The sequence below is a fragment of the Crotalus tigris genome, unplaced genomic scaffold, assembly GCF_016545835.1.
Source record: "Crotalus tigris isolate CLP2741 ecotype Arizona unplaced genomic scaffold, ASM1654583v1 scf7180000017683.1919423, whole genome shotgun sequence".
Lineage (NCBI taxonomy): Eukaryota > Metazoa > Chordata > Lepidosauria > Squamata > Viperidae > Crotalus > Crotalus tigris.
In genome coordinates, this window is record NW_024096563.1 from 375,276 (window position 1) to 497,171 (window position 121,896).

General features: G+C 45.4%; 4 protein-coding genes across 9 annotated transcripts; 1 reads left to right on the forward strand and 3 right to left on the reverse strand.

The window, feature by feature from the left end:
* Window positions 1-10,054: 10,054 nt before the first annotated feature.
* On the reverse strand, window positions 10,055-24,401 carry CPLX3 (complexin 3). Its single transcript, XM_039337529.1, has 3 exons — window positions 23,302-24,401; window positions 16,167-16,254; window positions 10,055-11,363 (listed from the first exon to the last, which is right to left on the reverse strand). The coding sequence occupies exons 1-3, from the start codon at window positions 23,460-23,462 to the stop codon at window positions 11,139-11,141; spliced, it is 474 nt and encodes a 157-aa protein (XP_039193463.1). The 5' UTR covers window positions 23,463-24,401; the 3' UTR covers window positions 10,055-11,138.
* A 16,254-nt stretch (window positions 24,402-40,655) lies between these two features.
* Window positions 40,656-76,334, reverse strand: CSK (C-terminal Src kinase). 2 transcript variants are annotated; one of them, XM_039337531.1, is made up of 13 exons: window positions 76,206-76,334; window positions 57,261-57,335; window positions 54,554-54,667; window positions 52,201-52,313; window positions 51,306-51,525; window positions 48,115-48,208; window positions 47,112-47,177; window positions 46,698-46,797; window positions 45,931-46,021; window positions 43,839-43,912; window positions 43,441-43,636; window positions 42,256-42,342; window positions 40,656-42,041 (listed from the first exon to the last, which is right to left on the reverse strand). In XM_039337531.1, exons 2-13 carry the CDS (start codon window positions 57,273-57,275, stop codon window positions 41,859-41,861), a joined length of 1,353 nt encoding a protein of 450 aa, XP_039193465.1. In that variant the 5' UTR covers window positions 57,276-57,335; window positions 76,206-76,334; the 3' UTR covers window positions 40,656-41,858. The 2 variants fall into 2 exon arrangements, with proteins under 2 accessions (XP_039193465.1, XP_039193464.1); XM_039337530.1 differs by lacking the exon at window positions 76,206-76,334 and adding an exon at window positions 67,897-68,287.
* A 9,652-nt stretch (window positions 76,335-85,986) lies between these two features.
* Window positions 85,987-104,681, reverse strand: LOC120305539 (cytochrome P450 1A5-like). Of its 5 annotated transcripts, none has more exons than XM_039337532.1 (7): window positions 104,513-104,681; window positions 92,198-93,058; window positions 91,517-91,643; window positions 89,846-89,935; window positions 88,583-88,706; window positions 87,329-87,415; window positions 85,987-86,875 (listed from the first exon to the last, which is right to left on the reverse strand). In XM_039337532.1, the coding sequence occupies exons 1-7, from the start codon at window positions 104,552-104,554 to the stop codon at window positions 86,572-86,574; spliced, it is 1,635 nt and encodes a 544-aa protein (XP_039193466.1). In that variant the 5' UTR covers window positions 104,555-104,681; the 3' UTR covers window positions 85,987-86,571. The 5 variants fall into 5 exon arrangements, with proteins under 5 accessions (XP_039193466.1, XP_039193469.1, XP_039193468.1 ...); XM_039337535.1 differs by having other exon boundaries at window positions 92,198-93,061; window positions 104,513-104,650; XM_039337534.1 differs by lacking the exon at window positions 104,513-104,681 and adding an exon at window positions 93,622-93,993.
* A 7,766-nt stretch (window positions 104,682-112,447) lies between these two features.
* Window positions 112,448-121,218, forward strand: LOC120305541 (cytochrome P450 1A5-like). The gene is made up of 7 exons (XM_039337541.1): window positions 112,448-112,624; window positions 114,546-115,392; window positions 116,649-116,775; window positions 118,014-118,103; window positions 118,499-118,622; window positions 119,284-119,370; window positions 120,477-121,218. Exons 2-7 carry the CDS (start codon window positions 114,559-114,561, stop codon window positions 120,763-120,765), a joined length of 1,551 nt encoding a protein of 516 aa, XP_039193475.1. The 5' UTR covers window positions 112,448-112,624; window positions 114,546-114,558; the 3' UTR covers window positions 120,766-121,218.
* Window positions 121,219-121,896: the final 678 nt, after the last annotated feature.

Below are 121,896 nucleotides of genomic sequence, written 5' to 3' on the forward strand. Positions count from 1 at the left end.
CTCTTGCATGAAAACGCAGGCTGTGACAGGGAGGCGCGCGCTTCCTTTGCAACTGGCCCCATCTGATCATGCCACCCGGCTGGCGAGAGAGCCTCCATGGGGCAGATTATCTTTCCAGATCAAAGAACATGTGCAGCCTTCCTTTTCTTACAACCTGAGGTCATGTTGGCTCCTAAAATAAACCAGGGGAACATCACATGTTCTCCGCAGCAATGTTGTCAAAAGGGAGAGAGCGAACAGAAACGGGGAAAAAAAGAGATGCTCGGGAAGACAAGAGCCTCAATAACTAAAAAAAGACAACACAGGAGTTGCAAACCATTAGGGGGAGAAAGCGGGAGGAGGAATTAGAAACCCACCAAATTAGGAGCATCACAGACGAGGAAGGCCAAACAATCGGCGTGTTCAAAGCGAGGACTTGAGTCCTTTCACAGTTGGATTCCCAAGTCCATTTTTGGCACCCGCGAGGCTGCCATACCCAGCCACCCTCCTCGTCCCCCGTGCCAAACAGCTGGTTCACCAACTTCTCAAGAATGGCCACTAATGAATGGGATCGGCTTTGTCCAAGTTATTAGGAATCCTGTTTTGTGAAGGAAGCATCTGGACTTTAAATGAGTGTTTGGATGCCAAATAAAGGAAATGAAGAAGGGGTGGGGAAGTTAAAAAAAACCCAAAAGACCGTTTTTAAAACTTTATTAGGGCTCATTAAAATGCTTTCCTGTCCTTCCGGTTTTTATGTAGATTTTGTTATTAACGGATTTGTGTTTGCTATTCTTTCGAACAATAGAGGCTTTTGGCAGAATGGTTTGACAAGTTCACAATTTGTTGATTGCCCAGTTAAATATCCCAATCATTTAAGGGTGAGAAGTTGGCCATTCTCAGACTGTGCTGGAAACATTTTCATTATTTGTTTGGTTTCAACTTATATGGCTGCCTCACATGCCCAATCCATCATGATTCCTGGTGGCTATCCGTTCAAAACACTATAAAATCTATAGCACTAAAACCAACATGGTTGTTTAAGTAATGACTTCGTACATAAGTCTGGGCAGATTCTGGCCGGGTGTAGAAAAATATATAATGTATATCATATATAATACAAGTACTCCTCAACGTATTCAGCAGTTCGTTTAATGACCATTCAAAGTTACGACATCGCTGAAAAAAGTGACTTATCATTTTTCACCCTTATGACTGTTGCAGTGTCCCCCTGCTTACATGATCAAAATTCAGCCACTTGGCAACTGATAACAACAACAACAACAATAATAAAGTTGGAAGGTACCTTGGAGGTCATCTAGTCCAACCCCCTGCTCAGGCAGGAAACCCTATATCATTTCAGACAAATGGCTGTCCAGTCTCTTCTTAAAAACTTCCAGCGTTGGAGCATTCACCGCTTCTGGAGGCAGGTTGTTCCACTGGTTAATTGTTCTCATTGTCAGGAAATTTCTCCTTAGTTCCAGGTTGCTTCTCTCCTTGATTAGTTTCCATCCTTTGCTTCTTGCCCTGCCTTCGGGTGCTTTGGAGAATAGCTTGGCTCCCTCTTCTTTGGGGCAACCCCTGAGATACTGGAACACTCATATCATGTCCCCCCCCCCTCGTCCTTCTCTTCGTTAAACTAGACATCCCCAATTCCAGCAACCTTAACCCTGGGTTAGTCTAGGATGGCAAAAAATAAAAATAAAAACCAGGCATTTGGGACGCCTTTTTCACTAAGTTTATTAAAATCTCACTTAAGGATTCACTTAATTTCTTCTTTACATCTAGCTAAGGCTGAGTCTTGCCTCTTTATTTCTTCATTGTTTAGTTCTACAAACTTGCGGCTTTTCTATGAAGCTTTGTTAGGTTTTCTATGAAGGTTTGTCCTCACTTGTTAGGAAGTTTCTCCTTAGTTCCAGGTTGCTTCTCTCCTTGGTTAGTTTCCATCCATTCTTTCTTGTCCTGCCTTCTGGTGCTTTGGAGAATAAGTTGACCCCCTCTTCTTTATGGTACAGGTAATCCTCAAGTTACAACTATCTATTCATATTTATAACCGTTGCAGTGTCCCGGGGAGGTTCACCTGACCCCCTTTTGTGTCCTTCTGACGAGCAAAGTCAGCAGGCAAGCCAGGTTCACTTAACAATCGTGTTTACTAACTTAAAACCTGCAGTGATTCACTTACCAACTGTGACAAGAAAGGTCGTACAATGGGGCAAAACTCATTCAACAAATGTCTTGCTTAGCAACGGAAATTGTGGGCTCAATTGTGGTCGTAAGCTGAGGACCACCTGTATAATATGTAACTGCCTAACTTTTCAGCAAGGGATGCAAAGTGAGAAGTTCGTAAAACTTCTCCGTAAAAATTTATTCCATAAAAATATCTCGCTATGAGGTGTGTTTTCTATGCGTTTGGCCTGATCTGGCGTATAAAGCCGGGTAAAAGGTTTGTACAAGATGCCTTTAGCTTAGCAGGGATGCACAATGCATAAGAAAGCACTTGAGAGGGCCAACGATAGGATGGCTGTATCATGCAACCTTCCTAACTCTGTTAATTTAATGGCAACAGTTAACTCGGAGGAAGTTCTCTTCAGCCTTTTCCTGTTCGCCAAGTTGTGTGAACTCCTTACTAGAACTTAATAAGCTCTTCGTGCTTCTGAGATAGAGACAAAAGATAGAATGGGCTTCAAAGACAGGATGGTATGATTAAGTAGCATATAGCAGTATTCCAGTATTTGAGGGGCTGCCAAAAAGAGGAGGGGGTCAATTTATTTACCAAAGCGCCTGAAGGCAGGACAAGAAGCAACGGATGGAAACTAATCAAGGAGAGAAACAACCTGGAACTAAGGAGAAACTTCCTGACAGTTACAACAATTAACCAGTGGAACAACCTGCCTCCAGAAGTGTGAATGCTCCAACAATGGAAGTTTTTAAGAAGAGATTGGATAACCATTTGCCTGAAATGGTGTAGGGTCTCCTGCCTGAGCAGGGGGTTGGACTAGATGACCTCCAAGGTCCTTTCCAACTTTATTATTATTATTATTATTATTATTATTATTATTATTATTATTATGGATCATCGCACAGTCACATTATTATTATTATTATTATTATTGATCATTGCACAGTCACATTATTATTATTATCGATCATCGCACAGTCAGCCAGATGTTCAGACTGGATTTGGCATTTTGTCTACCTATCGAGTCCTTACCCAGGACCTGGGATAGGCAGATGTGGATGTTTGATGGTATTACAGATATCGTCGCAGGATGGAAGCAGTTCCTAGTAAGGCCGCCTTTTGCAATTGACTAATAGCGAATGTGTCAATGCCAATGGTGTTCAAGTGGTGCTCCAGTTGTTTTGGGATTGCACCCAAGGAGCCTATTACTATTGGTACTACCCTTGCTTGCTTTTGCCACAATCTTTCTATTTCTATTTGTAGGTCTTTGTATTTTGTTATCTTCTCCAGTTCTTTCTCTTCTATTCTGCTGTCTCCAGGCACTGCCACGTCCACTATCCAGACTTTTTTGTCTTTCTTATCGACACTTGTTAAGTCTGGGGTGTTATGTTGCAGGTGCTTGTCTGTTTGAATTCTGAAGTCCCAGAGCAGTTTAATTTTATCATTTTCTATGACTTTCTCTATTTTATGATCCCACCAGTTTTTGCTTACAGGCAAATGATATTTTTTGCAGATCTTCCAATGCACCATTGTTGTACTTTGTCATGCCGCTGCTTGTAATCAGTTTGTGCAATCTTCTTGCAACAGCTTACCAAGTGGTCCACTGTTTCTTCAGCTTCTTTGCATAGGCGGCACTTACTGTCTGTTGCTGTCTTCTCAATTTTGACTTTGTATGCATTTGTCCTTAAGGCTTGGTCTTGTGCAGCCAGAATTAGTCCCTCGGTCTCTTTCTTCAATTTTCCTGCTCTTAGCCATTGCCAGGTTTTATTGTTATCTGCTTTCCCTGCTATTTTTTTCATGTATTGGCCATGTAGTGCTTTGTCTTCCCATGCCTCTATTCTGTTCTTCATTTGGTCTTTCTTGTAGGCCAGTTTGGTCTCTCCAGTAGTTAGTAAGCCTTCCTGATATACTAATTTCAGTGCATCTTCATCATTGTTCTTCAGATATTCTTCCAAAGCCATTTTTTCTTCTTCAACCATCTGATGTACTTGTAGCATTCCACGCCCACCTATTTGCCTTGGTAGATAAAGTCTATCAATGTCACTGCGTGGATGAAGGGCATGATTCATTGTCATTATTTTTCTGGTCTGCCTATCCATTGCTTTTAGTTCTGCTTGAGTCCAGTCCACTATTCCAGCTGTGTACCTAATGACTGTGATTGCCCAGGTGTTGATTGCCTTTATGGTATTTCCTCCATTGAGTTTGGATTTTAAGATCTTCTTCACTCTCTTGATGTATTCACCTCTAATCTTTTTCTTGACTTCAGTGTGCTTGATGTTGTCAGCTTGAAGGATACCCAAGTATTTGTAGTACTCTTCCTCATCCAGACTCTTAATGTTATTTTCGTGGGGCATCTTGATTCCTTCAGTTTTCACTATTTTTCCTTGTTTGATAGTAAGTGTGGCACATTTGTCCAAGCCAAACTCCATTACAATATCTTGGCTATATATACGGACAGTGTTGAGCAGCGATTCTATTTCAGATGATGTTTTTCCATACAGCTTCAGATCATCCATATAAAGGAGGTGGGATAGTCTGGCAGATGTTTTTGATGTTTGATAGCCATGTCCTGAGTTATTCAGTATTGTTGACAGAGGAAACAGTGCAATAACAAATAGTAATGGTGATAATGAATCTCCTTGAAATATTCCTCTCTTGATATTAACCTCTCCCAGCCTCTCACCATTGACCATTGATCTGCAACTGTGTCTTCCATTGTGCCATCGATCTTTGCACAAATTTTCTGATGTTTCTACTGACTCCTGTTATTTCTAGGCACTTGATTATCCAATCATGTGGCAGAGAGTCAAATGCCTTTTTGTAGTCAATCCATGCCACATTCAGGTTGGTCTTCCTTCTCTTGCAGTTTTCCAAGATCATTTTGTCTATTAGGAGTTGATCTTTTGTTCCTCTGCTATTGGGGCGGTTTCCTTTCTGCTCAGGTGGAAAGAGATTGTTTTCAACTAGATGCTGTTGCACTGCATCAGCTACTACACCAGTTAGTAATTTGAAAGTTGTTGGTAAGCAGGTAATTGGCCTGTAGTTACCTGGTGTTGCCCCTTTTGCTGGATTTTTCATTATTAGGTAGGTTTTCCCAGTTGTTAGCCACTTTTCAATTTCTCCTCCTTGTAGTATATTGTTGAACTGCTTGGCAATGAGTGGGTGTATAACAGTTAGATGTTTCAACCAAAACCCATGCAGTTCATCTTCACCTGGTGCTGACCAATTTTTGATTTTCTTTGCTCTTTTTTCTACCATTTTTGTTGTTATTACTAGTTCTTTCATTTCAACTTCTGTTTTATTTGCATCCACCTCTTTTAACCAAGCCGCATCCTTGTTGTATTTCTTTGGGTTATCCCATATCTGCTTCCAGAACTGCACTGTTTCTTCCTTGTCAGGTACTGACTGATTCCTTGCAGTTTCTCCATTGATGGATTGGTAGAAACGTTTCTGATTGGATTGAAATTGGAGGTTCTGCCTATAGTTTGCAATTCGAGCTTCATATCTACTGATTTTCCTGGCTATAGCTGTTATTTGTTGCTTTATTATTTCCAGTGCTTCCTTGATCTTCCTTGTTTCTAAGTGGTATTTCTTGATTAGGTATTCTTTGGTCTTCTTGTTCTTCAGCTTCTTTTCTTTCATCTGTTCTAGCTTGCTTGCATGTGATCTTAACTTGCTGATCTTATTTTCTAGTCTAACCTTCCATTTTTCTGGTGCACTGTTTGTTTGTTTTTCTTCTTTGTTGATTTTGCATCCCAGGTATTCTGTTATAACTGCAGCTGTGCTGTACATTAGTTGGTTTGTTTCTTGCAATGAATTGGTGCTTATACTTGATATTGCAGTATTTGCATCTTTTAATGCTTGTGCTAGCTGTTTCTTTGGAACAAGCTTCAATGCAGGTAGCCTTATTCTGTTGTTTTTGTGCTGTTCTAGATGCTCAGTTATTCTTTGTTTCAATTCTTTTATTTCTTTAGTTAGAGGGTTTTGTTCTTCCTGAGGTAGAGGTGCCTGGTTTCCAAATGAGAACAGTTGTATATCTCTGCTAGATTCCTTCACTGCCAACTCCCCCTGGTTTGCCTCTACATTCTGAATTACTTCTGGTAAGGCTTTGATTTCTTTGCCCTGGGTAAACCTTTGCAGTTCGTCCAATTCTGTTTCTGTGAATATTTTATTTCGTGTTATAAATCGGCGTTGATCTGCTAGTCTCTGTTCTGTTATTTCTGATTCTGGATGTTGTTCTTTCCAGAACTGGTGCATTCGTTTTAGATATCCTCTTCTTGTTGGACTTGATCTGTAGTAACAGATCATTATTTCTTTGTTTTCCATCACTGTGTATCTGCGACGGGTAAACACCTTTTCTTCCAGTAGTTCTGCAGCTGCTGGCCCTGGTTGCTCAGCCAACAGTCCTGAGTCCTGTAACCCATTTTTCACCAGATATCCAGGAACTCCAATATCTAGCGCGGACCTTGTTAACCCGGGCGACGTCCGAGCCGGTATGGCATTCTGAAATTTACGTCTCACCATATTTTTTATGGGAGAGACACTCTTTGTCTGACTCCTCTGATGAGACCTGTCCAGTATGGTTGAACCTCTGGCATAGCTCTCATCTTCCTCAGAGTACACAAGCCCCACAACCACGTCAAGGTAGTGCCTCACTGGGGGATTATTATTATTATTATTATTATTATTTATTATTATTATTATTACTATGGATCATCGCACAGTCAGCCAGATGTTCAGACTGGATTTGGCATTTTGTCTACCTATCGAGTCCTTACCCAGGACCTGGGATAGGCAGATGTGGATGTTTGATGGTATTACAGATATCGTCACAGGATGGAAGCAGTTCCTAGTAAGGCCGCCTTTTGCAATTGACTAATAGCGAATTTGTCAATGCCAATGTTGTTCAAGTGGTGCTCCAGTTATTTTGGGATATTATTATTATTATTATTATTACCTCCAAGTTCCCCTCCATCTCTATTCTGACTGATTAAAAAAAATGGGGCTTTAGATCAGTGGTGGCGAACCTATGGCACGCATGCCAGAGGCAGCACTCAGAGCCTTCTCTATGGGCACGCACGTCATCGCCCCAACAGAGTTCACCAGAGTAGCAAGCACATGGCATTTGGAAGTGACAGGGCAGGAAGTGAGCAAGCAAGCAGCATTGGCCCCCCGGAGATGCCCCAGAGATGGCAAGGGACTGGCCCCCACTGCCCTGGCCCCGGCCATGCTCACCCAGTCTGCCATGACCACTGCAGCTACGCTCACCCAGTAGGCCACGTCCCACGTCCCGCCCCCCCCCCGAGGGCACCACAATCCTGATGCAGCTCTGGCACTTTGCGATAAATAAGTGGGTTTTGGGTTGCAGTTTGGGCACTTGGTCTCTAAAAGGTTCACCATCACTGCCGTAGATGATTTGGGTTGTTTGTGTCACCCAAACCTAGCCACCAGCTATCAAACCAGATCATTTTTTTTTTCTGGATATGGCTTTGGAAAAATCTGTTGCTTCTTTCCATTCCTTCCAATTCGCCATTCTAAACTTTCCCCTTGAAAGCTTCCTTCTCACCCATCAAACCTTCTTGCCATGAGATGCTTTACCCTGCAGACCCCATTTGAGAATGATCTTAAAAACAGACCGATCGAAAATATATGTCAGCATATAGAAGAGTACTTTCAGCTACCTTTTTTTTTTTTTAAATTTTCCCTCGGTTGAAAAAACAGAAAAAAAAACCCCAATTAATTTAAAAACTCCGCCAGATTGTTTTGCTAGCACTGACAAGCAGAGTTCCTGGGCGGCCTTCTGCAAAAGTAATATGTCAAATTAATATTTCAAAGGAGGCGAATATCACTTTCTTCCCCCCCCAAAAATAATCATAATGAATTGTCCCTTTAGTATTATCATGCAGCTAGTTCTCAGTCCTGGATCGTTTGCTTTAGATTTGCACTTGCACCGGAATTGTTTTCATGAGGTTGATGTATAAAAGCAATTCCGTGGGAGGAAATAACGGTGTTAAAAGAGGCTCGGAGTTCGTTATCTGGCCCGGTGGTGGGGAAAAAAAAAAAAAAAAAGATCAAGGAAAAACAGATCAAGTTTGTTCCGTCGCTTGCTCTGGGAGTGATTCATATCAGGAAGTGGTAGCACTTTTATTTTTAGAGCAGACAATTTGCAGCAGCCCTCAGGTCCCTTGCTTGTATGAAATGCAGAGCCAAGGCAGCTGCCTTGATCATGACAAAGACACAAAAAATAAAAAATAAAAAAAATCCCAGATCTGTCTCAAGGTACTACTTTTATTAGGTCAAATCCAGGCTTACAGAATCTCTGCAATCTTGGGAGTTTCCAAAAATATTTCATCGAGCAAGATAGTTGTAAATCCAGGAACAGGATTGGGGGGGGAAGCATAAGATTGGGGTTTTTAAAATTAAAAAACACCAACAACCCTATTGGGGCCAGATTCATCTTAAATAATGCATTACAAGATTTAACGTCCTTGCAAACGGGAGTGTCCAGGGTGTGCTGGCTTGGGTCAAGGATTTTTCCAGTCCTTGCTAGGAAAAGTAGAAAAAAAAAACAGATTCCCCCCAATTATTGGGACTATCAAAGACAGCTGCTAATGTTTAGATTATTTTCATCCTTTGCAAAACACCGAGGAATCTGCTAACTTTGAGATGCATCTAAGACAGGGGTAGGCAACCTTGGCTCGTTTATGACTCGTGGACTTCAACTCCCAGAATTCCTGAGCCAGCATGGCTCAGCTTGAAAACCTCTCCCTTTCCCTCAACATGGCTGGCTCAGGAATTCTGGGAGTTGAACTCCACGAGTCATAAAAGAGCCAAGGTTGCCTACCCCTGATCTAAGATTATAAGCTGTTTTTTTTTCCCTTTGTGTTTGATTCTGTGGATTTTTTTTTTTTTTAGGTTTGGCCTTGCCTCCTTTTTAGGGCTGAGAAAGAGTGACTGGCCCAAGGTCATCCAGATGACCTAGTGCCTAAAGCAGGACTAGAACTCACGGTCTCCCAGTTTCTAGCCTGGTGCCTTCACCATTACCCAAAGCTGGCTCTCTATAATAAGCTAATATAGGCCTAATTTCACACATCCCCCCTTTTTTTCCCCCCACTCAACTTTCATCTTTTCCCCTTTCTGTTGTTCATCATCTTGCTTGGGAAGGCTTGCAGCTGTTTTATAAACCTCCCGTCAACTTAATCGTTGCTTTCGGGACATCATCTGGATTTGATTTCTATGTTTAGTGTGCTAAGCAAGAAAGGCATTCTCAGAGGACAGTGAAATGAGCGTCTGTTGGCAACCAACTCATTAGCACGGAGGAAGAGCGAGAAGCCAAGTTTTTGGACTCTGCGTAGCTTGAGAAGGTTCAAGAAGCTGACAATGTGGAGTCAAAGTCTAGATATTGAAACTTTCCACAATATCTCCCATTACGCCCTGCTAGGATCTTCAGGGGCCAGTCAGTATTCTTTACTACAGTATATAATCAATAACTTGATGTTGGAGAGCAACCATGCCAGTTGGGAGAAGGGGTCAAGTCTGGACTCTTTCCATAAACACAAGAGGGAAGGTCTGACTCAACCTTGAATGTCTTGGAGCCTTAGTTGATCTTTCCAAGGTGAAAGCTGCCAGTCTGTGGAGATTCCTGTATTATAGGCAGAAAACAATAAAGTAGGTAGTTTGAACTCTAGGCCTATGGTCTGGTTGTGCCTGCCTGACACTGAATGACATGGAGACAGATGGAAGATTTTCTGCCTACGGGATTCCACCGTAATTTCATCCGTCAATCGTGAGGAATAAAGTGTATTGCCCTGCCCTTAAGAGAGGAAACCGCCTGCGTTTAGACTCCAGATACGCAACGCGGTTGATCTTTTTTGGGAAGAGAATAACAAGACAAAGGAATGCATAGAAGCTTGGTCTTTATTCCACCAAATTGAACAGTACATGGGGAAAAAAAAGAAAGGAATTATCGAAGGTCGAGGGTGAAAGAATACTGCATAGTCACGTTACAACATAAAGATTGCCACGTTTGTTACATAGGTAATTATACCCTTCCCGCTACTTGTTCAAAACATGACAGTGAGAGGTCCCAGGATGTATTGTTAGACATTGAAACAGAGCACAAAACGCCTACGGGATTATGGTTGATTAAGCACCAACCAGAGAGACTTCCATCCCTGTATGGCTTCAGGGGTAGAAGGAGGGGCCAAGCTGTGCTTTCTCCACCTGTAACATGGGGACGATGCATTTGGGCTTTCTGAGGTTCCGGAAGTTCTGTTTAATAGTCGGGAACTATGGCAGCGGTGGGAGGGGAAATCTCCTCTTGCCCCCAAGCCTTGAACTGGAAGACGTACGAGTGGCCAAGCCACCTAATTTGACAAGGCTCGGAACTTCTCTTGGCAACGATACTCTTCGCTTCTTCGGCATTTTTCTACAAGAAGTCCCCTCTTCAAAGTGTGTTTCTGTAAAGAGGGTTGTGTGTAGGTTTGTACGTGTGTTTCTGTGTGTGTGTGTGCATGTATGTGTGGTGCACATTCATTTCACTACACAGCCAGGACGACTCCCGGGATAGTAAATGGCTCTTATCCTTCACCACCAAGTGGTAGATGGAAGATAGTTTGACTAGATATATAAGGAAAGGGAGAAGGTTGAAGAGAGGTAGAACTTCAAGGTGGATCATGGTGAGGGAAGGGGGTGTGTGTCCAACAATTGATGGTTCTAACCTGAGACAGGTACGCACACCTCATGTCCACTGAAGAGGGATAGAAAAAGGAAGATACCTTACAAGGGAGGGGACTTGGGCTGCAAAGAAAATACTCAGCTCACGCACGCACAAACAAGGAAGATAAACTCATTGGGCATCTGTTGGGTCCTTCTCATCAACTAGGGTCAGGCTTTCACTCTCACGGACACCCCACCCCACCCCACTCACAAGGGTCCCAAGTTGACCACTGGGATCTGGTGCCGGTCAAGAGGCAGCATGGAGTCACATGATGGTGCATTTCTCAGCAGACTGCTTCAGATCATCTATGGTGGCTTGGGCTTTGTCCTTCAAGGAATCTAGGTCTATGTTCTGGATGTTGGTCAGCTGTCCGATTACAGAGTCCTTTTCCTCTTCCTCCTCGTTGTCTTGCTCTATCATCTTGGCCAGCTCCTTAGGCAGCTCCACGTCACCCCCGGCTAGTTGGATTTGGCTGTCATCAGTTTCGTTCTAAAGAGAAGAAGGTTAACCGATTGGTCTGACTTAAGAGAAGCAAACCCCTTTGACTATGGAGGTTCTCCATCATCCAGTTCCTGGTTGTCTCAAGAGTGCTTTTCCAGGAGGCAACTGGACTGTCTTGTTTTTCTTTGAAGACGTTTCGCTTCTTCTCCAAGAAGCTCTCCACCATCCAGTCAGAGTTGAAGAAGCTTCTTGGAGGAGAAGCAAAACATCTCCAAAGAAAAACAAAGGAAGTCCAGTTACCTCCTGAAAAAGAACCTTTGGGACAAATCCCATGGATTTCAGTGGCGGCAAGTCTCAGAGGCAATACCGGTAGGTCTTCACATAGGACCATAACCGAGACTAAAAACGTCTGTCACTAAGCAACATAGTCACTGTGTGAGTCACACCTGATGACCTTCTCTGCCAGGGTCATTAAGCAGATCATTCTGCCCCTGAAGTGCACTCAGCTTCCCTCGTCGACTTTGCTTGTCAGCAGCTGGCTGGGAACGTTGCAAGTGGCAATCAGGTGATCCCGGGATGCTGCAATCATCATAAATACCTGCCACCCTAATTCTGATCACGTGACCACAGAGATGTTGCAATGGTCATAAGGGTGAGGGTTAGTTTTAAGTCACTCATCATAACTTTGAATGGTCACTAACCTAATGGTTAGGGTTAGGGTTTACCTGAGGTCTACCTGTAATTTTCTGAGTAGGTTTGGATTCAAAAGCTAAGGGGGAGGGCTGGTCTTAGTTGTACCACCAGGGAATTCTTGGACAATAGCTTAGATAAGGAAATCCCCCCCCCCTGCCCAAAACCTCAATAATGACAAGAACGACTTCTCTAAGATTGCCAAGAAAAATACATGTATGTCCATGAATTCCCAAGGATCAACTTTACCTCTGCTTACAAATAAGTGGGAATTTGAAAGCGAAGGAGGAACATGAGATTCAGGATGAGATTTAGAACACAGTACATCAAATATCAGAATTGGAAGGGCCCTTGGAGGTCTTCTAGTCCAGGGCTCCCCAATCCCCAGGCTGTGGACCAGTACCCGGGCCGCGGCATGCCAGCAACTGGGCCGCACAAACATGCAAAGCCCCATCCACAGGATGCAGGCAGCACACAAAACCACGCATTCTCCAGTCCGTGGAAAAACCTGTCTCCACGGAACCGGTCCCTGGCGCCCAAAAGGTTGGAGATCTCTGTTCTAGTCCAGCTCCCTGCTTCAGCAGAAGATCCTATCTACCATTTCAGACAGGTGGCTGTCCAGTCTCTTCTTATACAGATTATTCAGATTTTGGGATCTGGATGGTCTATTGATAATCATATTAGCTACATTCACGCGGCTGTGCTGACCAAATGGGCTACGGTTTTAACGACAGCATTCATAGCACCAGCCAAGTTGGTTAGGCTTAATCTTCTCTGTGGCTTAGTGCCCTGGTCAAATTCGGATGTGGGACAGTTTTCCACGATCCGACTAAGCCTGCTACCATCCTAGAAAATGATGTAAGAGATGCTTGCAAATGTCAGATGTAGGGTTGCAGATGAATGACTAAATGCCAGGTATAAAAATAGGCCATTTTGTCAGATTTCGGCCTTGGGGCAAAAACCCAATAAATACTATTAGCCACTTCCCAGTGAAACAAGTTGAGTGAAACCAAACTGCATTCACCATAAGCTTCATTGATTTGAAGAAGACCAGTTAGGAAGAGAATTCTGAACATAATTGGTTTGTCCTAATTATGCCTGGCCTTAAAAGGTCTGCAAACGGGCAGCATATTGGGTTTTGGATTCAACTAGAAAGGATTCCAGCAGAGACAACTGAATACGTCGTAGCTCACGGCTAATCTCTGGATGGCCCAACTATGCTCAACTTCAGTTTCTCACTCATTGGGCAGCTTCAGAAATGTAACTGGTTTTCAGCTGGAAGAAATCACCAGATCAATTCAGCCAGAAGGATTCCCTGGGACACGTTTCACTTCTTATCCAAGAAGCTGCATCACTTGGGACTGGATGGTGGAGAGATAGAAGGATAGGTTCAGAACCCATCCTTCCATCTCCCCAACATCCAGTCCCAACTGCTGAAGCTTCTTGGATAAGATGTGAAACAACTTCTTCTTCTTCTTCTTCTTCTTCTTCTTCTTCTTCTTCTTCTTCTTCTTCTTCTTCTTCTTCTTCTTCTTCTTCTTCTTCTTCTTCTTCTTCTTCTTCTTCTTCTTCTTCTTCTTCTTCTGCTTCTTCTTCTTCTTCTTCTTCTTCTTCCTCCTCCTCCTCCTCCTCCTCCTCCTGAAAAAAATAGTCCACTTGCCTTCTATTTTAAATTTTTAAAAAAGCACTTTTGAGACAACTATGTCCTGGATGACTGAGCATCTCCATAGATGTTCTCAAGACTGTGTTTCTCAAACTTGGTAACTCTATGACCTTAAATGACTGGGGACTTCTGGGAGTTGAAGTCCACTGGTCTTCAAATGACCAAGTTTGAGAAACATTTCCCTAGTGTCTTCTACATTGTTTTCCCAGAATTCCCAAGCAGTACCCAACCTATCGAAAAGGTACTATTGGTTCAGGGTCATTTAGCTATCTCTACACAATAAAACTCTACCTCTTTGGAGGCTTCGGACCATGTCCAAGACCTACATTTTTCAAAGGGACAGAGTGTTGATGGGTGTTGGTGTACCCACCCTCTTGAGATTAGCTGTCCCCTTGCAGAGACTTGTGCTGCTGTCTTTGTAAAAAAAAAAAAAGGTAATTCCTCTTGCAAGTGGCTGGCTGGTTGACGTCTTCGTAAGGCGTAGGGATTCATAAAGATCTTGTCCTCTTTCTGTCTTCAACTGACAGTAGAGGACGCCCACTTCAACTTGCTTTGGGGAACTGGGAAGTTGTGTTTATTTCTGTTTACTTATTTCCAATATTTGCAGAGTACTTAAGAAAGACGTTTTTGGTGCTCTGTAGGACAAATTAAAACCATGTAATATGACTTTCCTCTGGGGTTCGGCAGCGTAAATTAAAATCATCTAGTATCCAAATCAAAGTCAAGCAGCAAAAATGCCACTGAAGGGTCCCAGCAGAATTAAATCAAAAGAAACTAGAGAGGGAACTGAAATGGTGGGAAACTTCTAAACAGGAGACCCACGAATGCACCAGGTTGATGATTCGATTCAATAGCAGTTGGGTTGAATTAGTCCTTCAGTTCAAATCATTGAATAGAATCAAGTGCCTTTGACTCAATCCCAATACTTGACTTAAAGCCATTCGTTTAGGGCAGGGGTAGGCAACCTTGGCTCTTTTGTGACTCGTGGACTTCAACTCCCAGAATTCCTGAGCCAGCGTAGCTCAGGTTTAGGGTGACCAGCTGACTGGAAAATTCTAGGAGTTGAAGTCCACACATCTTAAAATTGCCAAGGTTGAAAAACTGGTCTAAACTTTAAATAAAAAAGATGGGGCTGGCATTAATTGGAAGTTTCTGCAGAGTCTAGTCTGGAGTCAGGGTTCTCCATAACCAATTTTGGGCATTATTATTATTATTATGGATCATCGCAGAGTCAGCCAGATGTTCAGACTGGATTTGGCATTTTGTCTACCTATTGAGTCCTTACCCAGGACCTGGGATAGGCAGATGTGGATGTTTGATGGTATTACAGATATCGTCGCAGGATGGAAGCAGTTCCTAGTAAGGCCGCCTTTTGCAATTGACTAATAGAGAATTTGTCAATGCCAATGGTGTTCAAGTGGTGCTCCAGTTGTTTTGGGATTGCACCCAAGGCACCTATTACTATTGGTGCTACCCTTGCCTGCATTTGCCACAGTCTTTCTATTTCTATTTGTAGGTCTTTGTATTTTGTTACCTTCTCAGTTCTTTCTCGTCTATTCTGCTATCTCCAGGCACTGCCACGTCCACTATCCAGACTTTTTTGTCTTTCTTATCGACAATTGTTAAGTCCGGGGTGTTATGTTGCAGGTGCTTGTCTCTTTGAATTCTGAAGTCCCAGAGCAGTTTAATTTTATCATTTTCTATGACTTTCTCTATTTCATGATCCCACCAGTTCTTGCTTACAGGCAAATGATATTTCTTGCAGATTTTCCAATGCACCATTGTTGTTACTTTGTCATGCCGCTGCTTGTAGTTAGTCTGTGCGACCTTCTTGCAGCAGCAATTGTTGTTGTTATTAATAATAATAATAATAATAATAATAACAACAACAACTGCTTCCATCCTGCAACAATATCTGTAATACCATCAAACATCCTCATCTGCCTATCCCAGATCCATGGAAAGGACTCGATAGGTAGACAAAATGCCAAATCCAGTCTGAACATCTGGCTGATTGTGCAATGATTAATAATAATAATAATAATAATAATAATAATAATAGGCTACCCATCTTACCATGCGGTAATTCTGGGTGGCTTACAATATTAAAAAGATAAAACTATACCAAATCTACAGACAATATAAATGCTATAGAAATCCCAAATATTCAACCCTAACTAAAAGATGGGGAGGGAGGGAGCAGGGTGAGTAGCGGGGAGAGAATTATCAACTCTGTTTACCTGCTGGGAATCTATTCTCCTGTAGCATAAAGAAGCTTTCTTCACTTTGATTGCGAAGCTTCACTATAATAAAGTTGTGTGGAGCAGGGATCTCCAACCTTGGGAACTTTAAGACTTGTGGACTTCAGTTTCTAGAATTCCTCCCAATTCTGGGAGTTGAAGGCAACAAGTCTTAACGTTCCCAAGGTTGGAGACCCCCGAGGTAGAGAAATTCCCTAAACAAACCAGACTGAGCTCTATGAAGGCCCCACTCCATACCTTGGGCAGTTTGTATTTGTCTCGGAAGTGAGTCCGCAGTGTAGCACGTTCAGCCTTCTTCTGGGCAAACAGGGCATCACGCTCCATCCTGCCAAAGTCATAAGGAGAAAGAAATTGATTTCAACCATGAACAGGTCTGCTCATCTGTCCAAACTCAGTCTAGGCAGCCTACAAGGGTCAGCACCACAAGACAAGCTTCATAGAACCCAATCGCCAAGGCCATCAACAGGATTCAACTGAAGAATAACCTCAACTGGCATATTAACCTCACCTAAACACATGGCCTCAAAGCTGGGAGGAACTGTCAGGTCTGAACAGTAAGACCACACTTGGAATATTGCATCAAATTTTGGCCACCAGAGATTAAAAAAAATATAGAGATTCTAGAAAGAGTGCAGAGAAGAGCAACAAAGATGATTAGGAGACTGGAGGCGAAAATATATGAAGGACGGTTGCAGGAATTGGCTATATCTAGTTTAATCCAAAGAAAGACTGGGGATGACAAGATAGCAGTCTTCCAATATCTAAGGGGCTGCCACAAAGAAGAGGGGGGTCAACCTATTCTCCAAAGCATCTGTAGGCCAGACAAGAACTAATGGATGGAAACTGATCAAGGAGAGATTCAGCCTAGAAATAAGAAGAAATTAGAACAATTGAGACAGTCAAAACAATTAATCAACTTGCCTTCAGATGTTGTGGGTGCCCCATCACTAGAGGCTTTGAAGAAGAGACTAGACAGCCATTTGTCTGAAATGGTAGAAGTTTTCCTGCCTGAGCAGGGGGTTGGACTAGAAGACCTATAAGGTCCCTTCCAGCTCTGTTTTTCTGCTCTGTTCTATGGTCTCTAAAGCCTTATGGAAGACTAGTAGGGTTAGAGCAGTGGTTCTCCACCTGTGGGTTGGGACCCCATTTGGGGTCGAACGACCATTTCACGGGGGTTGCCAAACAACGCAGTCTGCCATTTTTCCCCCCCTTTTCCTTAGCTGTGCTCCTCCCTTTTATTCTATTGGCTTTCGAAAGCCAATAGAATAGACTCTCTTGAATAGAGTCTAATTCTATTGGCTTTCCAAAGCCAATAGGGATTGTCCAGGCTGTCTCTGCCCTGCTGAGCCCACCAAAAGTCCCATTCTGCAAACGGTGCTGCACCAGTTGAGTAGTCCTTGACTTACGACCGGTTGGGGGTCACAGCATTAAAAAGGTTGAGAACCACTGGGTTAGAGCCATCTTGCTCCCTGGAGAGCTGGTACAGAGGAGGCAGGATATTGGGTTCCAATGTGATGGCATTGTTTGATGGAAGAGACCTGGAGACCTTGCTTGATCCGGAGGGGCAAGCCAAAACAATGGGGAGACAGGCAGTCCCACAAATAGCTTGGCCCTATTATTAGTAAATGTGCTCCAGTTGGCAAGCTAAGCCGAAATTGCCGGAGGATGACAACATGGGAACAGAAAGACAGAAGATTTCCCAAAGGAGACAGGTATCCAGGCCAGTGTGAAGTTAATCAAAAGATACAGACCAAGCCACATTAATTAAGCAACAAAAACCTGGCTCGGTTACTGTGAAATAATTGCCTCTGCTCTTTCTCTGCCTATATCCAATATTTGTTGAAGCAAAACTGGTGTATTGCACATTGCATACACATATAAAAATGTGTGACCCAACCTTGCTTGTAAAAGAGCGTATTGCTATCGTTTTACATAATCTCCTCTCGACTGATATTGTAAGGATCACGTCTCATTATCAATGCACAGGACGCAATCCCAGTTTGTGCATTATGTAATCCAGAAAGTCTAACCTCACGTGAGGTTCATTCCTCACCCCGGGCTTTTACATGGTACAATGATCGCATCCCTAACAAACCTTCATAGAAAAGCCGCAAGTTTGTAGAACTAAACAATGAAGAAATAAAGAAGCAAGACTCAGCCTTAGCTAGATGTAAAGAAGAAATTAAGTGAATCCTTAAGTGAGATTTTAATAAACCTAGTGAAAAAGGCGTCCCAAATTCCTGGTTTTTATTTTTATTTTTTGCCATCCTAGACTAAACCAGGGTTAAGATTGCTGGAATTGGGGATGTCTAGTTTAATGAAGAGAAGTACGAGGGGGGACATGATAGCAGTGTTCCAATATCTCAGGGACTGCCCCAAAGAAGAGGGAGTCAAGCTATTCTCCAGAGCGCCTGAAGGCAGGACAAGAAGCAACGGATGGAAACTCATCAAGGAGAGAAGCAACCTAGAACTAAGGAGAAACTTCCTGACAGTTAGAACAATTAACCAGTGGAACAACCTGCCTCCAGAAGTGGTGAATGCTCCAACACTGGAAGTTTTTAAGAAGAGACTGGACAGCCATTTGTCTGAAATGGTATAGGGTTTCCTGCCTGAGCAGGGGGTTGGATCAGATGACCTCCAAGGTCCCTTCCAACTTTTTATTATTATTATTATGGATCATCGCACAGTCAGCCAGATGTTCAGACTGGATTTGGCATTTTGTCTACCTATCGAGTCCTTACCCAGGACCTGGGATAGGCAGATGTGGATGTTTGATGGTATTACAGATATCGTCGCAGGATGGAAGCAGTTCCTAGTAAGGCCGCCTTTTGCAATTGACTAATAGCGAATTTGTCAATGCCAATGGTGTTCAAGTGGTGCTCCAGTTGTTTTGGGATTGCACCCAAGGAGCCTATTACTATTGGTACTACCCTTGCTTGCTTTTGCCACAGTCTTTCTATTTCTATTTGTAGGTCTTTGTATTTTGTTATCTTCTCCAGTTCTTTCTCATCTATTCTGCTATCTCCAGGCACTTCCACGTCCACTGTCCAGACTTCTTCTTCTTCTTCTTCTTCTTCTTCTTCTTATTATTATTATTATTATTATTATTATTATTATTATTATTATTATTATTATATCCTATAATATCCAAATGAATCCTTTAACTTCCTTTAATCTGCTTGGACTAAGATGGCTTTGTTCCAAGGGTTAGGTAAAAACAAAGGCTGGGTTCACACAACTTTCTCAATCTAGTTAGGCTAAAAATCTAATCGTTGCAGTTGTACTGTACAACTTCATGATCTTGATTAACTGAGAAGGTGTCTGCTTTTACCCACACAGTTGAGGTGATGAATTTGCTAGGCAAATATTATCCTGAAAATGGCTTCACTTAGTACGCAAAATTATCCTGTTAGATGAACACAGCTATCCAGGATCTGGAGTTAGGATACTACTCTCGTTCTTCAGTGGTGTATACGGCAGAAAAAAACCCTTTAATTTCTTATATTCTCTCCTTGCCCCAATATCAAAGTCATCTTAATTGGTCCCATTATATCTCCTTTCAGTGGTACAACTAAGTAACTCTCATTCCAAGTCCTATGGCTCAATTAATTCTCCGTCCTGGAAACATTTAAACAAAAGGCCACACTTGGAATAGAGCATCCAGTTTTGGGCACCACGATGTAAAAAAAATGTTGAGACTCTAGAAAGAGGGCAAAGAAGAGCAACAAAGATGATTAAGGGACTGGAGGCTAAAGCATATAAGGAACGGTGGCTTGAATTGGGTATGTCTAGTTTAATGAAGAGAAGGACGAGGGGGGACATGATAGCAAGTCTTTCAGTATCTCAGAGGCTGCCCCAAAGAAGAGGGGGTCAAGCTATTCTCCAAATCACCTGAAGGCAGGACAAGAAGCAACGGATGGAAACTAATCAAGGAGAGAAGCAACCTAGAACTAAGAAAAAACTTCCTGACAGTGAGAACAATTAACCAGTGGAACAACCTGCCTCCAGAAGCGGTGAATGCTACAACACTGGAAGTTTTTAAGAAGACGCTGGACAGCCATTTGCCCGAAATGGTATAGGATATCCTGCCTGAGCAGGGGGTTGGACTAGATGACCTCCAAGGTCGCTTCCAACTTTATCATTATTATTATAAATGCTGCTGGCAACACAAGCTGTTAGACAGCAGGACTGACTAAAGAAATACTTGAGTCCTTAAATGCTGGGTATTAAGCAGAGGCTGGATAGCCATCTGTCAGGCTTCCTCCAGCCAGGGCTAAAACTAAATGCATCACAGGTGGTGTATCAAGGGCACCACCCTCTGATAAGTACAGGTAGTCCTGGACTTCATTTAGTGACCGTTCAAAGTTACAACATCACCAAAAATAGTGACTTATGACTGTTTTTCCCAATTACGACAGTTGCACCATCCGCATGGTCATGTGATCGCAATTCGGACACTTGGCAACTGACTCATATTTATGACAGCGGCAGCCTGCCGGGGTCATGTAACTCTCCTTCTGTGAACCGTCTGACAAGCAAAATCAACCATGTGACCCTCTTAACAGCTGCAGTGATTCATTTAGCAAACCATGACAAGAAAGGACGTAAAAATGTGGCAAAATTCACGTAGCAAATGTCTCGCTTAGAAACAGAAAGTTGGGCTCATTTGAGGACACTCAGTATGCGTTTTGCAAAAAAACGAGAAACCTATTAAGAAAAGAAAAAAATCCAGCCCCTGCTATGTTGCAAAACCCAAACTCTACTTATCATGTAATAGAAACCAGGCTTAATTCTCGTGCTTCTTTTTTTCCTGTTCATGTAGGTCTACGAAACAGTTCTCGTTGCACGGAACCATTGCTACATGGATCTCGTGACTGTAATGGATTAGTTTAGTCCAAGCTGATGGTTCCTAATCTTGTTGGATCTAGCTCTCCCACTGTCTTTCAAAGTTAAGGCAATTTTGTAGTTTCTGCATCGGGCACCAGCAAGATGAATTTACCTTTCAGTGGTGTAATTCTACAAATCTGTGATGGAGTTTAAATGAGCATGAGGGTTAGGACAGCCTTGACAGATTTCATGGAGAGGAAAATTAAGTACCATCAAGCAAACCAGGAACTGGTCTATTAAATTAAACTCTTTTTATAGGTCAAAGATAAGAAATAGGATTTGGGGCTGTCTTAGTTCTTTAGCTAAAAAGCTAAGATTAAGGGCCATTTCTTAGCAGTTCCATCATTTTATGTTTCTGAGCTTATTCCCTATGCCACTGATGTTCTTACATTTGTCTGAAAAAGTTGCTGTCAAAATTATTTCTGTGCAAAACTCTTCAGGAACCAGTGCTCCTCTCTGCAACACAGTTTCATAATAAAAAAAAATCAGGTGGAAATCTATCCCAAATCCTTAATCTACCTTTAAGCTTAAGTGACTATCTTTTTGATTCAGACTGTAGCTCCTCCGGGCTCCCTGCAAAGATAATAGAAGGCAGGCAGAGGTGCTTACTCACAATAAACCTTGGGAGGGATGGGATGTGAGAATGGTTAAGGTATTATAAAACTCTGAGCGCTGAGTGCAGAAAGTGAGTAATTCCAAAGAAGAACAATGTATTATGTACTAAAGCAGCTTTAAATTATGTGTCTATTCCTTCTTCCCCTCCCTTCCCCAAATTAGAAATAATTCAGAATATAAATAAATCTGTAGTGAGACATAGTGGGGTTTTTTTTTTTCTCTTCCTGGGAAAACAATCCCATCTCTTGAAAGCAAAAGAGGATTAAAAGATTAGGGGTTCATGAAAATACATTGCTGACATTCCCTGCTCTCTGTAACTAATGGAATATCCTGAGTTTCTGTGCATGTGAGGAGCAGCTGAAACAGGTGCAAAGTCCCGTTAATTCAGCCACCATTTAAATGAAAGATCAGCTTCTACAATCTGCGTTCCGCAGCCCTGAATTCCTACATTTGCATTTAGAGAGCGAAGGGTTTGAGGTCAAACTTTGCATAAAAACTGCTTAGAGCAAAGGATTTATTTCTGCGCAGATATTCCTGAGGGCTATTTTTAATTTAGCTCACAAATTTGCTCTATTTTTATGGTGTAAGCTCAGCCCCTTCCGATGTTTTGCTAGAATCCATCTAAAAACATCCTGATTTGAAGCTTTCAAATAGCTTCTTTTTTTTCAGAATTCCTACTTATTTTATTTAGCTTTGAAGGTATGGATCTCAGAATCTATTTCTGATTGGATGAACGAGTTCAAGATTTTATTCAGCCTAGCCTAGAACATCACAGGGGAGAAATCTTCACTCTCTGCACATGTACTCATCTTCCCATTGATTCAGTCACTCTAAACTAATAAGTCATGTTAGACTTGAGCCAACAGTCCTATCCATGTTCAGATTGAGTATTTCCTTTAGACGATAAATGTCATGTACCTCAACCACCTGATGGAGGGCTGAATGATCGGAGCTGTTATACAATGAACTATCTTCATATTAAGTAAAGTGAAATCATCACATTTTATTTGATTATTTTGATTTAAAAGGAGTGAAGTGTTTTGGTCTCCTGCTCCTTCCTATTAATCTTCCAGAGAGGCACTCAAGCATAGGCCTGTGAAGGAGGCATTCAGAAGACTAACAGTAACAAGACATGTCTAGTTCAATTAATGAAGTGCACTCTTATCTAATAATGCTTAGGCTACCATGTACTTGTCAACCAACTGCTAAACTTTTCTAGACTGTTCCTCATGAGATGTATTGGAATCTAGTTTTATCCTCCATCATCAGCAAAGTACAATTTTGAGCAGTTGATATTTTGCGATGCTATTATTGTTCGTCAACATGCAAGATACATTTGTGAGCAATTGATGTTTATGACATTACTATTGTTAATACAGACTATACTCCTAGTTGCAAAAATGAAAATCTGTTATCAGATTATTTTTGGAATTTCAAGAAGATGAATTGAACTTAAAGAAGACTACACAGCAAGTGAGTATCTGGCGGTATCGGCAGTGAGGGCAAAAAATAATGGACTCAAGTCATCAAGGTTTCTTTCAAGCAGGCCCCCATTTCTGTCTCAGATATATAACATGGTAACATTCCTCCAGAGAGTCTCCTGATGACCTGGATTGCTAAACTACATCGGGATGGCCAGTCAGGTGTTCTGAGCTATGATGTCATCATTCTCAGCCAGCCTATGACGCCATTGTAAGTCAGCACACCTGAAGAGCAGCAAGCTGGGGAAGTCTAGCCTGATGACACACCACAAGGACTGTATTTATCATAAGATATGTTGAAAAGCAAAGATGAAGGTAGGGAAGAGGTCCCCCTTCCAGTATTTATTTATTAAATTTATACACCATCTCATGCAATATCAGACACTTACTTTTCTTCCACCAGCTGCTTCTGATACTCTTCATATTCTTCCCTGGTCATTCCTTGGGCTTCTGCTGGGGATTTGTCCCCTTCTCCTTTGTCTTCTCCTCCCAACCCGCCGGTGAGATTCTTCAGTTGGCCACCGACCACAGACTTCACCATGAAAGCCATGGTTAGGCAGAACGAAGAGCAGCGGCAGTAGATACGGGAGCGGAGTTAGCAGAGTTAGCAGTCCCTGGAGATGGCCAGAAGAAGCTCAACTGGGTCGTGGAGTAGGCTGGCTTCTTCAAGCTCAGCTGCCGACTCCGATTTAGATCAGCATCTTGTCTTTCGTGGAGGAAGCGTTCCCTCGTTGTTTCCCATTGAGGCTCAACGGGGCTCCGGAGGGGAAGAATAGACCCGAGTCCGAGCGAAAGTTCAGCACCTGATGTCCGCGGACAGCTCCGAAGCAGCGCGCCCCGGCCCGACTCTCACAGAATTGCGGACTGGCGCGCTCGTTTCAGCACCACGGCGCTCGGACAGCGACTGCCGTCGATGGGCGTTTGCGGAGCCGATGTGCCGACGGGGCTGATCCGGGAGAAAGACTCCCCTCCCGCCGCGGAGGGCCGTCCTTCGGAGCCCCAATCCTCTTTAAGTTGGTCTAACCTCGACTCTCCACGCGTGACAAGTTTACTCCGCCCCCTGAGCCCTCCCTTCTGGCTTCCCAGCCCCACCTTCCTCTTTACTTTTATTATTTTTTTTAAAAAAAGGGAAAGAAAATGGACGTGCAGAAGAGACAAGTCTGTCGCTCAAACAGCTATTCTGGATGGCAGCGTCTGAATCCACCTGATGGGAGGAGAGTTGGGAGTAAGGACCCCGGTACGTTCACCAGCTTTGCTCAGCCTGGCGCCGGATGGGCCGGATGGCAAATCCTATCATTCACTTGGCTCAGAGTAAGAGGAATTGTGTCCAACACATCCGGAGGACCTCCAAGCGAAGAAGACTGTTGTCTGCACGCAAATACAGATGTGATGGACAGTAAAGTGGGAAGACTCTTCTGGAAAGCTAGGTCAAAAAGATGGATTTTAACCTCTTTGGACTGGCATGCTTTTCCTTTCTTTTGTGCTTTGCCTATTAAAAAACCTTTATATTTATCTTCTAGAGTTACTAAATTTCTACACTCCCCCCCCCCCATAAAGAGTTTTCTAGCTTCTTAAAGACTGGTTTAATGAGGTATAAGCATCCATTTTATAGCTGTCTTTGAACTGCACGTTTACTCAATCCAAATTTCTGAATCTGCCTGAGCACTAGCCTATAAACTCATCTCACAGTTGCGTTCACACAACTTGGTGAGGCAAAGTCTAGTGGATCGTTTTGAGATTCGCAGCCGATGCAAACACACCCACCCATCAAAACCGAGTCTCACTGGATCTAGTTCTTTATTTACCCTCCCGCTTTTCACTCCCAAAAGTGACTTGTAGAGCAATTAAAATCAAACACCATAGCATTAGCAAGTTTGTGATTGCAAGGCTATTTTAGACCTTGGTAATAATGGCTGGAACATTAGAGTTTTTAAGTTCTGGCATAAGGGAAGGGAGGGAGGGAGGAATAGAGGGAGGGAGGGAAGGAGGAAGGAATAGAGGGAGGGAAGAAAGGAATAGAGGGAGGGAGAGAGGGAAGGATGGGAAGGAGGGAAGGAAGGAAGGAATAGAGGGAGGGAGGAAGGGAAGAAAGGAAGAAAGGAATAGAGGGAGGGAGGAAAGCACGCAGGAAGGCAGGCAGGCAGGAAAGAAGGAAGGGAAAAGAAGAGAAACAACAAGGAGGAGAGAGGAGAAAGGAAGAAGAAAGGGGAAAGAAATTGCAATGGGGGGAATGGGAAAATTTAAAAGAGAATGAAACAGCATAGGAAGAGCTCAGCTGCAAAGCTTCTGGTTTGAATGGATAATGCCCATTAGGAGCAGCTAATCTCCTAAAGTAAGAATATAATATACTATAATAGATATTGCTAGTACAAATGAACAAATGGATTTAAAAAAACATCCTCCTATTTTTGCGTATAAATAATCCGAGTGCTGCTTTTTTTGTACAGAAGTTAATGGAAACTGCTAGCCACCTAAAGTGCTTTAAACTCTAGTGGGACTCGTTGGTTATGTTCACACAATACATTAGGTTCAGTTGAAACGAAGTTGAGTAATTTGTGGTGGAGCCCGTTGGGGGAATCTAGCCATCATTTTGGCATAGCTTGCCAACTGGAGCACATTTACTAAAAATGGGGCCAAGCTATTTGTGGGACTGCCTGTCTCCCCATCATTTTGGCTTGCCCCTCCAGATCAAGCTCCAGGTCTCTTCCATCAAACAATGCCATCTCGTTGGAACCCGATATCCTGCCTCCTTTGTACAAATGGCTGTCCAGTCTCTTCTTGAAAACCTCGAGTGATGGAGCACCCACAACTTCTGGAGGCAAGTGGTTCCACTGTCAGGAAATTTCTCCTTATTTCTAGCTCGGTTCTCTCCTTGATTATTTTCCATCCATTGCTTCTTGTCCTGGCTTCAGGTGCTTTGGTGCCTGGTGGACATTGTCTTTCCTACCTTTCGTCCTTCTAGCTTCCTTCCAGCCAATATTTTTTGATAACAGCGATGGGGAGGAATCCGTTTCTACCTGTTTTGTTTTTTTTCCAAGACCATAAAACCCCAAAGAGATCAAAATCTATAGAACCGAAGCACAACCTAGCACACCAAACAATTGTGGTTTTGCACCTGTAACAACAGGAAACTGCTTCTCGGATCAACAGGACGAATCTGTGTGCTTCAGAAATGGGGATCCCTTTCAAACAGGATGTCTTTTTGCTGAATCGGCCTGATTTTCCTCCAGATAAAGACTTCTCATGAATTTTAGCACTATTCAGCACTACTATATCTTCACTTTTCTCACACTCCATCATGTACCCTCCAGGTCCTCAAATTTAGTGTGCTTCAGAAGGCCAGAACCGAAGACTTTATTTCGCCAGAGGGGTCTGTAGAGATGAATTTTAAAAAAAAAAATTCAAGGTGGAGGTTCCAATTGTTCGATTGCAACACATATATATAGTAAACAAAGATGGGGCTTTGCATACACAAGTTGTGGCTAGCAACTGGCTTTGTTGTCTCCTCTAAGGACATCCCTGGCCCTTGGTAACATACCCCACAATCATTGTTTACCGTTTGTCATCTTATTACAATTTTGCTTCCTTCTCCAAAATAGGAAGATAGGCTTCATGCTTGCACTAAGCCAGAAATTATCCCAGTTTGGCTGCTGGACTGAACCAAACCTGGTTTAATCCAATATCTGAATGTCTCCAGTCTGTGTGCTTTTGCCATGATTGGATTCAGTTTGGTTTAGTTTATTATTTTTGAGGGATAGGTTTGATTGATTAAGGGATAATAAGCACTCCCTTTTAGCTTGGTCTTCATGAAATCCCTGCTTTGACTTACACAAAACTAGTTAGGATTCCAGAACTAAATCCCTGGATTGATGTATCTCATCCTGTTTCCCTGGTGTGGCATCCTTTTCTATATGTTTGTGGAGTTTCTCAATCATCCAGGTTATGGCTGTCCCAAAGGTGCTTTTTGGAAAAAAAAACAACTGGACGGGGTTTTTTTCTTTGAAATCTTTTTGCTTGGGTGAAGAAACTTCTTGAATGAGAAGCGTTTTCAGAGAAAAGAACCAAGAAAGTCCAGTTGCCTTTTGGAACAAAGCCCCTTTAGGACATCCTCTTCTACCTACAGGGTTGGAAGGGACCTTGGAGGTCTTCTAGTCCAGCCCCCTGCTCAGGCAGGAAGCCCTATATACCAGTGGTTCTCAACCTTTTTAATGCCGCGACCCCCAACCAGTTGTAAGTTGAGGACTAAACTGGTCATAAGTCGAGGACTAAACCGGTCATACGTCGAGGACTACCCAACCAGTCATAAGTCGAGGACTTTCCCTGCCCGGGAGCGCAGCACATGCGTGGTGCTGCCCCCTGCGCCGGCCGAGGCGTAGCTGGCAAGCGGCAGAGACGGAGCAGCCGACCACCGGCTGGGCCACCAGCTGGCCCAGCCCAAGGGAGGTAAGGCACCCGCCGGAAAAGGGGGAAAAAATGGCGGACAGCCTTGGCGACCCCCGTGAAATGGTCGATCGACCCCAAATGGGGTCATGACCCATAGGTTGAGAACCGCTGCTATATACCATTCAAGACCTCCAGTGTTGGAGCATCCACAACTTCCAGAGGCAAGTCTTCCCACTGATTAACTTATTTCAATCCACGAATTGAAAATCCATTGATTTTTCTAATCACCTAATTAATTAACCGGATTCACCTTTTGACACCCCTCCCCCATTTCCGCTTAGAGAAGGTTCCTTCTCAATCAGCTGCCCTGATCCCTGGCTGATCCCATACAGGGGGCCTTTTAGCCCTTCCTGGAGAAGGAATCTGTTAATCGAAGCGGCTAATTATGCTGCTCTTCTGCTCTCTCAGTGGCTACTTGCCATGCGCCTGGCTTGCCTTTCTGTGAACACTCAGCCCTAGGGGATCTTTCCGAGCGCACTGGACAAGCTGTCATGGGGTTGAATCAGCAGCGGAGAGAGTCAAACATAAATCCCTCTAAGCAGGCATGGATGAAATCCCAAGCTTAGGAATGTGCACGCTTCATCCCCCAACACATGGAGCAGGGAGGAGAAATGCAGGTCCCTTCCGTGACACAAACACGCATGGACAGGCCCACAGCGCTGCCGAACGAGACTTGGTAATCAGCACATGGACGAGACACGTGCTTTCCGTTGCCCCTGGCCGGGAAGAACTCAGGCACAGGCCTCTGTGTGTAAACGAACTCACCAAGGCTTCTGTGTACGTTTCCTCCTCCCCCTTCAGAGGGTTGTTTGGGACTTACGTTCCTAGAAATTTAGGAAAAGCAGGTGAAAAAAGGAGGATGACAGCTTTGTCCATCGCTGGGTCACCAAAAAGCGGCAGAAGGACGTAGCCTTAGAGCCACGCAGCCCAAATCTGGACAGATTGCACCCAATTGAGTAAAAGAGGTCTACTTGACTAGGATGGCATCCAAGGGGGCACTTGAGATGGGCGTGAGTGGCAGCTTTCAGAAGAAAACTTTCCATTGCTCCCGCCCGCTGTTCACCTCCAGTTGTCAAGCCGAGGAGGTATCTGTGCCAATAAAGGAGAATATTTGTAGCTCAGGGTTGAAATGAGGGATCCCTGGTACTCTCTGAGCTTGGCTGTTTTCTTGCTGATATTTCATTATCCTAACTAGCTAACCTCATCAGTGCTAGAAGGGGGTGGTGTTTGTGGAAAGGAGGAGGAGGAGGAGGAGGGGGGGGGGAGGAGGAGGAGGAGGGGGAGGAGGAGGGGGAGGAGGAGGAGGAAGACGACTGTGGTGTCCTTGGTACTCTCTGAGCTTGGTGGGGTTTTTTGCAGATGTTTCATGACCAAATTAGGTAACATCATCCGTGCAAGAAGAAGTGTGAATGAAAGCAAACTCCACTCCCTTCTAGCACTGATGATGTTACCTAGTTAGGTAATGAAACATCTGCAAGAAAACCACCAAGCTCAGAGAGCAACAAGGACCACACAGTCCTCTTCCTCTTCCTTTCCACAAACCCCTCTCACTTCTAGCACTGATGATCTTACCTAGTTGGGTAATGAAACATCTGCAAGAAAACCAGCAAGCTCAGAGGACATTAAGGACACCACAATTCTCCTCCTCCTCCTCCTCCTCCTCCTCCTCCTCCTCCTCCTCCTCCTCCTCCTCCTCCTCCTCCTCCTCCCTTTTCCTTCACTCCACAAACCCCCCCTCCATTCTAGCACTGATGATGTTACCTAGTTGGGTAATGAAACATCTGCAAGAAAACCACCAAGCTCAGAGAGAAACAATGACCGCACAGTCCTCCTCCTAAGCAGGCAGCCCCATCACTACACAAACAGTGATGCAGCAGACCAATCAGGCTGTGCAACAGGGGTTGATTTCCCAGCAGAGGTCAATGTCCTGGCTCAGCTAAATCTGTTCCGGGACCTCAATTTCCCCTCCCCCTTCACTGAGGATTAAATTCCCATTTCCTCTTTGACACACAATCCTCCTGACTTTGTCAGTCCCGGGAGAATTAATATAGCTTTTGCCACCCAGCAGGTACCAAGAACGCAGCGCTGGTTATTTTTATAGAGTTTTTGTTATCTCAGCCCAAGGCTTGGGCTCAACTTGCCTGTGTCTTATTTTAGATCATCCCCACTGACAAAGGTGTTTCCTGTTTGCATTTAAATCCTTACCTTCCACCAAAGATCTTAAAACCAAGTTGTTGTTTTCCCCTCCACTGTCCTGTCCCTTGCCCTGAAGCTTTTCTTGTTAAAGCGTCATACCTATTTGAGCCTCTTTTTCATTCTGGAATGAAAAAGTTCGTTGTAATGGTGAAAGTGCCGGACAAGAGACTGGGAGACAGTGAGTTCTAGTTCCAGCTTAGGTATGAAAGCTGGCTGGGTGACTTTGGGCTAATCACCAGGAAACGGTGAATTCTAGTCCCTCTTTATGCATGGATACCAGTTAGGTGACTTTGGGCCAATCACCAGGAGACAGGGAATTCTAGTTCCACCTTAGGTATGAAAGCTGGCTAGGAGACTTTGGGCCAATCACCAGGAGACAGGGAATTCTAGTTCCACCTTAGGTATGAAAGCTGGCTAGGAGACTTTGGGCCAATCACCAGGAGACAGGGAATTGTAGTCCCTCCTTACGCATGGATACCAGCTAGGTGACTTTGGGCCAATCACCAGGAGACAGGGAATTCTAGTCCCTCCTTACCCATGGATACCAGCTAGGTGACTTTGGGCCAATCACCAGGAGATAGGGAATTCTAGTCCCTCCTTACGCATGGATACCAGCTAGGTGACTTTGGGCCAATCACCAGGAGACGGCGAGTTCTAGTTCCACCGTAGGTATGAAAGCCGCCTTGGTGATTTTAAGCCACTCTCTCTCTCTCTCTCTCTCTCTCTCTCTCTCTCTCTCTCTCTCTCTCTCTCTCTCTCAGCCCAACCCACCTGACAGGAGTGTGGTAGTGGTGGGGAGAAGAGTTGTACAAATCAAGGGGATTTATTTTATTTTGCTTTGCTTTCCTGCAACCTGGGCACATTTGATATATTCATTGGTTAATTCCCCCCCCCCTGTGTCTGCTGTGACATCATTGCTTCCTCTCTCTGAGGTCATAAACCGAGACAGGGATGACACACGCAGCCCAAGGGCAGGCGAAAGAGAAAGGAGAAAAGAGAAAGATTTAAAAGGAAAGAAAAAATAGGAGGGAGCTTTGTGTAAAGGGAACGGATGTTGGGGAAGACGTGGATCTGATTGCTCTAAATACAGCCTTGCATTTTGGCTGAAGAGGCATCCAGGATTTTGAAGGAGGCTGCGAAGGGAGGGGGAACCAGCCCACCCCCAGCTTCGTTTTTCTACACTTCTGCCAGACAAACGATGCATTTACAAACTGGAGAAAGAGGAAAGCCTGCTGTTGTGGCAGCTGTGTTCAGTCAGGATTACAGGAGTTTATTTATAAAATATCCAGGTGGAGCAGGTGTGATGGGGGCGCAGCAGCAAATGCATGGAGAGGCAATGCTCGTTCCTAAGAAATGTCACCGCTGTCCTTCAGAAACCGTTTTTATGGGAGGATCTGCAAAACGGGCTCTTGACTACATGTCTAGCTTGTGTTCCTCAAGGCCAGCGTTCCAAACGTGGCAACTTTAAAGACCTGTGGACTTCAACTCCCAGAATTCTAGGAGTTGAAGTCCACAAGTCCTAAAGTCCATAACTTGTGGACTTCAACTCCCAGAACTCCTCAGCCAGCTGTGCGCCCTAAAGGAACCAGACTGAGATCCAAGGAAGAACCTCTACTACTCTATACCTTGGGAAATTGTATTTGTCTCGGAATTCTGGGAGTTGAAGTCCATAGGTTGTGGACTTTAAGACATATGGACTTCACTTATAGAAAAGTTGTGGCGTTTAAGACTTGTGGGCTTCACTTGTGGACAAGTGACTGATTTTAAGACTTGTGGACTTCAACTTCTAGAACTCCTCAGCCAGAATTCTGGGAGTTGAAGTCCCCAAATCTTAAAGTTGCCAAGTTTGGAGACCCCTGCTCAAGACCCTTCTACAATATGCCTCAACTGTCTTGCTCCATTAACCATCTAGACCAGTGGTTCTCAACCTTTTTAATGCCGCGACCCCAACCAGTCGTAAGTCGAGGACTACTCAACTGGTGCAGCACCGTTTGCAGAATGGGACTTTTGGCAGGCTCAGCAGGGCAGAGACAGCCTGGACAATTCCTATTGGCTTTTGAAAGCCAATAGAATTAGACTCTATTCAAGAGAGTCTCTTCTATTGGCTTTCAAAAGCCAATAGGATAAAAGGGAGGAGCACAGCCAAGGAAAAGGGGGGAAAAAATGGCGGACTGCGTTGTTTGGCGACCCCCGTGAAATGGTCGCTCGACCCCAAATGGGGTCCTGACCCACAGGTTGAGAACCACTGATCTAGACCTTTTTCATTCATCATCTATCCATCTTTGGAACAACAACTTCCAAAATGTCTTCAAGGGTAGCCCCAGACAGGACACAGGTACCTGGTCTGGATATATGCAAGTTTCTTGGTTGTCTTGAGTGAATGTTTGGCACATTGAGTAGGTGTTGATCTATGCCTTGATCTGCTTCCACCCTCCCCTCCCTTCCAAGAAACCATAAAAGAGCAAAGGTTGACCTTCAGCAGAAAAGTCAGGCTGGTTTGTTTTTAATGCATTTGTCTCACAGCTGCTTTTTCTTTCTTTTCTGCTGTTCCTGAAGCTGAAGGTCACTTGAACATTCAGGGTATCACATGCTTATGAATCCATGAAACAATTTTAGCAGCCCTTGAATTGTTGGCTCCAGCAGCTTGAGAGAGGAAAGAAGGAGAGATGCCTACCCTACACCAGGTTGCAGTGCTACTATTGATTTTGTGTGGTCCTTGCTCTCTGAGTTTGGTTGTTTTCTTGCAGGTGTTTCATTATCCAACTAGGTAACATCATCAGCATTTAATCACCATCACTATCAGAGCACCATTGACACCATCAGGACACTGATGATGTTACCTAGTTGGGTCAGGAAATATCTGCAAGAAAGCAACCAAAATCAGAGAGCACCAAGGACCCCCATAGTCCTCCTCCTCCTTCTCTCTGCACAACCCACTCCCTTCTAGCCCTGATAATGTTACCTAGTTCGGTCATGAAACGTCTGCAAGAAAACAACCAAGCTCAGAGGGCACCAAGGTCCCCACAATCCTCCTCCTCCTCTTCTCCTTCTCTTCCTCTTCCTCCTCCTCCTCCTCTCCACTTCCTTCTAGCCCTGATGATGTTACCTAGTTGGGTCATGAAACCTCTGCAAGAAAACAACCAAGCTCAGAGGGCATCAAAGACCCCTCAATCCTCTTCTCTTCCTCTTCCTCCTCCTCCTTCTCAAATCCCACTTCTTTCTTGCACTGATGATGTTACCTAGTTGGGTCATGAAACGTCTGCAAGAAAACAACCAAGCTCAGAGAGCACCAAGGTCCCCAGTCCTCCTCCTCCTCTTCCTCCTCTTTGTAAACAACAACCTAACCAAGGAACCATCAAGATCACTCCCACCCATACTGAAAGGGCAAGCCACTGAATATAAACAGAGAGCGAGCCCCACTCCCTTCTATTACTGATGATGTTACTTAGCTGGGTCATGAAATGTCTGCAAGCAAACAACCAAGCTCAGAGTGCACTAAGGACCCCAGGATTCAACCCCTGAGTTACAAATACTCTCTTCTTTTGATATTATTAATTTCGTTATATCTCGAAGCCCAAAGAGTTGAAGTTTCCAGAAATTCTAATGGTGGCTGGGGGCATGTTTGGTGTTGGAGAACCCACTGAGGAGCTGCAGAATGGTGTGGCTTAACCACTGACCAAGGACCGAAAAATAATAAGGAACCACCAGGATGGTAGTTCCAACTTCTCAACCTCTAGCAATGTGTGGACTTCCCAGAATTTCCCGTTCTTCAGCTCTCTTCCATTGTCCAACAGGTCCAACTGTCTTGAGGTCTTGATAGATTCCCAATATGGAAGAGGTAGCCAGGAAAGGTATCAAGAGGTGACCTGTTTTAATCCTTGAGCATAGATAAGGATGTTCCCCAGGTTTTGAAAGACGTTCCAATTTTTTACTTCCGTAAAGGAGGTAATTAGCACAAATAAAACAGATGCAAAAGGCACTGAAGGTACGTCAGGAAAATAAATTAAGACAGCAGTGGAGAAGCCCGGGGGTGGGGTGGGGGGTGGGGAGGAAGCCAAGAAAGCTGCTTGTCTTTTTTTTTTTTTAAATCCTCCCCCTCCTACGCAAAGTGCCAGTCAGATATTTTGCATCTTAAACATTTAAATCTTCGCTTGTGTGCCATTGACTGCAATTTTGAAAAATCTTCCTAAGCCGCTAAAGGGAGGCAGCTAATCCTTTTCTGAGCAAAAAAAAAAAATTACAGGGGAAGTGTTTAAATGGGATTCCTGAAGGCCCTAGACACAATCACTAGGAGTTGGTGAATTCTAGTCCTGCATTATGCATACAAGCTGTCCTGGTGTCAGAATAGAGCTGGAAGGGGCCTTGGAGGTCTTCTAGACCAGTGGTTCTCAACCTTTTTAATGCCGCGACCCCCAACCGGTCGTAAGTCGAGGACTACTCAACCGGTCGTAAGTCGAGGACTACTCAACTGGTGCAGCACCGGTTGCAGAATGGGACTTTTGGCGGACTCAGCAGGGCAGAGACAGCCTGGACAATTCCTATTGGCTTTTGAAAGCCAATGGAATTAGACTCTATTCAAGAGAGTCTATTCCATTGGCTTTCAAAAGCCAAGAGAATAAAAGGGAGTAGCACAGCTAAGGAAAAGGGGGGGGGGAATGGTGGACTGCATTGTTTGGTGACCCCCGTGAAATGGTCGTTCGATCCCAAATGGGGCCCCGACCCACAGGTTGAGAACCACTGTTCTAGTCCAACCCCCTGCTCAGCCAGGAGACCCTATAAATTTCAGACAAGTGACTGTCCAGTCTCTTCTTAAAAACCTCCAGTGATGGAGCATCCACAACTTCTGTTCCACTGATTAATTGTCCTCACTGTTAGGAAGTTTCTCCTTAGTTCTAGGTTTCTCTCCTTGATTAGTTTCCATCCATTATTTCTTGTTTTACTTTCTGGTGCTTTGGAAAATAAGTTGACCCCTCCTCTTCTTGGGGGCAGCCCCTCAAATACTGGAACATCACTATCATGTCCGCCCCCCCTCCAGTGCTTCTTTTCACCAGACTAGCCAAATCTAAATCCTGCAACTGTTCTCCATATATATAACCGTTCTTCAATCTTCCAGTATTGGAAGATTACGATCCTATCTGCAGGATGCTTTCAAAACATCCAGTACAAACCTGAGACATTGCTGTTAGGAATACTTGAAAAAAATGTAAGTAAAGATGACACATATTTATTCATTCACGTGGTTACAGCGGCAAGGATATTATTTGCTCAAAAATGGAAAGCTACGGATGTACCGAGTGGGGAAACATTAATTCAGAAAATTATGTATTGCGCAGAATTAGACAGGATATCTAAAAGATTAAAAAATCAGGATGAATCAGACTTTTATCAAATATGGAATAAATTTTATAGATGGTGGGGAAAAAATGGAGGTCATTGTAATGAGAAAAGTCAGGATTGAGATTAGAATGAAGTTACTGTAAAGAGATTTATTTGTAATTAATGTAAATATGGACTGAAATGTCTGTCAAATGTTGATTTACCATATTCAATGTTTTTAACTCCTTTTTTTCTAATTCAATAAAATTTATTTTAAAAAAAACACTTTTCCTTTGCTGAACAGAAATGGTCCAGGGCATCCATGCCTTAGCTACTACTCCAAACAGCATATCTATCCCACAATATAGGTGGTCCTTTATCTTATGCTAAGTGAGAAATCCGTTAAGGGAGTCTTACCCCATTTTATGACTTTACTTGCCATAGTTGTTTAAGCGAATCACTGCCAGGGCTAAGTTAGTCACCTGGCTGTTAAGTGAATCTGGATTCCCCCCCCCCCATTGACTCGGCTTGCCAGATGGGCACAAAATGGGATCTCGTGACCCTGGGAGATGCCGCGACCGTCGTAAGTATGAACCAGTTGCCAAGCACCCCAAATGTAAATCGCGTGACCCTGGGGATGGTGCAACGGTCGTAAGTATGAAAAAAAGCAGTCATTTCTTTCAGTGCCCTTGTAACTCCAAATGGTCACTAAATGAGCCGTTGTATGCCGAGAACTAGCTGTATATTTCTTTGGATTTAAGTGGACTTATTTTCAGTGACGGAAGCTTTCAGAGGAAGAATGCACCCCTTCTCTGGCCTGTGTTCACATGACTGCTTGCTTGCCTGCCGTTAAGGGACCGACAGTCCGTTCAATTATCCCTGGTTTGTGGGATCAGCCCGCACACGCCGAGACAGAAACCCATTCAAGAGACGGGAATCGCAGAGATTTATGAACAGGCTTCCTTCCCAAGAAGCTGTAGCCCTTCGGCTTCGTGATCTGACTCTAGTCCTCTGGCTCTCCTCGAAGCTAAGCACAGGCCGGTTGACATTTTGCCTCTCCAAAATGTGCGGATGGCATGTGACAACTCTCCACAACCAACTGGCTGTGGGACAACTTGTTGGAGGACAATTCAACCATTCCATTTCATCATTTAAAATCATTAAAACACTATTTTAATTTTTGTCCTTCCCGTTTCATTTTGTTCCTCCTTTGGCATCCTTTCTTTAATGACCATTTCTTTGATATTAGTGTAACGCTTGTCCCGTGGCGTCTTGTCTCTGCAGTGAGTTGGCCATGGAGAGTTGTCATAAACTCGTGTGTGGAGGCTCCACAATTCTCACTATGCCTTCAGGCCTCCCACACACCCTTCTGTAAGGTCTCCAGGTTCCTGCTGTCTGCCCACTCAGGACCTTGAATTGGTGGGGAAGGAGGCACCGGAGGGAGGGAGGGAGGGAGAGAGAGAAAAAGAGAGAGAGAGAGAGAGAGAGAGAGAGAGAGAGAGAGAGAGAGAGGGAGGGAGGGAGAGAGAGAAGAGTTTTAGGTCACTGACTATTTGATTCGCGCTGAATAATTCTCTCCAGTGGAAAAGGAGCTATTTTCATCTGCTCCAGCGGCTTGCGAGAGACGTTCTTCAGCAGAGGCAAATTGAGGTACATCTTGAGAAAAAAGGCAGCCAATGCTGGCTGACATTCAGACTCTCAGTTCTGCCCTTCTCTTACTGTCAGCCCAACCAGCTGCTTGACTCTGGAGTCCCAAAATTGCTTGCCCTAGTCCAGGGCTTTTCAACCAGTGGTACGGGTACCACCTGTGGTACATTGGCACCTGGCAGGTGGTACACGACCATCCTAGAAAAAGGGTAGCAGGGGAGGGGAATGAGCAGCACCGCACAAGCCTGAGCGAGAGACGGCTGCAGCTGCAGGGCTGTCAGGCCTCAGCGGAAGTGCCAGGATCCATCTGGAGGATACCCAGTACACCTCCTATCCCAGGTATTTGCTGCGCAGTCAGATTTTTTCCTCTTTCCCATTGCTGTGCAAAATTGCAAGGAGCAAAGATTTCACCCAGAGCCCTTTTCCAATTCCCCGAGGAAGTTTTCAGTTTGTGGGAGCTGTTAATTTGTGGCAAAAAGTTGATTTAGTTCTGTGGCTTTGCCCGATTATGATCTACCTCAGCCGTTGGGGACAAACAGTGGTAAAGTATGCGCTAGCTAATGACAGTGCATAAAATATTAGTACTAATAAATAAATAAGGGCAGCTCCCTCATGCTGAGCTCAGCTCCTGGGGAGTTAATAAAAACGTCCATATTGCAGACTATTAATTTTATTTTTTTTTCCTGAGGGGCAGGAGATGGGAAGCTGATTTGTGATCTGTTTTGATAAGCAAAGCTCCTGGCAGGAGATTTGTCTCGTAAAATGATACTTGAGATCCTTTAAAAGGAGCTGTTTTGAGATGGAAGAAAGAGCTCAACCCCCTCCCCCCAGGATGACCATCACAATTGTTTGATCAAAGCCCTTTGTAATATGTGCAAAACTTCCATGCTGGTATAAAATAATTAAGAATAGAATAGAATAGAATAGAATAGAATAGAATAGAATAGAATAGAAAATATGGAGTGGAGTGGGATACGATAGGATAGGATAGAATAGAAAATACAGAATGGAATGGAATGGAATGGAATAGAATAGAATAGAATAGAATAGAATAGAATAGAAAATATGGAGTGGAGTGGAGTGGAGTGGGATATAATAGGATAGGATAGGATAGGATAGAAAAGAAAAGAAAATGTGGAGTGGAGTGGAATGGAATGGAATAGAATAGAATAGAATCTGGAAGGGACCTTGGAGGTCTTCTAATCCAGCCCTCCACTCAAGCAGGAGAACCTATACCATTTCAGACAAGTGACTGTCTAGGGCAGTGTTTCTCAACCTTGACAATTTTAAGGCATGTGGACTTCAACTCCCAGAATTGCTGGCTGTGGAATTCTGGGAGTTGAAGTCCACATGCCTTAAAATTGTCAAGGTTGAGAAACACTGGTCTAGGGCCTAGTCTCTCCTTAAAAATCTCCAGTGATGGAACGCCCATGATTTCTGAAGACACGATGTGTCGTAGGCTAATCGGATAACCCTAAAGAACAGGAGGAAGAGACAGAACTGGGATAAGTTAGATCAGTAGTTCTCAACCTGTGGGTCGGGACCCCATTTGGGGTCGAACGACCATTTCACGGGGGTCGCCAAACAACGCTGTCCGCCATTTTTCCCCTTTTTTCTTAGCTGTGCTACTCCCTTTTATTCTATTGGCTTTTGAAAGCCAATAGAATAGACTCTCTTGAATAGAGTCTAATTCTATTGGCTTTCAAAAGCCAATAGGAATTGTCCAGGCTGTCTCTGCCCTGCTGAGCCCGCCAAAAGTCCCATTCTGCAAATGGTGCTGCACCAGTTGAGTAGTCCTCGACTTACGACCGGTTGAGTAGTCCTCGACTTACGACTGGTTGGGGGGTCGCGGCATTAAAAAGGTTGAGAACCACTGAGTTAGATAAAAGAAATTTGAATCTGGTTCCAGAAATGGAATTTTGAGAAATCCCTCAAGAAACCCTCCCTATCCTTGAAGATAAAAGGGGAGGGGGCAAGTATATTCAGTCTTGCAATTTGTTGTTACTGACATGCGAGAATAAAAATAGTAATAGCTTTATAACTTTAGTTTCCTAGTTTGGTCTATGTTGAAATGTTGACAAGATTGGATCTCCAATGCAACCGTCGTCTTGATTTATTTATTTTTTTACCCTCCTCACCGAGACCCTTAGCTATTCCATGCAAGTATTTCTGAAGACCCTGAAGGTCCTCCTAAATTTTCCTTCCACATTTATCCTTGGGAAAAGTGGAGCTTTGGTGCTCTGCTGAACCGAGCTAAATAATATTAAGGATGACCATTCAATCAAGTCAAAAGCCTTTTTTGAACCCATGGCATTCCAAATGCTGATGCGTAGGCTGGCCAATGCAAATTAATACACCCCATTTATACCCCAGGTATCTAAAGTGCTTAGGAAATGTGTACTCTTTACTTTACTTTTGTTACAAGTTTTTTGAAAAGTTTAAATGTCGATCTTATCTACTTGAAGGGCAAAACCTCTGTAGGGCTTCAGACAGAAATATTAACCTTTCCCCCCCCCCCCCCAATATCTGAGGCTCGACCCTTTGTATCTGGAGATGGCTGGACGTGGGTTTGCAGTCTTTTGCAAGACATAGATGTGTTTACTTTTATAAAATCTTTCCCAAATTCTTATACCAAATCTAACAAAGAGCCGAGGTGGCGCAGCAGTTAGAGTGCAGTACTGCAGGCCACTTTAGCTGACTGTGTTCAGCAGGTCAGCGGTTCAAATCTCACCGGCTCAAGGTTGACTCAGCCTTCCATCCTTCCGGGGTAGGTAAAATGAGGACCCAGATTGTTGGGGGCAATGTAAATATATATATATACATTGCTTACTGGTGTACACCGCTTAGAGAGTGCTTGCACTTAAAGCGGTATATAAGTCTCATAAATAAATAAATAAACAAACAACTGGTCTGTCTAATCCAGCACTCAACCTTTGCAGCTGGGCGGCCCAGCTGGGGAGAGCGGAACTGGGCCCCATAAGTGGCAGGCCAGCGAATGTGCATGTGCAGCTCCTCACACAACAGAGAAGCTTTGAGGCACCATTCAACACAAGTGGGGACGCATGTGCACCAGCCTGCCACTCACGGGTCCCGATTGCAAATAGGCCACAGCCCGATAGGGAGCCACAGTCCACAGGTTGGGGACTCCTGGTTTAACCATATCTCAAGCCTTTCCTTACTAGCCGCTCTCTGGATGCGTTGGGCATAGAACCACGAATCATTCCCAGCAGATTGGTTGGGATTGATGGGAACTGTAGTCCCGTCAGACCCAATTAATACAATATTTGTTAAAAAAAAAAACAAGGATCCAGAAAAAACCAGCGGGTCTAGTAGCAATCTGGGGGCAGAGAGCCATCTAGTGGCGCTAAGATGAATTATACGCAGCGAACTTGGTCCAGTTAATAAGATGGCTTGCCCCCAGTTTTCCCCCCCAAGTAGATTTTTATTAAAAAGCTTTGTTGCGTCACAAGGATCTTTTCGTTTTATTCCAGATTGCCAAACTTTATGGGAGCTCCTGTTCTAACTGCCAAGACTTTGCTGAAACGGGATGAAGAGGAAGGTCGAGACGTTTTGATGAACAGAAAACAATCCCATGGGAAGATGGCCCGCGGAAATACACAACAGCCTTCCTTAGGACTGTATTTCCTCCCTCCCATTTCCACACATACCTAAGCTGTGGCTCAAATAAAATCAAAACAATAGGTGGTCCTCAACCTACAATAATTGAGTGCAAATTTTCTGCCGCTAAGCGAGGCAGTTTTGAGTTTTACCCCATTCTATGATCTTTCTCGTTAAGTGAATTGCTGCAGTTGTTATGTAACACGGTTGTTAAGTGAATCTGGCTTCCCCCATTGACTTTACTTGTCAGGTCGTCGCAAAAGCGGATCATGTGACCCCGGGACACAGCGACTGTCATGAGTCAGTTGCCAAGCAGCTGAAATTTCAATCACGTGACCCCGGGGAAGGCTACGACGATTGTTAAGTGTGAAAAGCGCTTGTAAGTCACTTTTATAGTGTCGTTGTAACTTCGGTCACTAAATGAACTCTTAAGTCGAGGACTTCTTGTAAAAAAAAGCCCCCGTACTTTTCACAAACCCAACCCAAATACAAATAAATAAAACTGAGAGCCGAGACAACAAAGTTACATCTTCATTATGGAGTGTTGAGTGGTTTGTTTGGTTTTTTTTCCTTTTCTTTTAATGCAGCTTAATCTCACAGTTGGCAGCATAATATGAGCATAAAGACATGACTGGGAAAGGATTCTGGAGGCAGCATGCAATCACGGTTTGAAGCAAGAACTAAACAAAACCCATCCAATCCCCCTTGCTGGGGTAGCTCTGCTTTTCCGGAGAACAAAACTCCGCCTCGGTTTGGTCAGGACCCGATTCAGATAAGGCAGAGTTCCCCGTGCACGCAGATGTTTCTTCTTCTTCTTCTTCTTTTTTAAAAAAACCCCATTTTATTCATTACATGAAAAAATAAGACTCGTAACTTGAGTTTAAAACCCAGCCCAACAGCGGGTTTCCGGTGCAGTTTGAAATTGTTAATAGTTTTTTCTTTAAAAAAAAAAAGAAAAACCCTGAAAATTAAAAAAAAAAAAAAAAAGGAACGAAAACCAATTATCTTTTGGGGGGAAGGTGTCTTCGGAAGGAAGAAGACACCGGATTGTGAATTCCAGCACTCGGGGGTCTTTTTGAGAAAGTTAAGAAAGTCACTCTCTTTCCCCAAGAAAATTTGCGCCTTTAATAGCTGTCCTGCCACTGTTTGTTTTTCTGTTTGTTTGTGTTTTTTTGGCATGGTCCGCCCTTCTTAGGTTTCCCTACGAAACGAGAACATGTACGTGTTTGGTTCCAGAGGGAGGCTGAAAAAGGTGTATGGGGGGGGGAAGGAGGGAGGTGGGCATGAATTAAAGGAAAAGGGAGGGGGGGAATCCACGAGAAGAAAGAAGGACTCAAAGACGTTGAAGAATGTGCAACTAAAATATGGTATGATTGACCCTTTGCAGTGAAACGGATTTTTTTAAAGGACAGGAAGGGGAAGTGAGCATCTCCATGTTCGTTCCCACATGGGCATCTTCGGGTGATTCAGCTGAGAAAGAGACTTGGGAGAAGGGAACCATGCTCCCCACCTACCCATCGGGCCTCTGGGGAGAGGTCCAACGTCCGTACGTTTCTCTAAGTACAGTGGAGAAATTTGGATTCCTGGAAAAAACAAACAACCTGCTTCGCTCGGGTGTGTGTGGGGGGGGGGAGGTTTCTTCACCCAGCCTCACCCCTGAGGTCTGTGCCCCGGGGAGAAGGCAGGGAGGGTGTGTCCAAAGAGAAGCCCCGCCCTCCAGTCGGCTTCACAGGTAGAGCTCGTTGGCTTTGATATGCTCTAGCTGTTCCCGTAATTGGTGGAAGGACGGCCGGTGGACGGGATCCAAAGTCCAGCATTTTTTCATCACCTCGTAGACAATCTGGGGGCAGCCATCTGGAGAGTCCATCTTGTACCCCTTTTCCACACGAGGGACCACGTCCTTCAGAGGCTGCAGGGGAGGGGGAGGGAAAGGGGGGGAAAGCAATGCTTTTAAGGACAGCGTCGACCCACACATGCAAGGTTCAAGCTGACTACTTCATTGTTTTCTGCCTATAATGCAGGAATCTCCCGAGACTGGCGGCTTTTGCACGGGACCGACCAGATAAGCTCGTGGTCAGGAGCAAAAAAAAAAAACCTGTAGGACCCTCCAGCCTTTCACTTACAATTCTCGGATAAGGCACTCGCCCAAAGGAATAGATTTCCCAGAGAAGAATTCCAAAACTCCATACGTCTGATTTGGTTGAAAATTTCTGCCAAGGTTAGAAGAAGACACACACAAATAGACATTGTCAAAAGACCTGGATCAACCTGGTCAGATGTTCCACCACCAAAGTAAGAGGCACTGTTCAGCTTTTAGCCTCCTATGTAGAGAACCGATGATCAAATCATAGAATCCTAGGGCTGGGTGGGGTCTTGGGGTCTTCTAGTTCAGCTCCCTGCCTAAGGCAGAAGTTCTTATACCACCCTGGACAAATGGTCAGCCAATCTCTTCTTGAAAACCTTCAGTGATGGGAGGAAGGCTGTTCCATTGGTTAATTTTATTTATTTATTTATTTATTTATTTATTTATGAGACTTATATACCGCTTTAAGTGCAAGCATTCTCTAAGCGGTGTACACCCAGTAAGCAATGTATATATATATTTACATTGCCCCCAACAATCTGGGTCCTCATTTTACCTACCCCGGAAGGATGGAAGGCTGAGTCAACCTTGAGCCGGTGAGATTTGAACCACTGACCTGCTGAACACAGTCAGCTAAAGTGGCCTGCAGTACTGCACCCTAACTGCTGCGCCACCTCGGCTCATACATAATCATTCTCACTGCCAGAAAATTCTTCCTTAGTTCCAGACTGGATCTCCTTCGGAGGCGCTTCCACCCATCGCTTCTTTGTCCTACCCTCAAATGCTTTGGAGAATAAGCCCACCCACCTTCCCTGTGACAGCCCCTCAAGTATTGGAAGGCAGCTATCATGTCTCCCCTAATCCTAGTTCCCTTAGCAGTACATCATACGATTTGGACCCCAGATCCCTGATCATCTGTGCTTGGGCTTAAAGCTTGGGCTTAAAGCCACCAAACTCACTAGCACTTGGGCATCCAGCCCCATTACTTGTCCTATGGGAAAGGACTCTACCTTTGCTACAGGGTGGCCTATATTGGGCTATATGAGATGGATACATCCAACCTGGGACTCTACAGCCTGAAGACACTGAACCTGACCAAGGCTGCAGGAGGAAAAGGACTTCAACTTTACAGGAAGAACCAAACACGGTGTCCTCGTGGACCTTATCAAGTCCCACCTGGCTCAGCCATGGGTTAGTCATCACCCGTTCCCAGGTCCCCACTCACCTTTTCTCTAAGTGCTTCTGGTGCTGTCCATTTCACCGGGAGTTTGCCGGTGTCCTGGGTGGAGGAAGCTTCCTTTGTCAGTCCAAAGTCACTGACTTTGGCAATGTTGTCCTCCGAGACCAACACGTTCCTCGCTGCCAAGTCCCGGTGAACGAAATTGTTGGCTTCCAAGTACGCCATGGCTTCGCAGACATCTCTAGGGGCAAAGAGCAAGCGAGGAGTTAGGTTCAAGACAAGGGGGGGGGGGCACGCCGCCACCACCACGCCACAAGGCCCTTAAGAAACCGCCCCCTTTCAATCACGAGCTTCAACGATCCTTTTTTTCTAGAAACAGCCCCCCCCCCCCAGACACAGGCAAGCATTTTCTTCATGACAAGGCAACGGAAGGACATACTTACAAGGAAAATTTCAGCAAGCATTCGCCTCCCAGCACAGACCTTCCTCGAGAGCGAAGATAATCGACTAGACTTCCCTGCGGGAAGATTTGAGAGAAAGTTGTCAATGCTGCTAACCCCGGATGTTCTTGTTTTGACAACGTATGGAGATGCAGCCATTTTCCTTTACTTTGTTTTACTCTTAGAGTTAGAAATAGATGATACTGGGGGGGGGAGGAGGAATGTGCATGGGAGTTTAGTTAGACATAACAATATAGTAAACTAGCATGGGAACCAAGGTTTTTTGAAATAAGAGATGATAAGAAATGGCGGGTTGAAGAACTGGAGGGAAAGCCTGCATTTCAAACTAATTGGAGAATGTGCTTTATGACTGTGAATTCGAGGGGGGAATTGTGCTTTGACACTATGTGCTCAGGGGAGGGAAATTCAGATTTTGGCTTTGGCTATGTATGTGCCGATGCTATACTTCTCGAATAAAGATTCTTTAAGGTAAACAATGCCTCGAAGTTCTTTGAAGAGTTTCATCTGTCGGAATCATGACATAAGGATTAAAATTGCCAGAAGTGACAAGACAGCCCATCTGAAACCCAAAGGAATTAATCTTCTAGAATCTAGAAAGTGATATGGAAAAGTGTTTTTTTTTCTCTATTTTTAATAATATTGGAAGCAATGTGTTAGCTTTTTTGGTCTTCTGAATTTTTTTAACTTTGACTTTCCTTTTGAACCTGTAAATGTTAACCATCTTCTTAATTCTGTTTTAAACTCTGCTTTTAGTCATGTGTGCAGAGTGTTTTATTATGTTTTTGTAAACTGCCCAGTTAGGTGGGATGGGCGGTGTAGAAATTAAATACATGAGAGAGAGAGAGAGAGAGAGAGAGAGAGAGAGAGAGAGAGAGAGAGAGAGAGGGGGAGAGAGAGAGGGAGATACATATGCATGCATAACCTGAAGATTTCCTCCAAAATTTTCTAAGGAAGTCCAAGAAAACCATCTGATTTCAAATCCCATCATATTTGGAATTAAACTCATCCCGACTACTGTATAACACTAAAAGGGCAAAATTGGTAAAAAGGAGTGGTTGAACAGGCGTACAGTTAGTGGCACTCCCCAGTAGATGGCACTCTCCTCTTGGTATAAGAAGCAAGAACACACATGCACATAGATTGCACACCCATCCAGGGAAGCAAAGAAAAAACAAATAGGTTTTCAAAACTGGAGCTTATTCCAGCAGTAAATAGCATTTAACTGTGGACATTAACAGATGGGCCAGTTCAAAATAAATGGGGAAGGGAGGGAGGGAGGGACATAGGAAAGGAAGAATGAAGGAGATAATGGAAGGAAGGGAGAAAGAAAGGGAGCGAAGAAAAGAAGATGGAGCAAGAGAAGGAAGGAAGGAGAAAGGCAAAGGAAAGGAAGAAGAAAGGAGACAATGGAAGGGAGAAAGCAGGAGAAGAAAGGAAGATGGAGCAAGAGAAGGGAGGGAGGGAGGGAGGGAGGAAGGAAGGAAAGATGAAGAGAAGGAACATTGTTAATCCTAAGGATTGCTTGGAAGTGTTACAAAAAATAAAAGAATTCTAATGAAATAATGCTGGTTGCAACACTGTATGTGGAAAGGGAAGCAGAAATAACTCCAACTTCTGCTCCAATGCTGGGAAACCGACAAGAGTAGAAGAAGAAGAAGAAGATGCTGATCAATCTTTTCTTCTCCAAAGGATTTGGTTCCAAAGACCTTAAAGGCTGAAGATGAATCAACATAAAGACCCAGCTCCTTTGAAAAGGAATGATGCTGGAAAAGATGGAGGGAAAGGAAAGAAGAGGATGACCAGCAGCAAGATGAACGGTGAGGAGAGCACCATTAGAAGACCTGAAGGACCAGATTAAGTCAAAATGTCCTGGAGAAAAAAAAAACTTTCTATGAGGCGACTAAGACTCAACAGATGCCCCGTAATCAATGAACCAGCAAAAGATCATCAGAAAGTAGAAGCCAAGTTTAAGGAGTCTTCCTCTTTGTTGTAGGCCCTTCTGCCACGGCTATGTTCTTCATCACCACCCAATTTCTAGACCAACCTTCCCTTGGAAAGGACAGCAAGTTCTTACCTTTGCCATAAATTCTGTGACAATGTAGAGGCCCCCTTTCTCCTCCACGATCACCCCCAACATCTGGACCAAATTGCTATGCCGGAGCTGTCTGCAATGAGACGGACCAGATGGGGAGATGATCAAAGAGGGGTCAACCAGAGTTTTCCATTGTAGGTAAAGGGCTTCGTGCAAGGGACACCACGCCTGACCCTGGCCTCAAAAGAACAGCCTACTTTCGAACTACGTGGCTATGGAGTCCCACCTCAATCTTGCTTGACATGTCTTAAAGCAGAGGTCCCCAACCTTGGCAACCTTAAGACTTGTGGACTTCAACTCCCAGAATTCCTCAGCCAGCCAAGCTGGCTGAGGAATTCTGGGAGTTGAAGTCCACAAGTCTTAAAGTTGCCACAGTTGGAGATCCCTGCCTTGAAGAGTTTGGGTCCCAAATGTTTTGAGGGTTGTTTCTCCTAACTTCTCCTGGAGTATAAGAGCAGTTCACAAAAAAACTTCCTTGGGTTCTAGTTTATGTGGGAATCTAGAAGAAGCGGGACTTTTGGGGTGGTGCTCCTAAAGTCTCTTCTCTGGACTCCTGAGCTTGTCTGCTCCTGAATGACAACGCAGGAGCGAGTAAATATATTCTCCACTGCTTTCTAAAGCAAGGCTTTTGCGAGAAGCTGGATTAACGATGCCTGAACACCAGCTACGTCTTTGTTCTCTGCCATCTTCCTTTGCAGCCAGATGTTAATCCAGATTAGGTTCCCCTGCTCAAGAAGGCAGGGACTCACGTCATCACCGACGCTTCAGCTAAGAAGGCTTGTGCGGTTGCGTCATGTTTGATGCACTTCACTGCAACCTTGTTCCCGTGGTAATCGCCCAGCATCACATCTGCAAAAGAGAGCGGACGACTGGAGGAAGGGGATATGGGATCTGGTGGGTCACCACAGACCAACGCAAGATCTTCTTTCTGGAGCTGGAAAAGCATCCGCTCCGACAACCGCCTAACTTGAAAAGTTTAAGCCAAAGGACTCGGATAAACGTTCAGGCCCCCCTCCCTTTGCGCCATTAATCTAACACTTCTAGCACAAGGGGTGGAATTTTAAGGCAAACTTTTTTCCTTCACTACCCCAAACCACACCCAGCCGTGAAGAGGCCCTCCATGTCTGAAGTCTCACCGAAAGAAACTTCTGGGTCTGACTCACCTCCAAACTCTCCCTTCCCAATGGTCTGTAGCAGCTTCAGGTCTTTCATGTTGAGGGACCATCCGCCTGGAAGGACAAGCAGATGATGAAGAGGAGGAGCGGGGAAGGAGGAAAAGGAGAAAGGGGGAGGAGGACAAAAAAGTAGGGAGGAGGAGGAGCAGGAGAGAAAGGGGGAAGAGGAGGAGGAGAAGAAGGAGAGAAGGGAGGAGGAGAAGAGGAGAGAAGGAGGAGAGGAAAGGGTGAGGAGCAGAAGGAAGGAGGGAAGAGGAGGAGGAGAAGAGAAAGAATAGGTAGAATAGGGAAGAGGAAGAAGGAGGAGGAGGAGGAGAAGAAAAAGAAATAAAGAGAAGGAGGAACTATTAAAAAAGGAGGAGGAGGAGGAGGAGAAAAAGAAATAGAGGAACTATTAAAAAAGGAGGAGGAGAAAAAGAAATAAAGAGAAGGAGGAATTATTAAAAAAGGAGGAGGAGGAGGAGGAGGAGAAAAAGAAATAGAGGAACTATTAAAAAAGGAGGAGGAGAAAAAGAAATAAAGAGAAGGAGGAACTATTAAAAAAGGAGGAGGAGGAGGAGGAGGAGAAAAAGAAATAGAGGAACTATTAAAAAAGGAGGAGGAGAAAAAGAAATAAAGAGAAGGAGGAATTATTAAAAAAGGAGGAGGAGGAGGAGAAAAAGAAATAGAGGAACTATTAAAAAAGGAGGAGAAAAAGAAATAAAGAGAAGGAGGAACTATTTAAAAAGGAGGAGGAGGAGGAGAAAAAGAAATAGAGGAACTATTAAAAAAGGAGGAGGAGAAAAAGAAATAAAGAGAAGGAGGAACTATTAAAAAGGAGAAGAAAAGGAGGAGGGGGTGGAGGAAAAGAAATAAAGAGAAGGAGGAACTATTAAAAAAAAGAGAGGAAGAGGAAGAGGAGGAGGAGGAGGAAAAGAAAAAGAAGAAGCAGGAGGAAGGATAAAGAACCGATGCCAGGCAAGCTGCTATTCGGCTTCTGTGTGGCACTTACTCCGTGAGAATTCGTCTTGCGCCGCCACGGTGCCCTCCATCACCTTCGGCTTCATCAGTCGAGTGCAGAGCCCGTCAGCGTCCGAGGTGTAGTGCTGTCAAAGAAGGGAACGTTTATGGACCCTCTGTTGAAGAACCACTTCACTGAGCATTGGGTCTCCCCACCGACGGCTGGGGACCGGCGGGTTTCAACCGCAGCCGTGGCCTTCCTTTGATTCTCATGACCCTAAGCCAGGGGTAGGCAACCTTGGCTCTTTTATGACTGGTAGACTTCAACTCCCAGAATTCCTGAGCCAGCATGGCTCAGCTTGGAAACCTCTCCCTTTCCCTCAGCATGGCTGGCTCAGGAATTCTGGGAGTTGAAGTCTACCAGTCATAAAAGAGCCAAGGTTGCCCGCCCGTGCCCTATATCAGGGGTCCTCAACCTTGGCAACTTTAAGACTTTGGACTTCAACTCCCAGAATTCCTGAGCCAGCATGGCTCAGTTGGAAACCCCTCCCTTTCCCCTCAGCGGTGGCTGGCTGAGGACTTCTGGGAGTTGAAGTCCACGAGTTTTAAAGTTGCCAAGGTTGCCTACCCCTGCCCTAAGCCGACCCACTCTCAGAGACCGGGGTCCACATGTGTGGATGTTATAGGCCAATAAATAAGCAATATGTAGAAGACGTGCAAATGGTATCAAAGCCAGGACTGTAGTGACCCCTTAAAAAGGACACACGCAGAGAACGTGCACATGCACGCACGCACACAAACACATGCACACATTCAATTCAGGAGGAACCAGCTTCCGACACGGATTCCAACTCCCTCTGTTGCAGTAAAATAAGGCATGAACAGTAAAATAAGGCATGAACAGTAAAATAAGGCATGAACTAGCCCAGGCGTCCCCAACCCCCAGTACATGGCATGCCAGCAACCGGGACACACAAACAAGCAAAACCCCATCTGCGGGATGCAGGCAGCACACAAAACCACACACACTCTCCGGTCCGTGGAAAAACCTCTCTCCACGGAACTGGCCCCTGGTGCCCAAAAGGTTGGGGACCTCTGAACTAGCCATTTCTATATCGACAAATCAATGGCTTTTTTTTTCTGCCCCCTCCCCAGCCTTTCCATGTTTCTCTTTTTCTCCTTTCCCCTACTATATGTTATTTGCTTTTGTATTTTCATCTTTTATCTTATGTGGAGCTGCCCCAAAGAAGAGGGAATCAAGCTATTCTCCAAAGCGCCTGAAGGCAGGACAAGAAGCAACGGGTGGAAACTAATCAAGGAGAGAAGCAACCTGGAACTAAGAAGAAATTTCCTGACAGTGAGAACAATTAACCAATGGAACAACCTGCTTCCAGGAGCGGTAAATGCTCCAACACTGGAGGTTTTTAAGAAGAGACTGGACAGCCATTGTCTGAAATAGTGTAGGGTTTCCTGGCTGAGCAGGGGGTTGGACTAGAAGACCTTCAAGGTCCCTTCCAACTTTATCATTATTATTATTATTATGGATCATCGCACAGTCAGCCAGATGTTCAGACTGGATTTGGCATTTTGTCTACCTATCGAGTCCTTACCCAGGACCTGGGATAGGCAGATGTGGATGTTTGATGGTATTATTATTATTATTATTATGAGTGAATAAAAATTAAAAAAGAAAAGAAACTGCTTCCAGCATCTCTGCTCCCTCCAAAGGTGCCAGTTCGTGTTCTGAAACCCAGAGGAATTAATCCTCCACAAAGTGAAACGAGAGGGATGCGCCGGTGCATCTTGCAGCTTGCCCAGTTGCAAGGACGCCGCAGCTCAAGTCCCGATGATGCCGCAGCCCACCAGGGGGCAGTGTGAGAGCCCGGCTCCCCATCGCTCTGGCCTGGAAGCCAGAGAAGGAGGAAGGAATGGGGAACTTACTCGCCCACGGTTCTACAAGCCTTATCCTCAGGGGAACGGCCTGTTTGTCTCTCACTGCTGGGAGACGCTTCCGCCAGGCGCTGCCCGAGCTGAGCTGAGCTGCCGGGTGCAGAATTGGCAGCCGAGCTGCAGCTCCACATGGCGGGTTTTGCAAGGAGGCACTTTTCGGTATTGCTCAGAAGCGTCTTCCTGTCTCTCGTAGTGATGCGAGAGGCAGGAAACTCCGAGCATGGTTGAGCTGCGCAGCCTGTGACCACAGTGGGTGGGGTGAGGCCACCAGATTCAGGTGGACTGGCGGAATTCGCAAGCTGGCATATTACCTAGAGCAGTGGTTCTCAAACTTTTTAATGCCGCGACCCCCCAACCGGCCGTAAGTCGAGGACTACTCAACCGGTCGTAAGTCGAGGACCACTCAACCGGTCGTAAGTCGAGGACCACTCAACCGGCCGTAAGTCGAGGACTACTCAACTGGTGCAGCCCCGTTTGCAGAATGGGACTTTTGGCGGGCTCAGCAGGGCAGAGATAGCCTGGACAATTCCTATTGGCTTTTGAAAGCCAATAGAATTAGACTCTATTCAAGAGAGTCTCTTCTATTGGCTTTCAAAAGCCAATAGAATAAAAGGGAGGAGCCCAGCTAAGGAAAAGGGGAAAAAAAATGGCGGACTGCGTTGTTTGGCGACCCCCGTGAAATGGCCGTTCGACCCCAAATGGGGTCCCGACCCACAGGTGGAGAACCACTGACCTTTTTTTTTCTAACTGAGGGGTGACACGATAGTATCTTCCCATATTTGAGGGGCTGCCACAAAGAGGAGAGGGTCCACCTGTTCTCCAAAGCACCCGAAGGCAGGACGAGGAGCAATGGACGGAAAGTAATCAAGGAGAGAAGCAACCCAGAACTAAGGAGGAATTTCCTGACCGTTTCGAACAATTCACCAGGGGAATGACTTGTCACTGGAAGTTGTGAATGCTCCAACACGGGAGGTTTTTAGGAAGAGATTGGACAGCCATTTGCCTGAAATGGTATAGAGCAAAGGTCTTCCAACTTGGCCCTTTTATGACTTGTGGACTTCAACTCCCAGAATTCCTCAGCCAGCGTGCCTCTGGCTAAGGAATTCTGGGAGTTGAAGTCCACAAGTCATAAAAGGGCCACGTTTGAAGACCCCTGGTATAGAATCTCTCCCGCCTCAGCAGGGGGCTGGACTAGAAGACCTCCAAGGTCCCTTCCGACTCTCTTGTTTTGAGCGGCCCAGAAATGGGGGTCCCTCAGCCCGCTTCTCCCTTCCAACCTGGCCTCAGGCTCACCTCCACGAGTTGCATGAGGTTCTCGAAGTAGACCTCTTCGTCAATGCTGAGCTTGCTGGAGGAGTAGATGATGCGGTAATGCTCCACTTTGCCTTCGCAACTGACGCAGAGGGTATAATCGCCCGGGTAGTTGGTGCTCTCTCGCACCAGGAACAGGCCCGTCTCCGGAGGGTACAGCAGCCGCTCAGCTTGTTCACGCGTAATCTTCCCGTGAAACCAGCTGAGGAGGGGAAAAGAGACCACCAGGACAGTCAGAACGTACCAACGCTGGCCTCAGTGAGAACTAGAAAGCTATTTCTTCACAGACGTTCCACAATGCACCCCTCCTTAGCAGAAGAGGATAAAAGAAGAAAAGAGACCACGAGGACAGGATGTACCAATGCTAGCCTCAAGGAGAACTAGAAACCTATTTCTTCACAGAGGTTCCACAAAGCACCCCTCCTTAGGAAAAGAGACTAAAAGGAGAAAAGAGACCACGAGGACAGTCAAAATGTACCAATGCTGGCCTCAATGAGGACTAGAAACCTTTTTCTTCACAGAGGTTCCACAAGGCACCCCTCCTTAGCAAAAGAGACTAAAAGGAGAAAAGAGACCACGAGGACAGTCAAAATGTACCAACGCTGGCCTCAATGAGGACTAGAAGTCTATTTCTTCACAGAGGTTTCACAAGGCACCCCTCCTTAGCAAAAAAATAAAAACCTGGCAAAACAGTTTTCGATCTATGCCAGGGGTAAGCAAAAAAAATAAAGCAATATAAAGTCTCCTTCAACGTAAAAGCAATGGCGTTATTTACATGGGATTGCTAATTTCCGTGGGACCTCATGTGGGCATGATAGGGCCAGATGTGCCTGGGGGGGGGAGTGTGTGAAAACGCCCAGGACAGATGTCTACTTACGGCATCAGGCTAAGCTTGATTCCAGGTTTCATCCCTTCGCGTTTCTGAACGTAGTTGGCTGGGATGATGCCCTCACGGCCCACTTTGTTCTTTGCTTTGTACCAGTTGGGGTCCTGGAAGAGGGAAGCCCCCGTTAGTGAGAACCCCAGATTTCCGGGAAGATTTTGGGGGGGGGGTCCTCAAGAAAGCCAAGTCAGAGACCCTCACCCTTCCTCCGTTTCCTCTTGCAAGGATAAAGTCCTTTCCTAAGAAAATGCCCTCCCTGAAACATCAAAGCAGCGTTTCTCCAAACTTGGCGGCTGAAGATAGGCGGTCTTCAACTCCCAGAATCCCCCAATGCATGTTAAACCCAGATGTAGTGATGAATCTTTTCTCAATCCCAGGCCCCAGAGCAGCAGATGGTTGCTTACTTATTCCTAGCCAACAGAGATGATAAAACAGGGCCTGGATTTGACCCAGTAGCTTACATTTGAAAGGAAGGCTGCATAATCTTCATGGTTAATTAAATTGCTTCCCTCCCTCTGAAGGCAGAGAGGCCACTGGGGGACTTTTCAGCTTCGCTTTGGCTTCTAGATTGTTCCCAGCGAAGGATCTCCCAGAACGGGTGTCCCCTGGTGCAGCCCAGCCCTCCACAACACATTTTGGGGTGCACCCGTCCCCCAGCTTTGTCTACATAAGAGACATCCATGCAACATTTGCGACAGCCGGTCTGCAATTTGTCAAGAAGCCAAAACTGGAGCCAGGAGATCACCTGGAACATCTCAAGATGTTAATTTCCCACCAGTGCCAGACTCCAAAGCCCTTTCCAGGAAGGTCTGCAAGGTAGCTAAAGGTTACAGCGTTCTCTTCCTCCAGCTTCCTCAAGCATATGAGTCATTAAAAGCTTATTGTACATTAGCATGGGGCAAAATCTGATTGGGATGCATTTGGCCCTTGTTTCCTTTTCTGAATCTCTCCTGTCGCCATCACGGCTTAATTGTAATGCATAAAGAGCGAGGCGGTGCAGAGGAAGCTGGCTGGGAAGAAGCAACAGAAGGGGTGATGCAAGCATCTTAATTAAATTTTATATACCTATATATATAAATATGTATTTCTGCATTCATATTCTCAAAGGGCTATTATAAAACAATAGAACTAGTCCCTCTTCTGACTTTGAGAAGCAGCTCCATCGTGGAGGGTGGTCAAGAAAAGACTGAATATTATTTAGTTTTTGAATAATTTATATTTAAAATTTAAGATATTTTATAGACATTTTTTTAATTTTTTTATTTTTCTTTTTTTATTTGATTTTTTCTTTTTCTGTTTCTTTTTTCTTTCTTCTTGTATTTTTTTATATATTGTTGTTAACTATTTTATAATTTGTTTAATTAATGTATTTAGATTTGTTTATGGTTTATATGTGTCTTAAGATTTTTTTAAAAAAATTTTTTAATTAAGCCTGTATTCAGCTCTGGGAAGGTCGGGGGAGGGTAGGGGAGGGTTGGGAGGGTTTGGGGAAGGGAATTTTTTTTGTAAAACTTAAAAATTTTCAATTAAAAAGAAAAAAAGAAAAGACTGGACATCCATTTACTCAGAATGATACGAGGATGTGAGAAGCGGGTAGAGGGTGGACCAGACAGCCGATGGTTTTAAAGCTAAGATTTTAAGGTTAAGCGCCAGCTGTATACGGTGAGTTCAAGTCCTGTCTTAATCACGGAAGCCGGCTGGGTGACTCTGGGTCAGTCACCCCACCTTCAGCCCAGCCCACCTCATAGGATTGTTGTTATGGGGAAAATAGGAGGAGGGTGTATTGCACCCATTTCCTCTCCCGTTTGCTGCTTTGAGTTATTGTAAAAATAATAAAGGTGGGAGATAGAGAGATGATAGACAGATAGATCGATAGATAATAGATGGATGGATGGATGGACGACAGACAGACAGACAGACAGACAGATATGATAGATGATAGATGTGTGTGTGTGTGAGAGAGAGAGAGAGAGAGAGAATTTATGGCTGTAGATTGGAGCAAACTGCCCCTTTTAGCGATTTGTTACAAGCCAGGATGGCATCACACGATGTGATGCACACTGTGACCTTATCACACAATGGACACAGTGATGTCTTTGGCCCGATGATACCCCGAGTTACCATTTGTGGCCCTTTGTGGCAGGTACCAAACCCATGTCATGACAACACCGTGCAAACCCCAAGACATCAAGAGCTGGGCTTAGCACCAGGGGGCAATCGGACAAACGCCACTTTGGCATTCCTGACGCCATTGCTGGATATTCCACCTCCGTCTGTCCGTCCCCATGGCAAGGGGCAGGCGTCTGTGAGCACAGGCCGGGCCAGGCGCCAGAGACAGGACAGTTACCTTGGTGACCGAGATGATGGTGAGGACGTCTCCTTTGCTGAAGGGGAGATCTTGATCAGCTGTGCCGTGGAAATTATATTTGGCGATGCATTCGGTGCCGGAAGGCCAGACAGCCTTTTGGGAAAGAACAAGGACACTGTTAGCATTTGGGTCCTGCTTCATTGCATTGTCAAGAGAAAGTGCAAAAAAACCCAAAACTCTGCAATAGGAAGCACACAAAGATCTTTCTGGACAGGAAGTCCTCAAATTACATCCCTTCGCTTAGCAACAGTTCAAATTCACAACAGAGCTCCTTATGATCCAGTCTCGGAAGTTCTGACGGCCACCTGCCCCCCTCCCTCCTTCGTGGTTGCCTGATTGGACTAGATGACCTCCAAGGTCCCTTCCAACTTTATTATTATTATTATTATTATTATTATTATTGATCATCGCACAGTCAGCCAGATGTTCAGACTGGATTTGGCATTTTGTCTACCTATCGAGTCCTTACCCAGGACCTGGGATAGGCAGATGTGGATGTGTGATGGTATTACAGGTATCGTCGCAGGATGGAAGCAGTTCCTAGTAAGGCCGCCTTTTGCAATTGACTAATAGCGAATTTGTCAATGCCAGTGGTGTTCAAGTGGTGCTCCAGTTGTTTTGGGATTGCACCCAAGGAGCCTATGACTATTGGTACTACCCTTGCTTGCTTTTGCCACAGTCGTTCTATTTCTATTTGTAGGTCTTTGTATTTTGTTATCTTCTCCAGTTCTTTCTCGTCTATTCTGCTGTCTCCAGGCACTGCCACGTCCACTATCCAGACTTTTTTGTCTTTCTTATCAACAATCGTTAAGTCCGGGGTGTTGTTGTTGTTATTATCATCACCACATTTGGGGTACCTGGCAACCTGACCTCACTGAAGGATGTTTGCAGCCTGCAGTGACCCCCCCCCCTCAATTTAAGGCTTTTTTGCCACATTCACTTCCAGTTTTTGCCAAAACCAGCCATTTGGCGTCATGGGTTCACTTAATGACCACATTAAAGGTCATAAAATCGAGGGTGATCATGTGGCCACCCACTTAATGACTGCCACGGCTTATGACCGTAATTTTGGGCTCAGTTATGGCTGTAAGTTGAGGTTTCTCTGAGTAGCAATGTTTCTCAACTTCGGCAACTGGAAGACGGGCAGACTTCAAGTTCCAGAATTCCTCAGCCGGCTGGCTGAGGAATTCTGGGAGTTGAAGTCCACCCATTTTCAAGTGGCCAAACTTGGACAAACTTTGGTATTCAGTCACCTATATTTTTAAACTAGGGGACTCCAACATGTCTGAAAAGGAAATCATGTGCGCTCCCACTGGGCTATAGTTCCTTCCCTTTTTCTTTTTTTTAACTTTTTTAAAAATAGCACATCTTCCGTATCGTTCTTTTTTTAAAAGAAGAAGAAGAAGAAGAAGAAGAAGAAGAAGAAGAAGAAGAAGAAGAAGAAGAAGAAGAAGAAGAAGAAGAAGAAGAAGAAGAAGAAGAAGAAGAAGAAGAAGAAGAAGAAGAAGAAGAAGAAGAAGAAGAAGAAGAAGGAAGAAGAAGAAGAAGAAGAAGAAGAAGAAGAAGAAGAAGGAAGAAGGAGAAGGAGAAGGAGAAGGAGAAGGAGAAGGAGAAGGAGAAGAAGAAGAAGAAGAAGAAGAAGAAGAAGAAGAAGAAGAAGAAGAAGAAGAAGAAGAAGAAGAAGAAGAAGAAGAAGAAGAAGAAGAAGAGCCCCCAACAGCGTAAAAGCTGCTTTGGAGGCCCAAACACACCGGCATGAAAAGGGCCCCATAAAGATCAGACAGCCCTTGGCTGAATACCACTTCAGCGCACCCTAAAAAACACTCTTAGGAAAACCCAGCACCAAAATTTGGGGAGGGGGGGGGAAATACAGATAGTCCTCAAGTTACGGCCACAATTTATGTTGCTAAGCAAGGCATCTGTCAAAGCAAGTTCTGCTCCATTTAACAAGATTTCTGGACACAATTCTTAAGGGAATCACTGAGGTAGTTTAAGTTCGCAACACGTTTGTTAAGTGATTCCGGCTTCTCCCCCCCCCCTTGACTTTGCGACCGTCATAAATGTGAATCAGTTGCCAAGCGTCCGAGCTTTGATCATGTGACTGTGGGGATGCTGCCATATGTAGGACATATGTCTTTTTTTTTTTTAAGGCTGTTGTAACTGAACAGTCACTAAATGAATTGTTGTTAAGTTGAGGATTACATAAATCGCCCAGCCTGCAACTTTAAGACTTGGGGACTTCAACTCCCAGAATTCCTCAGCCTGCAACTTTAAGACTTGTGGACTTCAACTCCCAGAATTCCTCAGCCTGCAACTTTAAGACTTGTAGACTTCAACTCCCAGAATTCCTCAGCCTGCAACTTTAAGACTTGTAGACTTCAACTCCCAGAATTCCCCAGCCTGCAACTTTACAATTTGCTGGCTGAAGAATTCTGGGAGTTGAAGTCCACAAGTCTTGAAGTGGCCACAGCTGAGGACCCCTGACATAAATACTAACCACGTTTCAACCCACCGTTGTCAAATTAGACAGGATCCCAGAGAACCTGGACATCAGTTGACAGGGACATTTTTTTAAAAAAAATGTCCTGGAAAAATCCTCTCTCCCTCCCCCCAAAATTGTGTGACGGCGTGAAACGGAAATCGAAAGACAATAATTGATTTTTCTCTTCCCCGTCTCCGTCCTTACCTGCATTCCTGACATCTTCTCCGGGGCTTCCGGCGACTGGATTTCACAAGGACACGTCACTTGGTACCATGTGACCTAAGATGGGAAAGGTCCGTTTTAAGATCAGGGTTTTGCGCTCGGCCGAGGGTTTGCTCGCCTCCCCACAACGACAACAGGCACACCGGAGAGTCAATTCGCAAGGCTGCGACGCTTTTGAGCTTTTGACTGGGACCCAAAGTGAGGTGTGTCCCTTTCACGCCCCCCAGCCAGCCCCAAACAGGTGATCCTCAACTTACGACCGTTGCTAAGCAAGGCAGTTAAGTGAGATTTACCCCGTTTTACAACCTTGCGGTTCTTAAGTTAGTAAGAACTTCCCCCGCTGACTTTGCTTGTCAGAAGATTGCAAAAGGGGATCATGTGATTCCGGGGACACTGCCCTTGTCATAAGTATGAGTCAGCCCCACTGCTCTCATGTGACCGTGGAGACGCTTCAACCATTGTAAGTGTGAGGACTGAGGTCATCTGACCATGGGCGAACGACCTTCTTGTCTAACTTTTCTTTCCTTAAATATTCCGTTAAAAACAACGGACGCCAAACATGACAAATCTCTGCAGGTAACAAGAAGCCAGCTTGAACACAACAAGGGAAGTTCGCCACACTTTTGCGCCAAGCTGCAATCCAACAAGACAAAACCCAGAATGCACCTCTCCAAAAATATGTAGTGTTGTTCGTCCATCGATTTCGATGAAGACCTTGACATCTTGTGGGTTATGGGCCATCAAACAAGAACTGGAGCTACGTTCTGCTCCAATTTTAGTAAAATCATGGACCACGCCAACCTTTTCTTTCTCTCTTTTGAAAAACAGAATGAAAGACCAACGAAGGATTTCACATTTTCCTTTCCTTTCCTTTCCTTCCTTCCTTCCTTCCTTATAAAAATCAATCATCCTTCTTTCTTTCTACATTATAACCATCTTTGTATCTTTCTTCCCTTCCTCCCACTTCCTTCCTTCCTTTTCTTTCTTTCTTTCTTTCTTTCTTTCTTTCTTTCTTTCTTTCTTTCTTTCTTTCTTTCTTTCCTTTCTTTCTCCCCCCCTCTCTCATTCACCCTTTCCAAGCATCTTTCAACATGTGCTTTAATTTGAAAGCATCCGGAGTGACAGATGCACAGACACCTTCGGGGAAACGCTGATGGATCCATTAGCGTGCCATCGATCCCGGGGTCAAGAAACAGACGAGAGTGATGGCTATTGAACAAACCAGCCACAGTATGGATGTTCTGCCAGGAAGGATGGTCAGCCTCTCCTTGCAAAATGTGTACATGTATAAAGAGTCCTGGTGGCGCAATGACAGGCCCCATCCCAGTTTGGCATAGTGGTTAAGGTGCTTTCCTATGATGCAGTGTTTCCCAAACTTGACAATTTTAAGGCATGTGGACTTCAACTCCCAGAATTCTGGATTTGCTTAACGGCTGCGTGATTCACTTAATAGCATTATAGTATAATGCTATTAAGCGAATCACGCAGCCGTTAAGCAAATCCAGTTTCTTCCGTTGACTCTGCATGTTGGAACATCATCCATGGCAATTGCACGCCAGCTGGAGAATTCTGGGAGTTGAAGTCCATCTGCTGTTCCAATTGCCCAGGCTGAGAAGCAGAGCGATGCCAGAGCTGAAACAGGCTTCAACCCCACGGCCTTTCCCCCGTCCCTCCCTCCCCTGCTCAACCCTTGGCTGCCCCAACGGCAGCACCAGGAAGTGGGCTGGCCTCCACGCTTTCCCTACAGCTCCCCAGAGATCCAACTTTTGCCCCGCGGAAGCGGCTCCTAATTCCGATCTCACAGCAAAGCCCCAGCAGCTGCTAGTCATAAGAACGAGACTTGGAGGTTTTGACTTTAACAGGCTCAAGGCACAGCCCATGGCTGAGCTGGGTACAGACGCTGGGGGGGAGGGTCAGAGATGCCTGGGATACGACCACAAGCCCTTGCTCTGGGCCAGAAAGGTAGGGCAAGAATCTATCCATCCCATCCATCCATCCCATAGTATCAATCTAACCTATCCATCCATCCCATCTATCTATCCAATCATCCCATCCTATCCATCCAACCTATCCATCCATCCATTCATCTATACACCCCTCCCATCAATCCATCTAACATCATCACCAGATCCTATCAATCCAACCTATCCATCATCCCATCCATCCCAAACCATCCATCCATCCTCACCCATCATCCATTTCATCCATCTATCAATCCATCCATTCTATCCATCCCATAATCCCATCTCATCCCAATCCATCCATCCATCCCTTATCATTTCATCTACTATCAATCCATCCATCCCACGCACCATCCCATCATCCATCCATCCATTCAATCAATCCAATCCCATCATCCATCCATCCCATCCAATAATCCATATCCATTCACCATCCTATCAAATCCATACCATCCATCCCACCCCACCCCTCCCATCCATCCATCCCCTCCCAATCCATCATCCATCCATCATCCATCTTCCATTTCATCACTATCAATCCATCCATCTATCCATCCATCATTCCATCCCAATCATTCATCATCCCAATTTTCATCATCCTATCAATCATTCCATCCAATCCATCCCACCCACCCTCCCATTCCATCCATCCCATCCAATCCATCATCCATCTATCATTTCATCCATCTATCAATCCATCCATCCATCCACCCACCCATCCATCCCAATCCATCCATCATCTATCATGTCATCCATCCTATCAATCCATCCATCCCATCCCATCCCCATCCCATCCCACCGCCTGGGACTCTGAGGCTACACCTTGCCAGCTTTCCAAGCGACTAAAGGGTCACTCGTGGGACGTTTTGGAACATGGCCGCACAATCTTAAAAGAGCAGAGGAATCCCTGGCAAGGATGCAGGGTCTTGTACAGGCTACTGGTGCGGACAGCTAGGTTCTCCTGCATCGCTCCGTGAACAAGCCCCGGCTTTGTTCCTGGGCCGAGAGCCGTGCAGATGTATGAAGTCATTATCTTAGCAAAAAAAGACGTAGGTTGGCCATGCAAAGCTCAGCGAAAACATCAGCCAATGCTTGAAGTGGAGTCCAGGGCGTGGGGGGCTAGCCTGATTCACTCCCTCGCGGAAACATCCATTCCCTATCTCCCCAAAACCCTACTCTTAGCCCATACTGAACTCAGTTACCTGTCCACACCAGGCTGGCTGGGGAATTCTGGGAGTTGAAGTCCAGAAAATCGTAAAGTGGCAAGGTTGGACACTCTTCTTAAAGCACACAGAGCCTTCCATCACAAACCTATCAGTCTCGGCTGGGATCTGGTGTTTTCCAGGCAATCGGTTTTGTTTTACAATGGGCAAAGCGTCTCGTGTTCTAGACATCAAGACAAAGGAAAGAGGTTGAGCGCCAGAGTCTCTGAAAAGGTCCTGACCTTGAGGTGTCTTTTACATGAGGGTAGACTTATGCTCTCGTATTATGCTGTTCTAATCGAAGAAGCGTCTTCACCGGTTGTCCTCCAGATCAGCGTTACTCAAATGGAGCAAACGTTAAGAATGTGGAGTTCAACTCCCAAATTCCCCTGCTTCAGTTGTTTGGAAACTGTAATTCCCAAGCATTCTTGGCACAGCACAAATGCCATTTTCTCTTTATGAATCTCTCTGCCAGGTAGGTGAAGCAGCAGTTGGAGAAACCCTGACTCACTGGAAGACCCAGGAGAGAGTAAGCCGACATTAAAACGTAAGCAAATTAATATTTTAATGACCCTCATCGTGCATTACCCTGAATCATGGCACCACTTTGTACTGGACATTCTGAATACAGTAATAAAACAAAAATAATAAGAACAGACCAGAGGTTTCTTCTCGTTGCTGATCACAATTGGAGGAGGCGGGACGTAGAAGAAACAGCTGTTTAGCAGGACTGGACAGGTCTTGGCCCATTATAGATCAGGGCAAACGGCCACCCAGACCAAGGTTTCGGACCAAGCAGAGTGAAATGGCAAAGACAAAACAATGCATTATAAGGCAGCCTAAGGACTAGCAAGCAGGCCAAGAAAATAAACAAAATCATGTGCCACGGTTTCACTACAAATTTAGAAATAATTGTTATATTTCACCAGAGCAGGTTTTTCTGAGGACGGAAGGAAGGAAGGAAGGAAGGAAGGAAGGAAGAAAACGGAAGGAAGGAAGGAAGGAAGGCAAGGGGAGAGAGGGTAGAAACGTAGGAAGAAGGCGGAGGGGGAAGGAAGGAGACAGAGGGTAGGAAGTAGGAAGGAAGAAGGAAGGAGGGAGGAGAGGGGGAGAGAAAGAGGGAGGAAGGAAGGAGAGAAAGGAAGGAAGGAAAAAGAAAGAAAGAAAGAAAAAGAAAAAGAAAGAAAGAAAGAAAGAAAGAAAGGAAGAGGGAGGGAAGAGAAAGGAAGGAAGGGAAGGAAGGAAGAAGGGTAGGAAAGTAGAAGAAGGAGGGAGGGAAGGAACAAAAAAAAAAAAAAAAAAAAGGAAAAAAAAAAAAAAAAAAAAGGGGGACCCAGAGGGTAGGAAAGTAGGAAGGAAGCGGAGGGAGGCAGAGGGGAGAGAGAAAGAAGGGAGGAAGGAAGAAGGAAGGAAGGAAAGGAAGGAAGGAAGGAAGGAAGGAAGAGGGAGGATGAGGGGGATGAGAGAGAAAGAAGGGTAGCAGGGAAAAAAAATCTAAAAAAAACAAAAAAAAAGAAATAAAACAACAAATAAAAGCGTGGGAAGGAAGGAAAGGAAAAAGGAAGGAAGGAACGGAAGGAAGGAAGGGGGAGGGCAAGGAGAAAAGAGAAAGGGGGAAGGAAGGAAGGAAGAAGGAAGGAAGGAAGGAAGAAGGAGGAAGCGAAGGGAGGGAGGGAGGGAAGGAGGGGCGAGGAGAGAAAGAAAGCAAAGAAAGAGGGTATAATGTAGAGGAAAGAAGGATGATGGGATTGTTTAGAAGGAAGAAAAGAAGGAACGATAGGAAGGACGAAAGGAAGGAAGGAAACGAAGGAAGGAAGGAAGGAAGGAAGGAAGGAAGGAATAGAAGGAAGGAAGGAAGAAGGAAGGAAGAAGGAAGGAAGGAAGGAAGGAACTGGATAGCTTAACCATCCACATGTGCCAGCTAGCACAGCCTTTCTCCCCCAGACACGACTCGTGAGTCTCCAAGGTGATTTTCCGAAAAGGAGCCCGGCCGGGCCTGGGGAATTCAGCTCCAAATTGCCCCTGCCATTACACCATGCCGGGCAGGCACCCACGCCAGACTCTGAAGAGACCAAGGAGCTCCCGAGCCGCTAAAGAAAGACGCCGCCCACCTCCCTCGCTAGGCCACGCGGCTCCACAGAGAAGCACAGAAGTTCAGCTGCTGGCTTCGCGCCCAAGGATCGCACCCCCTCCAACCGGCCTTCCAGCCAGCTGTGCGTTGTCCGCCGAACGTAAGGCCCAAGTTGCCCCGCCTTAGCAAAGCCTCCATTCCCACGCTTGGCATTCAGTCTCGGCAAGAAAAGACGTTTAATGGTCCTCCCGATGCTGATGCATTCAAACCCTTCTAGTGAAGGAGAGAAAAGCACGGTGGTGCTTGGATGGGGGATGGGGGGTGGTGAAAATGGAAAGAAAAAGAAAAAAAAAAAACGGCGATGCAGATTTTTGGTCGGAGGGCCAGCTGGCCCTCCTCAAAACCTCTAAAGCTTCCTTATCAATCCATCAATCAGAATAGGCTCGGAAGGCGTCTTGGGGTATCTTCAGTTCAGCCCCCTGCTCAAGCAGGAGACCCTAGGACTATTTGAGATGAGTGGCTGTCAGTATCTTCTTTAAAAAAAACACCACTGAGGAGCACCCACAACTTTTGGTGTTCGGTAGGAAGTTTACTCCTTAATTTCAGCTTGCTTCTCCCATGTTTCCATCCATTGTTTCGTCCCTGCCCTTCAGGTGCTTTGGGAAATAAATTGACCCCCTCCTCTTCTTGTGGAAGACCCTCCATACTGAAAGATGCTATCGTGTCCCCTAGTCTTCTTTTCTCTAGATGGCCATACCCAATTTTGCAAGTTTTCGTATGTTTTGTCTCAAGGGCCTTTTAATCGTATTAGTTGCTCTCTCTGCACTTTTCCAAAGTCTCAATGTCTTTTTGTAATGTGGGATCGAAACTGGATGCGGGATTCCAGTTGTGGCTTACTAAGGCTTTGCTCAATACTTCCCTAACCTTCCCAATGCTTTGTAGTCCACATGGAGTCATCCATTTGTGGGGAGCACGGCTCTTTGGGGGCGGGGGGGCGAGACAGCTTATGAAGACCAGTCTGCCGGAAGGACGCACGGACTTCTGATGCAAGAGTTGCCATTGGAGGGCTGAAATAGATGGGCAAGAGTCCAACTAGTAGACTTCCAAGGCTGACTTTTTGTTCTTATCTTCTGAGCCATAAAAAAAAAGGACCTACGGCTGGTCCTCACAGCCAGCTGGTCCCACGTTGTAGCTGCCCATAGATCACGAGATCTAAAATTCAACCGCCTGCACCGACATCATCAGTAATAACAACAAACAACAATAAAGTTGGAAGGGACCTAGAGGTCACTAGTCAACCCCCGGCTCAGGCAGGAAACCCTATAACCTTTCAGAAAATGGCCAATATTGATTTTATTTATTTTTAAAGTTTTATTTATAATACAATTCAAACAAAAAAGGCACAGCGTGACATTTCCAGAGTAAGTCTTTCCTAACAGTTTTTTTCTCGTGGTACAAAAACGTAATAATCATCTTAACCTCTATTAAGCCCATCCTTCTATGTATACAATTAAATATACAATATAGTACAGTTATATACATATATATTTCAATCCTATCATTAACTTGAGATCCAGCAGTTCGCTTAATTAATACCAAACGGTAAAATTTGTCACAGATTGAAGTATTCAAGTTCTGTCTTGTCCTCATAATCATTGTAAGCCTGACCATATCAGCACATGAAAGGGTTTATATAGATCTACTCTTTCCGTTGGAATTCGCTTTATTCCTCCAAAGATTTGAGCCAAAACTGTCTGGAAGCCGTAGAATGTGTAACATTAAATAAAGTAAGAAATGGCAAAATTTATGACGGTTGCAGGCATCCAGGGTCACGTGATTTCCCCCCCTTTGGCGATACGGAAGCAAAGTCCACGGGGGAGCTGGAATCAACTTAACACCTGTTTTGCTAACTTAAATTTAACTGTAGTGATTCACTTAAGAACCGTGGCCAGAAAAGGTCGTGAATGGAGCAAGACTCTCCTAACAATTGCCTTGCCTTAGCGAAACCAAAATTGTGGAGCAAATTGCCGTCGGTAAAGGAGGGACGACCTATACTATGTTTTGCAAAGTAACAAGTTGGAGCGAGAGGGGGGGAGGGAGGGGGGTGCAGCTTGTCAAAATGTTTCTATTTTGCAAGTAGGGAGGATGTTTGTCTTTCTTTCTTTTCTTTCTTTTTCAAGACAAGAACCAAACTGTCAGTTGAGAGAGAGTGCATCTACAGGAGCATCGGCACTGTGTTCCACACATCTTTTGAATGTGGTTACCAGCCTCGCACCTGGACCCTGAAATGCAAAACACGGCAGCTGCCACCAAAAATGCCCCGTGTCGCTCCCAATGTTTGCCTGTGCAGAAGACGATCCAGTTTTGCATGTTCCTCGGCTTGGGGCCTTAGGAATGCGCGATCCCGGTTTTTGTTGTAGCAAGGAAAGACCCACCGACAGAAAAGACGAGGGATTTGGCTCTTTGATGCAGAAGGGATCTTGGCCACCTTTAAATGTTTGAGGATGCTGGCTCAGGGGGACACGAGGGGCAACGTGGGTCAGAAGGTGGCCAAGGGATCACGGCGACCAAAGAGGACACGGCAACCATCTTCGAAACAGGAAATCGGTGCCAAGCGTTTCCTGAATTTTGAGCGTGGGACCGTTGAAGAATTGTCTGCACGTTCACAAGTGTGAAAAGGCCTAGGTCACTTTTTCTGGGGGGGGATCTTTTGTTTTTAAAGGGTGGAAAAATAGTGGGGGATATTTGCTCCGGATGCCTCTCATCTCCATTGCCATCAGCTCAAAAAGTTCAATGAAAATTGCTCCACTGAAGTTGTTGCCCCTTGACGTGGGGCCAATCACAGGAGATGGTGAGTTCTTAGTTCCTGTCCTTAGGCATGAAAGGCAGCTGGGGGACTTTGAGCCAATCACCAGGAGAGGGGAGTTCTAGTTCCACCTAGACATGAAAGTCAGGAATGGGTGATTTGGGCCAATACACCAGGAGACGGGGAGTTTTAGTCCACCTAAGACATGAAAGGCAGCTGGGGGGCCACAATCACCAGGAGAGGGTGAGTTCTAGTTCCACATTAGTCATGAAGCCAGCGGTGACTAGGGGCCAATCACCAGGAGATGGGGTATTTCTGAGTCCCGCCTTAGCATGAAAGGCAGCTGGTGACTTTGAGCCAAGCACCAGGACAAGGGGAGTTCTAGTTACACCTAAGCATATAGGGAGTGGGTGGGCCAATCACAGGAGGCGGGGTGAGTTCCAGTCCCACCTAAGCATGAAAGCAGCTGGGGGAATAGGGGCCATCACCAGGACGAGGAGAGTTTCTAGTTCCGCCTTAGGCGGTAAAGCCAATTGGGTAACCTTGGGCATAGTCTCAGCTCAGCCCAGCCCCCTTCACAGGATTGCTGTGTGTGGGAAATAGGAGAAAGGAGTGGAGCATGAGGTATAAACATCTTGAGTTATTGATAAAAAATAAAAAGCAGGAAATAAAAAAAGTATAGATAAATACATCAGGTCACAAGATGCTCCCCCCCCCTCATACGCACAATTTAGGTTTGTTTGGCCTTGTCTACCGCATGAACCTCGGTCCATGTTGTGACCAGGCCCATGTGAAGTCTTCCCCCACCCCCAAGATTAATGGTTTTTTTTTTTTAACTACAGCTTGGTACAGAGAGTCTCCTCTCCCTATTGCTAGAAGTCAGTGTTTCCCACAAAACTGACCATTTTTTAAGGCATGTGGACTTCAACTCCCAGAATTCCACAGCCAGCATTGCGGCTGTGAATTCTGGGAGTGAATGTCACATGCCTAAAAATGGTCAAGGTTGAGAAACACTGTGCTAGACAGCTAACGGATCCGGCTGGTGGGTGCGCACAGTGAAAAAGAAATTGTCCCAGAAATGCGTAAGCGTTCCCACCTTACAGACACATGCAGAATTAACTCATTTTAGTCTCAGCCAAAGAAAAAGACAATGCGGGTAGGTGAGACTCAGGAGCTTCAGAAGCAAGGCCATTTTCCTAAATTTAAAGGCAGAATTGTCAGGACCAACCACGTCCCTCAAGGGGGGGGGGGGCTCCATACTTCAAACTGAAGTCTGCGTCTTGGGCTTGCATGTCTCAGTTCCAGCAAGCGGCTGGCTTTCTCGGTTCCTGGAATCAACCGGTCCCATTCACACAACCTCAAGCTGCCGTTGGTGAATGAACCGCTGCTCATCAGCCAAGAGCCATGCAAAGCCCACGAAAACTGACCTGGGGACGCTGGCGGGTCCACTTACCTGCCTACCTCTCCCTCTTCCCCTTCCAGGCCCCTCCCCTCCCCATGCCAAGACCTCCCCCCACTAACCACGTCTTCTTATTCTGCCTGCCAGAGCCGGAGGGGGGGGGGTCCTCAACAGCATCATCCTGCACCCGACCAAAACAACAGCTCTCCTGCAAAAACCTCTAAGGTTTGTTCAAGATTTCAGCAGATACCTGACTATAGGCAACAATATTTCTGAGTTTTTCTCCCCCCCCACACACACACCCGACTGATGCCAGCCCCCCAAAAGCAAAGGGAGAGAGAGAAAAGAGAGGGGGAGATAGAGAGTAGACAGAGAGAGAGAAGAGAGAGTGGAGAGGGAGAAAGAGAGGAGAGAGAGAGAGAGAAGAGGGGGAAAGAGACACAGAGAGAGAGAAAGAAGAGAGAAGAGGGGGAAGAGAGAAAGAGAAGAGAGAGAAGAGAAACAGAGGAGAGTGAGAAGAGAGAGGGGGAGATAGAGAGGAGACAGAGAGAGAAAAGAAAGAACAGAGACAGAGAAGACAGAAGAAGAGAGGAGAGAAGAGAGAGAGAGAAAAAAGAGAGAGAGGAGAGAGGGAGAAAGAGGAGGAGAGAGAGAGAGAGAGAGGTGGGGTGGGAGAGAAAGGAAAGAGAAAGAGAGGAGAGAGAAAAGAGATGGGGAGATAGAGAGTAGACAGAGAGAGAGAAAGAAGAGAGAGAAGAGAGAAAGAGAGAGAAAAAGAGAGGGATAAGAGAGAGGGAGAGATAGAGACAGAGAGAAGAGAAAAGAAAGAACAGAGACAGAGAAGACAGAGAGAAGAAGAGAGGAGAGAAGAGAGAGAGAAAAGAGAGAGAGGAGAGAGGGAGAAAGAGAGAGGGAGAAAGAGAAGAGAGGAGAGAGAGGAGAGAGAGAGAGAGAGAGAGAGTGTGAGAGAGACTGACTCTCCCTCTGCCACATGAGTCTCCTCCATAGGTCAGTTAAGGACCAGATTTCAGATCCAAGGATTGGTCTCTGCAGGAGGGTTGAGTGGGGGGTGGTGGTTTCCAAGCTCTGGGCTTCCAGGCTCAGCCTTGCCGGTCAAACCCAATGCAAAAGAGATTTTTATTATTATTATTTTAAAAAAGGATAAAACGCCAGACTTACAAGACTGGAGCAGAGGCAAAGATGCATCTTGCTTACGTAACCAGGAGAGACCAAACGCGCACACCGGCAAGCAGCCCACCATCACACAGCCGGAGAGCCAGCATACATGGTCTCCCCTCCTGCGGTTCTTAGAGAAAAATCAGGGGGGGGGAGAGAGGAAGAGAAGCATAGAGAGAGGGAGATCTGCAGGAAGCCAAGCCGCCTGCAGCAAGGAAAGTGAAGCTGCATTAAAGGCCGCCAAGAATCTCAGCCCAGCAGATCCCAGCCTCGGCCTCCGTGACACATTTACAGGATCTGGCTGCTGCAAGACGCGCATTGCGGCTTCAAAGCCGTGCAGAGTGCAGAGAAGAGCAACCAAGATGATCAGGGGACTGGCGGCTAAAACATACGAAGAACGGTTGCAGGAATTGGGTAGGTCTAGTTCAGGGGTCTTCCAACTTGGCTGCTTTAAGACTTGTGGATTTCAACTCCCAGAATTCCTCAGCCAGCATGGCTGGCTGAGGAATTCTGGGAGTTGAAGTCCACAAGTCTTAAAGCAGCCAAGTTTGGAGACCCCTGGTCTGGCTGAATGAAAAAAACAACTAGGGGTGACAGGATAGCAGTCTTCCAATATCTCAGGGGCTGCCCCAAAGAAGAGGGAGTCAAGCTATTCTCCAAAGCACCAGAAGACAGGACAAGAAGGAAAGGATGGAAACTAATCAAGGAGAGAAGCAACCTGGAACTAAGGAGGAATTTCCTGACAGTGAGAACAATTAACCAGTGGAACAACCTGCCTCCCAAAGTGGTGAATGTTCCAACACTGGAAGTCTTTAAGAAGAGACTGGACAGCCATTTGTCTGAAATGGGATAGGGTTTCCTGCCTGAGCAGGGGGTTCGACCAGATGACCTCCAAGGTCCCTTCCAATCATGTACTGTAATTCTTTGATTAAGTGAAAATGGTGCCAAGCTGAACAAGCTAGGCCGGGTATGCCCACCCACCCACCTACCCCTTCTGGATGGGCCATTTAGGTTCAAGTGGGGATATGTAACCTGAATTCATCTGAATTCAGACGCCTGTAACTCGATCTGCCATCTGAATTCTAGCCATCCTCTGGAATCGAAGCTGACCTCTGAACGGCGGAATCTGTTCCCCAAATTCTGCCATTTGTAATCTCATCTGTCATCTAAATTCAGACCTTTCTACCAGCTATAATCTAATCCAGTGGTTCTCAACCTTTTTAATGCCGCGACCCCCAACCGATTGTAAGTCGAGGACTACTCAACCGGTCGTAAGTCGAGGACTACTCAACTGGTGCAGCACCGTTTGCAGAATGGGACTTTTGGCGGGCTCAGCAGGGCAGAGACAGCCTGGACAATTCCTATTGTCTTTTGAAAGCCAATAGAATTAGACTCTATTCAAGAGAGTCTCTTCTATTGGCTTTCAAAAGCCAATAGAATAAAAGGGAGTAGCACAGCGAAGGAAAGGGGGGGGGAATGGCGGACTGCGTTGTTTGGCGACCCCCCTGAAATGGTCGTTCAACCCCAAATGGGGTCCCGACCCACAGGTTGAGAACCACTGATCTAATCTGTCATCTGAATTCACCCACCTGCAATCTAAGCTTCCTCTAAACTCCGCCATCGGTAATCTTAATCCGTCACACCAATTCAACAGTCTGAAATTTAATCTGAATTCCGCCTTCTCTCGACTGAGGCTTTCCAGGTTGGGCTCCTTTGAGTCCGTTTTTCCCTGAAGGATCCTTGGGATCCAAACTGCTGGCAAAGGAACAACCTGACAGTATTCTTTCACTGCCCCTTAGGCAGGTAAGGCTGAAGCCCTCTTGAATCTTACCCAAAAGGTAAGCAAGGAGAAAAGAGAATTGCAGACCCACAAGGGAAAACCAGCCGTTGAGGAAGAAGACCTACGGAAACATCCTAAGAATCCAGCAAGAATGTCTTCATTCTGTCGGCATAGATCACCACAGGAGCAGCAACAACAAAGCAGAAAACACCCACTTCTCAGCATTTTTCGACATGCCGAAGCATGAGTCAAAACGCGACAGGGTATTAAACCGCCTGGATTGTCCAGTTCCATATTTTTTTGCAACGGCTCTCCTGACCGCCCAGGCTAGGAAAAAGACCCCCTGGGTCAGAGTTTCTCAATCTTAGCAAGTTTAAGATATTCAGAATACTGAATATTTATATGTAAATGTAAAACAAATTGTCATCATCATCATCATCAAGTTGGAAGGTACCTTGGAGGTCATCTAGTCCAACCCCCTGCTCAGGCAGGAAACCCTATATCATTTCTTTAAAAATATAGTGTTATTATATATATATATATATATATGTATGTATGTATGTATATAAATATGACACTATATTTTTATATATAAAAAAAACATGTAGGTAGGTAGATGATAGATAGATAGATAGCAATATATTATGACTATGTATGTATGTATGTATGTATGTATGTATGTATGTATGTATGTATGTATATAGCTATTCTCCAAAGTGCCTGAAGGCAGGAGAAGAAGCAACAGATGGAAACTAATCAAGGAGAGAAGCAACCCAGTAAGGAGAAACTTCTTGACAATTAGAACAATTAACCAGTGGAACAACCTGCCTCCAGAAGTGGTGAATGCTCCAACACTGGAGGTTTTTAGGAAGAGACTGGACAATCGTATCTGAAATGGTATAGGGTTTTCTGCCTGAGCAGGGGGTTGGACTAGATGATCTCCAAGGTCCCTTCCAACTCTATTCTGATTGATTGATCACTGGAGGTTTTCAAGAAAAGACTGGACAGCCATTTGTCTGAAATGGTGTAGGGTTTCCTGCCTGAGCAGGGGGTTGGACTAGATGACCTCCAAGGTCCCTTCCAACTTTATCATCATCATCATCATCATCATCTCCAGGTGTCAAACAATAGCCAAACTTTCTTTCCTTATTCTCACCAACCAGCTCCTATTTTTAGATAACCTTTATTGTCATTTTTTTTCCTGTGAGCACAAGGGCACACGTTAAAAATGAAATGTAATTGCTTGCTCTCAAAGCGTACACATGCATAACCCACATTTAAAACTTACTATATATGCAACGTATGTCTAGACCTACACTCTTACATATAAGCAGATAAATATTAACCACTATTTCCTTAGGGTAAGTTGAGTTCCTCTTTTTAGGGGGTCACTTTTAGATCATTCTCACTTCTGCTCGCCAGTTGGTCTCCTACAAGCCACACGAGATCACCCTGGACTATGGACTAGATACTATCAAAAGTCAAACTTTCTAATGAAAAACAGTTTCCCTTTGAACACAAGAAGCTCTGGGGTGCTGTTGGGAGACCAGGATTCCAAGTTGAAGGGGGGGGGGGAAATCCCTGTGATCTGCTATTCAATTTTAAACGGAGACACCAGGGAATAATTTATATTTTTTTTCAAATATTATTTATAATACAGTTAAAAAGAAACAAATATTGGATTTAACGTGACATTCCAGTATATACGTTCTTATCAGATTATCCCACTTTTTACAATCAATTCTTCATCTCTACATATACATCTAAGTTTTATATACAATACTTGTTCTAAAATAACATATAATTCTATCTTAACCTTCATCTTTAATCCCGACCGTCCTCTTCAAATTCCTCCAGCGGTAAAATTTATCCCAGGTTTCATAATAAACTGATCCACTTTTGTCTTTTAATATCCTTGTGAGCCTGTCCATTTCCGCACATGCTAATATTTTATGTATTAACTCTTCCTCTGTGGGAATTTCCTTGCTCTTCCATTTTTGCACTAAAGCAAGCCTAGCTGCACTCAGCATGTGTAGCAGCAGGTAGACTGTTCCCTTGTCGTATTTTTCTGTCATTATTCCCAACAAGAAGAGTTCAAGTTTTAACTCTAAGTCCAGTGTTAATATATCCCTCAACCAGTTTCGTGTACACCAGGGAATAATTGATGTATGCCAGGAGCCAGGAATTTTGGTCGTAAATCATCACTGTTGTAAGTCACGGTACTGACATAAACAAACAGATTTTACAACCAGCTATGCAACTGGGCAACTGGCCCCTAATTCCTAGCGCACACTTAACTATGAGCCAGTTGTGTGTGGCAGCAGCCAAAAAAAGCCAATGCAATCCTAAATTACATTAACAGAGGGATTAAGTCAAGATCACACCAGGTACCGGTACCGCTTTATAAAGCCTTAGTAAGGCCACACCTAGAATACTACATCCAGTTTTTGTCACCACACTATAAAAAAGATGTGGAGACTCTAGAAAAGTGCAGAGAAGAGCAACAAAGATGATTAAAGGCCTGGAGGCTAAAACATATGAAGAACAGTTGCTGGAATTGGGTATGTCTAGTTTATTGAAAAGGACTAGGGGGTGACATGATAGCAGACTTTCAATATTTCAGGGGCTGCCCCAAAGAAGAGGGAGTCAAGCTATTCTCCAAAGCATCTGAAGGCAGGCAAGAAACAACGGATGGAAACGAATCGAAGAGAGAAACAAGGTAGAACTAAGGAACAATTTCCTGACAGTTAGAACAATTAATCAGTGGAACGACTTGCCGCCAGAAGCTGTGGGTGCTCCATCACTGGAGACTTTTAAATAGAGACTAGACAGCCATTTGTCTGAAATGGTACAGGGTTTCCTGCTTAAGCAGGGGGTTGGACTAGAAGACCTCCGAGGCCCCTTCCGACTGTTATTCTGTTAAGTCCCAATAGTTGCAGGTTGACTACAATAACGGGGAAAAAAAAAATGCCAGAACGTTTTGCTTCATTTGTTCATCCGAATGCACTCAAGAAGCAGAGCCACTGATTTAATTGGACAGATATCCAGCATAAAGAAATAAAGAGGCCTTCAAACATTGAGGAAGTCTAAGGGGAAAAACCCCCTGACAATTTCTCCTCTACGCATTTCACCATCCACCTTATGGGCAACTTCCATTTTTATAACAAGAATAGTTTCTGCTGATTAGGGACACAACCTAAATATGGCTCCAGTACACATCAATTCATGGAGCATGGACCACAAAACTTTGGGATTGATCTCATCATGTTTTCAGGTAACCATCCAACCAGAATTGGAGACAGCTTTCAACCCAGGATTACGTGATCAGCCAATGAATTCCTCCATCTTGGGAAGAAAAATATTGATGTCATTGGTAATGGCTTCTCCTTGTATTTCTGGACTGGATTTTTTTTTTTCCTGGGTAATTGAAAGTTAACGAAGGTCTCTACGGCCAACAGTCTGGTTCCTATTCTATGGCCATGAGGGCAGATGATTAAGCAACGAGAATCCTGGGAATTGAGATGGATTGATTTAAGTCGTCACAGAAAAGACCCAATTAAAATGGCTGATCGGTTGGCGTACCTGAAAAACCGATTTAATTTTTGTTTACTAGAATAATTAACCCCAATGGGTTGGCTTCCCTTGGGAATGCAGAGACTGGATAGCCATTTGTCCAGAATATGAAGAGTCTCCTTCTTGAGCATGGGGTTGGATTAGAACAGTGGTTCTTAACCTGGACGATATTGCCCCCCCAGGGGGCGATTTCATTTTTCAGGGGGGCAATGGAACAATAAGGGGCGACGCGGGGGCGAAGGAATGAAAAGGGGGCGATATGGGGGCGATGGAGCGAGAAGTTTTGGGGACACTTTTGAGACTTTTTCGTACAGTGAATCGCTGTATATCTGTCGTACAAAAACATCAGATCGCTCGCTCTTAGTGGATTGAATTGTGTTTTCAAATGTTCCTCCAGCTAGCTTCAGTACAGAACGCCGTACATATGTGAAGACGCATCGCTTATCTTCATGCACGTTACGCAGCAGCCTCTACCCATACAGTGGCGCTCCATTGGCCAGAATATGGGAGATATGGGGAAAAGACTGGAAATAAATTATTTGCATCGATATGTCCTGATGACAATTTTAAAGAAAACAAAAAAAAGTGTTTGCATACATGGAAGAATTATTTCCTATGTTGTGATTGAGAGGTTATGTTGGGGGAGGGGGCGATGACAACTTCCTCATTGGCTCAAGGGGCCGATTCGTTCAAAAAGGTTAAGAACCACTGGACTAGATGACCTCCCAGGTCCCTTTCCAATTCTATTATTCTGTTATTCTGCTGTGTCGTAGTACCGAAATGAGCCAAATTAATAAAATCCAGACTCCACATTCTGGGATGAACTGCTGTTGGGATTAAATTAACCCCCTTCTTACAGCCGGGGGAGAACGCTAAAGGTATTTGTTTATTACTAAGGCCTTTACTAAGTATTTTAATTGATTTAAAATTAATAATTGATGATTTAATACTGTCTTCCAGAGCACTTGTCTTTTAACTGTATTTTGTGCTTCCAAGAGCTGCTGAGCAACAGACATTTGAAGAAATAAATGAAATCAGTTTTTTGTTGTTGTTTTTTTTGCTATAAAAGACCAAAACAGCTACCTCTTGGGGAAACCCATTTAAATTAAGCTTCGTGTGTGTTATAGTTCACATTTGCCAAAGAAGAACATCAGAAGATTTCAGCTGGGTGAGACTAAAGGAGGGGTCTTCAAACTTGGCCCTTTTATGACTTGTGGACTTCAACTCCCAGAATTCCTCAGCCAGACACATGTACCTGGCTGAGGAATTCTGGGAGTTGAAGCCCACAAGTCATAAAAGGGCCAAGTTTGAAGACCCCTGGCCTAAAGCAGTATTTATCAACCTTGGCTACTTTCAGATGGGTGGACTTCAACTCCCAAGACTTCTAGGAGTTGAAGTCCACCCATCTGAAAGTTGCAAACCCACTGCCAAACGCGAACCCATCAAAGCTGCCTCGCATCTGAATTTTGTTAAATGCGAAGGTCATTCAACGTGGACACTCGTCCCCCTTTTTTTCAGCACGACCGTAAGTTCAAGCGGTCACTAAACGAGTAACTCTTAAGCCGAAGACTGACGGTAATCTTAATGTGTTGCGCCTCCTTCTGCTATTTTCAGGGTGTTTCTCCCCATCCGTCTGCTCCCCCGGAAGCCTGCATCCGTCCTTGCCTCCGCCGTCCATCTGGACAAGCCCGTGCGGCACAGACCCCGGTCCAGTTGCCTGCCATATGACGCACGGATTGTGGCCGCAGGAGAAAGGAAAGCTAGGGACCCGTGGCCATCAATGGCTCCCTTGTCTCCCCGTTCTGTGACTCCACACAGATCTTACCCAGCTGCCGAGCACAGTGGCGGCCGCTGTCTGCCCACCCCGGAGAAGGGGGGAGCATCCGTTTCTCACCCACCCACCCATTCACACAAAGGCCAAAGGCCTGCTAGCTTGGCTCTCCGCACAGGCTCCGTTTGCCCACCATCCCCAAGACCAGTTATTCCATCTCTCTTCCAATTGCGCTCTGGCCCAAAACCATATCGACTTTCTTTGGAATGCAAAATCCCAGGGGGGGGTCTCTCGGTCCAGGGGAGCCCACTGGATGCCAAAGGGGGAGGGGTTCAACCCTCCCCCCAAATAATGACCTCTGAGAACTTTGCTCCATGCCTCCACCCAGGATGCCCGCAGGCGGACCCCAGAAGAACCAGGGCAGTGCAGAGTGCCTTCCCTTGGAGCAGACCACCCTCAACTGAAGTTTCATTTCTTCTGAGAACGGAAAGAGGAGGGGACACACACACACACCAGCTTTATGTCACAACTCTCTGGATGCCTGGCAAGGGCTCTTGATCCCTGGATTAGATCCCCTTTCGGATCTGATGCGGGATCCTTTGTCCCTTCGAAGGTCTCTTCTCCCATCCCACGCTCAGCCAGGGGTGGTTTTCAGCTTTGACCCCCACACACACACACACAACAGGGCTTCCAAGGGGAACCCCAGAGGTCACAAAGCAAGCCACCCTCCCCTACCACAGGGCTTACGTGGGCCCCCTCCGTCCCTCTGGGTCGGTCACATCCACACATGCAGGCGGAAGAAGGCGCCCAGAAGGGAAGTGACAGGCCCAGCCCGAGCAGATCCCTCAAAGATGCAAACAAACAGTCCAGCGCCCCCTTTTCCTGGTAGAAGCCCCCAAGATGCAGCCAGACACCCAGGGAGGGGTGGGCCGGGGGTGGTGGGGGGAAGAGGGGGAAAGTTCTAAGCCGGGCATTGCCAGCCCTGCCCCGCTAAATGTATCCCTCCCTCTCCAGGATTCCTCCCCAGGGACTAGCCGCTTAAATGGATTCTCCCCAGAGCTTCCCCTTGGGAGAAAACGCGGAGGAGGAGGAGGAGAAGGGGCGATCTCCCCAAATATATAGATCTAGACCCCCCCCCAAAGTACCCTCAGGGGAAGGGGGGGCGTACGGGGACCCTCGGCTACTCACCGCTCTGCCTCCGCTTTCCGACCCGTCGGCGGGGGCAGCGGGGGAGGGGGCTCCGCCGGCTGGGCTTATTCCATGCAACGGGGGAGGGGAGGGGGCGACCCCCGGCTCTCGGGGCCGACCGACGTTCGAGGAGGCTCGGAAGGCCGGGGAGATCCACAAGGGGCGGGCGCGGCGGCGGCGGGGGCGGCCGGGCGGGCGCGGGACCCGAGGCGGGGCAGGGGAAGAAGGTAACCAGGGGGGCGGAGAAAAGGAAACAATGTAGCCGCCGCGGCCGCCGCCAACGTTCCAATTTCGAACGTTGCCGGTTTCGCGGTGGAACGTTGGCGCCGCCGAGATTCCGAGCGCCTTGGGCGGGCGCGGGGCGGAGGCGGCGGGGTCCGGGCGGCGGCGGCGATGATCTCTTCTCTCCCCGTCTCTCTTCCGACCCAGCCCCGCCGCTCGGGATCCAGCCGGGCCTGGCGCTGCTGGCTTAGGGAACCCAAGCAGCCCGCCCGCAGCTCTACGGCGCCTGCGCGGCCGAAGCTCGGCCCGGCCTCGCTCGCTGGCTTACCTTCCCCCGCTTTCCTCCCGGCCTCCTCCCAGCGGCGGCGGCGGCGGGAGCTGGGCGGAGGGATAGCGCCCCCTTCTGGTTAGCCCGTGCCTTGTGCTAGAGCCCTCTTTCTCTCTCTCTCTCTCTCTCTCTCTCTCTCTCTCTCTCTCTGTGTCTCCCCCCCTCTCCTCCTCTTCCTCCCCCCCTCTCTCTCTGTCTCCCCGCTCTGTGTCTCTCTCTCTTCTCCTCTTCCTCTCTCCCTCCCTCTCTCTTCCCCCTTTCCTCTCCCCCCCTCTCTCCCCTCCTCTTCCTCTCTCCCTCTCTCTTCCCCCTCTCCTCTCCCTCCCCTCCTCTTCCTCTCTCCCTCCCTCTCTCTCTTCCCCCTCTCCTCTCCCTCCCCTCCTCTTCCTCTCTCCCTCCCTCTCTCTCTTCCCCCTCTCCTCTCCCTCCCCTCCTCTTCCTCTCTCCCTCCCTCTCTCTCTTCCCCCTCTCCTCTCCCTCCCCTCCTCTTCCTCTCTCCGTCCCTCTCTCTCTTCCCCCTCTCCTCTCCCTCCCCTCCTCTTCCTCTCTCCGTCCCTCTCTCTCTTCCCCCTCTCCTCTCCCTCCCCTCCTCTTCCTCTCTCCGTCCCTCTCTCTCTTCCCCCTCTCCTCTCCCTCCCCTCCTCTTCCTCTCTCCCTCCCTCTCTCTCTTCCCCCTCTCCTCTCCCTCCCCTCTTCCTCTCTCCGTCCCTCTCTCTCTTCCCTCCCCTCCTCTTCCTCTCTCCCTCCCTCTCTCTCTTCCCCCTCTCCTCTCCCTCCCCTCCTCTTCCTCTCTCCGTCCCTCTCTCTCTTCCCCCTCTCCTCTCCCTCCCCTCCTCTTCCTCTCTCCGTCCCTCTCTCTCTTCCCCCTCTCCTCTCCCTCCCCTCCTCTTCCTCTCTCCGTCCCTCTCTCTCTTCCCCCTCTCCTCTCCCTCCCCTCCTCTTCCTCTCTCCCTCCCTCTCTCTCTTCCCCCTCTCCTCTCCCTCCCCTCCTCTTCCGTCCCTCTCTCGTCCCTCTCTCTCTTCCCCCTCTCCTCTCCCTCCCCTCCTCTTCCTCTCTCCGTCCCTCTCTCTCTTCCCCCTCTCCTCTCCCTCCCCTCCTCTTCCTCTCTCCGTCCCTCTCTCTCTTCCCCCTCTCCTCTCCCTCCCCTCCTCTTCCTCTCTCCCTCCCTCTCTCTTCCCCCTCTCCTCTCCCACTCTCTCCTCCTTTCCCTCTCCTCTTCTTCCTCTCTCCCTCTCTCTCTCTCTGTCTCCCCCCTCTGTCTCTCTCCTCCTCTTCCTCCTCCTCTCCTTTCCCTCTCTCCCTCTCTCTGTCCCTTCCTCTCTCCCTCCCTCTCCTCTCCCACTCTCTCCTCTCCCTCTTTCTCTTCCTCTCTCTCCCTCTTTCCTCCCTCTCTCTCTTCCTCCTCTCCCTCTCTCTCTTTTCTCCTCTTCTTCTTTTCTCTCTCTCTCTCTCTCTCTCTCTCTCTCTCCCTCCCTTCATTTCTCTCTCTCTCTCATGTGTCTCTTTCTCTTCTCCTCCGGATTGGCACGTTCTCAAGCCGCAGGGGCAACTCACGTACGGGGTATAATACAGGTCATCTTCGATTTACAACAGTTCATTTAGTGACCATTCAAAGTTACACATCAGCACTGAAAAAAGTCACGACCGTTCTTCACACTTACAGCCGTGGCATCATCCCCAGTCACGTGATTTACGTTCAGGCACTCGACAATGGATTCCTATTTATGACGGTTGCAATGGCCCTGGGTCACGGGATCGCCTTTTGCCACCTTTTGACAAGCAAAGTCCGATTCACTTAACTTAACAAAGGCAGCGATTCGCTTATCAACTCTAGCAAAAAAAGTCGTAAAATGGGGCAAAACTCACTCAGTAAATTTCTCACTTAGCAGCATTTGACGTTGGGCTCAATTGTGGTCCAACTTCAAGGACCCCCTGTACACTAATGCAGTGGTTCTTAACCTTTTTTGAACGAATCGCCCCCTTGAGCCAATGAGAAAGTTGTCATTGCCCCCCTCCCCCAACATAACCTCTCAATCACAACACAGGAAATAATTCTTCAATTTATGCAAACACTTTTTTTTTTAAATTGTCATCAGGACATATTGATGCAAATAATTTATTTCCAGTCTTTTTCCCATATCTCAACTGTGTGAAAAATTTTGGTGCCACCCGTCACTTTATTCCCAAACTTTGTGATACATGTATTTCATTATTATCTTATTTATTCAAGAGACTTAAATGTAATGACCACTGAAAACAAAATTCAATTGCAAGAAAGTGAAATGTCTGAAAAGAAAAACAGTAACATTTAATGATTGAATTACAAGTGAAATTTAAGACATATAAATTTAATATAAAGAAATATAAAAAGGGCATAAGAACAAACCGCAATGCAGGAACTAAGAATTTCACGACGAAAACTCTGAAACTAAATTAAGATTCGAGGAAAGTATATATAGTCACGCACACTCTAAAAAGGATTAAAAAGACACAAAGAAAATATAATATCGAACTGGAGTGCACGCTAAAAAAGTACAATACAAAGAGACACACAAAATGTTTTACAGAGCACAACAAAAATTCAAAAAACGAAGCCGAAAACTCAAACTGGAATGTGAAATCCAAAGTGCTCCCCCCTCCATCACTGCCCATTTTGGCCAATGGCGCGCCACTGTATGGGTAGAGGCTGCTGCGCAACGCGCATGAAGATAAGCGATGCGTCTTCACATATGTACGGCGTTCTGTACTGAAGCTAGCTGGAGGAACATTTGAAAACACAATTCAATCCACTAATAGCGAGCGATCTGATGTTTTTGTACGACAGATATACAGCGATTCACTGTACGAAAAAGTCTCAAAAGTGTCCCCAAAACTTCTTGCTCCATCGCCCCCATACCACCCCCTTTTCGTTCCTTCGCCCCCCTGGAAAACGAAATCGCCCCCTGGGGGGCAATATCACCCAGGTTAAGAACCACTGCTCTAATGCACACCCGAGGGGAGGTGGAGCTGCTGTCTGCGATCCAGAAACCCGTTGGGGGCAACTGGGGAGGGGGCAACCCTTTGCAAGGACGGGTGTACCTCTGGAAGGGGGAGAACCTGCACGAAAGTAAAAAATTGAAAAGGAGAGAGAGAGAGAAGCGTGGATTTTCCAGATGTAGTGGGACTACAACTCCCAGCAGCCCTAGCCAGTGTGGGCTGGAGAGGGGTGTTGTGTGCACTGGGGGCATCTATTAATAGCGCTTATCCAAACTGGCTATGGGGCCCTGAAAATTGGACAACATAACTTTGCAGGATCTGTTAAGCAGGTAGATCCTGTCTTCATTTCCGGGAGGTGGGTGTCCCGGCTGGGGATTATGGGCATCCTAGTAGAACCCCCTAGTAGAGAGGGTACATTTGGAGAGAATTAATCTAAAGCAGGGTTAAATCAGACTTGGCAACTTTAAAAAGGGGTGGACTTCAACTCCCAGAATTCCCCAGCCAGGCTGGCTGGCTGGCTGGGGAATTCTGGTGGTTGAAGTCCACCCGCCTTAAAAGTTTAAAAAAAACACACAAAAAACCAGCCATCTAAAGCCTCATCAAAACTGCAGCGCTGGGTACTTCTTTTTTAAGCCTGTGGCTTTTCTTGTGGTGCAAGCAGGTGTGTTTACTCATTTTAGAACAAAGATAACCATCAAAGATAGAAGACTTTTTTATATAAAAAAAAACAACTTTGGGTCTGTTTCTTTGCCCCATTTTTTTGCAAGAGAAACACTTAAGGAGCTGAACTACATTCACAAAGCTGGGAGCCGGCTTGCAAAATCATCTTGCTAGCCTAATAAGAGACAGGCAGATCCTGATGTTAAGTGCTTGAAGATCGAGTGTGTGGTTGTGTGCGTCTGTGTGGGCACGACAGCGGAATTGGTCTGGATTTTGTCCCCATTCTGTCTTTTTAAACAATCAATGTAACTTACTTTCACCCCCATGGATTTATGCAAAATTAATCAGTGCATTCCTGCTCCTAAGTCAGCTTGGATTTATTGGTGGAGCACAACTAAGAATGCCACATAAATTAATCATAATAATAAATATTTAATTTGGCAGTGACAAATGGGGGAGCTGGATTCACTTAAAGTGAATAATAATAATAAAAATTAAAAAAAAAACACAATTCCCTCTTTGAATTGGAGGGAAACTGATGCCACAGCACCTCCTACAGCACAATCACAGCAGTGAGTTGGGCAACCTTAAAGGCCTGCGGTGTTGTGTCCAAAATGAGGAGGGGAAATGACCTTTATATGACCCCCACCACACACTTTCCTTGGCTGCAATTGTCCATGCTCAGAATAACATCTGCCTTGGGATGGATGGATGGATGGATGGATGAATGAATGAATGTTTCAAAGTTGTGAGTGCTCTGTTGCTGGAGGTTTTCAAGGAAAGACTGGACAATCATTTGTCCAGGATGGTATAAAGACTTCTTCCTTGGCCAAGAGGTTGGACTAGAAGACCTCCAAAGTCCCTTCCAGCCCTAGGATTCTATGGATGGATGGATGGGTGAGTATATGGATGGATGGATGGATGGGTGGGTGGGGTTAGGCAGATGGATGGATGGATGAATGTGTAGGTGAGTGGGTGGATGGATGGATGGATGGATGGAGGGAGGGAGGGAGGGACAGAGGGGTAGATGGATGGATGGATGGATGGATGGGTGGATGGATGGGTGGGGTTAGGTAGATGGATGGATGGATGGATGGATGGATGGATGGATGGATGTGTAGGTGAGTGGGTGGATGGAGGGAGGGAGGGAGGGAGGGAGGGATAGATGGATGGATGGATGGATGGATGGATGGATGGGTAGGTGAGTGGGTGGATGGATGGATAGATGGAGAGAGGGAGGGAGGGAGGGGTGGATGGATGGATGGATGGATGGATGGACAGATGAATGAATGAATGAATGGGTGGGTAGATGGATGAGTGAATTACACCAGGATCTGAAGCAGGAACTTGAGAAGAAGATGCATATCACCCCTAGGGTTAAAAACTTTTTATTCATGGGAGAGGACAAATACAGTCCTGGGAAAAATAGGGGAATAGAAAAACAGTGGAGAAGGGGAAAAAAGGAACAAGGAAAAAGAGGGATAAAGGGGGAAGAGAAGGAGAAAGATGGGGAAGGGAAGAAAAAGAGGGAAGAAGAGGAAAAGAAAGAGAGAAAAAGAAGAAGGCGAATAATTTTTGAGATTGTAATTTTCATTATTGTGCTATTTATTTCAACCTGATCTTCCTCCTCTGTAATTTAGAATGGTGTCTGTGTGCCTGTATGTCTCTTTGTGTACCTCAGTGCAGTTATTCCCCTCTCAATTTTACCTATCCTCTTTATAAATAGTGTTGGAAGGGTTTCTTTTTTTAAAAAAAGTAATTTATTTGCAGCGTTTGCATTCTAATCCTGCATGCTTTGCCATTTATTTCTTCCCCTGCTGTTTATTCCTGGTATTAGATGCCAGGGTGAGGATTTACTTATTTATTTATTCTTTTTTCTTTTAATTTATATCTTCATCAACCACCTGGAAGATTTTGAGAACTGTGCCAATTAGAGGTTTAATAAATAATTTGAAGGGCCATCTGAGTCCAGAGGCAACACAGTGGATCTGGTCTGCCCTGGGGACGGTTCATATTTGTGTGCACAACAAAAGAAATGTTTTGTTGTGCAGAAACTGAATCCTGACGCAGGGCTTCCTCGGAAGCATTTGCACCCAGAAACCTTTGGCCATTAAGTCACGTCTCCCACCTGCCCTCCCTAGCTTGTGTGTGCATTTGTATTTGTTTTGGTGTGCACACCAACCTTTGGGATAACTGTACTGTATGTTATAAAACCCCAGGAAGACCACACCTGGAATAGTGCAGCCAATTTTGGTCACCATATCACAAAAAAGATGTTGAGAGTTTGGAAAGAGTTCAGAGAAGAGCAACTAAGAGGATCCGAGGCCTGGAGACTAAAACATACGAAGAACGGCTGCGGGAGTTGGATTTGGCTAGTCTAAAGAAAAGAAGAAATAGGGGAGACATGACAGCAGCGTTCCAGTATCTGAAGGGCTGCCACAAGACAGAGGGGGTCAGGTTGTTCACCAGAGCACCAGAGGGAAGGACGAGAAACAATGGTTGGAAGCTGATCAAGGAGAGAAGCAACCTGAAATTAAGGAGAAACTTCCTGACAGTGAGGACAATCAACCAGTGGAACAGCTTGCCTCCAGAAATCGTGGATGCTCCATCACTGGAGATTTTTAAGAGACTGGACATTCACTTATCGGAGGTGGTATAGGTTCTCCTGCTTGAGCAGGGGGCTGGACTAGAAGACCTCCAAGGTCCCTTCTATTCTATTCTATTCTATTCTATTCTATTCTATTCTACTCTATTCTATTCTATTCTATTCTATTCTATTCTATTCTATTCTACTCTACTCTGTTCTATTCCTATTCTATTCTATTCTATTCTATTCTACTCTACTCTACTCTACTCTGTTCTATTCCTATTCTATTCTATTCTATTCTATTCTACTCTACTCTACTCTACTCTGTTCTATTCCTATTCTATTCTATTCTATTCTATTCTATTCTATTCTATTCTATTCTATTCTCGTATACAGTCTCTCTGTTCCTTCCCAGCCTGGGGACAAACCATTACCCACTGTGCAAGTAGTCCTCAACATACAACGACAGCTGGCACCAGGATATCCAGTGCTAAGCCAGGTGGCTCTTAACTGAGTCGAATGAGTTTCAAGCAGAAATATCAGAAATTGCAGTCGCCTGACCAGTGAGGTATTGTAAATGGTCTTAAGTGCGGCCGGTTGCCCAAAATGCAGTCATGCAACTGGGATGGGAGCTTACATTGGAACTCCGAACCGGGGTCGTAAGTCTCTTTTTCAGGATCCGTCGTAAGTTGAGGACTACCTGTATCTACTTTCGTGCGGCCCGTCAGAGTTGCTGCTTCTCCAAATTTCGTCTGGAAGCTGAATAGCCTGCAATGCCTCCAGCCACCAGGTGGTGGTGCTGTGGATCCAATCTGGTAAACCCAGGCGTTTGAAGTCTTAACGCCACCTGTTGGTCCTTCCAGGTACTTGATGTTAAAGAGGGAAAGATAACAAGGCTACTTTTATTTTGAAGGAAACAGGGATCTGAAAGGTGAGAAGAGATAGATGTGCCCATTAAAAGCTGGCACTGTGCCACTCCTTGTTCATCAGGCTCTCCTGGAGAAAAATACATAGGAGAAAAAGAGTCCTGAGGAAAAAGAAATAAGCACAAATGAGCAGGGGGTAGGACTAGAGCAGTGGTTCTCAACCTGTGGGTCGGGACCCCATTTGGGGTCGAACAACCATTTCACGGGGGTCGCCAAACAACGCAGTCTGCCATTTTTCCCCCCTTTTCCTTAGCTGTGCTACTCCCTTTTATTCTATTGGCTTTTGAAAGCCAATAGAATAGACTCTCTTGAATAGAGTCTAATTCTATTGGCTTTCAAAAGCCAATAGGAATTGTCCAGGCTGTCTCTGCCCTGCTGAGCCCGCCAAAAGTCCCATTCTGCAAACGGTGCTGCACCAGTGGAGTAGTCCTCGACTTACGACCGGTTGAGTAGTCCTCGACTTACGACCGGGTGGGGGTCGCGGCATTAAAAAGGTTGAGAACCACTGGACTAGAAGATCTTCAAGGAGGACCTGGACAGACTTGAACACTGGGCGCTATCTAACAAAATGAAATTCAGTGGTGAAAAAAGCAAGGTTCTACATTTAGGCAAGAAAAACCAAATGCACAGGTATAGTATAGGGGATACCTTGCTCAATAGTAGTAACTGTGAGAGGGACCTCGGAGTCCCAGTGGACAATCACTTAAATAGAAGCCAGCCGTGTGCTGCAGCTGCCAAAAAGGCCAACACAGTGCTGGGCTGCATTCACAGAGGGATAGAACCAAGATCACCTGAAGTATTAATACCACTTTACAAGGCCTTGGTAAGGCCACACTTGGAATACGGCATCCAGTTTTGGTCACCGCGATGTGAAAAAGATGTTGAGACTCTAGAAAGAGTACAGAGAAGAGCAACAAAGATGATCAGGGGACTGGAGGCTAAAACATATAAGGAACGGTTGCTGGAATTGGGTATGTCTAGGTTAATGAATAGAAGGACGAGGGGGGACAGGATAGCAGTGTTCCAATATCTCAGGGACTACCCCAAAGAAGAGGGAGTCAAGCTATTCTCCAAAGCACCTGAAGGCAGGACAAGAAGCAATGGATGGAAACTGATCAAGGAGAGAAGCAACCTAGAACTAAGGAAAAACTTCCTGACAGTGAGAACAATTAACCAGTGGAACAACCTGCCTCCAGAAGCGGTGAATGCTCTAACACTGGAAGTTTTTAAGAAGAGACTGGACAGCCATTTGTCTGAAATGGTATAGGGTTTCCTATACCAGGGGGCTGGACTAGATGACCTCCAAGGTCCCTTCCAGCTCTGTTATTCTGTATTGGGTCCTGCAGATAAACTCTTGAACCTCTCAAATCCTTGTCAACCTATCAAGTTTTCTTTTCTTTTTTTCTTTTTTCCTTTCCGGCTGCCAAGCGGTTATATAAGAAGGAATCTACCACTCAGCTAATAATAACAGGCCTCCCATTTTTACTTGGACCGAGGCCAGGGTCATTACTCAACCAGCTCTTCAGTTTCTGTGTGTGTGTGTGTGTGTGTGTGTGTGTGTGTGTGTGTGTGTGTGTGTGCCTGAGCATGTGTGCATCCGTGCAAAGTCCCACACACCTTAGGAGCCTGCTGAATCAACCCATGGGAAAGGAAAATAATAGCAGGTTGGCAACTGGATTGCTTCAAGCCCATCAGGGCAAAGATACCGGAAAATGTTTTTATTAGAAGTTTGGGAATCAATTAAAAAAGTGCCGGTTTTCTATTCCCTAAGAGCTTTTGATCAGAAAAGTTTGGCCGGGGGGACATGTTTAGGACAGGGGTCCCCAACCCCCCAATCCGTGGAGCAGTACCGGGCCACGGCATGCCAGCAACCGGTCCACACAAACGAGCAAAGCCCCATCCGTGGGATGCAGGCAGCACACAAAACCACGCACCCTCCGGTCCGTGGAAAAGCCTCTCTCCACGGAACCCTAAAGGTTGAGAACCTCTGGTTTAGGACACAAAAACTAGGGTGGAAGGGGTTACAATCTAAGTTTAGAAAATATATTTAAAATCCAAGCTATTCAATAAAGCTGAATGGCTGGACCAAGAAAGAAAAGGGTGGTTTTATTGGATATATAGTTGTAGCTATAGAAATCACAGCAGTGGGCTTTCCCCCCCTCCTGTCTATGTTTTATGGGTCTATTAAGCTTATTTTAGTATTTTCCAAGGGGCACAATGGCTCAGCTGTTAAAGATGCTGAGATTGTCAGATGGAAAGTTGACAGCCCGGGTTTGAGACTCAAGCACTTTATGACAGGGTGAGCTCCTGTCCCTTGCTCCAGCTCCTGCTCACCGAGCCGTTTGAAAGCATGCAAATGCGAGTAGATCAATGGGTACCACTTTGGTGGGGAGGTAACCGCATTCCGTGCATCTCGGGGTTTAGCCATCCTGGCCACATGACCCTGGAAAATGTCTTCGGACAATGATTGCTCCCTTGGCTAAGAAACAGAGATGAGTACCACCCCGGAGTCAGACACGATTGGACAGTGAGACTTATCACTTTTTTTTTTTTGCTAACTTTGGATAGGTTCATACAATGCTTTCCCCCAGGTGGACTGTACAAAAATATGCCGAAAAGACTGAGATTCTTTGTACAGGCTGGCGGGCAATTTGTCCCTTTTGTAATTAGCCTGTTTTTTTAGGAAAACGCTGTTTCACCTCGACGTGCTCACATCGCTTGTGCCTCAAGCTGAGGCCGAAGACAGGGGTCATGTTGACCGTCACCCCGTCGGGAACACTGAATTGCAGGTCTTGTAGCAAAATGGCCAAGAAAAGGAAGAGTTCCCGTCGAGCGATGGGCTCGCCGATGCATCGCCGTTTCCCTAAACCGAATATCTGGACTTTCTCACGTTCATCCATGTTGATTTCTTTCCCGCTGGCAGTGAGGAAACGCTCAGGAATGAAGGCCGAGGGGTCTTTCCAAAGATTCCTATGAAGAGGATGCGTGGAATGAAGGATGGAGGCCAGCAGCTCAAAAATATGAGTTTGCTGACTTGACTTCACACACCACGTCAAGCCTTAATATGGTTGCTTGACTTGGGCTTAGCAAAAGCCAGAGAGACTCCAGAGAGTCGTGTTGTAGCCAACAAACCATGTTTTAGCAAGCTGTGGTTGGCCCCACAAGGAGACCTATTGGAGACCAATTCCTCCAGCAAGGAGAAATTTCCTGACAGTTGGAACAATTAATCAGTGGAACAACTTGGCTTCAGAAATTGGGAGTGCTCCATTACTGGAGGCTTTTAAGAAGAGACTGGATGACCATTTGTCTGAAATGGTATAGGGTCTCCTGCCTGAGCAGGGGGTTGGACTAGAAGACCACCAAGGTCCCTTCCAACTGTGTTATTTTGTTATTTCTGTTATTTCATGAGAACTCGCTACTTACTCATCATGGTGGACTTGCCACAGGTTGATAAAGACGCAGAGGTCCTTAGGGATGAAGTAGCCCTTGAAGAAAGTATCTCTAGTGGTGCTAAAAAAAGAAAACAAGAAAATATAAATTTGTTTTTCCAAAGGCAACAAAGAGTCTGCCTGGTTGGAAAGAAAAGGAAGATGGGGCGGGGAATGGAGGTGAATTTTCAAACCAAAAATATCTAACTATAATTATTAGAGGATACGGTCTGGTAGATTTAGCGTTGCCTTTCTGCAGCAATACAGATATTGAACAAATTGTCAATGGAAGAGAATATTTGCAGCTCAGGGTTGAACTGAGGGGTCCTTGGTGTTCTCTGAGCTTGGTGGTTTTCTTGCAGATGTTTCATTATCCAACTAGGTGACATCATCAAGACCCGATAATCACCATCCCAGCACCCTCAACACCATCAGATCACTGATGATATGACCTAGTTGGGTAATGAAACGTCTGCAAGAAAACAGTCAAGGTCAGAGAGCACCAAGGAAACACCCCCCCCCAATGGCCTATAGAGATGGGCTCAGGGATGGTTTTCTTGGCAGCCCCCACCCAAATCTGACCCATTGTCAAAGGTGATCCTTCTTTATTGCCCTTTCCAACGACACCAAAGTGGAACCCATTCTGTTCAAGACAGAAAGACTCCCCCCCCATTACACCAGTTCTTGGTCTCCCCCTCCATTACACCTGTTCTTGGTCTCCCCCCCTCATTACACCAGTTCTTGGTCTCCCCCCCCTCATTACACCAGTTCTTGGTCTCCCCGCCCATTACACCAGTTCTCGGTCTTCCCCCCCTCATTACACCAGTTCTTGGTCTCCTCCCATTACACCAGTTCTTGGTCTTCCCCCCATTACACCAGTTCTTCGTCTCCCCCCCCCCTCATTACACCAGTTCTCGGTCTTCCCCCCCTCATTACACCAGTTCTTCGCCTCCCCCCCCTCATTATACCAGTTCTCGGTGTTCCCCCCCTCATTACACCAGTTCTTGGTCTCCCCCCCATTACACCAGTTCTTGGTCTTCCCCCCATTACACCAGTTCTTGGTCTTCGCCCCTCATTACACCAGTTCTTCGTCTCCCCCCCATTACACCAGTTCTTGGTCTTCCCCCCTCATTACACCAGTCTCATGAGAATCCATGAATGGTGAGATTCAGCCTGACTTGGTGGATCTGACCAGGTTCGGGGACTGGTTTGGGGGCTCATCTATCTCTCTTTGGAATGTGGGACTTACCAGTGAGGACGTGTGAATGGCAGAAAGCTAGAGTGTCTGAACACTTCCAGGATGAAAGCTTCTGTGTAAGGGAGCAGGGACCGATCGGATAAGCGCGGCTTCCGTTCTCTGCCGATGGTGACATCTGGAAGGTGGGGAGGAAGAGTCAAAGATCTTCCCTTTTCCTTGAGAAGACCTTATCTCTCAAGCTGTGCTGGGCATAGGGAGGGACCTTGCAGGTGAGGATGAAGTGCTACTGCTAAAGCAATGGTCAGAGAAGGGGAGTTTGAGCCTGGCCCAAGAGAGTAATTCAAGAAAGCATCCCAGATAAGCCCATGTGAAGATCAGTTTCTCAGTTTGGCCTACATTGTAGGGCTGACAAAGGTCGTGTGTATGTGTGCCTTAAGTAATAATAATAATAATAATAATAATAATAATAATACCAATAGTAATAGGCTCCTTGGGTGCAATCCCAAAACAACTGGAGCACCTCTTGAACACCATTGGCATTGACAAATTCGCTATTAGTCAATTGCAAAAGGCGGCCTTATTAGGAACTGCTTCCATCCTGCGACGATATCTGTAATACAATCAAACATCCACATCTGCCTATCCCAGGTCCTGGGTAAGGACTCGATAGGTAGACAAAATGCCAAATCCAGTCTGAACATCTGGCTGACTGTGCGATAATGCATAATAATAATAATAATAAAGTTGGAAAGGACCTTGGAGGTCATCGAGTCCAACCCCGTGCTCAGTCCGGAAACCCTATACCATTTCAGACAAATGGCTGTCCAGTCTCTTCTTAAAAACTTCCAGTGTTGGAGCATTCACCGCTTCTGGAGGCAGGTTGTTCCACTGGTTAATTGTTCTCACTGTCAGAAAATTTCTCCTTAGTTCTAGGTTGCTTCTCTCCTTGATCAGTTTCCACCCATTGCTTCTTGTCCTGCCTTCAGGCGCTTTGGGGAATAGCTTGACTCCCTCTTCTTTGGGGCAGCCCCTGAGATACTGGAACACTGCTATCCTGTCCCCCCTTCTCTTCATTAAACTAGATATACCCAATTCCAGCAACTGTTCCTTATATATAATCTGGGTTGTTTTGGTTCCCCCCCTCCCCCCAAGGCTGAGCGTAAATTTGCAAACCCAGCCTCTTATTTTGTTCAGTGAAGAATCCGTTGGCCTTGCGGGACTAATACATTCAAATAAATAAATAAATGCCTAAGAAAAATAACTCCTGCTTCCAAATTCGCTCTCCTGGCTGAGAAGGAAGAGATCCTACCATACCTATTTCTTCCTGGATCTTTTTCTGAATTTCGGGATATGAGATGAGATACATAATGGACCAGGACAACCCGGTGGATACTGTGCTGAAACCTGTAACAACAGACGACACACACAAACACACACAAAGAGGACATGGCAGGCTAGAAAACAGCCCATCTTGCCTTCTGGACTTACACGGGAGTCTCACCTGCGGGACGGCTTTTGCCCAGATGCTTCCACAAATATAAGGTGACCAACCGTCCTCCTTTAGGGTGGACAGTCCTCCTTTTGTAAGTTCTGTCCTCCCTCGAAAAGTGTCCTCCTAAATGTCCTCCTTTTCGATATTTGAAGACTAATCTGCAGGGCTTTTTTTTCTCATAGAACGCTCAGTATGGCATTCCAGCACCTTTTTTGATGTTTTTTTTTCAACTTTTGCATGAGCTGTGCTACTCCCCCTATTGGCTTTCGAAAGCCAATAGGAATTGCTGCTGAGCGTGCCAAACACCCAACCGGCAAACTTTGCACATGCAAGGTGTCTGCACTGAAGGCAAATTGGCAGGAACTTAGCACCCCCGCCTGCTACCCAACTACACCATCTCCTAGTTAGTTCCAAAGATACTGTGCTGTGGGAGCCGCGGGGCCGTCTCTACACGGGGCTGCGCAGGGTGGGCGGTGGTGCTGGTGAGGTGGCTGCAGGCAGGTTGTGTCGACCGCAGGCTGCCCCCCAGGGCCGGAGCTGGCGTGGCTGGTGCTTTGGGAGCCGCAGGGCCCGTTCTACATGGCAGGGCAGAAGTGTTGGTAGGACAGCTGCGGGCAGGGGCATGGCAGGCGGTTGACCTTCCATGGGCTGAGCCAGTTTTTACGATATTTTTTTCTTCAATTTATTTGTGTCCTCCTTTTCATTGTAAAAAAGTTGGTCACCTTAACAAATACCTTTCCTTAGGGAAGGAGAAGTGAGATTGCTCAAGGTCCAATCAAATCCAGTCCCAGGTAAGGAATAAATGCAATTAAGGATTCTCCCGTTATCCCACAGTAGCCACTCAGAAGCCAATGAAAGTGTCCTGGCTTGTGGGAACGGCCTTGGGAGACGGGAGGAAAAGCCAGAGAGTGGATAACTGATATGTAAAAGGCTGCTTAGCTCATAGAAGACCTTCCCTAGTTTTCCAGAGAGAAAAAGGAAAGAGGGGTGTGTGGCAAGTTGTGGTCGTCCTCAACTTACAACCAAAACAGAGGCCAACATTTCTGTTGCTAAGCGAGAGAACTGAGTTTTCCCCATTTTACGACTTTTCTTGCCGCAATTGTTTAGCAAGTCCTTGCTGTCATTCAGTTAGTTGCCCGGTCGTTAAGCGAATCCGGCTTTCCCCAATGGACTTTGCTTGTCAGAAGGTCACAACAGGGGATCACGTGACCCTGGGGGGCACTGCGACTGTCATAAATTTGAATCAATCGCCAAGGGTCTGAATTTTGATGCCACGACCACGGGGATGGTGCCAGGGTGGTTAATTGTGGGGAAACGGTCATAAGTGGCTTATGGCGCTGTCGTCGTAACTTTGAATGGTCACTAAATGAACTGTCGAGGATTACCTATACCTTGAGACTTGCTAGATTAAAGTTAGCCCTGCGAGGTAGTCTGGACAAGAAGCCCACCAAGGAATACTCCTGTGACTTTAGACCCTTGGGTGAAGACCTTACCAGCTCCAAAAATGTCATTAACCAGGTTCACAATCATTCCAGGGGGGAGCTGAATTTTCCCCTCAGACTCCAGCTTCTGTTTTTGGCTTTCCTCAATCAGAGAATCGGTGATATCACGGATGTGGTCCTGAAAGGAAAGATCCACCAAAACCATTTTCATAGAGTTCCATTGGTCTTTCATCCAATTTAGATTGGATTGTGTATTAGGAGAATAGCAAAAGTTAATTCTGATGACCAGGGGGGCAAATTCACCAAATGTCAGAATTTGTGGAACCATAAGAAAGGCTGAGCGCCAAAGAATGGAGGCCTTTGAACTCTGGTGCTGGAGAAGACTCCTGTGAGTCCCTTGGACTGCAAGGCAATCCAACCGGTCAGTCCTAGAGGAGATCAACCCCGACTGCTCTTTAGAAGGCCAGATCCTGCAGTTGAAACTCAAGTACTTTGGCCACCTAATGAGAAGGAAGGACTCCCTGGAGAAGAGCCTGATGCTGGGAAAGATGGAGGGCAAGAGAAGAAAGGGACGACAGAGAAGGAGGTGGCTGGATGGAGTCCCTGAAGCAGGAGGCGTGAGCTTCAATGGACTCCAGAAGATGGTAGAAGACAGGAAGGCCTGGAGGAACGATGTCCATGGGGTCACGATGGGTCGGACATGACTTCGCAACTAACAACATTGTGTCTTACCTTCCTGAAGCTCTCATAGTGCTCTTTAACGTTCTTCTGCAGGAAGTGATTAAATTGCTTATTGTAGTTCTGAAGCTTTTTCAGGCTGCTGGGAAGATACAGAAGAAAAGGGATGAAGTTGACTAGACTTCCCGAGCCTGTGGATTCTGCAAATTGCTCACTGTTGACCACAATGTTGAGCAATTCCTCATCCTCGTAGTCGTAACGCTTGCCGAAACATATGGCCAAAATTACGTTGGCCACAGCGACTGTCAAGTACAGATGGGGGTCAAGGCGGTTCTTGGCAAGCATGACCTCCTGGAGCTTTGCCATCAGATGGTTGGCCTCCTTGGAGACGAGGTCTTCCAAGAGGCAGGGGGAGAAGGAGGTGAGGCTGGGCAAGGTAGCAAAAGTCTTCAGGGCTTTCTGAGTCAGCTTCCGACGAGCGAACCACACCGGTCCAGAATCCGTGCTGAAAGCCAGACTCTGCCCATCGGACACATGGCGGAAGACGTAAAGGTCAGGACGTCCCTTGAAGTCTTCTCCTTGTCTCACGAGAGCTTCCTTGATGGTCTCAAGCCCACTCAGCACCAAGACGGGCTTTGTCCCGAGGTGGATCATCATGATGTCTCCATAGGTCCGGCTCAGTTGAGTTAAACTGAGGTGGACATTTTTCCCCACATCCAGTAGGTTGCCAACCAAGGGGTAGCCCCGTGGTCCAGGGATTTTCTTTAGGCCCTGGGGGGTCTTTCTCTGAAAGGACTGGAGGACGAGGAAGAGAAGGCAGAAAACAGCCAGGCCAATGAGGACCTCTGCTGCCGAAACTGATGCCAGGATCCAGGAGAGCGACATGGCAAAGCTGGATACGGTCCTTTCAAAACTCTACTGGAATTAGAGAAAAAAATAGGACAGGGGGCAGAATTAGGAAGGCAAAATCAGCACAGGGAGTCCTTGACTTACGACTACAAGGGGGACCAGGATTTCCATTGCTAGGCAAGATGATTGTCCAATTTTATTACTTTTTTGGCCACAACTATTAAGCGAATCACTGCAGTTGTTAAATGAATCATATGATTGTTAAGCAAATCTGGCTTGCCCTGTTGATTTACTCCTTCTTTTCTTTCTTTCTTCCTTCCTTCCTTCCACTCCCTCCCTCTCCTTCCTTCCTTCCTTCACCTTTCTTCCTTCCTCCCTCTTTCACTCTCCCTCCCTCCAACTCCCTTTGTTCCTTCCTTCCTCTCCTTCCTTCCACTCCCTCCCTGTCCTTCCTTCCTTCCTTCCTTCCTTCCTTCCTTCCTTCCTTCCTTCCTTCCTTCCTCTCTTTCACTCTCCCTCCCTCCCTCCCTTCCTTCCTCCCTCTTCCTTCCACTCCCTCCCTGTCCTTCCTTCCTTCCTTCACCTTCCTTCCTTCCCTCACCTTCCTCCCTCCCTCCCTTAATAAATACCTGGTAAAATCAGGAGGAATAAGAGCTAGCAGTGAAGCCAAGATAGCCCACAAGTAAAAGTTCTTGTCCAAATGTCTTCAGCTGTTTCTCTTGCTGCTGAAAGTGTTCTGTGCTCTCCTATCTGGGAAATGATGATTCAACCCACAAACTCTCCAAGTCCAGCTGGAGAAAATCCAAGGAACATATTCCAGCACATGACATTGGGCTAAAAACAGATAATGAGTAATGTGCTTCTTGATTACCAAGATAGCATGCACGCCGCCGCCCCAGTCCTAGGCCTTCAGCTGGGTTTTATAAAACTGTTAGAGAATTTTAATTTCTCTATTGGTAAAAAAATAAATCAGAAGCTCTCACAGTGGACTGCATTTAGCTGATTCAAATAACTTTATATTTATATAAAAATATTTACAATACCATTCTTTTTTACAGCAACATAGCTTAATGAAGACTTCTTACATAAACAGACCAGAGACAAACCTTGAGACTGGAAATCCAGCTCCTAACTCAATACTCTTTTTTGCACAGACTCAGTAGCACTTTCTTCACATAGGCTAACTGAGTTACCACATGACTCTTCCTGTTCATGAATATTCCAACACTCCTCCCTTCATGACAGGAAGAGACATCAGACCTATTGACTTAACACATTTTTTAATCGTGAAAAACATTGTGCCACTAGCCTGGCCTTATACTGTACATCATTATTTGGCAATACCTTTTTCTTATATACCCACTTACAACCCACAGCTTTGGTTCCCTGTGGCAAAGTCACTGATTTAAATACTTCATGGTCTCCCATGGATTTCATCTCTTTATCCATGGCCTCCTTCCATCTTTCTTGTTCAGCTTTTGGTAATGCCAACACCTCTTTATAACTTCTTGGCTCATACCACACATTGCAAACCTTTACCTTGCTGGCAGAATACCTGTCAGGCGGAATTCTTTTGTTACATCGCTCTGACCTACGTGGTATTAACTGCTCCTGTGTCTCAAGTCTTTCTGGCTTCATGTCTTGTTCAGCCTCTCCTCCCTGAACATTGACATCTTCAATAACGATTTTTTCATCATTAGATGAGTTATTGTCACTAAACAGATCACTGTCATTAAGTGAGACATACCCAGAATTTGCATTAATTCTGTCCCAATTTTGTTCTGCAAAATTAGCAGACCTTGAAATTATAATTCTTTTACTTCCATCGCTAAAGCGATATCCTTTTGACTCTGGCTCATAGCCCACAAACCTGAGCTTTCTTGCCTTTTGCTGTCCCTTTCTTCTGATTTCTTTAGGAATATGTACCCATGCAATACTTCCCAAAATTCTCAAATGTGCCAGTGATGGCTTTCTCCCATATAGAACGGCATATGGAGGAACTCCACAGCCTGTTAACTATATAATTGGCAGTCAATATGGCTTCTCCCCAATATGACCTGCTCATACCAGAATCCTCCAATAATGAATCTTTCATTGTTTGCAAAACACCATTCCTTCTTTCAGCTACACCATTCTCTGCTGCTGTGTAAGGATTTGTACATCTGTGTCTTATCCCCAACTGCCCCAACCATTGTTAACATAAATTCAGTACCTCTGTCAGTTTGCAACTGACACACTTGTTGTCTGTACCTTCTCTCTACAAAACTTACCCACTGTTTGAATTGTTGTAGCACCTCTGTCTTATCTCTAAGCAAGTAGCAAAATGAATACCTGCTATAATCATCAACAATTACCAGTGCATATTTTGCTCCTCCCAAACTGGCTTGCATAGGTCCCATCAGATCTGCATGGACCAGCTCTAAAACTCTTTTTGTTTGTCTTGTGCTACATTTACTGGGAATGCCTTTGACTTTGATGCTTTGCATACTGCACAGTCCAAATATGTTTTGCATCCCTTCAAATTTAGCCCTTCTGCAAAATCTTGCATTTGCTGCAAAACTTTAAAGCTTGCATGGCCAAGTCTTCTATGCAGAATATGAACACATGAATCATGCTCTGCAACACTCTTAAATATATGGGAACATTGAACCTTTTGTCTCTGCAGTACATATAGATTATCTTCCTTTATGCCTTCTGCACAAATATTCCCATTCCTTTTGATGAGACATTTCCCATTTACAAAAATGACCTCAAAACCTTGTTTGTCTAAATTAGACACACTTAACAAATTATGTTCCATCTCAGGTACACAAAGCACATTGGTAAACTTTGATTCCAAATATGGAATTTTTACATCGCCTTTTCCAATGACTTTTGCTTTCTGGCCATTTGCCAAAGCCACAGCTTCTTGTGCTACTGGAACAAACCTGCAAAATAATTCAGACTCATTAACAATTGTTTGACTTGCCCCACTATATATTAGCCACTTGTCTCTGTTGTTGCTATAGCAAACTTTTGCAACACCAAAATGTTCCTTTTGCAAAGCAGTCCTTTTTGGTTGCACAAATGTCCTTTGCTGCAAACAGTTCCTTTGGAAATGTGTCTTTTCTCCACAAATGTAGCAAGTCTTTCCTTGCAAAGCTCTCTTCTTGCAAAATCTCTCTTTTGTTGCAATTTGGTCCGGGTCCGATCTGCTTGTTTCTTCTCCTCTGGAGACTTGCAGTTGGACCCCCTTTTCAGGAATTTCTCCTCCTCGTGGCTGCTTCTAAAATGGCGTTTTTCTTCTTCATTAAGCAAACATGCCTTTAAAGCTTCAAAATTTAGTTCTTGCTCTTCTTTGCACTTAAATATGGCAGAAACTGTGTCCCAGGTTTTATCTAAACTGTTCAACACCAATAAAACCTTCTGGGACTCAGGGAATTTACTCCCACGTTGTTCTAAATCCAAAAATAAACTTTGCATTTTATTTAAATGCTGTTCCACAGATTCACCTGGTTGCAAACAGGCCCTGTAAAGTTTTCTTGACAATTGCACTATATTGCATGCAGAAACATTCACGTGCACGGCTCTCAACTTCAACCAAATCTCCTTTGCAGTCTTTAAATTTGCAACATTTAGAAACTGATCATCATCTAAATTCAAGATGAGATAAATCATTGCTTGATCACGGCTTTTCTGATCAACTGCTGCAAACACTTGTGGTGGATTTTCTACAATATACCACAACTCTTTAGCTTTCAGCAAACATTCCATTTTTGCAGCTCATACAATGTAATTCTTCTGGCCCAAATGAGGCACAGAGTTTTCTTCAAATTCTATTGCAGCCATTCTGCTAATTCTGCCTTGTTCTTATACTTTCTAAACACAGGCAATTTCTTCCAGCTTTAAATTACAATGCAGTCCTTAGTAAGCTCTGGGCCCATAACCTGTTAGAGAATTTTAATTTCTCTACTGGTAAAAAAATAAATCAGAAGCTCTCACAGCTGACTGCATTTAGCTGATTCAAATAACTTTATATTTATATAAAAATATTTACAATACCATTCTTCTTTACAGCAACATAGCTTAATGAAGACTTCTTACAGAGACAGACCAGAGACAGAACTTGAGACTGGAAATCCAGCTCCTAACTCAATACTCTTTTGCACAGACTCAGTAGCACTTTCTTCACATTGGCTGACTGAGTTACCACATGACTCTTCCTGTTCATGAATATTCCAACAAAAATCTTTTCGCTTTAGGCCTCTGCCGCCCTGTCCAAAAAAAAGGTTCAATCAATCAGTCAATTTCAACTTCTCATGGGAAAAACAAAGATCTTGCAAAGTTGGAATTGATTGATTGAACTTTTTAGTCCCACCCAGTTTGCTGTTACCACTGCAGCCACACCCACCCAATGGGCCACACCCACCCAATGGGCCACACCCACCAGGCACCCGACGATGCATAAGTGGGTTTTGGGTTGCAGTTTGGGCACTCAGTCTCTAAAAGGTTGGCCATCACTGCCCTATCCTGAGCCAAAAGCAAATGAATAAATTTAATAAGTAAATAAATAAAATAAAACAAGGCCCAAGATGGTTCACGGTGCTGTGTGAACTTGTCAATTCTTCAAAGTAGATCGGACTACAGGAGGAAACCAAAGTCATCCTAGCTAGTACATTTTTATTCAAGGATTATTATTATCTTCCCCTTCCTTTCTCTTTATCTTCAGAGGGTCTTTTCTGAGATGTGTTCTCACTTTATATTTCTGCCTTGGGCATAGATTTGCTTTATCTGACTGTTGTCTTGGTTGCATCTGTTTCTCCTGACCCTCAAGATTCTTCCTTCTACCCATCACAGGACCATGCCGGAGTAAATTGTCACCAACAAGGTGATTGATGACTTCCATTTTCAGCCCGCCAGCTGCTGGTCTTCTTCAAGGAAACTCAAACAAAGAGAACGATGTTAGTTTGTTTACTGAAATGTATGAGACTCTGGAAAGAGTGCAGAGAAGAGCAACCAAGATGATTAGGGGACTGGAGGTTAAAAGAACAGTTGCAGGAATTGGATATGGCTAGTCTAGTGAAGAGAAGGACAAGGGGTGACATAACAGCAGTGGTCCAATATCTCAAGGGCTGCCACAAAGAAGAGGGAGTCAAGCTATTCCCCAAAGCGCCTGAAGGCAGGACAAGAAGCAACGGATGGAAATTAATCAAGGAGAGAAGCAACCTACAACTAAGGAGAAACTTCCTGACAGTTAGAACAATTAACCAGTGGAACAACTTGCCTCCAGAAGTTATGGGTGCTCCATCACTGGAGGTTTTTAAGAAGAGATTGGACAACTATTTGTCTGAAATGGTCTAGGGCAGGGGTAGGCAACCTTGGCTCTTTTATGACTCGTGGACTTCAACTCCCAGAATTCCTGAGCCAGTATGGCTGGCTCAGGAATTCTGGGAGTTGAAGTCCACGAGTCATAAAAGAGCCAAGTTGCCTATCCCTGGTCTACAGTCTCTGTTATTCTGTTAAGGATTCAGGTGAACAAAAATGAACTGCCTAATGGTACAACCAGCTCTTGTTATGTTATTGGGGAACCATTTTTTTCCCATGCTTCCATGGTAAGGAGAACAAGATGATCTTGGTGGAACATTGGGGTGATGAGTTCATCCCTTGGTTGAAAAAGGACAGGATCTCCAGACCAGACAGGATAAAATCAAGTTAAAGATTATCCAACTTCGCGTGAGAAGCCCTAGAGAGCAGTTTCTATGCCAATGTTCAAAGCCAAGAGAGAAAACTGATAGGGATAAGGGGGGGGAGGGGAATTCAGGGTATCTGAAATTGGACTGGTAAGAACAGCCCAAAGGAAGAATTTGTTTTTCTGAAGGAACACATTAAATGACCAGAACTTGTCAGAAGCTGGAGAAGATTCATTGAAGTCCCTCACCTGGACTATCTCAATGGCCTGGATCAACGTAACTTATTTCCTCCATTATTTTTCCCTACTAAACAAAAGGGCCAGGTGGAGAAATGGAAAACCACAAAATATAGAAATCTGTTATCCATAACAGTTGTATGTTGCCATTCATTTTACTGACTTGAACGAACAACTCAACTTTTTTTTTTTTTTTGCTAAGCTAGTCGTAATTTTATGGCTGGGGAAATCTGGGAGTTGAAGTCCACAAGTCTTAAAGTTGGGAGTTAAAGTCCACAAGTCTTAAAGTTACCAAGGCTGGACGCCCCTACGTTAGGTCAAATTGGAAAGTTGGGGAAGAAATATTGTAGGAGAAGGCAGTGGCTATCCATTTCTGTTCTACTGCCAAAGGAAACTCTACATATATGTTCACGAATTTACCAGGAGCTGAGCCTAACCGGGGAGAAACTTTACCTTTATCTTGCACAAATAGTAACCCCTACCTTTATTGTTCTGAAGGCTCTCTGTCAAATCTTTTATAAACAAAAGAAATTCTACGGCACTTGAGGCTGCAAAGCCAAAAGGGAGATGTCTAAAGTTGTTTTGACTGAAGATATTGCCACTCATTGTCAAATAATATTTACATTCTATCTCCTGACAAGCTGGGTGAAGAAGTGTTGGTAAACCGATCCTCCTTGATCTCAAGGAGGCCAAGTTGGACAGTCTGTTTTAAAGGTGGCTAGGGTCCAATTTTTTCCCAGCTGCTGGTTTTTCAAGCATTCAAAAGCTCCCTCTTACTGTCTCTCCTTGGAATTGATCCCTCTGGTTCTAATGTTAGTAATTTGGTCTTATATTGTCTAGGGGATGGCTCCTCCTACATTACTTCTCAGGTTTCTAAATTTCTTTTAAGAGCTGTAACTATTAGAGGAGAACGTTGTAATTCTCTTTAGCCAAGGCTTCTGGTGTTAACTGTTTGTGACTGTATTTTTCTTGTGTTTTCTTTTGTTGCACTTGCATTTTGGTCTGTGACTGTAAAATAAAAATTACTATAAAGGCTCCCTGTTCTTGCCGGCCTCAAGAATTGTGGCTAACGTTTAAACAAGGAGGGTGGTCCAATAGTCCAGTCACCGTTGGAGAATCAAAGGCTCGGGGTTCGTGGGCCTGTGATGGAAACACACACTTAAATTTAGCAGGGAAAGAGGCAGGAGAAAAGGAAGAATACAGGTGGTCCTCACCTTACGTTCATTTAGTGACCGCTCAAAGTTACCACGGCACTGAAAAAAGTGACTTATGACTATTTCCCACACTTACAATCGTCCGTGGTTATGCAATCAAAATTTAGAGGCTTGGCAACTGACTCATATTTATGACGGGGTCACGTGATCCCTTTTGCGACCTTCTGACAAAGTCAATGGGGAAGCTGGATTCACTTAACAACCGTGTGACTCACTTAACCACTGAAGCGATTCAGTTAACGACTGGGCCAAGACAGGTGGTAAAGCGGGACAAAACTGACTTCACAAACGTTTCGTTTAGCAACAGAAATTTTGGGTCCCTAGCTATGAAAAAGGCGTTCAGCTGTATGGATTTTACAGAGAACAAACGGTATTTGATAAGATTTTGTTAACTACAGATGAGAAACTAATTAAGAAAATGTACAACTTATTAATGTTGGAAGTGGAAAGCGAACAAGTTAAAGAAACAATGATAAGATGGGCAAAAAAAATTGGGTATAATATAGAATTAGAAAAACGGCAAAATTCATGGGAAGGAAATTATAAATTGACAAGGTCAACATAAAGAAAATGTATATAAAATGTTTTATAGATGGCACTTGCCACCAGCAAGATCAGCGAAAATGTTTAAAAATATGTCAGATAAATGTTGGAAATGTAAGCATAACTCAGGCACATATTATCATGTTTGGTGGACTTGTGGCAAAGCTAAGAAGTATTGGAAAAAGATACATACTCGGTTAGAAAAGAAGTTTGGAGAGTACATAGATTTCAAACCTGAACTTTTTTAATTAGGTATAATGCCAGAAAAGATTAACAAACAAAACCTATATTTGATTCTACACATCACAACAGCGGCAAGAATAATATTTGCGCGATATTGGAAAAATGAAGGAGTACCACCAGATGAAGAAATAATTTAAAAAGTACTGGAATGTGCAGAGAGGGACAAATTAACTATGAGACTGAAAGGAAAAGAAGAAACAGAATACTATCAAACTTGGGACTTACTTTACCGATGGATAGAGGAAAAAATAAAGGACTAGGAATTAAATATGTATTAGCAAGACAGCACCTTGGTTGAAAAATTATTATTGTATGCATGGGAAAAATTAATAAAATCTTATAAAAAAAAGAAATTTTGGGTCTAATTGTGGCCTTAAGTCAAGGATTACTTGTGTAAAAAAAGAAATTGTTGGTGTGCCATTTTACAGACTGGGCAATAGACTACACACAGGTACAACAAGATCTAGACACACACTGAACAAATGGGGCTAACTGGTGGCCTCTGCTCTTTGCGATTGTGGTGCCATGCAAACATAAACACATATGTATACCTGTCCTTTGTATCCCGATCAGTGTAGACTTGGGGACCTCATGGCAGCATGACAAAATGTAATTAATGTTGCTAGTTTCTGGACAAAGTCTGTTTAACTTTTAGTCTTGCATTTTATATTTGGGGTTTTATGTTGCATAGTATGCCTTATTTTAACTGTGATGCTTCTGACATGAATAAACCAAACCAGGGAGCAAAATGATTTCAGAAACCACAAGCTGAGAGTTGCAAAGTTTTAGGCCAACCTCTCTCGCTCTCCCTTTCCCAGGTTACAAGATGTTGACATGTCTGGGATTGCCAAACCCCCCTTTGGGAACATCTGGCCTTATCTCCATGTTAAACATTGCCCAGGGTTGCGTGCAAAGCTAGTTGGTCAATATTCAATAGGTTCTCCACTGCAAACACAGAGAGAAGGGGCAAAACCAACAGGGCATGGAGGTTCACTCAACCAGAGAGCTCTGTTGGCTGGACACTTGGGACATGGATTTTAGCCAGTGAGTGGTTAGAGGACAGCACTATCCCGACAGCCCAGGACCAGGTGCCAATTTTTGAGTCCAACACATTTGAGGGCCTCCCAGGTTGAAGCAGGCTGACCCAGAGCTCCTTTTAGTTTTCATCTGAAAGAAATCTCTGTGATTCATTTAGAGCAGTGTTTCTCCAACCTGGCAAATAGAATAGAATAGAATAGAATAGAATAGAATAGAATAGAATAGAATAGAATAGAATAGAATAGAATAGAATAGAATAGAATAGAATAGAAAATATGGGGTGGAGTGGAGTGGAGTGGAGTGGAGTGGAATGGAATAGAATAGAATAGAATAGAATAGAATAGAATAGAATAGAATAGAATAGAATAGAATAGAATAGAATACGTGGAGTGGAATGGAATGGAATAGAATAGAATAGAATAGAATAGAATAGAATAGAATAGAATAGAATAGAATAGAATAAATATGAATGGAGTGGAGTGGAGTGGAGTGGAATAGAATAGAATAGAATAGGAATAGAATAGAATAGAATAGAATAGAATAGAATAGAATAGAATAGAATAGAATAGAATAGAATAGAATAGAAAATATGGGGTGGAGTGGAGTGGAGTGGAATGGAATGGAACGGAACGGAACAGAACAGAACAGAACAGAACAGAACAGAATAGAATAGAATAGAATAGAAAATATGGAGTGGAGTGGAGTCGAATGGAATAGAATAGAATAGAATAGAATAGAATAGAATAGAATAGAATAGAATAGAATAGAATAGAATAGAATAGAATAGAATAGAAAATATTGAGTGGAGTGGAGTGGAGTGGAGTGGAGTGGAATGGAATGGAATGGAATAGAATAGAATAGAATAGAATAGAATAGAATAGAATAGAAAAGAAAATATTGAGTGGAGTGGAGTGGAGCGGAATAGAATAGAATAGAATAGAATAGAATGGAACGGAACAGAATGGAATAATAACTTTATTGTCACTTTAAATGTACATTAATCAGCAAACATTAAAATGAGACTTCATTGTATACAGCTCTCAAAGTGTAACCACCTCCAATATACACTGCATAAACATGACAATTGTTGTTGTTGTTGTTGTTATTAACAAGCAAAGTCAATGGGGGAAGCCAAATTTGCTTAACAACCACATGAGTCCCTTGACAAGAGCTTAAGAACACAATTCTTGAATTGTGAGCTGCCCATAGTTTTCGGCTGAGATGAGGCGGCTGTAAAAATCAAATAAGTCAAAGACAACAAATAAGGTGTGGCAAACTGCCCTAACCCACTTAACAACTGCCTTGCTTAGCAATACAAACCCGGGTCCCGAATGCGGTCGTTAAATTGAGGACTGCTTGTAATAGATTTACAAGAGAATTTTTCTGACAGTGAGAGCCAATGGAACAGAAGTTGCCTTCAGAAGCTGTGGGTGCTTCATCACTGGGGGCTTTTAAGGAGAGACTGGATTGCCATCTGTCAGAAATGGTGTAGGTCTTCTGCTTGGGCAAAGGGTTGGACTAGATCAGTGATGGCGAACCTTTTAGAGGCCGAGTGCCCAAACTGCAACCCAAAACCCACTTATGCATCTTCGAGTGCCAGGTGGGCGTGACCCATTGGTTGGGCGTGGCCCACTGGGTGGGCGTGGCTGTGGTGGTAACGGCAGACTGGGTGGGACTAAAAAGTTCAATCAATCAATTCCAACTTTGCAAGATCTTTTTTTTCCCCGCGAGAAGTTGAAATTGACTGATTGATTGAACCTTTTTTTTTTTTTTTTTTGCACACGGCGGCGGAGGCCTCAAGCGAAAAGGTTTTATAAAACCCAGCTGAAGGCCGAGGACTGGGGCGATGGCGCGCGCAGCCACAGAGAGGGCTCTGAGTGCCGCCTCTGGCACCCGTGCCATGGGTTCGCCACCACTGGACTAGAAGATCTACAAGGTCCCTTCCAACTCTGCTATTCTATTCTATTCTATTCTATTTCATTCTAATCTATTCTATTCTGTTCTGTTCTATTTCATTCTGTGATTCTCTTCTCTTCTATTCTTATTCCATTCCATATTTCCTATTCTATTCTATTCTATTCTATTCTATTCTATTCTATTCTATTCTATTCTATTCTATTCTATTCTATTCTATTCTTATTCTATTCTATTCTTATTCCATTCCATATTTCCTATTCTATTCTATTCTGTTCTATTCTATTTCATTCTGTGATTCTCTTCTCTTCTCTTCTATTCTTATTCCATTCCATATTTCCTATTCTATTCTATTCTATTCTATTCTATTCTATTCTATTCTATTCTATTCTATTCTATTCTATTCTATTCTATTCTATTCTATTCTTATTCCATTCCATATTTCCTATTCTATCCTATCCTATCCTACTGCCATTCTCTTGAGCAAGAGTGCTAAATCCTGATGGTGCTGGGAGAATTTCTGTCCAAAGGACAGGGAACAACCGCTCCTTAGAACCCCAGACTGCAGAAAGCACGCCCTTGAAGTCTCCAGTAGCCAAAATCTAAAGCCGGGCGTCTGGGAATCTTATTTGCACAAGCAAAGAACAGCTTCCCATAACAAACCTTGAGAAAACCTTCGTGACAAAGCAGGTGAGAACGAAACATCCTGCCCACGCCAGGCTGGGCTAGGTACCATCCTTCTTCTGGCTGCAAAATCCTTGCGTGCCAGGCAGCCTGTACCTCCCATGCCCTTCCTGGACACACCCTGTTGATCTCAGGTTAAAACCTCAGCCTGCAAAAACAGGAAAGGTGGCAACTGTAAGATCCTGGTCAGCAAGCAGTACCCAGGGCCTACCTGCCTCCCCGTAGCAGATCCATTCTTTTCTTAGAGACACCAAGTGGGAACACTGGTGGGGCCCTTGCTCCTTTCGTTCAGATGAGAAAGTTCGAGTCGAAAAGATGGGGTGACCCCGATAAGTCCTCCCCTGATTTGCTTGGGCTTTCGAAAGGACCGAGGGCTTCTGCGGGGTCTGATTGGGAAAAAAATATATCAAGATGACAGCTTACCCTCTGACTGCTTTTTAACTAGGATTATTAGGGCTTTCCAAACTGGGCAACTTGTTGATTTCAGCTCCCAGAATTCACTAGCTGGGGAATTCTGGGAGTTGAAGGCCCTAAGTCTTCACATTGCCAGGTTTGGAGACCTCTGGATTGCACCACGAGAGTGGCCATCTTCTACTGGACCACTCCCCGCCAGCAAGGTGATTTGGAAGGGGAGCTGGTCAGCCACCAACTTGTCAGTTTGTATAAAACGAGGAGAACAACTTCCTCCACACAGCCTGCATCTAATCTGATGCAGAAGTGGCTGACACGGCCTCCTTTGGAACACGTGCTCCAATTTCCCACGAACCTGGATTTCCTCGTGGTCTCTCATCTCCACATTAAGTCCTCAACAGACCCACCTCCTTCCTAGCAGCACAATTCTCTCAAAGGTGCTTTTTGAAAAAGCAACTAGACTATTTTCCTTGAGGAGGAGGGGGGGGAAGGGGAAGGAGGGGGAGGAGGAGGTGGTGGAGAAGAAGAAGGAGGAGGAGGGGAAGAGGAAGAGGAAGAGGAAGAGGAAGGAGGAGGAGGAGAAGGAGGAGGAGGAGGAGAAGAAGAAGAAGAAGAAGAAGAGGAGGAGGAGGAGGAGGAGGAGGAGGAGGAGGAAGGAGGAGGAGGAGGAGAAGGAGAAGAAGAAGAAGAAGAAGAAGAAGAAGAAGAAGAAGAAGAAGAAGAAGAAGAAGAAGAAGAAGAAGAAGAAGAAGAAGAAGAAGAAGAAGAAGAAGAAGAAGGAAGAAGAAGAAGAAGAAGAAGAAGAAGAAGAAGAAGAAGAAGAAGAAGAAGAAGAAATAATTTCGTTTTTCATCCGAGAAGCTTCATCAGTTCTGAGAGCGGGGAGATGGAAGCTTCACATCTGATGAAGCTTCTCGGATGACAAGCGAAATGTTTTCTTCTTCTTCCTCAAGGGAAAAAAAAACTTGTCCTTTTGAAGAAGAAAAAAAAGCACCTTTGAGACAATTATGGCCTGGCTGAATCTCCACAGACACTCTTCCTTGCTCCTGTTGTTGTCAGTCACACAACGCACAACCTGTTCTTCCTGGATGTCCTATCACCCAAGAGGGACCCCAGCACCCCAGGGCCTGTTTATCTGCACAGGAAAGTCACTGAGCTGTGGCCAAAGAGCTTCTCACGCACAGGAGTGATCTTTTGCCCTCTGGGGCTAAAAAAAAAAAATCTCTTGCCCTCCTGCCTAAAAGCTACAATGATGATAATCTTTCACCCTAGGCCATTTCACACACAGGCACACGCAAGGCTACACAATCACAAAGCAAAGAACTTTTGCCCTGTCTTGACCATGTTATCTCCTCTGAAGCCCGGGCCATTCAGACTTCCACTTCAGGCAATTGGAAATATGTTTTTTTAAAAAAAATAAAAATGGGGAGCCAGCTTCAAAACGAATCCCCTTTTCCTGTTTGTGACACACAATCAGGCACTTTGCAAAGCTAACGTGCAAGCTAACGTGCAAGCATAACAGCAAAGCAGTTACATGGGGTACATTTTAGAGGTGTGAGGGATGTTTTATGTTTTTTTAAAAAAGGAGCATCAAAATATTGATTTTTTTAAAAAAAGGACAGATTAATAAGGAACAATACCAAGCTCAAAACCAATATAAAAGCAAATAATAGGGAGAAATTGTGTAGCCAAATACATTTTTAATCTTGACGAGAGACTTGTCTTGACACGTCTGTATTCAATATGGTTGCCAGATAGAGAAATTGGAAGAAGAGAATAATGGCATACGTGTTTAAAATACAAATGTATCAGCAAAAAACAATAACAGCTAATATTTCGTGAATGTCCTTTTTCTTCCATGGAGTGTCACAGGAAAAGTTAAATTGCTTCTTTATTTATTACCTCAAATTGCAAGCTACTCCGTTCCAAAAACTTTGAGTAGCTTACAAAATACCAATCTAATAGGATTAAAGTTGATTGATTATCTGTCATGTCAGTATTTACTCTTAATAACTACATAAATAAATGCTCTGTAGCAAACAGGATTATGAAAACAAAAGCTTTCATAGCAATATTATTCTTTCCAGAGGATGAAATAATCTCTTTTTAAAAACACTGGAGGTTTTGCAGAAGAGAGTGGACTGCTATTTGTCTGAAATGGTATATAGCAGTGGTTCTCAACCTGTGGGTCGGGACCCCATTTGGGGTCGAACGACCATTTCACGGGGGTCGCCAAACGCAGTCCGCCATTTTTTTTCCCCTTTTCCTTAGCTGTGCTACTCCCTTTTATTCTATTGGCTTTTGAAAGCCCATAGAATAGACTCTCTTGAACAGAGTCTAATTCTATTGGCTTTCAAAAGCCAATAGGAATTGTCCAGGCTGTCTCTGCCCTGCTGAGCCCGCCAAAAGTCCCATCCTGCAAACAATGCTGCACCAGTTGAGTAGTCGACTTACGACCGGTTGAGTAGTCCTCGGCTTACGACCGGTTGGGGGTCGCGGCATTAAAAAGGTTGAGAACCACTATATAGGGTTTCCTGCTTGAGTAGAGCACTGGACTAGATGACCTCCAAGGTCCCTTCTGTTATTCTGGATGCACCGCCACTTGGGAGATAGTCTCATCTGTGTTCCATCCCAAATCTCTTCCTGGAGAGACTTGCTTTCTCAAATCTCTGAAAATATAATTGGACCCAGTCATGGTTATAACTTGAGAACAGCTACAGGCAATAAATGATCCACGGGGTGAATGTTTCCTTTGGAAATTTCAGATGAGCAGCAAGGTTTGAAATGATTTCATCTGTCCCCAGAAAAGCAGGTGCCCAGTTTTAAATGGGATGTTAAATGGATGCTAAAGTCAGTAGCAAACCGCACCGAGAGAGTGGAGTGGGCAGTTCCGCAATTATTTTATTAAGGAAAGATGGAAAGAAAAGGAGAAGGGAGAGAGGAAGGAAAGAAGGAAAAGAGGAAAAGAGAGGAAGAGGGAGGGAGGGAGGGAGGGAGGGAGGGAGGGAGAAAGAGAGAGAAGGAAGGAAGGAAGGAGGAAGGAAAACAGAGAAAGAGGGAGGAAGGAAGGAAAAGAGAGGAAGAGGGAGGAAGGAAGGAGGGATGGAAGGAAGGATGGAGGGAGGAAAAGAGAGAAAGGGAGGGAGGGAAGGAAGGAGAGGAAGGAAAAGAGAGAAAGAGGGAGGGAGGAAGAAAGGAAGGAAGGAAGGTAAAGAGGAAGAGGGAGGAAGAGAGGAAGGACGGAGAGAGGAAGGAAAAGAGAGGAAGAGGGAGGAAGGAAGGAAGGAAAAGAGGAAGAGGGAGGAAGAGAGGAAGGAAGGAAGGAGAGAGGAAGGAAGAGAGGAAGAGGAAGGAAGGAAGGAAAAGAGGAAGAGGGAGGAAGAGAGGAAGGAAGGAAGGAGAGAGGAAGGAAGAGAGGAAGAGGGAGGAAGGAAGGAAAAGAGGAAGAGGGAGGAAGAGAGGAAGGAAGGAAGGAGAGAGGAAGGAAAAGAGAGGAAGAGGGAGGGAGGAAGAAAGGAAGGAAGGAAAAGAGAAAGGGAGGGAGGGAGGGAGGGAAAGTGGAAGAGGGACGGAAGGAGGGAAGGAAGGAAGGACCCTTGGGAAGTAACTCAAACCACAAGCAGTGGGTCTTTCGATGCCATCTAGTCGGGTTCGCATCCCCCCCCCGCCCACGAGGCCGAGCGCAGGGCTCCTGGCCGGAGTGCGTGTCAAGGGCGAAGCAGCGCGGCGTCTCCGCCCGGGCTCCTTTCACAGGCTGCGCTCCGCACGCGAAGCTGGCATTGCACCCGCCGCCTCCGCGCACGCCCCGCCTGCCCCGCTTCCTCTTGCCGGCCGCGGCCCATCGCGTGCCTGGCGGGACGGCTCCGGGCGTGCCAAGGGCGACCCGGCTGGAGGCAGCGATCGCACGCAAGAGCGTCCGAACGGCTCACTTCGCGCTCCTCGCCTGCCAGCCTCGCCTCTCCGCTCCGCATGCGGCCAGGTCACTTTAGGGCAGTGTTTCCCAAACTTGACAATTTTAAGGCATGTGGACTTCAACTCCCAGAATTCCACAGCCAGCATTGCTGGCTGTGGAATTCTGGGAGTTGAAGTCCACATGCCTTAAAATTGTCAAGTTTGGGAAACACTGCTTTAGGGCAAGGGTAGCCAACCTTGGCTCTTTTAGGACGCGTGGACTTCAATTCCCAGAATTCCTGAGCCAGCATGGCTGGCTCAGGAATTCTGGGAGTTGAAGTCCACGAGCCAAGGTTGCCTATCCCTTCTTTAGGGCTTCGCTGGCTTGCTTTCTCCCAACCCTGAAAACAGTGTTAAAGATCTGGAAATAGAACATTTAAAAAAAAATGTGGACTTCAACTCCCAGAATTCCCTGGCCAGGACGTTTTAAAAGTTCGAAACACGCCGGTTTAGACCATCATCCATTATCCTTTGAACATTTACCACGTTTTCACCTTGGAGCTGTGAAAACGTGTTAAAGATCTGGAAAAGTAACCTTTAAAAAGTGTGGACTTCAACTTCCAGAAATCTCCAGCCAGTAGCCGAGTTTGAAACCCATTGGATCACATCATCACACATTAGCTTTTGGATATTTACGAAATTAGAATACATCGGAGATGTAAAAACTCATTTATGATCTTGGGGGGGGGGAAATAATATTTTAAAAAATCTCCCAGAATTCCCCAGCCAGGGAGTTGAAGTCCATCTATTTTAAAATAGCCACGTTTGAAAGACATTGGATTAGACCATCATGCGTGAAGTTTTGGAAACTGACCAAGTGAAAATAGGGTCCACAAGTTGTTGATGTGCTGAGTCACACACTTCTGTTGGCTGGAAGAGACTGGGGATTAAGTTCAAGGCCTTTTAATTTGGAGCTAGGGAGTGTGTGTGTGTGTGTGTGTGTGTGTGTGTGTGTGTGTGCTGCTTCTGCGTGCCACCACAGTGGTGCCCTGTTGTTCAGGAAGTTTCAAGCCCTCCTTTTCCTGGCCTGGGCGTTCCGATTGCTTCCCACTTTTTTTTCTCCGGAAAAGACAACAGGCACAGGGGGCAAAGGCTGGCCCTGGTGCTTCGCACGCACAACTCAGCAAACATCTACCCCCCCCCTCCTCCCTTTGCTCCAGGGCTAGACAAAAGGAGGCTCCAGACAAACTTACCCCAGGGGTAAATCAGAAGTCAGAAATCAAAGCATGAAAAAGGAGAATCTTTAAGAGGCAGATAAGATAAACCGGAGAGATAAGACACGTGTTGGTAGATCTTTCTGAAGCTGTGTTTGCACAACCTGATAAATCATGGCTAAACCGAAACAAACTGGGAGCCCTGGCTTTGCACAACTGTTAGATTTGGAAACAATTTGTGATTGATTCAGGGCTTCAAATGCGGGGTCGTGAATTGTCCCTTTTGTTTTATTTTTGGCGTGCTTCCGATGCTATTAGAGTTTATCGTTCCAGTTATGATTTCTTTCGGGGTCCTTGGTGGTCTTGTTTTCTTGCAGCACTGATGATGTTATCTAGTTGGGTAACAAAACATCTGCAAGAGAACAACCAAGCTCAGAGAGCACCCAGGACCTCTCATTTCAACCCCGAGCTACAATATTCTCTCCTTTTTATCGGTGTGATTTCTTTGTACAAACACTGGCTGTTCTTCGCACCCGCAAGAGAGCTTTCTTACGTTTTCCTTTGCCACATGAATTCGTACCTCCTGTTCCTTTTTGCTGTGTTGCACGAACCAAACATATCCCTTAACTCTGATTGATGGTTTAAGCGTGCTGGGCCAATACAACACCCATGAGCCCATGCTGAAACCCAGGGCTCTGAAGGCATCCCACAATTACAATCCCTGCCTCATTCAGCCAGGCTGGTTGGGGATGATGGGAATGGCGATCCAAGGCACTCGAGGGCACCTGGTTGAGGACAGGCAGCTGAAATGCTATTAAGGAAAAAAAGCAAAACAAAACAGGACAACAGACGGGTGTTCTTCCTTCACAAAACAGCCTGCAGGAGCTTGTCCAGGTGACTTTCTGCAACATCCCATTCACAATTTATGAGGCTGGGATGAGACTGGAGAAACTCCTCCGGATTTCCCAGGCCCTAACTCATCGCTAGACGTGAACCCCAGTGAAACTTTTTTTTTCTGAACCAATCCACCAATTGACAAAAGGGCTAAATTCTCTCACACACACATGTACTGGTAGTCCTTCACTTCCTTGACCGCAAGGGAGCCCATTGTTTCTGTTGTTAAGCAAGTTTTTGTCCCGTTTTATGACCTTCCTCGCCTCGGTGGTTCAGTGAACCCGTGCAGTTGATTAGTTAGTAAGCCGGTTGTTAAGTGACTTTGCTTGACAGAAGGTTGCAGAAGGGGATCACCTGGCCCCGGGGCGCTGCAACCGTGTCATAAATATGAGTCGGTTGCCAAACGTCTGAATTTTGACCATGGGGACGCAAGTGTGGGGGAAAAGGTCACAAGTCACTTTTTTCAGCGCCGCTGCAACTCTGAACGGTCACTAAATGAATTGCTGTAAGTCGAGGACTGCCTGGACGTTGGCTAAACTGGCTGAGCTGTTGGCAGCAGCCACATTGGACAAGATCCCCCCCCCCCCAAGCCGGAAAGAGCCTTGAGGGTCCTGATCCACCAGGCAGACGAGCAAAGTTGCACTCCTTCCTCCATCTACCTGACATTGGTCCCGACAAACGCAGCAAAAGTTAAACTGGGCGCCGGGCGGAGAACTTGCTGTTTGTTTGTCGCAGGCAAACTTTACATTTCGGATGTAGATGGTCAACCTTGCTGAATTGCCCTGGGGTTTACTCTCAGGTAAGCAGGGACCTCTATGCAGGTGTCGGGGTTGGGGGGGAGAGAGGTGGACCTGCGGGATGCTTTTGCTGGCGGAGGAGAAAGGAGAGTTGGGCTCCAACGTGTTAATACTTGGATTTGTGAATTATTATTATTATTATTATCATCATCGTCATCATTATTATTCAATTGCAAAAGGTGATTTTATTGGGGATAGCTTCCATCCTGTGACGATTTCTGTTAACACCATAAAACATCCACATCTGCCTATCCCAGGTCCTTGGTAAGACAAAAATGTCAAACCCACATTGAACATCTGGCTGACTGTGCAATTATTAATATTAATATTAATCCCCATCTGCCTATAAGGATAGGTAGACAAAAATGCCAAACCCAGTCTGAACATCTGGCTGACCGTGTGAATAATAATAATAATAATTAATAATTATTATTAATAATAAATAATAATAATTTCTATCTCAAGGGAGAGCAAGAATGATCTTTCAGGCAAAATCTCCAGGAAGCGCCCGAAGCTGCCTTTACTCGTGAGTAAACCCCATTGGCAACCGGGAGAACTGCGCCCCACCGTTGCACCCGTCCACAAGCGCACCCCGGACGCGTGTCTGGTGTCAACCTGGGTTTCAAGAGGAACCGCTGTCACCTGACGCGAAAACCGCCGTCCAATCAGAGCCCGAGGAGGGGCATATAAAGCTGGAACCGAGCGGCGCTTTAACCCAGCGAAGTTCTGCGCTGCGGTTTAATCCCCGGGCATCTTCTCTTCGCCGGAGAAAGCGGAGCGACGCCGGACTGAAGCCGTTTTCGGTGCCGGGCGAGCGAATCCAGAGCAGGTCGGAGGTCCGCGCCTCGATTTCCCCCGTTTTTTTTCCCCAACGTGGGCTGTGGGTGAGTCTCCACGCGTGTCCTCCTGAAAAACCCTGCCTTTCATTTAGACTTTGATTTTGGTGTTGGTAAGTCCACGCTGGGAAATCGCTTCTTTTATTAAGATAAAATGTGAAACGCAGAATGTGGATTCTGTGCCCCTCTCTCTAGTCTAGCGGGTGAATTCGGATTGGCACCTATTCGGAAACCTCTGAAAAAGAGTCCTTTTGTAGGTGAGGGTGCTTTGAATCTATGAATGCACAGATAGTCCTTGATTTACGATGACAGGTCCAGAATTTCTGTGGCTAAGCAAAGCAGTTGTGGGGGGGTGTTTAATTTTAGGACCCTTTAAGCCATGGCTGTTAAGCCAGTGGTTCTCCACCTGTGGGTCGGGACCCCATTTGGGGTCGAACGACCATTTCACGGGGGTCGCCAAACAACGCAGTCCGCCATTTTTTCCCCCTTTTCCTTAGCTGTGCTACTCCCTTTTATTCTAGTGGCTTTTGAAAGCCAATAGAATAGACTCTCTTGAATAGAGTCTAATTCTATTGGCTTTCAAAAGCCAATAGGAATTGTCCAGGCTGTCTCTGCCCTGCTGAGCCCGCCAAAAGCCCCAGTCTGCAAACGGTGCTGCACCAGTTGAGTAGTCCTCGACTTACGACCGGTTGAGTAGCCCTTGACTTATGACCGGTTGGGGGTCGCAGCATTAAAAAGGTTGAGAACCACTGTGTTAAGCGAATCATTTGCAGTTCTTAAGTGAATCCTGTGGTCATTAAGGGAAGCTGGCTTCCCCCATTGCGAAGGTTGCAAATGACAATCCCAGGAGCCTGAGATTTCAGAGTAGAGCTGGAAGGAACCTTAGAGGTCTTCTAGTCCAACCCCCTGCTAAAGCAGGAGACCCTAGACCATTTCAGACAGGTGGCTATCCAGCCTCTTCTTAAAAACCTCCAGTGATGGAGCACCCACAACTTCTGGTGGCAAGCTGTTCCACTGGTTAATTGTCCTCACTGTTAGGCAGTTTCTCCATAATTCCAGGTTGCTTCTCTCCTTGATGAGTTTCCATCTGTTATTTCTTGTCTTGCCTTCTGGTGCTCTGGAACATAAGTTGACCCCTTCTCTCTGTGACAGCCCCTCAAATATTGTACCACTGCTATCATGTCCCCCCCAGTCCTTCTTTTCTGTAGAGTAGACTAGCCACACCCAAACCCTGCAACTGTTCTTTGCATGTTTTAGCCTCCAGTCCCCCTAATCATCTTGGTTGCTCTTCTCTGCACTCTAGAAAGAGTCTCATCCATTTCAGTAAACAAACTAACATCACTCTCTTTGTTTGAGTTTCTTTGAAGAAGACCAGTAGCTGGCGGGCTGAAAATGGAAGTCATCAATTACCTTTTTGAGATGGCTCAACAATGGCTCTTTGGGCTGTAGACACATGTACTTCTTCTTGTGCCATATCCGTTATCGGACGTTGGCGATCATGTTGGCGATCCTGTTTTTATCAGCAGCTGCATGAAAAAGTGCTGCTGAGTAGCCACTTGAAGAGCGCGTGCATAGCGGTGTAGAAAGCAAAAGACAACTACACTATATATTTCCCAGGAAAAATCATGTTAATAGCGGCAAAACCTAATAATGGCCCCAGGACGGATGCCCCTTAAATGGGGCAGGGGTGCTCAGAATCTCCCGGTCCGCTAGAAGCATGATAAACCCAAAACTATGACTTGGTACGTGGAATCTGAGAAGCCTATACAAAACTGGGAAAACACATGACACTATCCAAGAAATGTCCAAATACAATATCTCTATATTGGGAGACACATGTACACATATGAAACTAAAGGAGCGTTTTGACAAAGTTAAAAAAAAAAGATGAACACTACACAATACCAAACAGATACATAAATACATACATTCACCCCTTTCCTTTCTTCTCTGTTTCTTGGCTCACCAGCTTATTGAGGACGATGAAGTCGGTATTGATCGGAAGCAAAAACATGGTCTCTGTCCCAGAAATCCTGATCGGCACTACTGTTTTCTGTCTCCTGCTGCTCCTCTTCAGAATTCGGCAACGGATCCCACCAGGATTAAGGAAGCTACGAGGGCCGAGGGGGTATCCCTTGATTGGAAATATCTTAGACCTGGGAAAAAATCCTCATCTGTCGTTGACCCAGATGAGCCAGAAGTATGGAGATGTCATGTTAATCCATCTTGGCGCAAAGCCAGTGGTGGTGCTGAGCGGGCTGGAAACCATCAAGCAAGCCCTAGTGAAGCAAGGGAGCGACTTTAGTGGACGTCCAGATCTCCACAGCTTCAAGTTCATTGGTGATGGTCAGACCTTCACCTTTGGGAGGAATTCTGAGGAAAGCTGGCGCACTCGCCGAAAGCTGGCCCAGAATGCGCTCAAGACCTTTGCGACCTCAACAAGCCCAAACTCGTCGACTTGCCTGCTGGAGGAGCACATCTCCAAAGAGGCAGAGTACCTGGTCATGAAATTCCAAGATCTGATGAGAGAGAAGGAGAGTTTTGAGCCCTTCCAGTATATAGTGATCTCCGTAGTCAACGTCATCTGTGCCATGTGCTTTGGGAAGCGTTACAACCACGAGGACCAAGAACTTCTGAAGATAGTGGACATGAACAATGATTTTGGGCTGGTGGCCTCATCTGGAAATCCATCGGATTTCTTCCCAATCCTCCAATATCTTCCCAGTCGCAGCATGGAAGTCTTCAAAGATCTGAACCGGCGATTCAACATGCTGGTGGAGAAGCTGGTTAAAGAACACTATGAGGCCTTTGACAAGGTGTGTCATTAGACATTAGGATTGTATATAGTCACCAAGCAAGGCTTAGAGCAGGGGTGTCAAACTCAATTTCATTGAGAGCCGCATCAGCATTGCGGTTGCCCTCAGGGGGGCGGGGGTATGTGGCCAGGGTGGGTGCGGCCTACTGGATGGGCGTGGCTGGGGTGGGTGTGGCCTACTGGGTGGGCCAGCTCTACATCGTTCGCATCAAGGGTGCCTGTGGGGGCCTGGGCAGGAGTGGGATAGATCTGAGGGTCTCTGCCAGAAGGGGGTGGGCCCGGGGCAAGCGCCAAGGCATGGTGCATTTCTTCATTCCTCACAAAGGGTGACTCCTCCCCAGCATGCACCCAGGGGGCGGGGCCGACACGGCAGGGGCTGGTTCCTTGGTGTTTCCAGACGGCCTTGTGGAGCTAAGACTGAATGCATTTCAGCATAGATGGCCACCACAAAATTGTACATTGGCTCCTGGCCGGCCTGGGCCAGGGCGAAGGCAGCAGGGGCCGTTCCCTCACTGTTTCCAGGATGGCTTCGCGGGCCACATGAAACCACTTCGTGGGCCGCATCCGGCCCCCAGGCCTTGTGTTTGACATGTCTGGCTTAGAGGGAAACATTGGAAGGGGTTATATTTTGGTCAATGCAGGGGTCTTCAAACTTGGCCCTTTTATGACTTGTGGACCTTAACTCCCAGAATTCCTCAGCCAGGCACTCTGGCTGAGGAATTCTGGGAGTTGAAGTCCACAAGTCATAAAAGGGCCAAGTTTGAAGACCCCTGTCTTAATGCCTTAAATAAGTTTTTCTCAATCTCGGCAACTTCAGGATATGTGGACTTCCAACTCCCAGGATTCTGGCTGAGGAATGCTGGGAGTTGAAGTCCCTACATCTTGAAGTTGCTGAAGCTGAGGAACAGTGTGTTAAGTTGATCACCTCTTATTAACTGAGTTAATCACTATGGCTGACTTTGCACAGCATGCTAAGCAAAGCAAACTGGACACATCATGGCTTGATGTGATAGGTGAATTCCAACACTGTGGTTTGAATATTACCCGCGTCAGTGGAGGATGTGGACCCAGCCAATCCTGGCTTATTCCACAAACCACTTTTAACCAATACTCCGTGAGAACGACTCCTCATGACCTAGTTTGCAGAAAAGTATTTGGCATGTGGGCATCTAAATAACAGTGTTTGTTCTTTGTGAAATTGAGAGTCATGCGGGCTGGACGTTGGTGTCACATCTCTCCTTCTGGTCTGCATTCCAGGACAACATCCGAGATATCACGGACTCCCTCATCAGCTTCTGCCAGGATAAAAAAATGAACTTAAATGGCAACAATGCACTCAAGGATCAGAACATTGTTGGTATCGTCAACGAACTCTTTGGAGCGGGTAAGAAACCGATGCCCCTTTTTTCTTCTTCCCAGGACCATTTCAGCACCCTCCATTTAACAGACAGGTGTCAATGCGTTTAAAGAAAATAAATCTTTGTAGCCATCAAGACCCATCTCTGATTCATAATTCACCCAGATGCACAAACTGGGTCCCATCTTTGCATGTTTCTCAGCCATTACTGCAGACGTGTCAAACACAAGGCCCGGGGGCCAGATGTGGCCCGCAAAGTGGTTTCACGTGGCCCGCGAAGCCATCCTGGAAACAGTGAGGGAATGGCCCCCGCTGCCTTGGCCCTGGCCCAGGCCGGCCGGGAGCCAATGTGCAATTTTGTGGTGGCCATCTATGCTGAAACGCATTCAGTCTTAGCTCCATAAGACCATCTGGAAACAGCGAGGAAGCAGCCCCTGCTGTGTGTCAGCCTTGTCCTCTGGGTGCATGCTGGGGAGGGGTCACCCTTTGTGAGGAATGAAGAAATGGACCATGCCTTGGCGCTTGCCACGGTCCCACCCCCTTCTGCCAGAGACCCTCAGATCTGTCCCACTCCTGCCCAGGCCCCCACAGGCACCCTTGACGCAAACGACGTAGAGCTGGCCATGCCCATCCAGTAGGCCACACCCACTCCATCCACGCCCCCCCAGTAGGGTGCACCCACCCTGGCCACACACCCCCGCCCCCCCCAGGGCAACCGCAATGCTGATGCGGCCCTCAATGAAATTGAGTTTGACACCCCTGCATTACTGTATCTTTCCTCGTTTTTTTATTTTTTGGGTCAAGACATAATTGACAGATGGGAAGGAGATGAGTCACCTTCATCATCCTTGGTAGTATTGCATGTGATAATGAAAATTTCAGCTTGGCAGGCTGTAACATATTTTTTCCAATAGAGTCCTCCAGATTTAATTTAACCCTACCATTTGGAGACCTTTGAGGCCAGTGCTTCTCAACCGTGGCCACCTGAAGATATGTGGACTTCATCTCCCAGCATTCCCAAGCCAGCGTGATTTCAGGCTAAAAGCCTTTGGCGATTGGCGAAAACGATGCCATTCACTCAAGCCACCTTCTGAGCACGCTTACTTGCTTCTCCAAAATGAGCTAAGCCCTGGATGACGTCACATTAGATATGGTTCACATGCTGGTGGTTAAATGAAAGCATTTAATATCATACAGGGAGACCCAATTCTACATTTGATGCTTAAATGCTTTTTTTCCCCTCTCTTTTTTTTGTGTCTGTCCAGGATTTGATACGGTCACTACTGCTCTCTCCTGGTGCCTTCTGTATCTGGTGACTTACCCAGAAACCCAGAGGAGAATTCAAGAAGAACTAGGTAAATCCAGATCTGTTGAGCTTTAAAAGTCCCTTTCCAAGTCTGGCTTTCCATCGATATTCTGTAAATCTTATTGATTTACTTATTGATTTGTATCCTGCTTTTATTATTTTTACAAGAAACTCAAGGCGGTGTACATATACAACACACCTTCCTTCTCCTATTTTCCCCACAATAACAACCCGGTGAAGTGAGTTGGGCCGAGAGAAAGGGACTGGCCCAGTCACCCAGCTGGTTTTCCTGCCTAAGGCACGACTAGAACTCACCGTCTCCTGGTGATGGGCCCAAAGTCACCCACCTGGCTTTCATGGGACCTGAACTCACCACCTCCTGTTTAAGTGCTTTCACCAGTAGACCAAAATGACTCTTATTTCTGTTTTTCTCCTGACCCACAGACCAAATCATTGGAAGAGAAAGGACACCCAAACAATCTGACCGTGCCATGCTCCCTTACTCTGAAGCTTTTATCTACGAGATGTTCAGGCATTCGTCCTTCATTCCCTTCACAATCCCGCACTGGTAAGATTGAACTGACTGGAGAGTAACCTATGTTAGAAAATTAGAGATCAACATGACAAAAAGGAGTGGCCAAGTGATCCAGGATCTCCTGAGGTACTTTGAAGTACCACCATCATTGGAGGCGGGGGGGGGGGCAGAGAGTTTGGAACAAATATGTGGGAGAAGAGCAGGCAGAGCTGGGAGGCAGTTAAGCTTGCCATCAGGTTAGAATCATTAGGTTGCCACAAATGCTCCAGATCCAATCCCTCTTGAATCCCATTGACTCTTCTCTGGAGCCAATTTAATATTGAACTTTCATTGACTGGATTCTTTTGCGTAGGCTTAAGCAATAGATCTTGTGAACTGCAACTTAATACATAGTCCTGATTTTGTTGTGGGCGAACTCAGCTCATTGTGGTAGATTCAAAAAGCTAGACTTCGGCAAACTGTGTCTTAGTGTGACGTGTGAACACATCCCCATGGTGACTGTAGGGTAACAGAAAATACTATTAGTGACTAGCAAGAGATAGTAGTTTGTCAACTGCTTGGTTTGCTTTGTGCTTACATTCCATGTTTTCAAAATCGTTGATTGAATCTTATCAAAAGAACCGACTGTGTTCATGTGGTTCTGTTAATACTAGTCCGTCTGTTATCTTATTGTAAATATTCTCTTTCTGTTTAGCACCACTAGGGACACAGTTCTGAATGGCTTCTATATTCCTAGAGATGTTTGTGTGTTTGTGAACCAATGGCAAGTCAACCACGATCCGTAAGTATTGCCAAGAATACTTTATCTAATTGCCAAGCGGAGCACAAATAGAATTCTTTGTGCAGTCAATTACTGTAAAATCTGGGTTGCATTTACTGCCATGTGGTGCCTTAAATTTCATTCAGACATAGCTGCTTTAAAGAGCTGTAGTAAGGGTTACTACTGTATGTTACTTCCACATATTAAAAAGACTTACCTTTGGGGAACTGAATCAAAGACTTTTCACAGCCCCCGTAGCTAATTGCAATTGTGGTTGTAAATCAAGCTTGAATATACCGGTACTTGTGCATGGGATTAAGTACTAATAGCAAAAGTAATGAGGGCTTTAGAAGCTTCCTACAAGCCTTTGGAGGGGGGACTATGGGCTGTCTGCTCTTTCCCATCTTTATTCTAGATTCCGGTTTCCCAATCTTCGCAACTTAAAAAATTGGTGAACTTCAGTTCCCAGAATACTCATCAATGGCCAAGATGGCTGTGGAATTCTGGGATTTGAAGTCCACACATCTGGAAATTTACATTTAGAGGAATTGTGGGCATACGCTGAGTCAATTCAATTTGATTCAAATCATTCGACTCAACATCTGTTCCCTAAGAAGTATGTGTAATACACTCACAAAAGATCTACCTGATCACCAAATCCATTTGGCAATTGGAAGATCTGGCTAAAAAGGAGAGACTGGATGAAATCTTCACAAAACCTTAGTAGCTCCTACATAGTTACTGAAGGAAAGGGTTGGCAACTTCAGGAGTCGTGTTCCAACTCAAATGTGGTTGCTTTAATCTGGCTAGGCGAAGGATATTTGAATGTGTGCTTTCTCCTACTCTGCCTTGGAAGTTTCATAAAGGGATAACCTAGATCAGGGGTCTTCAAACTTGGCCCTTTTATGACTTGTGGACTTCAACTCCCTGAATTCCTCAGCCAGGCACGCGTGCCTGGCTGAGGAATTCTGGGAGTTGAAGTCCACAAGTCATTAAAAGGGCCAAATTTGAAGACCCCGCGTGCCTGGCTGAGGAATTCTGGGAATTGAAGTCCACAAGTCATAAAAGGGCCAAGTTTGAAGACCCCCTGACCTAGATGGTGTGTTTGCATTTTTTTTTTCCTTCAGGAAACTTTGGAATGAGCCTTCTGTTTTCAACCCGGAACGATTTCTTGCGACTGACGGGACAGGAATCAACCGAGCAGAGTGTGAAAAAGTGATGGTTTTTGGCTTGGGCAAAAGGCAATGCATTGGACAGAACATTGCAAAATGGGAGGTGTTCCTGTTTCTGACCACTTTGGTGCAAAAACTGGAATTCACCCTGTCTGGCACAGAGATGATGGATCCAACTCCCGAGTATGGCCTGACGATGAAGTATAAGAAATGTGAACACTTCCGGGTCAAATCCCGTTTCTAGCAAGGGAGAGCTGGAAAGAGTGGAGGGTGACCTCTGTCCAAGAAGGGGGGCAAGGGATTACTTAACCGATAGGATTTATTGCTTGGTTTGATGTGGCTCAGCTGCCCACAACGATGTTACTAGCTTGCTGCAAAGAAAAATGGGGGATTTATATCTCGTGTGTGTGTGTGTGTGTGATTTCATGAGATCTTTTATTAACACAGAATATCCTTTGAATTGTCTCGGAGCCTAAGCTGATCTAAAGAGGCACTTCATTCGAATCCGCGAATAATCCTGTGATGTGGGTGGCTAGATAGTCCACACTGAGTGAAAGTGTTTTTCCAGCATGGAGTTATAACAATAATAGTAATAAAGTTGGAAGGGACCTTGGAGGTCATCTAGTCCAACTACCTGCTCAGGTAGGAAACCCTACACCATTTCAGACAAATGGCTGTCCAGCCTTTTTTTAAAAAACTTCCAGTGTTGGAGCATTCATAGCTTCTGGAGGCAGGTTGTTCCACTGGTTAATTGTTCTCACTGTCAGGAAATTCCTCCTTAGTTCCAGGTTGCTTCTCTCCTTGATTAGTTTCCATCCGTTGCTTCTTGTCCTGCCTTCAGGTGCTTTGGAGAATAGGTTGACTCCCTCTTCTTTGGGGCAGCCCCTGAGATACTGGAACACTGCTATCATGTCACCCGAGTCCTTCTCTTCATTAAACTAGACATACCCAATTCCATCAACCGTCCTTTATATATTTTAGCCTCCAGTCTCCTAATCATCTTTGTTGCTCTTCTCTGCACTCTTTCCAGAGTCTCAACATCTTTTTTACATCGTGGTGACCAAAACTGGATGCAGTATTCCAAGTACGGCCTTACCAAGGCATTGTAAAGTGGTATTAACACTTCACGTGATCTTGATTCTATCCCTCTGTTAATGCAGCCTAGCACTGTGTTGGCTCATGGGGTTCTTATCACAAGTGTAAAACTGAGAAGCACAGTGATGAATTATTACAGGTTGGAGGTCTTGTTGAAAAGCCACCCCAAAGCATTTCTAAAATTCTGGCCCTTGTATTGGAACATGGACAGCAACTTCTGTGTATGTGAAATGTAGAGTCCTTCAGACTCGTTATCCATGTTCGAGAGGAATGTATCAAC

Bases quoted from the DNA above. Each gene is read 5' to 3' on its own strand.
- LOC120305541 (XM_039337541.1), top strand. From the start codon at position 114,559: ATGAAGTCGGTATTGATCGGAAGCAAAAACATGGTCTCTGTCCCAGAA. The intron at 118,104-118,498 runs GTAAATCCAGAT...CCTGACCCACAG, and splicing joins GAGAATTCAAGAAGAACTAG to ACCAAATCATTGGAAGAGAA. The intron at 119,371-120,476 runs GTAAGTATTGCC...TTTTTCCTTCAG, and splicing joins TGGCAAGTCAACCACGATCC to GAAACTTTGGAATGAGCCTT.
- LOC120305539 (XM_039337532.1), bottom strand. From the start codon at position 104,554: ATGTTTCGTTCTCACCTGCTTTGTCACGAAGGTTTTCTCAAG. The intron at 91,644-92,197 runs GTAAGACACAAT...CTTTCCTTTCAG, and splicing joins ACTATGAGAGCTTCAGGAAG to GACCACATCCGTGATATCAC. The intron at 87,416-88,582 runs GTAAGTCCCACA...TTCTTTTTTTAG, and splicing joins CCATTCACACGTCCTCACTG to CACCACTAGAGATACTTTCT.
- CPLX3 (XM_039337529.1), bottom strand. From the start codon at position 23,462: ATGGCTTTCATGGTGAAGTCTGTGGTCGGTGGCCAACTGAAGAATCTC. The intron at 16,255-23,301 runs GTAAGTGTCTGA...TGACTTTGGCAG, and splicing joins AAGCAGCTGGTGGAAGAAAA to GATGGAGCGTGATGCCCTGT. The intron at 11,364-16,166 runs GTATGGAGTGGG...TCTTCTCTTTAG, and splicing joins ACAAATACAAACTGCCCAAG to AACGAAACTGATGACAGCCA.
- CSK (XM_039337530.1), bottom strand. From the start codon at position 67,923: ATGCATCTTTGCCTCTGCTCCAGTCTT. The intron at 48,209-51,305 runs GTGAGCCTGAGG...CTTCTTTGACAG, and splicing joins ACCTCATGCAACTCGTGGAG to CACTACACCTCGGACGCTGA. The intron at 42,042-42,255 runs GTAAGTGAAAGG...CCTCCCCTGCAG, and splicing joins GAGTGCCTTATCCGAGAATT to CCTCTGAAGGACGTGGTCCC.